This window comes from Sinohyriopsis cumingii, chromosome 8 (genome assembly GCF_028554795.1).
Source record: "Sinohyriopsis cumingii isolate HCF-2022 chromosome 8, ASM2855479v2, whole genome shotgun sequence".
NCBI lineage: Eukaryota > Metazoa > Mollusca > Bivalvia > Unionida > Unionidae > Sinohyriopsis > Sinohyriopsis cumingii.
Window position 1 is genome coordinate 1,298,759 of NC_142968.1, and position 129,777 is coordinate 1,428,535.

The 129,777-nt window shown below is 35.3% G+C and overlaps 3 protein-coding genes across 4 annotated transcripts; 1 reads left to right on the plus strand and 2 right to left on the minus strand.

The window, feature by feature from the left end:
* Positions 1 to 1,130: 1,130 nt before the first annotated feature.
* On the minus strand, positions 1,131 to 43,810 carry LOC149792849 (persulfide dioxygenase ETHE1, mitochondrial-like). The gene is made up of 7 exons (XM_089966625.1): positions 43,434 to 43,810; positions 40,700 to 40,844; positions 36,826 to 37,011; positions 31,765 to 31,857; positions 29,517 to 29,606; positions 10,074 to 10,190; positions 1,131 to 3,936 (listed from the first exon to the last, which is right to left on the minus strand). The coding sequence occupies exons 1-7, from the start codon at positions 43,680 to 43,682 to the stop codon at positions 3,860 to 3,862; spliced, it is 957 nt and encodes a 318-aa protein (XP_089822751.1). The 5' UTR covers positions 43,683 to 43,810; the 3' UTR covers positions 1,131 to 3,859.
* Positions 43,811 to 43,850: 40 nt separating this feature from the next.
* Positions 43,851 to 53,403, plus strand: LOC149792850 (anaphase-promoting complex subunit 13-like). Of its 2 annotated transcripts, none has more exons than XM_089966626.1 (2): positions 43,851 to 43,989; positions 50,315 to 53,403. In XM_089966626.1, exon 2 carries the CDS (start codon positions 50,333 to 50,335, stop codon positions 50,558 to 50,560), a length of 228 nt encoding a protein of 75 aa, XP_089822752.1. In that variant the 5' UTR covers positions 43,851 to 43,989; positions 50,315 to 50,332; the 3' UTR covers positions 50,561 to 53,403. The 2 variants fall into 2 exon arrangements, with proteins under 2 accessions (XP_089822752.1, XP_089822753.1); XM_089966627.1 differs by lacking the exon at positions 43,851 to 43,989 and adding an exon at positions 48,335 to 48,768.
* Positions 53,404 to 75,286: 21,883 nt separating this feature from the next.
* Positions 75,287 to 117,496, minus strand: LOC149792851 (signal recognition particle receptor subunit alpha-like). Its single transcript, XM_089966628.1, has 14 exons — positions 117,310 to 117,496; positions 113,736 to 113,819; positions 112,100 to 112,293; positions 108,155 to 108,267; positions 101,246 to 101,390; positions 99,501 to 99,684; positions 97,615 to 97,727; positions 93,896 to 94,023; positions 91,150 to 91,236; positions 85,037 to 85,209; positions 83,353 to 83,566; positions 80,748 to 80,833; positions 78,182 to 78,358; positions 75,287 to 76,753 (listed from the first exon to the last, which is right to left on the minus strand). Exons 1-14 carry the CDS (start codon positions 117,424 to 117,426, stop codon positions 76,625 to 76,627), a joined length of 1,944 nt encoding a protein of 647 aa, XP_089822754.1. The 5' UTR covers positions 117,427 to 117,496; the 3' UTR covers positions 75,287 to 76,624.
* Positions 117,497 to 129,777: the final 12,281 nt, after the last annotated feature.

The following is a 129,777-nucleotide window of genomic DNA, read 5'->3' on the forward strand; positions in this document are numbered from 1 at the left end:
TTTTCAAGAGGGCTGCTATAATGGCCATATTAAACCGACATTGTAAGACGTCCCTTGTTGATATGACCATCTATGTGTGAAGATTATTGTTTACAAGATTTTCAAAATAGGAATTGGAGGATATGTTTTAGATCTCAGAGCAGTACCATTTCCTTTAGGACCAACTAGATATCATATAAGTAGTCTTCTGATGAAAACATTTCAACCAACTTTCTGTTCAGGATTAGCAATAACAAGATTTTTTCAATGTGGCTGGTGTGGTGGCCATATTGAATGTCAGATTGGTATCATTTTCATTTAAAACCAACTAAACATCACAAGAAGTCTTTTAGTGAAACCCCATGATGATATGACCATCCTTTCAGAAGAAACAGCAAAATCAAGGTTTTCAAGATGACCACTGATGTGGCCATATTAGATGTCTAAGTCACCATTTTCATTTTGGTTCAAAATGACCCTGAGATGAATGTATGCATTAAGTTTCATGGCAATCTGCAAGTAGTTTACAATTAGAAAACTTACGATAATGGACAGGTGAACAATATATAATTGATAACTGGCCATCCTATAGGCTCCTCTGGTGTATGAACAGTAAAGCTAAAAACAGTTTTTAATTATTAATAGCTAAATTCATTTAATATTTAGATTATAAATTTATTTTTAGTCAATATTTATTAGTCTTTACCTTTATCATCCAAATAAATTATATCTTTCCATTTTTGTTTTCTTGCCTTTAATGATCTCTGAGGCCAGAACCCCTTATTCCACCATCCTTGCTAGAATGCCATGGTTATCAATCAAAAATCCTGATGCTATACCAAGAGTAGATTATATTTTATACTAACTGATGTAAACATACCGAGTTTTTTTAATGGCTGACCAGACCCAGTTTTGAAGACTTTTTAATGATGACCAGACCTGGTTTTGAAGACTTTCTAATGGATGACCAGACCTGATTTTAAAGACTTTTTAATGATGACCAGACCTGGTTTTGAAGACTTTCTAATGGACGAACAGACCTGGTTTTAAAGAATTTTTAATGATGACCAGACCTGGTCTTGAAGACTTTCTAAGCATTTAAGGGTTTTTAAATTTAGCTCAGTCAGTTTGATCAAGGAACAATAAAACAATTATGACTTACCAAACATTTTTATTTATAATAAAAAATATATTTAAATCTTTTCTTGGTCATAACAGGCACAGCAGCAATGAGTATTATGACAGCAAAGCTATGTGGTATGACACCAAACTACACATAACAGTAGAAATATAAAAACACTAATGTCATTCACAGCCTGAAAAAAGTGAAGCTGGTAAAAGACTTTTTAAATTAAATAATCAAAGCATCTCCTTATAAAAAATAAGTATGTAATGTTTTGCAGCAGGATCTAGAGCTTAAATGATACATATAAGCTATAAATAATAACTTCTAAGTTTTCACATTTTATTAGTGTTTACAGTAAATCATCAATGTACAAATTTCACATATTTACCGATTCTGGTGGCATTATGGAGAAAAATCTGCTTTCATTGCCATCTTTAAAGTAACAAAACAAATAATGAAAACAAGAGGCTCAAGTGGGTTTGTTTAACCATTGCTTAAAACACAAGCAGACAAGAGACTCTTTTGTCTCACTTTCCAAAGAAAATGGACTCCAACATATTCAAGTTAACCAGTTAACCGTTTCTGTTGAAAAATAACAAATTTTTGCTGTACCTCATTGATAAGTGACCTACTTAGATAGTTATTATAAAGAAGATGTTTATGTACAATCAAGCTGTATGGTAAAATATTTCAGATTAATTGCATGAACATTCTTCTAATAAGCATTAAAAAAATAGAAATATACAAAAAATCTCACACTAAACAAGCTAAGCATGGATAAACAGATCTTGTTTTTTGAGTTCAATGAACTAGACACAATATAAGTGAAGCAAACACGCTGACACATTTTATGTGCAACAGTCTGACAATCTGATTAAAATCATATCTCCACTGTCCAATAAGATCTGACAGTGACTGCTTCAAACTCATATTCTGATGACCTCTGCCAATGAAAATGCAGCTTTCAGAAATATGAAAGTGAGTCAATTGTTTGGCACACATTTATGCTCTTCAGCCATACTGCCAAGTCTCCCAAATGCAAAGGTACAAGACATCATCTGACTGCATGATAAAATTAGTAATAATGGCTATAACAAAAGTCACCATAACATGACCCCTAAGAGGTAGCCATTAGATCTTCATGTAAGTCAGTGGAGATCTGAATTTAATTAGATTGAATAGTCTAGAAACCATTTAATACCACAAATAAATTACTTACGATTCAAGTGACTCGTAGTCTACAGAGTTTCATTAGATGATGAACCATATTTACTATTTGATAATCAAAGTTCATTTTAATTTGTATATAGCTTATATTTTATCTTAATTCCATCCTGAAAAGAAATTGAGAACCACTAAATTATTTCATAAATATGTCAAAATCTTTAATGTACCTTTAATTTGAAAAGATCAAACAATAGAATATTTTCTTCATTCATATCTTTCTTTCATATTAAATCAAAGGTTACAAATGCCTGAAATTAATTGGGCTGGTAGTTTTGATATACTTCACAGTATCATAAGGTGAAGGAAACCTGTAGATAGATTCGATGCTCAATGGATAATTCTGAAAGGAAATTTAAGTAGCATTTGTACTTTTTCATGTGCCTCACTGGAAAACTGCACTTTAAAATGTCCACTGGAATCTTGTTGGTGCAATCTTGTTTGTCTCACACACTTATAATTGCCTGAATTGCCCCAAAAACGTCCCAGCAAAATCTCTTTATGTTATACATGGCTCTTGAACTCTATCCATTGTCATGATAATCAACATGATTCACTCTGCCTTCCTGGAACCAACCAGTCAACTTATCACAAGTCCAATTAGCAATGGGCAATGTGGTGTTCAAATTTAAAACCAAACAAATGGCTTAGTCAAACAAAGTCTACAAAGCAGTTTAATCAGTTTCCATTCATACGCTAAAACACTTTCAATAAAAATCATTCAGAAATGCTATTCATACCTGCTTCAATTTTGGATCTTTCAAACTGATTTTCTTGTTTCCTTGGAGCTATAGAGATTTTACTCATAATAATCTATATCTATACTGCATTAATCTCTGAGTAGATGCTATTTTACTGTTTATTTAAATCTTGAAAATCTAAATACAGGAAATATATTGTAATTTATAAGAAAAATTAATGCAGCTAATTAACATACAAACTGATACAAGTTCATTGCATTAAATAACTTTTAGTTGAAATGGGCCTAACTAAGTGAGTACCAGCCTCCTCTGTTTGTTTGTTTCAAAGAAGAAATGTATTAGCAATAGAGGTCAAACCTCAATTCCCAATGCATCCTCAATTTTGAGACTAAGTCTTAAAATACCTGGATGTAAGAGCATACTATGAACTTCCCTGAATGATATTTACACAGATATGTTACTTGTACATATTAAAAAACTGTGGTATACATATGACCAGAGATTTCTATATTCCACCTGAGTCCAAAACTGGATACTACAATCCAAGTTTTAAAAAATGTCCCTGATGACGAGGGAAACACCCCATCTTAGATCCTAATCTTTGGAACAAAAGCAAATTTCCCTTTATTCTATTAACAACTTTCAAAATTATTTTGAAAATTTTGACAAAACTTCCTGAAAAGAACAAATCTCAATGATGGCTGTTCCTGAGGTAGCACATCAATGTAATTACAATGCAAAATGACTAAATGGCTGACAAATAAAAAGTAAGCAAAGTTGTTTAGTTCATGGCGATTCGTATCAGATCAAAGCATATCTAGGATAAGAGTCAAGCTTTTGCATCAGTCTTTGCTTCCTCGGGTGGAACTTGCAAACCACAAACCATATTTGCTGGCAGAGCTCGATCTGTGAAAAGAAAAGTTTAAATGCAACATGTAACATATATCTAGTCTGATAATACAATCAGATTAAAAACTAATATCCATAACTTTATTCCTCTCAGGTAAATAAACAACTTTCCTGACCTCTAGTTCATTAACGATAACAATTATTTATGGATCTTTTCTCGCTTAAAGGTACAAATTGTTCAATAGTATCGATTTCTAACTGGTTTTTTTTCTGATGCAGAATGATTTTAATATCAATTTTAAGCATGCACCAATGTAACACTATTTTTTGCTTGTTTTCCTGACTGTGCCTGCATAAGAAGGGTGATCTTTATAAAGGGGGTAATACTATATATTTGTGAGAGGTATACGTGTTTGTGTTAAAAAATCCACAAGTAACTTCAAAGCTTTTAATATCTTCATTTAATATCTTCATTTAATATCTTCATTTAATATCTTCATTTAAAAGTAACATTAATTATTAAAAGATTCTTCTTGTCTTAAGAATAGAGATTTTTTAAGCGATGAACATACAATAATAGTTCTTGATTCTTAAGTGTGAAATGTGAGTGGGATATTTTTGGCATGCACATTTCAAAACCATTCAAAAATGTTATATAAATCTTGGTACAAATTGTTGGTTAGTCGAATAATTTACTTTTTCTTCCAAAGTAATAATTTCCCATTTATGTAATGACCTAATAAAGTTTTGTGATGATTTATTCCTATGTTGCTAATTGTAAAGTGTTGCAATTTAATCCTGAGGATAAAACTTTTTGTAAAGTAGATGAATTGTCTTGTTTATAAAGAAGTGATACATGCACAATTAAATGATTTTTATGGTCCTTGTCTGGTACCCTGGTTTTTTCAAGGTTAATTTCTTTTTGTATGTGAATCCACAAAATCTATATTTAGCCTATGTTATGATCTTCACAATTACATCCTGTTGTAATCATCAAAGAGAAAAGAACTCGACAGCTGTGTGAAGCCCAAAACTCTGTCTCAACACTGCTAAGCCCATTTACAGTAAACATCAGAATTTATAGATGATATAATTATTAATTGTAGTGGTACATGTTATAATGTACTTTAGCCAACACATTCTTTAGTTACAAAAACCTGACATAAGGAAACATTTTTAAAGCCACACCTTATAATATAAATTAACAGATAAAGCAGGTCACAGACTGTCCCCGGCCCACAGGCTGTATTTTGCCCACCCCTGATCTAGAACACAAGTGGGTACTAAAGCTGGTACTAAGTCTTCATTGTCCTTGTCACTTCCAATAATAAAAACATTAGCCATGTAAGCCAGTCACTAACTTAACAAATAATATCTTCAACAGTTGGTATTACAGCTGGAAGTAACATAATTCAAGAAACTAAACTTCTCAGTACCAGACCAGATAGGTATAATGCATCATGCAAAGTAGTAAGAGCAATATCACCGTTACCACCACTGGTTGTGCTCACTAAACCCTGTCTTTAACAAAACAGTTTTCAACATAGTCTGTGGCAACATTCATACAATGCATGAGAAATCATATCAATTTCAGACAAATTTATTTTACACTCAATATTTTGTTAAAGTTCATGAGGTATCTTTGGATTAGTACATGTCAGTACTTTGACTTCAAATGGATGGAAGTATTTTTGGATTAGTACATGTCAGTACTTTGACTTCAAATGGACTGAGGTATCTTTGGATTAGTACATGTCAGTACTTTGACTTAAAACTTACTGAGGTATCTTTTGATTATACGTCAGTACTTTGACTTTAAACCGACTGAAGTATCATTGGATTAGTACATGTCAGTACTTTGACTTTAAACCGACTGAAGTATCATTGGATTAGTACATGTCAGTACTTTGACTTTAAACGGACTGAAGTATCTTTGGATTAGTACATGTCAGTACTTTAACTTAAAACTTACTGAGGTATCTTTTGATTATACGTCAGTACTTTGACTTTAAACTGACTGAGGTATCTTTGGATTAGTACATGTCAGTACTTTGACTTTAAACCGACTGAGGTATCTTTGGATTAGTACATGTCAGTACTTTGACTTTAAACCGACTGAAGTATCATTGGATTAGTACATGTCAGTACTTTGACTTTAACAGACTGAGGTATCTTTGGATTCGTACATGTCAGTACTTTGACTGCAAATGGACTGAGGTATCTTTGGATTAGTACATGTCAGTACTTTGACTTAAAACTTACTGAGGTATCTTTTGATTATACGTCAGTACTTTGACTTTAAACCGACTGAAGTATTACTGGATTAGTACATGTCAGTACTTTGACTTTAAACCGACTGAGGTATCTTTGGATTAGTACATGTCAGTACTTTAACTTTAAACCAACTGAGGGATCTTTGGATTAGTACATGTCAGTACTTTGACTTTAAACCGACTGAAGTATCATTGGATTAGTACATGTCAGTACTTTTACTTTAAACGGACTGAGGTATCTTTGGATTAGTACATGTCAGTACTTTGACTTTAAACCGACTGAAGTATCACTGGATTAGTACATGTCAGTACTTTGACTTTAAACCGACTGAAGTATCATTGGATTAGTACATGTCAGTACTTTGACTGCAAATGGACTGAGGTATCTTTGGATTAGTACATGTCAGTACTTTGACTTAAAATGGACTGAGGTATCATTGGATTACTACATATCTGTACTTTGACTTTAAACGGACTGATTTATCTTTGGATTAGTACATGTCAGTACTTTGACTTTAAATAGACTGAGGTATCTTTGGATTAGTACATGTCAGTACTTTGATTTAAATGAACTGAGGTATCTTTGGATTAGTACATGTCAGTACTTTGACTTAAATGGACTGAGGTATCTTTGGATTAGTACATGTCAGTACTTTGACTTAAAATGGACTGAGGTATCTTTGGATTAGTACATGTCAGTACTTTGATTTAAATGAACTGAGGTATCTTTGGATTAGTACATGTCAGTACTTTGACTTTAAATAGACTGAGGTATCTTTGGATTAGTACATGTCAGTACTTTGATTTAAATGAACTGAGGTATCTTTGGATCAGTACATGTCAGTACTTTGACTTCAAATGGACTGAGGTATCTTTGGATTAGTACATGTCAGTACTTTGACTTCAAATGGACTGAGGTATCTTTGGATTAGTACATGTCAGTACTTTGACTTTAAATAGACTGAGGTATCTTTGGATTAGTACATGTCAGTACTTTGACTTCAAATGGACTGAGGCATCTTTGGATTAGTACATGTCAGTACTTTGACTTTAAATAGACTGAGGTATCTTTGGATTAGTACATGTCAGTACTTTGATTTAAATGGACTGAGGTATCTTTGGATTAGTACATGTCAGTACTTTGACTTAAATGGACTGAGGTATCTTTGGATTAGTACATGTCAGGACTTTGACTTCAAATGGACTGAGGTATCTTTGGATTAGTACATGTCATTACTTTGACTTCAAATGGACTGAGGTATCTTTGGATTAGTACATGTCAGTACTTTGACTTTAAATGGACTGAGGTATCTTTGGATTAGTACATGTCAGTACTTTGACTTTAAATAGACTGAGGTATCTTTGGATTAGTACATGTCAGTACTTTGATTTAAATGGACTGAGGTATCTTTGGATTAATACATGTCAGTACTTTGACTTTAAACAGACTGAGGTATCTTTGGATTAGTACATGTCAGTACTTTGACTTCAAATGGACTGAGGTATCTTTGGATTAGTACATGTCAGTACTTTGACTTCAAATGGACTGAGGTATCTTTGGATTAGTACATGTCAGTACTTTGACTTTAAACCGACTGAAGTATCATTGTATTAGTACATGTCAGTACTTTGACTTTAAACCGACTGAAATATCATTGGATTAGTACATGTCAGTACTTTAACTTAAAACTTACTGAGGTATCTTTTGATTATACGTCAGTACTTTGACTTTAAACCGACTGAAGTATCATTGGATTAGTACATGTCAGTACTTTGACTTTAAACGGACTAAGGTATCTTTGGATTAGAACATGTCAGTACTTCGATTTCAAATGGACTGATTTATCTTTGGATTAGTACATATCAGTACTTTGACTTGAAAATGACTGCAGTATTTTTGGATTAGTATGTGCTGGTTCTTTGACTTCAAACTGACAGGTTTATTTGAATTAGTACACTGAAGTACTTGAAACTGACAGGTTTATTTGAATTAGTACACTGAAGTACTTGAAACTGACAGAGGTTTATCTGAATTAGTACAATGAAGTACTTCAAACTGACAGAGGTTTATTTGAATTAGTACATTGAAGTACTTCAAACTGACAGAGGTTTATTTGAATTAGTACATTAAAGTACTTCAAACTGACAGGTGTATTTGGATTACTATATGTTGGTACTTGGACTTCAAACTGATGATGACTTATTGGATTTTACTTCAATCTGTACTCAGTTATTCAACATAGAGGTATAGAACATCAAAAAAATATTTCTAACTATTTTGTCAAAAAAGGAACATACAAAAAATGACATGAAAATAACTGATTCAGAAGTTTAACAATTTAACCTCACAATGCAGTCTGTTGATGGTGAAGAATGGCATTATGATTTCTAGATGCCTTGCAAAAAGATATTTATTATCCACATGCATAATGCTTAGAACAAAAAATTTAACAACAATTTAAAATATTTCTCTCTTCCTGCTCCACTCTTATAGTTCTACATTGAAACCAAATTCCTCATGAGATGCATCCTCTAGCTCTATAATCATTAATCTATTCACTGTTTCTCAGCTTAATTTGTTCCTTAACTATGTATGAATAGTGTTCTGTGCCAAAATAAAACTTTTACAGTGTGCTGTCTGAAGGGGCATATCCAGCTTTGCCAGCTTTGCCAGCTTCAGACACTGGATGTTTAGCAGAATTTTCACATGTATTATCTAATAGATATTTCTGTTCCAAAATGTACATGATCTGGTGACTTGACATTTTTTTTTAAAGAGTTGACATCCTAAAATTAAAACCCCAATTTCCAACATAAAAAGGAAATTTTTCCCATAATGTTTGCAAGTATTATATAGCATACTTTTCATGTTGGTGCTATGTTGTAACCATCTGTAACTAAACAGTCAAGATTTCTTAAACTGCATCAAATTTTGGTTTTATTTTTTGTTGTTCATCTAACCCAAAATCTTACATTGAATTACTGCCTGTCTGCTGGAGCAGTCCATTTCATTCTTCACTGTTTTCATTATTTTGCAAAATCAAGCCACCACTGACTTGCAGTTCTAAAGAATTAGTCATTCTACACCCAGCCATACTAAACTATAATCTCCAAAAATAGACCAAAGTTCATGCATGTACAAATCAGAGGCAAGGCATCAATGGCAGAACCCGCTCTGTGTACACATTTTTCTGTTTTAAATAGCTAGTGTGATATCAAAGCTTCCATTTGTTTTCAGCTACATCGGCACATTTTGGGATGGACTGGTATTTTGATCAAATGAGGTTAGGGTTAGGGCTAATCCTTATCTTTCAATTATTTTTGTAGATTCTTATGTATTCTGCTTATCTTAACAGTTGAATAGGAATTCTATACTGTGCATTTTTATATGCATAACTCTGAACTATTTTGCATGAACTCTCATTTACCATTGCTTTCCAAGAATACAAATCTGTATACTAATGTATGTACCTTGGCAGCATCTCTGAAGTATACCTTACAACAGCTTCAGATGAAAAATCATCCAACATTAATTTTGCATTACTTGCTTCCAAGAGTTCATATATCATATTACAAAGCTGACACTAAAAATAGAGGCAAAAATACAAGAATTCATACTAGAACTATGTTTTGAGGTACGTGTTTTGAGAGCAAGAAATACCATTCTGGAACATGAATGTTTATTAAATTGCATTAAACTACATGCACCTCTAATTTTGTAAATTTATACAAATAAAACAAAATAAAACAGATCCACTGACAAATGGACAGAAAAAAAAATAGTTGGAAAAAAAACATAATTATAAGGTACAGAATACATACCTAATTCCCTCCATCAATATTTTGAAAACTAATGACAGTGTCTTGTACAAGCTTTAAAACAAACACTGAAAATATGTAAAATCATACATGCTTTCTTACCAATTTGTTTTGGGTAGGGCAAGTTTAATTCTTTCATGATTTTCACAAACTCTGGCAAGGTTTTGGTCAGGCGTGGGTTGCATTTCTTTTCCTCCTCCACAGTCGTAGAGGTCTGTCCTGTGGATTAAAACAAAACTACATTGTAAAACAAAATATTTACATAAAAAATTCCATTATAAATACATAAGTGTTCATCCATATTTCAGCATCATAACCAAGTTCATTCATGACAAAGATCAGCTGATTTCATGCCCAATCTTTATAAAGCATCACCCATCAACAACTACTTCTCATTATTAACTAGTTTCTGATTGTCCCTCCTGACATTTATATTTCTAAAGTTTACATGTCTTTACCTGCCAAAGCCTAATAGTTTTCCCATGGAACTGGTCACTTTTAAGATGGACTGCATGAAAAATGGTTATAATAATATTTTTCTGGTTTAAACATTTATGCAACAGGTTGTGTTAACAAAGAAGCTGTCAAATTTAAGGATGAGCAGCAGAGGGGCTGTACAGACCGAAACTTTTTGCACAATAAACCCCTCCAGGAAACTATTCCTCGATAGAGGGCTTATTTCGACGAAATAAACCCTTCTATTCAGAATACAGGACAAAAAAAAATGTCCCCCGAAAACTCGAAGAGTTTCCAGGGACAAACTCGTTGAGTTTGCACTGACAACTTGGGTTACTTCAATAAATCTGAAACAGTTTCCGTGGCGGGGTCGTTATTGAAAAATCCATGGGTCGGGTCCATCCCCTCTGCTGCTCTGGGAAATGAGTTTCCAAGGAAAAACATTTTTATGTTGCAAATAGTGTATCAAGTCCAATACGGTATCTTGTTCTGGGATCGTGTAAATTTATTGTCACAAATCCGTGAGGTTTTCTTTGAGCATGACTGAAGAAATTTTTAAATTTATTTAAATCCATATCGCCACCACACCAGGTTTGATGAATATTTCTCAGTGTATGTGTATCAACTCCATTGAATATCGCAAGAAGATTACAATTATCCCTGATTACTTTAGGAATTTGTGTATAACGCTGAGTAACATAAATCACATCAGTGTTTTTGTGACGTCCCCGGGAAAATATTCTTGCGGGATTTTTTTGCTTGTCCAACATAACATCATCATACACTACTAGGTTGTTAATTGATTCATCAAGATCCTCGACGCTGGGGGCTTCTTCGATATCAGTGATAAATTCAACAACATCCTCACCGTCTTTACTCAGCGCGCTTGCACTCTCATTAAAATCTTTTATAACGTTATAGCATCGTTGATCATCTACAGATGGAGCTATCAAATACAGTTTATCCCATTTCATCCACTTCATTATCAAGTTCAGCAACAGCTGTGTTTTACCTGAACCGGATGGCCCAATTATAATCGCGCGGATAGAGTTTGGTAGCACTGAATTATGCTTAACTGGCTCTTTCTTTTTTGTCGCAGAAAAATCTGTAATTTCCATTTGTATATAAAGAATAATAATTATGGATCTATATTGTGTGAAGTGTAAGGCACGAACCCCTACGAATGATCTAACAACCATTACAACAAAAAATAACAGACAAGCACTTTCTGGTAAGTGTACGCGATGTGGCACAAAAAAATTTAGATTTCAAAAAAAAAGCGAGAATTTAGCGGAGGTGACATTGCAGCCAAACTTGGAAAGCTCCCCAGAACTCCCTGGGCAAAGTATCCCGGAGAAAAACATCTCCCAGGATACAATTACTGCGGTCCAGGGACCCGACTAGATATCAGACTTGATGAACAATCTAAACCAAAACCGGGAGAGTATCCGATAAACGCTATCGACGCAGCGTGTCACATACATGATGTTGCTTATCGAAGTAAAGATCTACAAGACAGGCATATCGCGGATGTGAAATTAATTCATGCACTAAGCGCCATAAAAAATAAATCATTTAAGGAGTCACTCGCTAATTGGTTAGTAAGATCAGCGATGAAATCTAAATTAGTATTAGGCGCTGGATAATTAAATAAAAATGCAAGCGATTTATTATTCCCCAATCGGATACTGGAGAGGTAACTCAGCAATTAATAAACTCGCCAACGCGGCATCAGTAACACGCGAGGTTGCCAAAAATTGGCTATCAAAACAAGCAATATGGCAAATCTACTTACCACCACCTCGACAAATCAACTTTGCACATTTTGATGTTAGTGTGCCCAATGAAGTTCATCAGGCTGACATACTATTCCTGCCTCATGATACTGTCCGTAGAAAAATAAACAAATACGCGCTAACAGTAGTTGATGTTGCCAGTAGATACAAAGAAGCAGAACCGTTAGCGACTAAAACAGCGTCCGAAGTCGCCTCTGCGTTTAAACGAATTTATCAACGAGGACCTCTAAACTGGCCACGATTATTACAAGTTGATCCTGGCAAGGAATTTCAGGGCGCGGTGTCATCACTGACAAAGCAGCATAACGTTACCATACGACGAGGACATACTGAAATTCATCGGGATCAGGCAATTGTTGAGCGATTTAATAGAACACTCGCTGAGAGATTATTCGGATACCAGTACGCGAGGGAATTCATTTACGATACGAGATCTCGTGAATGGGTTGCAAGACTGCCAAACGTGATAGCCGCACTGAATAATGAAATTACCAGAACAACAAACATGAGACCTGTAAATGCAATCACAAAAAAATATATACCCCGCGTCAGTGAACGCGGACAACAGCAACAAAATGTTTCAACGCAGCCAGGGACGCTAGCGTCCCCACTGCTGGGTAATGTCACCGTTAGGTATTTATACGAACCAGGCGAACTAGAAGGAGGAAAAAAAAGAGCAACCGATCCCACATGGAGTGTTACTACACATAAGATATCCAGCATAACCAGATCAACTGGGAGAAACGCAATCTACAGATTAGATTCGACTGCTCCTCAACGCGGATTTAAACGCGAGCAACTTCAGGTGATTCCCGAGGATACACAATTACCACCCCGATCACTAAAGTGATCCGCACTGAAGTGATTCAATCATTTAAATAACTGCAGCAACACCTCTGCGTCGGTTACACTCAAGACAGGTCAACATCACATTTTCACGTGTATGACCGCGACTGCTATCTATTCTATCTACGGTGAATTGCCTTGGGTCGTTTTTCGAATACTGCCACAGCAATAAACAATTACAACTCGCACAGTGATTATTCTGCTGTTGTTGTAATTGTATTACAAATTCAACATCCAAACTTTGTTTGGGATCAAACTCTCTACCATTTTTTTTGTCGCTCTGTTTGTAACCGGCTAATTTCTTTCTTATTGTGTCATCAGCGATTGAGCTGTCGTTGACAACATCATCTAATACAATTCTTCGTAACTGACCTATCCTTCTTACTCTTGACACGGCTAAATAAACTAAATTTGACCACTCGATGCGATCATCAACAATCCAAACTGTTGTATCTGAAATAGTTAGTCCCTGCGAACTGTGGATGGTCATAGCGTATCCTAGCGTCCACGGGGATTTGCTCATTTTCAGTGCCTGTTCAACAGCATCAACATCAACTGTGACAATATCATTTAATACTAAATTCTGTTTCTCCGGACCCGACGCAGTCAGGCGCCCTGGAATATCAACATCAATATTCTGCAATCGCGTATCAGCTGGTCTATAACACAACGGCACTGGCAACATGGGAAATTTCTTCTGATGTAACTGAAATAACCGCTGCTGAAGTGTGTCCCTGACTATCTTTCTACTTGCCACAATTAAATCACCTGGTTTCCACGTTTCCCAAAAGTCGCTCAGCGAAGTCTCTGGAATTATTTCACGCATTATCTCACACTGGACTTTATTGGTTTGTAGCCTGATCAGTGCCTTAAACTCTTTCAGCGTTTCATCGAGTGCTCTAACATCGTTAGTTATTTCCTCATAATAATCTACAAAAGTTTTCAGCCACTCGTGTGGAGATTCACCTGTAAATGGGGGTGGTTGACCATGATCGCCGCACATCACCACTGCGGTATTTTTCTTTAGCAGCCAATCCAGAAACTGTTTTAATGTATCCAACGGCACAGTGTCTATCTCATCCCAGATGATTTTCTCGGGAATATATTTCGTTCCCATTCGTTCAGGTGTCCACGTGCCGCCGCTGTATTTGAAAAAACTGTGATACGTGCACGCGTTAACATCCCGTTGTCTCATCTCCCTGGCAAGTCTGTGTGTGGGTGTTAGCACAATCATGTCAGAGTTTCTAAATAATTCAATCGCTCGAGTTGTTTTACCAGAACCACCAGGACCGTTCAGATAAACTGTTTTGTGTCTTGTAACAGGATCGTGCACCGGCGGCAACAACGAAGTTGCCCCCGACGAAACCATCGAAGATATTTCTGCGCTGCGATACTCATCCTCGATTTCAACATCAGCCGATTTACAATATCCGTGTAACATTTCATTCTTTATTCTCCACGAGCCCCACGATGGATCATCCGATATAACATTATCCAACAGCGCTGAGTGTTTTTTATCAATATAAAATGAATCCGTTGCAACTCTCACTGCGGCAACAGGGAATCTATTGATCATCGACAACAAATTTATGGATACATAAGCCAGCATCGAAGATCTCAAATGTATGTACTGAGATGATTCTCCGTCAATATAACTAAAAACAGTCCCTAGTTTTTCCCCGTTTGACAGAAACACATCTTTGCGGTTACAGAACATGTTGTTCGTGGCTGCATCAGCGACAATAAGATCCAATTCAGTCTTGTCCATGATTAATCGACTGTGATGTTGTTTATGATCATACGCTCCACCTTGAGTGAATTTCCCTATTATTCTTCGTCCTAGATCTTTTGCTGTGCTTTCATCATTTCTGAGTTTGCTTTTAAGTACTTCAGGAGCTTTCTTGATGATAGCGTCGATAGAAGTTTCTGGATATTCTCGTGACCAATCTTCGATGACTTCTTCTAACGTAACCGGCGTTGGAGTTGGCAACCAAACTTCGGTTTGACGACAATAACATATAATCGCTTCGCTGACCGTCAGCGACAACAGTATTCGACTGTCAAGCATGTATCGCAATAACACTATCGGTGCCCATCGCTTCTCAACGAAATGTCTGCCAAACCAAACATAACACACAGGATGTAAATCCTTAGCGAATTTAAACGACGACACACAAGCAAATCCGGTCAAGTCAAAATCGGGTAAAACACCGTTGACAGCTACTCTTGTCATGGTATTGCCAGCGTGGCCAAACCGTTTAAAATATTCGCTGCATTCTCCACGCCCAAGGAAACTTCCTGGATAACACGCCGTCATGTCCACGGATATCATACCGCGGTGATCATACTGAGTATTCCACAAACCGCCGTGTCCGTATTCGACACAGCTCTGCTGGATATCAGCAAGAAAACTTTTCGGAGTTGGTCTCCATGAATTTCGTTCCCGGGCTACATGCGCGACAACACCCGGGACAGTAAAACAGTGTGTCAGTAACGTATCAGTGTTGCCAGCATGATATTTTTCTGCGAGTTTTTTCATTTCCTGCTGTAACGCCATTGTTCTGTATATTTCCCCGTTGGGTCTCACAAACTGATCATATTCTCCATCTTCGCTACTTCTGAATAACCACACAGACACTGGATCGGTTTTACTTATCTGATAAATAAAATCAAACATGCTCCCAGAATTGCTTTGCAATTCCGGATAATACTTCACAACACGGTCTTGCGGAAATATCCTAACCGAGTCAGTCCAGGCGTGACTGTTATGATCGATAATAGTTATTGGTGTTCCACGGGAATTGTATTTACACTCATACAATACCTCACCGGTTAACGATGAAACCGTTATAGGAAATTTTAGTAATCGCTCTAGCTCAGCAACATCATTTATTGACGCTCCTTTATCCGCTACTCGTGTCGCCCACGCTGTTATTTTAGTTTGTCTTAGCGGTGTTAGGCCGTTTCCTCGCATTGCATTTTTAAAATGTTCCATTACTCGCTCAGCTACACAATTCAACACCGACACCTTCATCGGTTTGAGTTTATCAACGCGTGGTTTCTTCATCGGATAAATTCCATAAACAACTGCGGTCACAGGATACGCTCTGGCATAATATGGTATATCAATCCCAACAAGTACTCCCGGTTTTGAGTCTTTACTTAACAGAACGGTTTTTCCACGAACGCCTCTGGCATCAAGAACAGGGTCTAGTTTGTCTCTGATAATCCACGTTCCCTCGCCGACTCCAACAATAAATTTTATCTGTACGAAATATCTTCTATCGTCGAGATACCCAATTATGTTACGCGCGATTGTATCGTTCATGGTAGCATCAATGATACGGTCACGAGAAATGCTCGCGTTTCCGAGGATAATTTTATACGAAGACCACGTGTGTGCGGCACCATCACGACGAAACTCTTCTTTGGCATTCTTGATAACACCAATTACCTCTGCTAACTCTCTTCGTCGTGGAGCAGCGGTTAACCGGTCAAGATCGAATCTAGAACCTGATATGGGTTTTATTCTGGATAGTCTTTCAAAACCCATTATTATAATTAAGACAAATATTTAAATAGACAAATATATTATATGATGAACCAATGCAAGTGGATCAAACTAAATTCATCAGCGCCGTGTAGCAAACCCTGCAGAGGCGAATACTGTGGACAACATGCTCAACAGGTCCGCGGTGGGAGTCTAGGACCGATACCGTGTATCAGATGCGGCATTGGAGTACGAGGAAAAACGCAATTATGTTCAGCGTGTGGTGGAAAACGCTATCGAGAACTAAAACGGTATTATGATAAAAAAAATCCAGACTGTGATAACGCTCTCAAATGCGAGCGTGATTACATAAATAAGTTTTCAGACAAATTATGAATTAGACAATGATTTGCTTATAGTATAATGAATCAAGAATTCGTCCGACATCCAACTATTCCAAATTATGAGGCAAACCGAGATGGCATAGTGAGAAACTACAGGCTGAGGAAACAAGTTGGTACAGTTGATAATGCTGGTTATTTAAGATTTACTGTTAGGAAAGGGAGGTATTTATGTTATCGTTTCGTCTATGAGGTTTTTAACGGAGAGATCCCTAAAGGCCTTGTCATTGATCATATTAACGGGAACAGACTTGATAACAGTATTGAAAACCTTCAAGCGATCACTCAGAGCAAGAATACCATACGAGGAAGAGTTAAATGTAAAACAGCTATAAGAAGAGCAGTGAAATCTGTGAATGTTGAGACTCGTGAAGAAATAATATTTCAATCAATGAGCGCAGCCGGTAGGTATTTCGGTATTTGTCCACCTTCTGTACAGCATGTCGCAGATGGGATCTACAAAACAGCATTTTCAAAGAAGCTCAAACAGAAGATTTCATTCTGTTATATAACTCTTATCGTTGACACAAACGACGATAACTCCTCCGAGAGTGTGTAACGCTTTGCAGAGTTGTCGTTGCTGGTCAGAGGATTTGCTCCCCCTAAGAAAGCCACCTTGATAAAATATTTTATCGAGTTCATAACATGTAATCATTTATTTACCGTAGAATATATATTTTTTTACAAACAATATCCTCGTTTTACTGAATATATCCGACTGTTTTGCTCTTCTGTGCTTGTTATATGACCGCGCTTAAGAAAACATACAATTAAAATATTTTAAACAAGTCCCGCCCACTGCTAGAGCGAATTTCCAACTCGCAAGTAACAGTTGGGTTATATACGAAATCGCTCCCTAAGACCTTTGGGTCGATCGAAAGTCAGCACGCGCAAGCAAAACCATAAATTTAATCCGCCAATGGCGGGTGTCTTTTGTGCACCATCCAATGGTCGATTCAATGGATGGTTTTGCTCTGCTGCTGACCGTAGAAAATGACCCACCTGTGTATGTTTGTGTCGTCATAGGATAAGGTCTTAGGATAAGTTAGGATAAGATTACATGTTCATTGTGCCTTTACTTGCTGTCATACTCGAATCAGAGGTTAAAGGTTGTCTGTTCTGTACCGTCTCTTAGGATAAGATTACATGTTCATTGTACCTTTGCTTGCTGTGATACTCGAATCAGAGGTAAAGGTTGTCTGTTCTGTACCGTCTCTTAGGATAAGATTACATGTTCATTGTACCTTTGCTTGCTGTGATACTCGAATCAGAGGTAAAGGTTGTTTGTGTTGTCAAATAAATGTTTGCCGGGCCTGCTAGAGAACTCGATCCTAGAAGCCAGGGCTGTCTCGTCTTGTAAATAAATGTGCCTCTGAGTCACTTGGCAGTCAGAGGGGTCCGTCCTTAGGATAAGTTACGTGTTATATGTTTGTCCTTGTCAATTCACTAAACACGTCCTCTTGAGCCTATAGAACGTTATTTGACGATCTAGAGGCTCTTGCAGGGGATAAAGTGTTTCGTGTTACATGTTGTATTGTCATGTCGGAAGCAGTCCTCGTGGGGTTCTAGAACGTTATTTGACGATCTAGGCCCTTGCAGGGGATAAATGTTTCCGACTGTCTCGTTTTGTTTTGGAAAGCTAGCGTTTCTCATGCAAAGTGTTTCTATTAAAAATATAAAAATATATAATAATATGAATCACGAAAATATAAATACCATACTTGTTGAAATTAAAGAATTACAACAGCGAGGTTTTAATATTTTACTAGACACTGAAACAATTATGTCAGATTTTGAATCCTTGAATGAGCTATCACGCTTGGGGAAGAACAATCTCCCTGCTCGTTATAGGTTCATTAAGGGTTTGCAAGATCGTGTTTACAGATCACTTGCCGGGATAACTGAAAATCAGGTATCTGAATTTATTCCACTGTGCCGTGCAGTTGAGAAGATTCGTCTTGGATTGTCACAAGAGTATGAGACTCGAAAATTAATTAGCACCAGGGTGAGACGGTTAAAAGGTTATATAAAGAATCTAGACACGGAAATGCCTTGCATTTCTGACAAAAATACTAGTGTTTCTGACTACGAGGCCGACAAGGAAGTATAAACCGCATAGCGTGTGACTCACAGCACAAAGTGAAAGTAGAACCTGAGAACGCTAGCGCCCCCCCCCCCCGCTTGGAGTGTAAAGCACATTTCCACGGGTAAAAAAAAAAAGTGTATTATTTTTTTTGCCCTTGGAAACTCAAAGAGTTTCTCAAGTGAAGGGCGCTTTCAGATTTTCAGGATTTGCTTAAGCGTTTCAACATCAATACAGGAATGAGAATAGTTCATAATCTGTTCTCGTTGACACCAAACTATGATCATATGATTTTGCTGTAGCTCTGTTAATTGTGACGGAGTTAACAAGAAGTCTTCGTCACCATACACGTCAATAACTATTTTAACGGGGAAATACTGTTCTGGGAATGTCTGTATTTGAAATGCGGTTTTTATTGCCTCGTAAAGAATTTGCTTATCATGAATATGAACTCGTGCATGAATGTACTCGGGTTGATACATTATACACAACCGTTTTTTTTTAAATGCGTGCTAGCACTTTCAACGATAACTTATGCTGGTTTTGATAGGGTATTTGCACGATAAAATGACGAAAATGGATCAGTGCAGAAAAAAAAACTATTATAAATATTATGGATCCCTTGACTTAGGACTTCACCAGTAAGTTTATACTAACAGTCTCGTCACGCAGGTCCAACAAATTCCCCCTCTGGTCGGTGAGTTTGAAATTTATCGTTGACAACCACGGGTTATGACACCGTAGATAGACCGGATTGATTGGTTCTTGCACAATCAGAAAACCAGGGGGGTCTCTTGGTGTGAACGTATACAGGATAAACCCCTGTTGTGCCGTCGTAGTATCTGATGCGCTGTAACTGCCATCGATGACGTCACATACAAGATTGACCGCAATAACATCTGTGATATTTACGATCCCGGGTGAGATGTGTCTGCCATCGGATGCTGTACTGTTGTCGTGCTTGAGAATAACAGGTTGTGGTTTTATTCGTTCGTACGCGGCAAGAATATCTTCGAAAGATTGATCGATGAGATCAGAGACTGATTTTCTCAGCTCGGGCACGTTATATCCAGGAAATTTAAAATCTGAAATATCATTCACTTGAATACCATATTTAATTGCAAAATCTGCTCTGGCTATCTGTCTATAATTATCATCGATATAGTCTTTAAGATCCAGTAAAGCCTGAATTATTCTTAGATTTATAGTTTCCATGGCCGATGCGAGTTTGTTTAGTTTTTCTATGGTTGTGATAATATTATCACGCGGACTTGTTAAATCAGAAATATAATCTTGGAAATATACTCGCAGGAGTTGTAGCTGTTGTTTATGTACTAGATTGATCGGAATAAATAATTCAGATTCTATATCATCTAGACGGTAAACACGGAGCTCCTGCCCCCCCTTAACACGTGGAGCTTCTATACTCCAAGTATCGGGCATTAAAGTACTTTTTCTTGCTAGTAATTGATCTGCAAGGAGTAAATAATAATTGTACTCGAGGTCGTGTAGTGCTTCTTTATAGGTCATAAAATCCGATTTTTCAGGTTTTGGTGGACGAGGTTTAACCTCGGGGGCCTTTGGCCATCCTAATAATGTTCGGATTGAGCTGTTATAAATATCCACGGCGTATCCTGGCGTTGAGATTTCAATGACCGCAGACAGCGTTGGTTCATGAGCTGTTATAGATATTTTGGCTTCCTTGCCGGTGATTCGTTTTATTTGGCGTTGTATCTCATTATTGATTTCTTCGATCTGATAACTCCCAGTGGGAAGTGTAATTGTATTCCAGTCAAGTTCACCCTGTTCGCCGGAGTCGGCTTTGCTTTTCCCGAACACGAATGAATTATTTGGCTGCAGACCACCAAATGATGCCGACCTAACATTGGGCCAGCTGTGATACACACTGAGCTTTGCTAACGCGATTTCACTCACTGGAATTGGAGTTCGAAAATTAATACCGAATTCTGGTGTCGTCGAGGACACTGAGATCATTGTGGTCCTTACCGGTGTTGTGTTTGTGACTATTTGTTGAAGCAGTTCTATTGACATTATTTATTTGTTTAGTTTTCAAATAGTCATTGTACGCATCTGACATTAGTTTGAATTCAGAATCTGATATCGTAGCGTCGCTACTTTGCACGTCTAACGATGATGATATCAGCGATGATAATTTCTGATATGCGGTCGTGGCTGTATTTAATTTTGTCGTGTAATCGTGTAATTTTGTGTTAGCACATGATGATATTTTTTTTGCTATGATGCCGAAAACTCCAGCTGTTGTTGTGGCCGCGGAAACACAGATCGTGGCGGCGACTGCTGCAGTTACCGGAGTGACCGCTGATAGTATTGCTCCGGCAGATGCAACAACGGCAGATACTGAATAAACCATAATATCCAGCACTGTTATGCGGCGCTTGTATTTTTTTACTTTTTGACTAGTTACTTCGATGACAGTTTTTAACTCAGATTGCCACTCACGGACTTGATTGTATCGATATTGTTGAGCATCTGGCGTCGTTGACATTATTCAATTACGCGGTAACCAATTGAGGCGTTGCAGCGACGAATTCCAAACAAAACCAGTAAGATGTTGCTGTTAAACTATCGTCCTCGGCTTCAAGCATAAATGTTTCCTCGGTTCCGCTGTTTAGTATTACAGTGCAAACCCCGGAATACTTATCGGTGGAATGTCTCCAAGGATATGTTGTGAAGATTTCAAATTTAGCGGCTGAAAACACAGACAACCTGTAAACACCGGTGGCTGTTGCTGTATATTTGATAGTGTTATTTTGTCGTGACCATGTTGCGAATCCCGATGATACCGTGAATACGATGTTGGTGATATGCCCCGGAGTAACTCCAGTGGGAACTTTAATCAAACTGGTTTTGTTAACGATATCAGGAATACCCGATACGATATCCTGCTGTGTTTGTTTGATCGTGTTAATGTCGGTCTTTACATCAGCGAGTTTTACATCGACGACTGGAGGAGTCCCAAAGAACTTATCCACGACCTCATCAGTTTTTACGAAGTTTCTTCGAAATCTTGTAAACGCGCCCACGTGAACATCATGCTCTGCACGCAGCGTATTTAGTTTACCGTTGACGATGTCCACGTATTGTTTGTTTGACGCATCCTGGTCGGATTCGGGATTCGCTAACGCGGTTATTTTGTTGCCGCTCATGCTGAGTTCGCCTGTCATCGTGTCACCGGCTTTTTTCACACATTTATCAACACCTTTATCAATACTGTCTTTGATGCTTGCGATTGATATATTCGAGTCCTTGATCCGGCCGCCATCACTAAATGCAACGAAGTTATCCTTGGTAGCTCCAAGAACTCTGCGAATTATATCATTCCACTTAATGTTGCTCGTTCTTAGTTTTCCTTGCCTGTCTTGGAAAATAGCAACTTCATCTGGGTCAACTCCAGCTATATTCAAAAGATTATCGACTTCATCTTTGGTCGCATATTTTGAGAGATCAGCATCTGTGCTTGGTTTACCTCCTCGTGTGAAAGGTCTTCCGTAAATATCCACCATTATTCTTATTGCTGTTTTTCAAATGCTAGCATTTCTCGATGCGGTATATTCATACACTACTTTATGAGGAGGAGTTGCTGGATTTCTTGAGATTGCATCAAGAACATTTAAAACCTCCCTCCCACAAATGGGCGGATCAATTAATGTTTGTGTTGGTAACGTCGACTGCCACACTGGAACATTAGAAAATCTGCTGACATACTTGAGAAACTCAACTGGCGGTGCTAAACCGTACGAATCAAAATAGATAATTCCACGTGGATCGATCGCGTAAGCAACCCAGTGAGTTCCCGGACCATCTTTGTTGTCGAGATTGATAATGCCAGTTTCTGGATTATTCGGTCGTTGCGGTAATTGATCTCGCATAAATACGCCTCTGAAATGTTTTACACGCAATTTTTTAACAGCATCGAGTAAATCAAAATTGCTCAACGGCGTTAGAATTTTTTTGGATACCATGATGGTGGAGTTCCTGGTAGTCTTAGACCGCGTCCCTTTTTTTTCTTGTATCCTTTTCCCGTTGCCTTTTTTAGTGCCATTCCAGCTGCAGTTCCAACTGCACCGAGTGCTGCGGCTTTTGCTACGGCTGGTGCTGCCGCGGCAATCAACGCCGGTATTGCTGCGAGAAGAGGAAATATTCCACCGGTTTTAGTCATGTCCTTGATAGCTGCAGCAGAGAAATCAAGTCGGACACCGGTTTTTGCTGTTAGTGCCTTATTAAAATGTTTAAGCTGAGTATTAGTCAACGACAATTTGTTTGGACCACCAGTAATCTGATCTCGTTTTAGTGTTATTGATGTCCCGCACGTGCTTGCGTTCTTTGATTGCAATTTCTTCGTTTGACCGGAAGTCAAGGTGACATTAACATGACTGTATGACATTATATCCTAAGTTTGATTTTAATTGCGTTACATATTCTCGATTGGAGCGTCGATGACCCTCATTCGTCCGCCAACACCTTCAAGCAGCATTGCTTTATCGGAGAGTATGACAGCAATCGCTCTGTAACCACCAGCAGGAACACCTACACGAGCTCGGAAATGTAGGTCGACAACAGATTGTTTAACCAGATCAAGATGTTCCAGCGAAAAGTAATAAATCGGATATAAACTCATAAAGTCTCGCTGTGATATTTGCAGGCCAGTGTCTACATTAAGGTCGCGCCCCATAAATGACATCAGACGATGATACGCGCGTGCGACACGATGATGTTCGAAATCTATTAATATATCCTCAGATGGCTCCTGATGCCCATTTATTCTCAACGAAACTTCAGAAACTCCAAGTGTATCAAATACCATTGGATTTCTTTCCTGGCTATCTGTTCTAGCACGGTATTGAAATGCAATGAAAATATGTCGTGGTGCTGATACTCCTTGTTGCGATGATATATGCCATGTAAACAACCCACCATTATCACCCTGAATAACGTCTGTGGTTGTTGTTTTCCAGGATAGCAGTGATTTACCGCCCGTGTCCATGAAAGACAACAGTCGTTGTTCTTCGGTGATTGACGGAGACAACACTGGCATCCACAACCACAGTTTAGTTAGTATTACCTGACCAGGGGCAACAGCAGCATCTCGCCAGATAGCGTCATTATCATCAGGTTTTCGCACAAGTACAACTGTGTGTTTGGCACCGAATATGACCTTGTGGACATCTCTGCAGAATCCAAAGATGTGAGACAATGGAATCACACCTGAGAACTCTTCATCTCCACTTAACATCGATCTACGTGTTGCAAAACCCAAATTAAAATTTTCGTTCATTGATGCAACTGCGTCACCGGCATTATTCATTGTTACATTCCTGTTCTCGGGGCTGTCGGTTATATCCTTTGCAAACATCATTGATGGTCCGGCTGATCTGGTGTAATCATCCGAGTATCTCGCCAACCCGAGAATTGTTGTGGCAACGTCGACGTTATCATGAATTGTTTCAATTTCTTTTCCATCTATCATGTAAATAGCGGATTTAAATAACGCCATGATGCCGTTGTTAACAAATCCAACTCGGTCGCCGATTCCGTAGTTAGTGTTATCATTCTTTAAAAGCCTACCTTCAACTTCGATGAAGGCCTCAGCGGGCAAGAAGTATCTACTTGTATCCTGGACCTGTAGTTCAATTCTTCCGCGTTGGTTAGGATCACGTGCTTCATAAGAATAATATTGAAAATCACGTACAGAATCATCTTTAAGTACTGGTTTGGACATATCAAACGCGTCATTGGATTTTCGTGCAAACATTATTATTATTTGTGATGATCTAATTAAAATGTTATCGTCACCGGAAACCACTACCAGCTATCAAATTAGCAGTTACACTATCTTGCAACGCTTTGGAGGTAATTCCTGCTGTTGCGATCTCAGCTAATTTCTGATTTACGGCCTTATTTACTACGCTACTAACATTTGCCGGCATAGCTTCAGTGGATGGTAGTTTTACTGGCACCAACCTCTCGACTGGGTTTTTTTTTCGTATCAGCTGTGCTAGTCGATCCTTGATTGATTGAAATGCTTTCCCGGCAAGACTACCAACAGTGCCAATGGCTTTATCCTTGACAACATCAGCGGCTTTCATCGCGAATTGTTTTGCTAACGGTCCAGCTTTCGGAGCGATTCTTGTGACTAAATCCCTAACAACATCACCGACTCCATCTCCGTAAACAACCTCGTATACTGGTAATCGTGAGTTTACTACTCTGACACTTCTTGGTCTGCGAAAAGAATCGTGTAGTATCATTTTATTTAATTATTGTTTATCTAACTGAATTTGCTAGCAAATTTAATTATTAGTCGCTGTGGTAACCGTCTGCGAGTTCATCAATGAGCCCCCGGTAGATGCTGATATCCATGATGCCACGCTGAAATAGTCTCTGACAGATATCTGCGGCTTCATTTATAATTTCCGGAGAATTGTTTCCGGCACGTCTTCCTCCGATGAGAACTTCCAACCGTGATACATCATCGATGATATTATTAGGGCAGGCAATAAAACCGGATCCTAAACCCTCCCCTGTTGATGGTACAATTCTTGGGGATAAAATGTCTTGAGGCAAACTTTCAGAAGATGTTGTTAAGCTAATTATCGGCGACCTAGTTTGTTTGAATTTTTGGCCCCGCGGACTTCCTTCAGATGCAGCCTCGTATTCACTTAACGGAGTTAGGTCAGGATCTATTGCTCTTCGCCGTGAAGGATATTGTTGTCGTTCTGTGTGTTGCAACGGTGATTTTTCTTCTTGAGGTTGCGATGGTGGAATTTCAAGTTTACGTATAGCATCTACAAGTCTATCGTATTTTGTATCGTCCCTGCTGATTTGTTTTTTATTTTCACGTATACGATACGAATATTTGATAAAATTATCATCTGTCATAGAACCGTGTTCTGGGTTTAAAGACACATCTCTTCTAATCAATCCTAACAGTATTGTCTCAGGTAATTTCTCTTCTGGTACATTTTTAAGAAGTTCAATATAATCCGGCGTAAATCTTTTGGCGGGGTCAGTAATTCTCCCTGTTACTCGCTTACCAGCAGGTACTGACACAACAACTTCATCGGGTGGAGGCGGGGGTTTAAGTCCAGCTGAAATATCCTGTAAAATTTTCCTTTGCTCTATTAAAGCCTCTTTGGTAACAGCTGCGGATTTTTCAGTAGCTTTGGTCACGGGTTTAAATAATTCCTCCGTAGTCTCTGCAAAGCCTTCCCGTGCTTGCTGTCTTAGTTGTAATTTTTGTCTGACACTATCACGGACAGGAAGAAATTTCTGAATTGCTTCGAGACGTTCTCGAGCTAATCTAGTCGTATGTGCTTCTCCAATATTTGCCATTATTTATTTGTCAATGATTTAATTCCGCTAACATAAAAATGTTTTTCCTTGGAAACTCATTTCCCAGAGCAGCAGAGGGGATGGACCCGACCCATGGATTTTTCAATAACGACCCCGCCACGGAAACTGTTTCAGATTTATTGAAGTAACCCAAGTTGTCAGTGCAAACTCAACGAGTTTGTCCCTGGAAACTCTTCGAGTTTTCGGGGGACATTTTTTTTTGTCCTGTATTCTGAATAGAAGGGTTTATTTCGTCGAAATAAGCCCTCTATCGAGGAATAGTTTCCTGGAGGGGTTTATTGTGCAAAAAGTTTCGGTCTGTACAGCCCCTCTGCTGCTGGATGAAAATAACCTACTAACACAACAAGAGGCCCAAACAGGCCTAATATCACTCACCTACATACTGTTTACACATAACTGAACATTTCACAATGCAGGTATATGTAGTACAGTAAGAACACAACCTAAGTGAATTGTCCCCCAATCATAACATCATCTTAATATTACTTGTTGTACAACTATCTTATAAAGCACAAGATCCTTCCATTAATATTCATCACATATTTCACTTATTATAGTTCATGTCAAAGACAATGATATATTTACCAAGCTGGTGCAGAATCCAATATAAATTTTGGTCCCCAGAGTGATAACAAGCTCAGCCAATCAAATGCAAGATTACCTCATTAATATGCAAACATACTGCTTATAATAATCCAATATCTTGAAAAATGAACATTATTCTAAGTAATATTTCACACATAACACTACCATATTCTATGTAATATTAAAGCTATAACACTACCATATATTAAGTAATACTGAAGATTTGACACTAATGTATTCTATATAATACTGAAGATATAACACTATCACATTCTATGTAATACCGAAGACATAACACTATTAAATTCTACATAATATGGAAGACATAACACCACCATATTCTATGTAATACTGACAATTTAAACTTACCCTATCCTATGTAATATTGAAAATATAACACTACCATATTCTGTGTAATATTCTCACATGCATCAGCAAGTGCACACACCTCATGTTCCACCCAGTCACATTATCCTGACACCAGACTGACCAGTCCTAACACTAACCTCTTGATGTTGAGTGCCTAGTGAGGCAGCTGTGAGTACCATTTTTTATAAGTCTTTGGTATGACCCGGACAGGGTTTGAACCTGCGACCTCCTGCATCTGTTGGATGCTCTAACCACTAGGCCACCTGAGAGGTCCAAATATGGAATTAAATAAGTCTGATCAAAATCTGATCAGAAATATAGTTGGTTGACTGTTGACAAGCTCAACCAATCTGTAGGAGAATTATGTCATTGATATACATGAATCTGGCTCGTAAGCACAGTCAACCAAGGTTATGACATAAGGCATAAGCCTATTTACCAAGTTTGATCAAAATTCATTTATAAATAGGCATAGTGAAAAATCTCAATCTGTTGCAAGATCAACACATCATCAACATGTACAAGCTTCATTCGCAATAAAATCACCCTAAAAATCATGATAACTATGTAAAATTGATGCTGTTGTTGTGGGGTTTAATGCCATTTTTCAGCACATGATAGGCTATACATGGCGGCCAGTATTAATGGTGGAGGAAGAACCTGTAAGAACACCATAAAGAGCCACCAACCGACGAGAAGCTACTGGCAAGCTTTCTCACATACCCACATTGGCTGAATCCAAGACTCGAACAGATGCAGACAGAGGTGAGATGGCAGTGATCCGTAACGGAGAGTGCTTTAGTCCACTTGGGGCCCCTGTCAATTTGATGCATTATCACTTCATTAATAAGCATTTATCTCATTCATAAAACGAACTTGTATAAGATTTTAATGATAGCCCTTATTCCATGGTCAATACCAGATCAGAAATTCAGCCTCCACAATAGCAAATGGCTAGTTAACAATATGCAAGAACACTTCATTAATATTTGTGGACGAATTAAGCACATATTTCAAGTGTCATCAAAATCAGTGGTAACTAGGTCAGCCAATGCATGATCACATCATTAATATGCAGTGTTTCCCTTTACCCTCATCTGCACTTCCAAACCCCCAAATTTTTAATCTGACTGCCAGTTTTGACACCAAGGAGAGTTTTTACTCTCAGTCTTGCATCCCTAGAGGATACACTGAATATGTGTGGATCTTGCCCATTACTGAATTTGTCTGAGATTACGAGGATATTAGCCTAACAGAGTATGTTCCAAGTTTGATCAAAACAAAATCAAAAATAAAATTCCTGAGTGGTAGCAGGTAACTGTTATTGTACGGATGTTACATAATGAACAGATGCAGGGCAAAATTTCACTTGGCCTGGTGAGCTAAAAACTATGAGGTGATAAATGAAATGTATATTTGAATTGTAGGCAAATTTAATGCATCAAAATGAATGCCAAATGCAATTTAAATACAACTAAAGTGCAAACAAAATGTAAACAAAACAAATCTTCATGCATTTTAGATACGACCAAAGTGTAAATGAAAGGCAAACAAAATACAGGTTTTATCCAATGTTCTCTTTCAAGGACGGGACAACAAGTGTTCCATAAAACCCTGCCTATAAACTATGCTATGCTATGATGACTTGCCAAAACTTTAGCATACAACTTTACAATATATTCCTAATATTGACTCCACCATCACTGCAAAGAAAATGAATACTTTTGTCTTAATTTCCATTAGCCGCTGCAGGTGTGTGTGTGTGTGTGTGTGTGTGTGTGTGATTTAGATTTGTAACGTAGCTTTAACAATTTTCCAGTCACATCACTACGATGTCTGCAATGTGGCAGTTTAAAGTGATGCTGGGGCATCATGCCGCAGACATGTAGAATGATGTCCCACCCAGTCACATTATCCTGACACCAGGCCGACCAGTCCTAACACTAACCTCTTAATGCTGAGTGCCAAGCAAGGCAGCTGTAAGTACCATTTTTTAAAGAAGTCTTTGGTATGACTCGGCAGGGGTTTGAACCAATCCAGGGCGGATGCTCTAACCACTAGGCCAACCGGAGCGGTCACCGCTGCAGGTAAGACATTAACCAAACTCAGAAAGTCTGAAGTTACCTGTGTAGTCATGTGCAGGGTATAGCTGATAATCTGGTGGCAAGGAGAAAATTTTTTCATGGACTGATTTGTACAATGTCTCTGCGCTTCCTGAAAAATTAAATAAAAATAAAAAGAGTTAAAAACAGGAATAATTATCATCATATACAAGATTATGTTTTTTAAATTATCTGGCTAATAAATGTCTGAAAATTCATGTTCAGGCTTAGCAGGAGTGTGCTAACCTAAGGCCAATAAATTTCCTGTTGGACAATGTTGTTGTTGTTGTTGTTGTTGTTGTAGGGTTTAACGCCATTTTTCAGCACACAATAGGTTATACATGGCGGCCAGTATTAATGGTGGAGGAAGAACCCGGGAAATCCCCGAAAAGAACCACCGACCCACGAGAAGCTACTGGCAAGCTTTCTCACATACCCACATTGGCCGAATCCCTTACCAAACATATATTAAACAAGTAGTTTTCATGTGTTAGTGGTAAGGACTAGTGAAGATTCAGCAGAACTAGTACAATGCCATACCTGACTATAAACTTTTACAGTTATAAAGGATACTGCAAAGCTATAACAGTTACAAAGGATACTGTCACACCAGACTATAACAGTTACAAAGAATATTGTGAATTCATTTATTATTACAGGTATCAATTTTTGAGGTTTTGAGAAATATTACATTTTCATCAGTGCATAAATATATGGATTGATTTTGGTGAGGGTTCCAGATGTTTTTATTATGGATCAAAATCTGTGCTCTGTGGCAGCCATGAAATTAACCAAAACTGGTACCCTATACAAAATTTGTGAATTCACAGAATAATTAATCCCAGTTTAAGATATGTTTGGTAAGGGATGCAATCTCAGTTCCTTGTGGACATCACTTCTGCAAGAGTTGTCTCCCTGTATATGTAACCACTATATCGCACCATATAAAGGACACATCTGGTATGAAAGCTCTATGTCAACAACACATGCCTTTCAGCCAACCCTTCAGCAACTGAAAGTGTATATGGAACCTTCTCGTAGCAATTTATTGATGTTTTCCTTTCATTTTTTTCTTACACCACTTTTGTTGATTTTAGTCTTATGTTGCTACTGTTATTGACAGGATTTGTAATTGATTAACTGTACAGCTTCACATAAATATCTCAATGATAAAGCAGGTCAAAGACTCCTGTATGAACAAAGCTTTATTGATTTAAATAAGTTATTATAAAATACACATTCATAATGATTAGACATGGTATAAACAATGCATTAAAAAAAACAAAAGTCTCTTCAATATGTACAATGTATTCATTACATATTTAAATGAAAAGCTAAATACATTTTATTTAATAATATAATCTAAAACTGATGTAATTTCTTTTTTATGATCTGAGCACATGTTCCCAGAAACCAAGATGTACATGTCTGTATTGTGATTTATGATGACCAGGCCATATGTGTGCAAGTCAATTCAATGATGACAAGAAATTTTGTAATGCATAAAAATATGAACTTTTCAGCCTTCTGATGATGTCCATGTTGAGACGTTTTGAGGAGGTAATAAATATCAACAAAATATACTTCTTGGGAATAAAAATTACACAGGTAACTTGACAAAGTTGGAAATCTGACAAAACTAAAATTTGTCATGGGGGGGGGGGGGCAAACATACATGTGATATTTTCACTGAGCGAAGTAAAATCCCTCCCTCTACATATGTAATTTTTCACAGACAACTAGTCATAATTAAACTTTTCCAGCTGAAATGTAAATATAAGTAAATCTAACTAAACTTACTGACCCTGCCTTAATAGTGTTTCTACTGCAAGGTTCATCTTCAGAAACATGTAAATACATGAAATAAGTCTTCCTACTGTCATTAAATGTGCATACCCCATACTTATCGATGTCTGGTAAAGTGAACCAAAATAACAGCTTTGCATCAAAGTACGCATGGAAAGTTTTAAAAAAATCTAACCATACACCTTCAATCTCATATAATATTTTGTCAAATTTCAAAGACTGCTTCCTGGAAAATATCAAAGATAAATAGGTCCATAACAGACACATAACTGGTCCTTTATGCACCGCTACCCACCTTCCCCACAATTATCCATTGTACAGTATTTACACTTGGTAATTAAAAGCATGTTCTTGTAACAACATTGGAATCTAAGGAAAATGTTTTACATCATAATTTTTGTAAGTAGTCAGTACATTTCTGGTTATTTAGATATATTTCTAACTCGCATATGATGCAGTCTTACCTTGCTGGAAATCTGTTCTACCACAGCCTCTTATAAGCAAAGCATCACCTGTGAAGACCATTCCTTTGTTGTGCAATACATATGTCATACAACCTGTACAAACATACAAAGATGCTTCATTAGTTAAATAATCATTGTAATATTTAGGTCATTAATAAAATCTTGTGTTATAACTAATGATAAAGTCACGATCATAATAAGTTGTTCATATAGTACAATATATATGAATCATGATACACTAAAAACAAATAGGATACACTATATCAGAATACTGACGGTGGAGGATGCAGGTGAGTGTAGTTAAGTGCATTATGCCAATGAAATCTCATATCTCAAAGCCGTACTTCTCTCACCAGGTGTAACTTTCAATTCCACCAAACATGTGGATTCTACCTGTTATGTTTGTGGATTATCTCTGTATCCTTAAATGACTGAAGGCAACAACATGGTGGACTATAAATTATGTCTAATGCCTAGCGGCACAGTATTGTTTATACCTGACTCCACCCTGTCAATCACTGAGATTCCACTCTCACTCTATAGGGGGTGTACTTCACAGACATGAGTAGAAAATGGTCAGAGAACTTTGTTTATACTGTACATATTGTATCCAAATCTCTTGATCAATGTATGCATGGTATTATGATCTCAGGGTAAAATGTATGTAACAGTTTGGTGAAAAGACTCAATGTCTCAGCCTATGTGGTATTATGATCTCAGGGTAAAATGTATATACCAGTTTGGTGAAAAGACTCAATGTCTCAGCCTATATGGTATTATGATCTCAGGGTAAAATGTATATACCAGTTTGGTGAAAAGATTCAATTTCTCAGCCTATGTGAAGCCTATGTGACAGCCTATGTGCAGTTGCTCTTGCAGCTGATCCTGATCCAGATCACAAAACTCTTTAAGTTTAACAAGTGCTATTTGCTCAACAGATTAAAAAAATGTTGCGGCTTTCGTCATGCAAATGACATTCCAATAAAAGATGGATGGCACTGCTTATTTGTCTGTTTTGTAATCCCATGTTCAATTTATAGTTCCAGCTAGAGGTTTTGTTAACACAAACTTCTGCATCCTGGTCATGAAATAATCCAAATGTGTCCATATGACAAGTGGACACAAAATAGTCCAAATGTGTCCATATGACAAGTGGACACAAAAGAACTTTAGTCTAATAAAAAAAAATATGCCAGATAATATTATTCATCATAATTCTCTCTATATATGAGGGAGCTACATAAGCTATGTTGGTAGAGTGCTAGACTTGTAATCCAAGGGTCATGGGTTAGATACCCATCTAGGCCAAATGGGTTAGCTGCCTTGATGTGCCCTTAGAAAATGTACTTAGCTCCTAATTCCTCAGCATGATAAAACTAATAATGTGTTAAAAGTGCTGCTAAAACCCAGAAAACACAATCTCTATACATGATTCCCCATGATGTAGTAATCCTAGTAATATCCTAAATATATATTTATGTTCTCATTTCATTGTTACTGTACAGTATGTTTACTTGATCCCAGTTAGTTACACCTCCTATGGTAACTGAACCCTCTGATGCATAAATGTCATTTGGGGCTGGTTATGTTACAAACCATAAAATGTCATAGACAAGAATGTCATTTTAAATTTTATGTAAATCTAGTAATCAAAATTAGTCACTACAAATATTGTTTAACAAGAAAGTACTTGATTAAATCATAAACTGTACAATTTGTTTATTAAGTAGCTCTTAATTAAAATTATATATAAAACTCCTATTCCACTCATAAAGACCTATATGTTTCGCTGACTCTATCAGAGTACATGTATTCATTGTTGTTTTAGATTTAGGCACTATATTTAGTCTGGTTCCTGACCCTTACTTAACTATACTTAGTTCAAGTATCTATTTCTGCTGAAAGTGGGAGCTTGGCAATTACACTAAATATTCTCACTAGCATAGTGCCTTATTGAAATGGTATGTGTATCCTGAACTCTAGCAAATGGAATGTGTATCATGAACTCTAGCAATGGAATGTGTATCCTGAACTCTAGCAATGGAATGTTTATCCTGAACTCTAGCAATGGAATGTGTATCCTGAACTCTAGCAATGGAATGTTTATCCTGAACTCTAGCAATGGAATGTGTATCCTGAACTCTAGCAATGGAATGTTTATCCTGAACTCTAGCAAATGGAATGTGTATCATGAACTCTAGCAATGGAATGTTTATCCTGAACTCTAGCAAATGGAATGTGTATCATGAACTCTAGCAATGGAATGTTTATCCTGAACTCTAGCAATGGAATGTGTATCCTGAACTCTAGCAATGGAATGTTTATCCTGAACTCTAGCAATGGAATGTGTATCCTGAACTCTAGCAATGGAATGTTTATCCTGAACTCTAGCAATGGAATGTGTATCCTGAACTCTAGCAATGGAATGTTTATCCTGAACTCTAGCAAATGGAATGTGTATCATGAACTCTAGCAATGGAATGTTTATCCTGAACTCTAGCAAATGGAATGTGTATCATGAACTCTAGCAATGGAATGTTTATCCTGAACTCTAGCAATGGAATGTGTATCCTGAACTCTAGCAATGGAATGTTTATCCTGAACTCTAGCAATGGAATGTGTATCCTGAACTCTAGCAATGGAATGTTTATCCTGAACTCTAGCAATGGAATGTGTATCCTGAACTCTAGCAATGGAATGTTTATCCTGAACTCTAGCAAATGGAATGTGTATCATGAACTCTAGCAATGGAATGTTTATCCTGAACTCTAGCAAATGGAATGTGTATCATGAACTCTAGCAATGGAATGTTTATCCTGAACTCTAGCAATGGAATGTGTATCCTGAACTCTAGCAAGGGAATGTTTATCCTGAACTCTAGCAAATGGAATGTGTATCATGAACTCTAGCAATGGAATGTTTATCCTGAACTCTAGCAATGGAATGTGTATCCTGAACTCTAGCAATGGAATGTTTATCCTGAACTCTAGCAATGGAATGATTATCCTAAACTCTAGCAATGGAATGTTTATCCTGAACTCTAGCAATGGAATGTGTATCCTGAACTCTAGCAATGGAATGTTTATCCTGAACTCTAGCAAATGGAATATTTATCCTGAACTCTAGCAATGGAATGTGTATCCCGAACTCTAGCAATGGAATGTTTATCCTGAACTCTAGCAAATGGAATGTTTATCCTGAACTCTAGCAATGGAATGTGTATCCTGAACTCTAGCAATGGAATGTGTATCCTGAACTCTAGCAATGGAATGTTTATCCTGAACTCTAGCAAATGGAATATTTATCCTGAACTCTAGCAAATGGAATGTGTATCCTGAACTCTAGCAATGGAATGTTTATCCTGAACTCTAGCAATGGAATGTGTATCCTCAACTCTAGCAATGGAATGTGTATCCTGAACTCTAGCAATGGAATGTTTATCCTGAACTCTAGCAATGGAATGTTTATCCTGAACTCTAGCAAATGGAATGTTTATCTTGAACTCTAGCAAATGGAATGTTTATCCTGAACTCTAGCAAATGGTATGTGTATCTTGAACTCTGGCAAATGGAATGTTTATCCTGAACTCTAGCAAATGGAATGTGTATCTTGAACTCTGGCAAATGGAATGTTTATCCTGAACTCTAGCAAATACAATGTTTATCCTGAACTCTAGCAAATGGAATATTATCATGAACTCTAGCAAATGGAATGTGTATCTTGAACTCTAGCAAATGGAATATTTATCCTAAACTCTGGCAAATGGAATGTTTATCTTGAACTCTGGCAAATGGAATGTTCATCCTGAACTCTAGCAAATGGAATGTGTATCTTGAACTCTAGCAAATGGAATGTTTATCCTGAACTCTGGCAAATGGAATATTTATCCTGAACTCTAGCAAATAGAATTTTATGCTGAACACTAGCAAATGAAATGTGTATCTTAAATTCTAGCAAATGGAATATTTATCCTGAACTCTAGCATATGGAATGTGTAAGCTGAACTCTGGCAAATGGAATGTTTATCTTGAACTCTAGCAAATGGAATGTGTAACCTGAACTCTGGCAAATGGTATGTGTAACCAGAACTCAAGCAAATGGTATGTGCGTCTTGAACTCTAACAAATGGAATGTGTGTACTGAAATAAAGGAAATTGTATGTGTTTCATGAATTAGAGGAAATGGTGTGTGTGTGTGTGATTTGGATTTTTAACATAGCTTTAAAGAAAATTCAGTCACATCGCTACATTTATAGTGATGCCTATCACTGGGGCAGACATGTAGCATTATGTCCCACCCAGTCACATTATCCTGACACCAGGCCAATCAGTCCTAACACTAACCTCTTAATACTTAGCGCCAAGTGAGGCAGCTGTTAGTACCATTTTTGTAAGTCTTTGGTATGACTCGGCTGGGGATCGAACCCATGACCTCCTGCATCCGAGGCGGATGCTCTAACCACTTGGCCACCAGAGCGGTCATAGGAAATGTGTATCCTGAACTCTTGGAAATGGTATGTGTATCCTGAACTCTAGGAAATATGTGTATCATGAACTCTAGCAAATGGTATGTGTATCCTTAGCTCAGAGAAAATTTGTCCTGTATTACTTTTTATTAAGTCCGTTCTGTTGAATAAATTCTACTTGATGTGAGAGGTTTATAAAAGTCTCCACCATTCTGGCCCGACATTTTGACAGTTTGTAACATAAAACTTCCTCAAAACTTAACTTGGCCTCAGTTACTGACAGCATATAGTTAGGCAAACATAGGGACATGATAAGTAGAATTATTAGTGTATGAATTCTAAGGTGCAAACACAAAAATAAAAAATAAACGCAACCTCTGGTTCTGGATTGTAATACTTGGGTTACTAGATGTCAATATCAGATAATGTTTTCCTAATGATCCTCCAGTAGTTTCCAGATTATTGCTATCCTAAATTTTATTCCAAATTCCGATCCATCAAAAGTAGTTTCAATTTTTCAAACCAGTTGTACCAATGATGCTGAATATATAAAGTTTAAACTGAAAAGCTTTTAAAGATCGCTGAAGTATAGGTACCATTTGTATGGCCTGGTGTGCTACGGCATTCCAATTCAAACTTTCCGAATTTGATTTTGTCTCCCTCCTTAATCTTTACGTCAGCCAGGGCTTCACTAACTTTACTGATGACACTCTTACATGATGGAATTTTCTTCTTGATCTCTCCCGTTCCTGTGATGTGATCTGCATGGACATGGGTATTCACTGTAATATCAAAACAATTAATATATAAAAAAATAAACACAGCTTCTTGAGTTAATGCAATCTGAGCTGCTTTCCAAATGCCACTATATCCCATGTACAGAGCATTTATTTCACATTATTTCCAACTGCCACTATATTCCTTGTACAGAGCATTTATTTCACATTATTTCCAACTGCCATTACATTCCTTGTACAGAGCATTTATTTCACATTATTTCCAACTGCCACTATATCCCATGTACAGAGCATTTATTTCACATTATTTCCAACTGCCACTATATTCCTTGTACAGAGCATTTATTTCACATTATTTCCAACTGCCATTACATTCCTTGTACAGAGCATTTATTTCACATTATTTCCAACTGCCATTACATTCCTTGTACAGAGCATTTATTTCACATTATTTCCAACTGCCACTATATCCCATGTACAGAGCATTTATTTCACATTATTTCCAACTGCCACTATATCCCATGTACAGAGCATTTATTTCACATCATTTCCAACTGCCATTACATTCCTTGTACAGAGCATTTATTTCACATTATTTCCAACTGCCATTACATTCCTTGTACAGAGCATTTATTTCACATTATTTCCAACTGCCATTACATTCCTTGTACAGAGCATTTATTTCACATTATTTCCAACTGCCATTACATTCCTTGTACAGAGCATTTATTTCACATTATTTCCAACTGCCACTATATCCCATGTACAGAGCATTTATTTCACATTTGCACATTCTAAGTATCCAACTTGTGATATTTATATTCATTCTGTGTGAGTTGCTATTGTTCTTGACGTTCAAAAACAAATTTTATCAAATCTTAAATATTTTTTTATAAATTATAGTACAACGTAAGACAAATACCAAAGAAACCATGGACCACTGGGGTAGGGTGGGGTAATGGCTTTCTAGTGCAAAGCTATGCCTGAGTTAGCAAAAAAAGTGATATTTATGTTAACTTGTATTGCCAGCTATGGTGTGTAAGTATTTCAGAATATGTTCAGTTCATCTCAAGTTCAAGAAACCATTGTGCTGTTTTTGGTAGTCATTATAACAATCAATTATCATCTAATTAAAACAGCTGCAAAGAGTACTGTAGTCCTTGTAAATCTATGACTCAGGGCCTTGATTGGTTTGGTTAGGTAATTCATCAACATAAGCATTGTGGCCAACATGCTCAATCAGTGCAAGCTCACTTAACAATGAACAATCCTTAATATGAAATTTTGAATTGATTACAATGTAAACATGTGGTATATAGAAAGTCATCTGATAACAGACAAAATCCCTGTAGAAACTGTGCCTGTTTGTCTCTAAAACTTTGAATTGATTGCAATGTAATGATGTGGTATATAGAAAGTCATCTGATAACAGACAAAATCCCTGCAGACATTATGCCTGTTTGTCTCTAAAACTTTGAATTGATTGCAATGTAAACATGTGGTATACAGAAAGTCATCTGATAACAGACAAAATCCCTGCAGACATTATGCCTGTTTGTCTCTAAAACTTTGAATTGATTGCAATGTAAACATGTGGTATACAGAAAGTCATCTGATAACAGACAAAATCCCTGCAGACATTATGCCTGTTTGTCTCTAAAACTTTGAATTGATTGCAATGTAATGATGTGGTATATAGAAAGTCATCTGATAACAGACAAATTCCCTGTAGAAATTGTGCCTGTTTGTCTCTAAAACTTTTATTAAATAATAATATTGATCTTAAGAATAAACTAGCAAGATTTAATAATACTCATGCTTTCAACATAAAAATCCCAATAACAAATTTAAATAAAGAGAAATATCATTTGAAATGGATGACCATTTGTGTTACAATAAAAATAGTCATACATATGCACTGAAACAGTCGAAGTTTTACAGAGGACCAATTTCCCAAGTAGTCTATAATATATAATTAATTTCAATTTAGAGAATGATAACATTCCCAATTAATTTTATAAGTCAATTGTAAAACAGGAATACAGCAGATGCTGTAATTGTACACAAACCTGATGCCTGTTGTAGTTAAACTGACTGGTGTGCACAACACCCCTATTTATAACCTTCAGCTGCACTATACCAAAATACTGCATACTGCTAACAGGTATATAAGGCACAATAAATACTGTTAACATATTGTGATTCAAGACAAATATTGAATGCTAATGATATTATAAAACTTTTAATTACAAATATATGACCTATGAATATAATCACTACATCGGACTTATAACAATAAATACTGGCCTCCAAATGAGATTGGAGGCGAGGGAAATTAAAAGATACACAATGCAGATGTGTCATCTTTGCAGGAGATGGTAAATGCATTATTTTACTGTTAAACTTAACTTATTGTATACAAAAACTTGTTACATTAACTGTTTATTAAGGTTTAAATACACTTAAATGTACTTGCACATACCGCATAGTGAACATGGAGGTGTCTCCAATATATAAATTGCCTTCAAAATAAAGATTACAGACATCGTAAAATGCACTGAACATAGTACATTACATCAATTATACGGAACATTCTTCAGCAAAACTTTGTAATGAATATTGTCTCAAAATACCCATCTGAAAATGAATTTGCTATAAAAAAAAAACTATTATATGTGTAATTTATAGCATTTAAATAATGTAAACAAAAAAATTATTCTTTCCCTGTCCATATCAATCGACAAAGGGCAATAACTCTTGCCTATTACCTCCCCTTGATACCACTAGGTGTCTAAAGATTGGCAGAGTGGTTGGAAGGGTTCTAAGTAATGTGACTTGGTAAGTATTCTTGAAGAAACATAATTTACTTAAAAACTGCTTTCTCCTTTGAATATGGTCCCAATCACATTACATTTGGAAAATAAGTAATAGGAGGAGGGGATGCTGTGGATCTAACTTCTACCTCAGGTATCCCTCTAGTGAAGAATGGCTGAATTCCCCTTGTGAATGATAACCCATTCTCCTAATTAAATAAGCAATACAGCCTTGGGTCACTTGACCTATGACCCCAACATTTGGTTATGATGATGATTACTGAAATCTTCTTAGCTACAAAATTTAACCAGCGAATCCAATTAAGCTAACAGGCTGTGTAGTTTGCTCCAGTGGGGTCTGGTGGCCATCTGTGCTTCTGCTACTGAACCTACCAGATTAGAGGTTGCCTCTGTGATAACAAATCTCTGAAATGGAGGCTTGAGAAGGTTGACTCTTCCTGCCAGCTAACAGCTTTTACTATATCTCAGCTTGAAACTTTGCATTCGAACGTGAGGCTTGCAAAAATTGCTCTAACTTCTGAGCAGTAATCTATGTGAGGCTAGTCAGATCTGGTGAGACCTCAGAGTATACCAAGCATACATCCCACCTCAGCCATGACTGTCCTTTTCTCATTTTTCTCATTGCTGACCCTAGTACGTTTTTTCTGCCACGAAAAATAAAATCAAAAACAAAAATTCAAATAAATAAAAAATTACAATATATATATATATATATATATATATATATATATATATATATATATATATATATATATATATCGTTGAAACAAATTACCTGCCTACCCTAATTTTAAAATCACTGCAACCAGAAACACAAATATTTTATTGTTTGACCTTACAAAAAGTAGATGTGAAAAGATTCCAGCGTCTTCAAATTGTAAGAAACAAAAATATTTCACCTCCATATATGAGATTGAGTCCCAGATCATGAACAAGCTTGACATCTCGTTCTGCTGTTTCAATCACAGGATCGATCAAGATGGCCTCTTTGGTTTGGGGGTCTGCCAGAAGATATGTGTAGGTGAATGACTTGTATTCCAAAAGCTGAAATAAGTTAAAATAATTCAGTCGATGGACTACATGGAGGATCAAATATAATATTTGATCAAACGTATTTTTTAAATTTATTTTTAAATTTTTCACTATCTGAATAGTGTAGCTAAAATCAAGACTACTGAAGTATCATAAGATTTAATTGAATTTACAATAAACATATTCTGCTATGCTAGACTTTGAAAACTTAATTTTGTATGCACTTCCACAAACATAATAGAAGCATATGCTATGTTACCCTTCTTGGTTATTCTGTCTGTCTTTTGTCTTTAACATCTTGGTTTAGTTTTTGCTTGGTTCTCTGTGGGGCAGCCATGTTCTATAAACTCATCTCTAATTAACATAAAGTACCTGACCATAAATTCCCAATAGACTGATCAAGTAATTAAATATTAAGAAACTGTCATCATTTGACAAATTGATATTAAGTTCAAAAGCATTCAGCTTCATTTTGCAACAATAATGATAATATTTACACAAAATTCAATATTTGATCATCAAGGACAATTAAGATTTGAAAACAGATGACCAGCTGCTTTTTGTTGCCGACCCTCAACCCTAGCACTTTTTTTGCCCCATCAAAAAGAAAGAAAATTTGCCAGCACAAAGATTATATATCTGCTGGCATACATCTAGAAAAGTGCATGTAATGTGGTGAAATAAACACAAGTCAAAAGAATTGTACATGTATTCATTAATTTATTTCCGCTATTACTGGATATATATTACATATTCAAGTTATATGTACATGGTATGATGACATCATAATATAAAAATCTGCATGATTCAATAATCCAGAAAACTCATTCACTAAAAACGAAGTCATCTGGATAAACAAGGTTCCACTGTAATAATATAATCAAACGTATATGATAATAAAATTAAAAAATATGAATTTTGTATGTGAATAATTAAAATCATCACAAATGTTAAACATATCAAGAAAAACTTGTACATGATGACAGTCCATTTCAATGAAGAAGTATGATTTGTCAGATAAATTTTACCTTTCAACAATATATATTACATGTAGAACAAGAACATTTCCTGAAGTAATTTTGCTTTCAGTTTGGTATAGTTTTAAATGGTTCATTAGGTTTCATAAGTACAAACAGGGTTTAGAAAATATCACTTGTGCCAAACAGAACCCACCACATTTGACAGATAGTTGGCTATAAAAAATGGATAATGGTTCTTTGACTGGGATTGTTTTCCCTGACTAAAGGAAAGCCTTTGACCTAGCTGATCATCAAATTCTGCTGCAAAAGTTGAACTGTTACGGGTTTGATAATTCTTTTTTAAACTAGTTTAGATCATAAGTAAACTACAGGTCTCAACAATGGCAATATTAACTCACAAACTTGCACTACTCATTCAGGGGTCCCTCAAGTCTCTTTTAAACCCTCTCCTATTTCTTATTGATGTAAATGATCTTCCAATACTCTGGTAAAGTTCTGTGGCACGAGCTTCCACTGCATCTAAAATCTGTATTTAAGAAGATATATCAAGCGTATTTATGTGTTATTAAAAGACTGTAACGGAATTTAATATTTACAGTACAAAATGCATGTTAAAATAAATAGTAAATATTATTATCTTCTGTATGATTGTTATATTTTCTTAGGAGAGTCTCAAGAGCTAATAGCACTGGACTTAATGAGTCACCCTCTATAAAGTATTATTATTATTATTATTATTTCCTTCTGGTTAGTTGTAGTTTCATTTGTTTGATTTTGCTTTGTTTGGGTACATTCTTGATCATTTTTATTCTTTCAAATAATTCAGCTATTTCATGGCCTTGGTAATGTTTAACAACTGTATTAAAGTGGTTATTTTCTTTTTGATACAGTACAATAAAATATAAAATCAATTCTTCTAAAAAAAATATAGCTGGGAATAATTAAGGTAAGTAAATAAGTTAGTTCATTAATTAGGTCTAAATATTTACTCTGGAACAGCTTAATTAACATTTTTACAACTGCTATAATCAATTTATTTAACTTCTTTGATTTTCAAATTTCAAAAACAAAAATTGTGTGAATCTTTCACACTCCTTCATATCACATTTTTTCATTGCATTCTGAAGTCCAATAAATCAGTCCCCAAGTCTGTCTTGATACTAATGGATTATAACCATCCATCCGCATCCAAACAGAATTGGGAGGCTGATTTATCACACTATTCATGCTGCTTTTGATATTCTAATGAGAGAGAGAGAGAGAGAGAGAGAGTGTGTTTTGGATTTTTAATGTAGATTTTTAAAAATAATGTTGGAAAACTGAGTGGCATTACTAAAATCTAGAACTGGATTTGGCAGAAGAATATGGAGGCGCGGACGTCACTGAAAACCATAAACAGAACTGTTCCATTGTATTTTTAAAAAAATACTCTCAATACTAGTCCTACATGTAAGACTTCGACGCTGATATTTTTTACGGGCGTCAGCACTTAAAAAAAAATAACGTGCTATGTCTTACAGTGTAGGACTAATCTCAGTATGTGTGCAATAAGGAAATACGGAATGAACAACCGTCCCGAACGCAAGCAAACAACTACGCAATAACGGTGTGTATACTATACCTGTCTGAAAATTAAATCATTCCCTTTTCCAGCAAAAGTTGCCATCTGTTTGTACTGCGAATACATGCAGCGTTCTCTCTGCTGGGTGTCCAAGTGTCTGACGAAACCAGGGTGATGAACTGCCGCTGTTGGTATAACTCCGCAAAAAGTCGCCTTAGCTTCACGATTGATAGGCAAGCAAATTTGTGTACGTCCCATGGCAAATACGCGTAATAAACATTTTGCCATTTTCGATTCACCAATGGTCATTGTCGCAGACAATCCGGTCACCCAACAGGATTAATATCCAGTATTGTCATTCAGTTATTCTTAAGTACTATTTTTGTAAACGAGCCGCGGAATTTATGGTGTTGGAAAGTCAAGGTCTCCGCTATTGATTGGACCGGTTACTTCATCATTACCTATTTTTGCATGTGGCAATAAGAATGTGAGTAAACCAAACTGGGGGCTCGTCCTTCCGGGTGGCATTCGTCCTCACGTTCGCTAAATCAAAACTGTGAACGTGATAATATTAGTCACGTCTGCCTCAATCTCAAGCGGTAAATTCATAACGCAAGTATGTTTAACTGAAAGCCTTCCTTACTTCAATATAAAGAAATATTGCATCAAGTTGACATTCTTTTAAAAGCCAGCAAATAGCATTGTAAGGCATTATCAATTTCAGAAATTGGCAGAATCATAGAATGCAAATTTTTTGTCTTCCCCAGTTTTGAGATAGTCCTAACAATCGCTTTTTCGTCACAATATTCGGCGAGTATAATGGTTGTTTCCTCCGGTTGTATGCACCACACAGAAACGACCACTCATCGCTGCCACACGAAGTGTGAGGACGGGTTTTAGATATTGATACAATTTTATTTCAATTGGGTGGTCTGAATAAAATGCATAAAACCGGATAGTAAACTACTAGTTATTATATAGTACATGTACGACAGGTCAATTGCAAGCGACGATACGAGCCCCGGTGTAGTAAACGTGATACATGTCACGTACGCGCAGGAACTCGTCTTAATGAAACACAAATTGTTTTAAAATTTAATTATAATTTTGTTTAACTAAAGTCTGTAATCGGATGGTTATAGTGTCGGATGAGGGAGGTCGCAGGTTCGAACCCCAGCGAGTTATACCAAAGACTTGTAACAATGGTACTAGCAGTTGCCTCGCTTGGCGCGCAGCATAAGCGATTAGTGTTAGGACAGGTCAACCTGGTGTCAGGATAATGTGACTGAATGGGACATGATGCTACATGTCTGTAGCATGAAGTCCAAGTGCTAGATGTCATTATAAACTGTCACTGCAGACATCATAGCAATATGACTAAAATTGTTAAAGCTATGTTCAAAATTCAGAACACACATGCACACTCCCAGAGTCTAGCCAATCCTAATTATTGAATGCTCTGGACCTTAACTGTCATCAAAAAACTTCTGGACAAAAATTATCAATCAGTATGGACGTTTACAGTGGTGGCCAGCCACTAAACTCAGTCAAGAAGAGAGCACATCAGGTCTAATCATTACGATATAGGGTAGCACAGATTTGTTTATCAAGATGCATAGCTTTCATTGTGACATCACGGTGCACAACACAGTCCAGATTGCACTGGTTTATTACCATTTCCATCTTATCATTTTACATTCAATTCTTTGGTTTTATATCGCTGGTCGATACGAAACGTTTTCCACTTTTAAATAACCCTACATATAACCTTTTGAATGGTGCTAAACAGCCTAATATGGATGTATGAGGATCCAAATAAAATGAATATTTACCATTTAAACGTATCATGAATTAAATCCTGAAAAATTCAACCCATTACTGAAAGAATCTGCAATAAACGCATTCCTAACCTGTATGACTTTTACTATAGCTCTATACAAGCAATTTTATCAACAAAACAACAGATTCATAATTCAACAGACAGGTACACACAGATCGTACATATATTATTTACAGTGTTACAGTACACAGGTAGGCATTACACTGCCAATGGCAACAGATTAAAAGACAATGCAACATTAGATAAAATACAGTACAACATCATATTAAATTCCATAGTAGTAGACAACATGCAGATGCACAATTATTTTATGTAACACATCACAGAGTGTCGTACATATAATAGTTTTAATATGACTTGTTTAATAGCAAGCACAATGTCACTGATCACAGTTGATGAAAAGACAGTGGTATATCTTACATAGCTAAAGCTGTAAAGGTGTTTATTGGTTAGGAAAAGTTACATCAGGAGAAATGAGGGTGCTAAAAGTTAAAATTGACAAAGGTGCTTATTTAAAACTATGTAAACATGATTTCAGTATGATTATCACAGAACAAGTGCTGTTGACCGCTAAATAGATAGAAATAACACATATTCCCAGTGTGGCCCAGACCATGTTGAATTCTTTGAAATCAGGGATTTTTATTAGTTCCTTGGACAGGCTGTTTATACTCTGGCAGCATCAAATTTGAAAGAGAGTTTACCATACCTAGTGGTCATTACTCTTGGTAATGTTGCCAAATTCTGAACAGTGCAGGCATGAGGATGATTGCGATTGTAATCAATTATATTGTGAGCTGTAATCATAATCGTTCCTTTCAGAGGCTCTATAACAATAATTATAATCATCTTTCATTGAGAGTAATCACACAGACTGTAGTCATGATTACAAATGATTACAACCACAAAAAAAAATAATTATATTCTTTATAATTGTTAAGAATAATAAAAGTTTCCATAAACAAAAAAGACCATGAATGTTGACTATTGCAATAAGGAATTAGGTGGCAGTATAGTTTGTTTTTCAGTGATACTATGTATGATACTGTACCTGCACAGAACAAAATAGATAAGCAAATACAAAGAAATCTTAATAATGGTTTCCAAATAAATTGTAATCATAATATGACTGTAATCATTATCATAATTGTGATTGAGCACCTGTAATTGACCCCATACCTGATAAGCAGTTTAGTGCACTAAGAAAAATGATGTGTCAAATCACCAAGTTTTACATACAAAAGTAGTTCAATATGGAATGGAAATGTAGCCGTGTAGAACAGCATAGCACCTTACAGGAACTTCTGAGCTGAGCTGGAAAAATATCACCACTGTTTTTTAAGCTAACACAGCTGTTGTTCTTTGATGAATCCAGCTAGCAGTACAAATTGAAACAGATTTTATGGATTAAAAAGCAGATGGCATTTATACTAAGCCCAGTAAGTTGAGCAGTACTTCATATTTTATATGCAGTTTACTGTATTTATAAAAAGTATTATAACTGCCTGAAATAGTTTTAATTTGTTTGGGAGACCAGGGGGTTTAGTGGTATAAGGAACTTGCCTTTAAAGATCATTTACATCTCACCTCTGTGTGGGTTTGAGACTCAGGCTCGGACAACGTGGGTAGGTGAGAATGCATGCCAGTAGCTTCTCATGGGTCAGTAATTTGTCCCAGAGTTTTCCTGGGCTCTTCCCCCACCAAATATACTGGCTGTTGTGTATAGCCTATCAGGTGCTAAGAAAATGGCATTAAACTCATAACAACTTGAATTTGTTTGGATTTTATAATTTAGTTTAAAGATCAACTGTACAAGCCCAAAACCTAATGTATGCAGTTGTTTCATAAATAGAGTAAAGTGTATCCAAATGTTGCTAAGGTTGTTTTTGTTCAATATATTTAATTTAGCATTACACTGCCTTAGCCAGAATTGTTTTGATTACATTTTTATAAAAAAATAAGTTATTTTATGTTCTTAAAAGAATATACAATGTTTGTCTACTTTCACTGCTTGCAATTAATGATGGACAACTCTTCTTTTATGTATATATTTTGTAACCATTGGTACATGAATGTACATGTATCTATATTGAGTGTAATTTCTGTTCATGACTGTAAATTGTAGAGATCAATCTATAACAAGGTATAACATAGCTAATTTTGTTGTCCATGGGTGTTGCTTCTTTATTTAAATATATTTCAGCTATAAATAGGTGTTTACAGGTTAAATTCAGCCAATATATTGAACCTGTTGACAAGTATGGAGTAATTTCTTCTTGGCTAATCAGGTTTGGTGGATTCTCTGAAGAATTAAATTATTTCTCACTGGATGGGTCGGTCTGATGGATTTTTTCACAACACTTGGTGTATTGTGAAATGTCACTTAGTGAGTAGTGAAGATATAGCAGTTTAGGACTCTGTTGGTATATATAAGTAGGTAAAACTGGACAAATTATTCATTCTTATTTCATATGTTCTTGTTTTAACTTCAGTCTGTAGATGTGTTTAATGTTGTGCTTAGAGATGATTTGAGAGGATGCATTTGCTTGGATTACTCATTGGAATTACAAAGTGCTCATTGGACTAAAATATTATTCTGGGACTGTTGTGAATTTATTCAGAGGAGTTATGGACAATACCATTGCAATTCATAGTTACTTTTGGCAGACAAGCACATTCAAGGATCATACATTCATATGAACACTCAATTATTTTGGACTTGTGTTGAACCTTTTAGAATTGTTTTGGATTTAATTCATAATGCTGTAAGTTCCTCTCAAGTTTTCATATTTTTAAGTTAGAGACTTAAGTTAAGTTTTACACAACATGTTGATTGTGCATTCCTGTGTCACTTAGTTTATGACCATAGAGTTGTTTCACTTCCAGATATTTATATTCCACAACACACAGCCACACTCTGTAAAAAGAAATTCAAAATAGTTAAAAACCAGTACAGTAATATAATTTAAAAAAACTCTTGTATTAAGGGAAATGCCTTCCTGTAGGTTGTCAGCATGTACAAGATTGTCTGGGTCTGTATGGTCAACATTATTGATAACCTTAATCTGTACAAACTAGGTAAGTAATTCTGATTTGGTTCTTCCTTATATAGGAACATACTGAAGGCCACAAACTGTGACAAGGTGAATTGAAAAAAGCAGTGAACCTCAAAGTATCCACAAAACAAGAGGCAAGCCTTCTGAATTGTGGCTGCTTCTCATTTCCAGACAAAAATTAGCTTTTCAAAGGCTCATACTTTGGCAGTGTCATTGAAACTTCATTGTCCAGACTTATGCATGATGTTGTTTTTGTTGTTGTGTTGGCTTTAATGCCATTTGTCAGCGCATGATATGATATCCAATGCAGCCAGTATAAGTTGTGGAGGAAGAACTCAAGAGGAAAATCTGGTAAGAACTACTGAGTCATGGAAGGCGGCTACTGCAAGCTTTCTCACATATCCACATTGGTCGAGCCCAAGACTCAAACCCACACAGACAGAGGGGAGATGGCAGTGGTCAATAGTGGCGAGTGCTTTAAACCAGTGGGCCACCTGAGGTAACTAGCCATTTTGTAGATTTATGCTTAATAACCTGACAATACTGTATTTGCTATCATAAAATACACAAAAGTCATTTAGTTTATTTTTGCTTTTGATGCTTTCATAAAACCAATAAAATATATCTACCGTCATGTCTTCCACAGCAAAGTGTAAGCAGTTTCACCTCATACATTGTACACATTGAGAAAAATGCTTGTTATTTTGTTACAACTCACATAAAATATTGTTTACAGTTACATGATTCATTTCATGCATCAGTCATTTCTTCCATCCATTGCAAGTGTAAATGGGTCCCTTTTCATTATTTAATTGAAGTCATCATGGAAATGGGGATTAAACTCCCTTTTCAAAATGCAGAATGTTTTCATTTGAGTACATTGGTAGTTTTTTGCTATCTCTAATTTGCAAAAATGCTCTTGAAAAGTAGGTCCATGTTACCTGCTTATGCAATAGGCATCTTGTTTCCTGAAATAAAACTTGCTTCCTTGACATATGCCTTGGATACTTTGTTAATAAGAAGTCATTCCTAGCAACAATATAGAGCATCAGCTCCCATCTCATACTAAGAATTTTGTCATGGTACACTTTAGACAAAATATGCTTATTGATATAACCTCACCTTGATGCAAGCAGCTAGCATCCTTTGTGCATACGCTACCATGAAAGTAATTGAACTATTTGTAATGGTTATCCATTTTGTGTTAAATCTTTACTAAATTATATACAGCAGCTTCAGAGAACTTTTCATTTGCCATGTTTATGAATACTGGTGTATATTTAACATTTTAGGACTGCACCATATGTTTATGAATCCTGATGATACATGCTTTAACTTTCAAGAATAAAATCTGATTCTATTTTCTTTTATAGTGAAAAAAAGGTCAACCCAATTCCAACTAAATGTCACATCATGGTAATCTATTTTTAGGAATCCCATTGCGTAAATGTCAAAATTTACCTGAGAGATTTAATCACTAGGTTACATGTATGACATATTTTAAGAATGTGTGAGAAAAGTTAGAATATGTGTGTGGACATAATTTCGGTACATAGTTCATGCATTTCCTGAAACTTGACATGTTTATTATGTTGTAGGGAAGTTTGACATCGCAAAATATTAAGTTTCATCTCAAACGTAAATGAAACATTCACATTTGTTTAAAATATGCAATCTCATTATTTGCATGGCACCTAGGGCATTTATAAATTGCATTTAAGGTAACAAAATCCAGTTTTCCATGAGATAATGTCATAGCTCTATAGGCATTTCAAATGAAATAATGTAACACTGTTGCCAATTTAATAATGAAATAATGTAACACTGTTGCCAATTTAATAATGAAATAATGTAACACTGTTGCCAATTTAATAATGAAATAATGTAACACTGTTGCCAATTTAATAATGAAATAATGTAACACTGTTGGAAATTTAATAATGAAATAATGTAACACTGTTGCCAATTTAATAATGAAATAATGTAACACTGTTGCAAATTTAATAATGAAATATTTCAAGGAAGCTCATTCACATTATTTTCAGCAAAACAGAATCATATTTATGGACAGTGAGGTGGTTCGTGATGGACGTCTTATGGACATTATTGACGAAAAGTGGCGAGAAGATAAACTTCCTCAGGAGGACATTGCTGTACCCCAGATGGAGTTGCCAGAGTTAGAACCAGATAATGGTCCAACTAATGAGACACTGCGAGAGCAGGAACAAAAATGGCTTGATTTGGCGCTGTCATCTTTGCACGAAAACCCACCAACCACTTCCAGTTCCTGAGCATTCCTGTCCTTTTAATTCCTGCGATGGTTGTTTTGTTTTTTTAATATACCTAGCCAATACATATCCATAATTAGTGGATTCATCTTTGTCATTGAATTGATAGTACAAGGGCAACCTTTGATTTAGCTGGTAGTCAAGTGTACCTGGTTTTAGTTGGTTACACTGGATGATGGGTGACAAGTGCATACAGAGTCCACTGCTCTTGCTACATTATGATTTATGTTGGCATAGGTAGATGCTGAGTGAACATTAATTGACATGGGCTGGTGTAATTCTTATACTGATACACTTGTATGAATAAAAGAAGTGATGTCTAAATTACTGTACAGCAATCACTGGAACATTTTGGGAATTAATTTGTGTATGTGATTCTGTTTCCGAATGATTTAGCCTATGGCAATTTATCATTCCATAGTTTTACCACAGATTATCACCTAAAAACACAGTGTATCAGGAGTGTAATTTAGTTTGATTACACCGGGATATTACACCGGGTAGCAGTCGGAGTTGATCCTCAAGACACGAAGAAAAAACAAGTTGAACTAAATTACTGAGTAAATAAAGTCTAAATGTTTTAAATTTAACAACTGATGTATAAAATAATTATCTAACATATGCAGATGTTAAATCATTTTTTCTAAATAAGATAATTTAAATTTTTATAATGTAACCCATTTTCTGTCTTTAATTCTCTGCATTGTTTGGGTGATATTGATATTCATGCAATTTACTAATGAACTCACTAAACATGAAGTACAGTCAAATGACCTTCTAAGTGATGAATACACCTTAAACTGCATTCATATGTATCAGAAAAGGAGTACATGTCAGCAAGAATGAATGATAGTGGTGTACTTGCAGCTATTTATAACATTGGAATAGTGAAAAGTAGGTTACAGTACCCTGAATTTGCCATGGAATGTAGCATTAATCACAGTAAAGCTACACATAAAATTTATAAAGGTAGGCCTGCATTGGTATCAACATAGTTACTGATGGATAAAATATTAAATGTTCATTTTCTAATTTTTATGTTGATATCTCCTTTGAAATTACTATAAAGCATCTTTGAATCATCATCCCATTTGAAGTGAATTGATTCTGTGAGATAAACTCCTAGACCACTTTGTAAGAATTGATTCTGTGACATAAACTCCTAGACCACTTTGTAAGAATTGATTCTGTGACATAAACTCCTAGACGACTTTGAAAGAATTGATTCTGTGAGATAAACTCCTAGACCACTTTGTAAGAATTGATTCTGTGAGATAAACTCCTAGACGACTTTGTAAGAATTGATTCTGTGAGATAAACTCCTAGACCACTTTGTAAGAATTGATTCTGTGAGATAAACTCCTAGACCACTTTGTAAGAATTGATTCTGTGAGATAAACTCCTAGACCACTTTGTAAGGATTGATTCTGTGAGATAAACTTCTAGACCACTTTGTAAGAATTGATTCTGTGAAATAAACTCCTAGACCACTTTGTAAGAATTTATTCTGTGAGATAAATTCCTAGACCACTTTGTAAGAATTGTTTTTGTGAGATAAGCTCCTAGACCACTTTGTAAGAATTGATTCTGTGAGATAAACTCCTAGACCACTTTGTAAGAGTAAATGCCCAGTTGCATGTGCAGACAAACTATTTACTTTAATTCTAATGCTATCAAAAGTTGGTGGGCACCTATTTTGTGGGATGAATCAGAGTTACTGTGGTAAAGGGAATGGACAATAGATGTGGAACTAACAGTGTCAGAATGGTCTTAACTGATGTAAAATATTTACTCCATTGTCTACAAAACTAGATTTGTGTTTATGAAACATATACTCCAGTTGTAGACACTGAAAACTAAATGCAAAAATATCCAATCAAGGAAGAACAGTAGAAAAAAATTACTCAAACGTTTAACCAGGATGCTGTATATTTATGAGTAATTGTCCTAACAAGGTTTTATCTTGTAAATCGTATGATAACCAGTGAAATTTTAAAATCAGTCATCTATGTACAGATAAAACAACATGCTTGCCAGATTTATTTGCATGTGTCAAATTGTTTTGCATAAGGTTTGTACAAGCAAACTGAGACAAATGAACCCGACTTTATTCAGAAGGCAAAGCTCTTGTTTACAGCAATGCATAAAAAAAGTGGTTTCCTTTGAGTTGATGTAGTTGTTCACATTTCAGGTAAATATTACTTATTCAGATCTCATGCCATATATCTTAATCTGATATATGTTTTCCGAGATGCAGTGTCTTAGTGTAATAAATGTTCTAGAAAATGCAGTGTCATAGTGTAATATATGTTCTGGAAAATGCAGTTTCTTAGTGTAAATGTTTTGCATGATGTGTCTTAGTCTAATACATGTTCTGGAAAATGCATTGCCATAGTGTAATAAATGTTCTGCAAAAATGCAGTGTATTAATGTTGTTGTTGTTGTTGTTGTAGAGTTTGACTCCATTTTTCAGCAGAAGATAGGCTATACATGTAGGCCAATATAATTGGTGGAGGAAGAACCCTGGAAAACCCCGTGAAGAACCACCGACCCACGAGAAGCTACTAACAGGCTTTCTCACGAATCAAAGTTAGCCGAGCCTGAGACTCAAACTCATGCAGACAGAGGTGAGATGGCAGTGATCTGTAACTGTGAGCACATTAGACCACCCGGCCACTCTGGGCCCCTGCATTAATGTAATCAATGTTTTGAACAATGCAGTGTCTTAGTGTAATAAATGTTCTTCAAAATGCATTCCTAGTTAAATATTCGGCAAGATGCAGTGTCTTGCTGTAATATGTGTTCTGCAGAATGTAGTGTCTTAGTGTAATAAATGTTCTGTCAAATGCAGTCTTTGTGTCCAGGCTTACACTTAGGTGGTGCCAAAAAATGTCAGAAAAATTTAAACTAAAACAACATTAACTGTTCAGCATGAAATTCAAACTGATGCCATATGGCTCCAAACATTGGCTGTAATTGTAACAAAGTAAGAATTGTAAAACTTTAAATTTCACTGACCCAGATGTACTTGGGGTCACACTGTAAATCACACCGTTTTAGTCATTTGATTTTATAGGCTTTAATGCTAGATAAACTTTTGCAATGAAAGATGTATGAGGTGTAAATGAGTGCCATGACATTGTTCTGGAAATTGGTAAACGAGATTCATATAGCTAGGGGTCGTCCATTTAGTACATACATATTGGATGGTCTACTGATAATGTATGTACGCATAGGAAATGGAGGGGGTGAAACCTCAATAATAATTTGTCTAATATGTAACCTATTCTGGTTCAGTCGGCGTTTTAATTTTATCGGACACTTGACAAACTGTTTGAAGTTATGCAGCCAGACATTCAACGTCAGTGGACTATCTTTTTTACTAAACATGTTGATATTATTAATCCTTTATGGTTTCTGCATGGATTAAATATAGGCCGTTCTATAGAATTAAGGGACATGCGTTGAGCATACATACACAGGTGGAAGAGGGTGTAAAAATGTAATCATGTGTGAGGGGGGGAGATGGGTCAAGCTTTGCCAGATTTTTGCATACATACTAAATGGATGGCCCCCTACCATTCATAAGCCCTTTGCTATACTTAGGTGTATTTCCAAGAAGTGATCAGATAGGCTTGAAAATATTCATTTAAATTAATGCTCTAATATTTATTTTGTGTCTCAATTTATATTTGATCACTCACTGGTAGGGATAGATCCATGTTCTACACAATCTGATCATTTCTCGTTCTTTACTTCATAATCCTATGTTGTTCTACATATTGCATTTGTTTAAATAGATCAGAAACCAACACTGGAATTTGCTAAACTTTAAAGTTGATAAAATGCTGTGATTTACAGGATCTTATTTGGGTAAATAAAGCTTCAGCCTGAGATAAATTATTATTCAACTACAGTGTGACCAGTACTGGGTTTGACACCAATGACTCTAGTTTTAATAATGACAAAGTATTCCCCATGTCTTGTTTAACAGGCAGGATCAAGACTAACTGGACCATGGCAATTCATACAAGAAACTATAAATGTGTCCATGTTACATAGATGCCTCCACCAGTAAAGTTCCAATTTGAATAGGGATCATAACTCCATTAAAGAAACAACACACTTGTTTTAGTTGAGAAATTTGTACCTTCCACTGATGTGTTGCTTACCGTTTCCTTGACGCAAATCCCCATGTCCAAGCCAAATATTTACACTCCCTTATTAGTATGGAATGATCCAGAACGCTAGAAGGAACACTGTCCCAGCCAGACTCTACATCACAGACCTATATGGAACACTCTTCTTTCTCATTTTGGACCAAGAATACTCCAGTGTATTAGAAGGGAGAAGTAGTTTTACATAATTAAAATTTTGCATTGCTAAGTTACTCCTGTAAGCTGGTTGGGCCCTCTTTGTGCCATTGCTTTTGGGCTCAAAATAAATGATTTTTCTCTAATATGCCAAGGATCTTAGGTATAAGGAGGAGGAAGGTGGACCATGATAAAGGAGGAGGATGGTGGTCCTTCTTTAAGAAAGGACCCATGCATCATCTTTGATGCCTGACCAGACTCTTTTTTTAAAAAAAGGGCTAGCCAGGCAGCTACCAGTACATTGGGAAGAGGCAGATGTGGCAAAAGAGGCTCTGGTCCTAAGAACATCCCTCTTGCTCCTTGAAGACTTTCTCTTGATGCTGTTCATGCCGCCTCATCAAGGAAATACTTGGCATGGGGAGGGGTTTGAAATTGCAGTAGATTTTGATACCAATGGGGCTGCATCTGATTAATGAACTGATAAGAAGGTCCCAGGGGGTGATCAAGTAAGCTTTTGTTTTTTGATGAACCAGGAGTGGCTGCAAGGGCCAGTGTGAGATGCCACAGAGGGAAGGAGACCTTCCAAGAGAGTCTGCCACAAATGAAGCAGCCTTTTGAGGGCTCCAGCAAAAGACTATCTAAGTCCCTGAAACAACATCCCCTTGGATATGGAGCAGCACCACAAAAAGCATCATGGACAGAGAAATAGCATACCTCAATATTTTTGCAACGACTTGCAGCATGCGCTGAAGCACCAGAGATCACAAAAATAGACGGGTATGGGAGGCAATGGAGGTGAGCATACTAGCCTTAAGCTCTGATGTCTCCAGGGTTGCAACACAATATCCTCGATTGCCACAAACAGGCATCTTGTGGGAAGGGCTCAAGGGACCAAGCCAATGACCTTGTAACTGGATGCTGACACCAGTTGTCACAGCATTAGAGTGGTGCAGATCACCCCTTTTGCTGCCTGGCAAACTTATCCCCTGGAAAAAGTTTTGAATGTGGAAGTAAATGGTCAAGATGCAACACTACCCCTGAGAGTCTCTCCAAACAGGAGGGATCCAACGTGGCCTAAAGGTCTAAGGCACTTGCCATTACAGGTCAATCACACATCTCACCTGTTTGCACAAGTTCAAGTCTCAATGTGGGTGTGTGAGAGAGCTTACCAGTGGTTTCCCTTACATTGGTATTGGTTCAAGTCTCAATGTGGGTATGTGAGAGAGCTTACCAGTGGCTTCCCTTACATTGGTTCAAGTCTCAATGTGGGTATGTGAGAGAGCTTACCAGTGGCTTCCCTTACATTGGTATTGGTTCAAGACTCAGTGTGGGTATGTGAGAGAGCTTACCAGTGGCTTCCCTTACATTGGTATTGGTTCAAGTCTCAATGTGGGTATGTGAGAGAGCTTACCAGTGGCTTCCCTTACATTGGTTCAAGTCTCAATGTGGGTATGTGAGAGAGCTTACCAGTGGCTTCCCTTACATTGGTATTGGTTCAAGACTCAGTGTGGGTATGTGAGAGAGCTTACCAGTGGCTTCCCTTACATTGGTATTGGTTCAAGTCTCAGTGTGGGTATGTGAGAGAGCTTACCAGTGGCTTCCCTTACATTGGTTCAAGTCTCAATGTGGGTATGTGAGAGAGCTTACTAGTGGCTTCCCTTACATTGGTTTTGGTGGTTTTTCCCACATTCTTCCTCTACCAAATATACTTGTCACCATGTTTAACCAATCATGTGCTGAATAATGGTGTTAAACCTACAAAACCAAAATCAAACTCTTCCAACTGGAACGAATCCAACTATCCTCCAAATCTTTAGACTTTGGGCACAAGCCTAGGGGAAGAAGGTAGTAAACTGCTTTTGCTGCCTCTCAAAAATTAAAATGTATTCCTTCTCCAATGCCTGGACAAGTAGGAGGAGGCTGGGGACCAAATAAGAGGGAGAAGTACAAATTACACTAGTTCCCTTGCAAACTAGTAAAGAATCCATGTGGAATTGGTCCTGCTAGAAGACGTGACTTTCCCCGTACAGTGTCTCTCTGCAGGCAGAAAGTGAGTGGTTACATTAAGAAAGCCCCTTTCTAAAAATAGATGCACTCACATGTTGGCTGTGTCAGTTTTGTTGGAAAGAAGGATTTTTAATACATACCGGGTATATAGAGAGAGAGAGACTTCAATGCCTCATTGTGTTGTCTATGTTTCATCAGCAACTAAGAAATTACATGTAGTATGAACAGTACAATCTATAGACATGTGTTCATTTACATGTACTCTCGACCACATGGTACAGGTGCTGTTTCAAAGTTAGAAATCTTCTCAACTAACAATTTATAGTGAATTTTCAGGAAGTAGAAATAAAATTCTTGATTAAGGGTAGTTGATTTAACATTTTTACTGCAATTACAATACAGTAATCTAACTACTCCTATCAGTTAAAATTAATTACAATGTACGGCTTTTAAAGTCCTCTGAATATGATAATTTTTATACACATACCAAATATTTTTATAATATACATACAACTCGGACAATTTTCAATTTGGAAATAAAGCATTGCTTAAAACCAGTGTTACTGTAAATGGGAAACAGGGGCATAATTCACATGAGAATAAAAACACACATATTGTGTTTCTTTTCTATCCAAATGGAGAGGTCACTTCTCCCTCAAATTCAAGTCCAGCTTAACCCCATGCTTGCAAGTCCATTTGAGTTGCAAACACTAGGCCCTTGTTTGCCATCATATATCATACTAAATAGTCCCAACATACTGCACAGACCCAGACATGCCACTGCATTTGAAGACAGCAGACCTAGAGTTGGATCAAATTTGTCAACAAATATTAGAGGACATGTTATAATGAACAAAATCAAACAGAAATAGGTAAATAATAATTTATTTTTACAACATCATTTCCCTTTAAAGAGACTATCTTCTGACCAGCAATGGTCATAATATCACTCAAGGAACAGGAAAATTAAATCATGAGAATCATTTCAGAAGTAAAAGCTGATGATAAAGAATGAAATAAAAGTGTTAAGCAAGTAATACAGATCAAATAAATGCTACATATCTGATTCTCAATAATTTCATGTTAACTTAGGTTGCAAGAACAAAATAATTTTTCCAGTATCCGAGAACTGGATTTTTCTGCCTGTGCATATATATCTAAATAAAATTCCATATTATATAGAAGTCTTAGCAGGAGACATTAAATTTTGCTTTCTAAGCAACATGTTTGACTGTCTATGATGGCTACACAAGACAATTTTTGAGTAGTAATTATTAAAAATATACTTTATAACCTTTCATCAACATGGTACAGTAAAACCATGAGATATCCATTTGTCAAGAAAGCAATAGTCAATCAAGTGGCCTCATAACAACAGTAAACAAAATGCATAATACAAAAGACATTGTTTTTGTCAAAACTGCTTTTTATTTACCTGGAAAGTAATAAACTTTAACTTAATCTAACTTTTACTTGCACACGATGACTGCTTTGCTGAATTTTTGGCAAGGTTAGCATGAGAAAAACTGATTGCTGTATTAGGAACCTGTTTGTAAACGACTAGTTTTATTCAAAAACTGCAGTCTTTCAAATCTGGTTTCACTGCATAATGTATTTTCATAATTATTAGAGTTTTAACCTCATAATCTCCTCTTGAAATGCCCCTCTAAAATCTGGCTACCTCCTGAGCAGAAGTCAAATTTCCCCAGCATAAGAAAATAGTACCATTCCCCTCGTCACACACACTAGATGCATCAACCCTTTTATAAGACTACTTTTAATGAAAGGAGGAGTGGCCTCACATGAGGAGAACCCCTATAAAAGGCATAAGAAAAACTAGAAATATGTAGCTGTGATTGGTGTTTCAATGCTTCATGATTTCTATATAACATCGTCACATCCTATCATTGCAACTCTTGATCTCGGTCTCTGGGCATTGATTAAAGGTAATGAATCATTCCCATGCATCTAGAAGCTGGTTCACATATGTTCCTAAGATTCCAAAGTCTATATCTTGGTGCAGATGGTTACTACATGATATCTTAAAAACCAAGCATCTGCCTAGTATGTGTACAGGAATAAATTTTCAAGCAGTTAAATTTATCAGTTACTAAAAACTTTTTACTGACTATATTATTTTAGTATATAATTGATTGTGAACAATTTAATATGGCACATTTTTTTTTAGCTAATTCTTTATATTACATCTGTTTCAACACTTGTTGATTATGATGTTCAAAAAAGCATTTTGACAAAAAAACTTGACAGCAATAACAATCTGATGTACCAGAATCAATTTAGTAATATTAAAAGATAAATATGAAAAAATGTACAAGATACACATACAGTGTTCTCACTTTCCTTAAATTCTTTTCTGGCTAGACCATGTTCCTGGTTCTCCACAAGATTTCCTTATCATAAGATGTTTTCATTCTGCACTGGCAAAAAGGACAAATAATCAGCTTTTGTTGCTGATCCAACCATAAAATGACTGGTGATAATTCTGAACACTGAACAGATATTGTACAGGACAAGAAAATATTAATATAGCATGATAATAAAAACACATTTCTTGTGTCAAGAATAATTGTGTTACAGTTGGTACTACTGCTGACGATAATGATACCATTAGAGCTATGCAGGAATTTCATCACACATTTTAGTTAGTGATACAAGAAAAGCCATTCCACACTTGTGTAAAGACGAATGAGTAAATTTTACTCAATGAATATAAAAAGGGAATAATCACAACCTAAACAATGATCCAGGTAAAAAGAAATGGGGATACCATCTCAGCTCTCCTAATTGCTTGATCTCAAAATCACCTTAAATAAGCTTTCCTAATCGTCTTCTCTAAAAATCACATTAAATACCTTATTATAACCATTCTCATTAAAAAAAATTGCTATATTTTGTTTGATTTACTCTTACTACAAGAAGAAAACATATTCTGCAATGTGCACTACAGAATGTCATAATCATTATGTCTTTTTGGTGAAGATAATACCCATTCCTCATATAACTCGTGAAAACTGCAGAAAAAAGTGTTCAATTTACAAGGAAACCTACCTGGCATATTAAGTTAAATTCACATGGTGCCCAGGGAAGACAGGTTTTTTTAAAAATATGTTCAAGAGTATCATGATTGCTCAATGATTTCATATGAAAATGGTTTTAAAAACTGCACCTATAGATAACTACAGCACTTAGAAAGTGCCTTCCCTGTTTTACTGAACACCCAGAGAACTGTAAGGAGACAAACAAAGAATTCTTCACGAACCAGAGGGGAATATCTCACAGTAACTGAAATGAGTATCGAAACAACCTGCCATAACAACTGACATTTAATTGATTTGTATTTGTGGGTTTTATATTTCACATGTGATCAGCGAGTTCAAAACAAGCCCATTGAATAAAACTAATGTTCTAATGGCTGAAGAGAATTTGTGCAAATTCACAAAACTCTTTCTTGAAATCGACTAAGATATTATTGAAAAAACTTGACCATAAGAAAATTTGGTAACAATCATTTTCATATGTTTTATGATAACATCTGTCATGGTTTCTGACCTTAAACCTGAACTCATGCATTGTCAAGATATACCGTAAGTTCGGATTCATCTATAATTTTCTCTTTAACAAGTAGTTACTGAACTCGCATCATTCAATGTATTTTTCAGATATATCAATAAACTGGGTTTGATAAAAAATTCATTCATGCTAATTTGTGTTATTGTGCCCAAAAGCCATCACATATAAATAACAAAAGGCTCAAGTGGGATTGATATTGTTCACCTGTCTTGCAAAGCTTACCAGCTGACTATTTCCCTTAGCTGATATATATAGTATTGTAAGAACAAAAATTATATGAACAATCTCCCATATTTTATAAAAGGTTAATTTACCTATGTCAGTACTTACTGATAAAAAGTCTTTCAAAAGAGAGGAATTAATATGCAGTCTCATACTCCTGATCAAAGATCTTGATGATATACAATGTATCTCGTTAATATGCACAGATCTCACTTACTATCAAGCCTGTCTGTGACAATAATAATACTACAAGCTTAAGGTGGAACAAAATCGGAGGAACTCAGTGGCTACAGCAGTAACAGGTTTAGCTAACCCAATACAATATTACCTAATTAAAATATGTAAAGATCTGTTTCATCATCAGACCTGTCTAAAGTCTAATAGACAATAATGCAAGTCGGATAAAAATTGATTAGAAAAATAATTGCTAGACTGTTGACAAGTTCAGACAATCATAAGGAAGGTCACGTCATTAATATATATAAATTTTACTCAAAATATATTCAACAGAAATCTTGATGAAATAAGCCTATTTACTAAGTTTGATCACAATCCCATCAAAACTAATGTCTCAAGAGTGGTTAAAACATTCTATATATGTAAATTCAGGTCATAAATAGTTTCTATAGTGGTACAAACCTCAGCCAATCATCTGTAAGATCAGCCTATTAATATGCACAATAATACAATCATTATATATCTTGATGACATAAACCAATTAACCAATCAGAAATAGAGTTGCTAAAATATTCAGAGACATAACCGATCAGATGCAAAATTACCTCATTAAAATGCATGATCTTGCTCATAACTGTACTTGGCAAGATCTTCATGACTTAAGCCTATTTACTATATCTGATCAAACCTGCAATGTGGTTTTTAGGGTGGTAGCAACCAACCAATCAAAACTGCAATGTGGTTTCTAGAGTGGTAGCAACCAACCAATCAAAACTGCAATGTGATTTCTAGAGTGGTAGCAACCAGCCAATCAAAACTGCAATGTGATTTCTAGAGTGGTAGCAACCAGCCAATCAAAACTGCAATGTGGTTTCTATAGTGGTAGCAACCAATCAATCAAACCTGCAATGTGGTTTCTAAAGTGGTAGCAACCAACCAATCAAAACTGCAATGTGGTTTCTAGAGTGGTAGCAACCAACCAATCAAAACTGCAATATGATTTCTAGAGTGGTAGCAATTAACCAATCTTATACAAGATCACATTAATATGCATGGCTCCAATGCATCACTGAATTTATATGAGATCTTGATTATATAAACATGTTTCTAAACTTTGATATAAATCAGTCTAAAAAGTATGGTTTCCAAGTGATAAGCTAAGCCAATGAGATGTGCAAGAACACGAAAATGTCCAAGATTCTGACCATAAAAACATTTCCAAGCTTAATCACAACCTATCAGAAATTTTGACTGTAAAAACATTCCAAGCTTAATCACAACCTGATCAGAAATGTGACTTTCAGAGTGATAACAAGCTTACCCAACTGGGTGCAAGATGATCGTAATACTATATTATCATTGGCATATTGTGGTTATACAAAACGATTTGAGAAGACTTGCAACCACAATAGGCCGATTCATTCAGAAGAAGTAGCAATTACAAGATCTTCAAAATGGCCATGTCATATAGATGCCATTTTCATTTTGGACCATTTACAAGTCAAAGGAAGTACTCTAAGTTAAACCCTTCCAAGCTGGCCTCCATCACCATCCCTTCATCAGGAATAGCAATAACAAAACTTTCAAGATTATCTGATTGAGGGGCAACATTTTCGTTTAACCTTGAGATGAAACCATAGTGATAGCAAAACATACATTGGATGCAGGTTCAACACTTTTGGTCTTCAGCCAGGAGAACTTAAAATGGATTTGTGTAACAAAGAGCACTGCCTCAATAGTAATGATGTCAGAACAGATCTTATTAATAACAAATGTAAAGGTGACTATTGCACAAATTGTTTCAGTCAAGCCACCAAGGTGAGACTAAAGGAGAAAAAAAAATGAATCCCTTGTATAATACAAAGTTCAGAATGGACTGGCAATGTAATTTTACTGAAAATTTAAGCACTGATCCAAGTTATATAAAAAAATTAAATTCTCTGGTTTGAGACCCAAGGATATAAAATGTGAACAAACTACTAGAGTTAGCACAGAAAGTCTTATCTTGGTGGCTGGTTTCCACTGGGTCAAGAGAGTTCTATCCCTGAAGTAGCTGTTGTTAATTCTACAAAATAAAAAGTCCTACCAAAGATTGATTTTCACAAAGACTTCACAAGACTTCATGAAAATAATGCATAAAATGCATGTTACTAAATTGGCTTCAATCAATCAAGTCTTTCAAACACCAAGCAGAAATGAAATTTGTGACATGTGACTAGTGTGTGCCCTCCAGTGGTATTGTAGGGGTATAAAATAATGGTTCTGGTAATGATGCCCTTTGAACAAAGAGTGAAATATTTACAAAAATAATGAGATAATCTCCATATCAAGTTTATGCATGAAAAAAGATCATACAATACAAACAGTATAATGGAACAAATGTTGTTTTAAACAAAATGACGGTGTACTGTGTTTCATAAATGTTTACTTAAATATTAAATAACGACACAATACATACATCTATATACAACTGAACAATCTTAACAATCATTGTGATATTAATTGGTTCCCTCTCTTTCTGCCACTTTACCTCTAAGTTTTTTCTTCTCAAAAACATTAAATAACAACACAATACATATATCTATATGCAACTGAACAATTTTAACAATCATTGTGATATTAATTGGTTCCCTCTCTTTCTGCCACTTTACCTCTACGATTTTTTTCTCAAAAATGACTTCTGAATAAAACATTGGAAAGGTTTCACAAGAGATATAGCTTTGCCACATGACTTTAAAATGGTTGTCATCAACGCTTGATGATTTTCTCAATCTATTCCAATTTTCCTTAAACTCAAAACTACTTTTTGCCAGCATATAATTTACACAGCTCTGCAAACACACGAAAAAGTCACTTTCCACAGTATTGCTGAACATACATTTCTGCATGCACATGTGTGTGTGTGTGGATTTTCTGATGCTGACAACAAGATGTGATCTAGCAAATGTAACTATGATATCTTATTTTTGTTATAAATTTTCAAATAAACTAAAAAAATCCCAAAACTGAAGAAGAAAAAGCTGCATACTATTTTTGATACAAACATCATTTTAAGTCATAAACCAAATTTCATTTTCTTGAACAGCTGATATACACATGAATATCCATTTTATGAATAAAGCATGCGTAACAACAGTCACTCATTTTCAGTAATATCACTTTTAAAAACAAGTTCTGCAAAGCACAGGTGCAGTAGACCTATACATGTGATTTACACCTATTGTACAGTCATCAAATTTTGCATCATGGAAGATATTACTGAGCTGAATAACTAAGAAATTTTCTATCCGAGGCCCATCTGATGGTGTTTAAACTGTTTAGGGTAGAACATTGTGAAAGGCTTCATTGGAGACTTGGCACTGGAATGACAGCATTACTTTGACATTTATACTGGGATTGGACTAACTGTTGGGACTTGATGATATGATTTGCTGAAGAGAATGCTCCTCATTTCCACGTTTGTGTCAAGTAAGGCTACAGCAGTTAATCATGCTTGTTTTCAGTTGTAACCAGGAAGCCTCAAGGAAAGATTAGTTCCACTCTCGTTTGATATCACGGTAATATGGATCAAAAGATAGCTACCATTTTCCTAATTTTGGGATCTGATGGTAAAATTCTGGCTTACTCAGGGATAGAAAATTTGTGTGTGTGTGTGTGTGTGTGTGTGTGTGTGTGTGTGTGTGTGTATGTAGGTATGTACGTTTCAAGCAACAAGATTTATGCCTTGTGATTATGAAAACAAATGACTAAAATAGCACCAATCATCAGACAAGATTAAATTTTTAATTCCATTTTAAGAAACAGCATCCACTCTCATTACATGTGCAATAGTTAAATTGTACAGCAAATTATGGAGAAATAATCCATATGTACATATTTCAACATTTTTTGGAACCAATATCTGTAAACGACGATTTTTTTTCTTCTTCTGGTCAAATATATTCCCAATGAATTACTGACATTTAGTGCTAAAGTTTCTGTAAAGTGACCTAGTCTAAACTTACTGACATTTAGTACTAAAGTTACTGTAAAGTGACCTAGTCTAAACTTACTGATGTTTAGTACTAAAGTTACTGTAAAGTGACCTAGTCTAAACTTACTGACGTTTAGTGCTAAAGTTACTGTAAAGTGACCTAGTCTAAACTTACTGATGTTTAGTACTAAAGTTACTGTAAAGTGACCTAGTCTAAACTTACTGACGTTTAGTACTAAAGTTACTGTAAAGTGACCTAGTCTAAACTTACTGATGTTTAGTACTAAAGTTACTGTAAAGTGACCTAGTCTAAACTTACTGACATTTAGTACTAAAGTTACTGTAAAGTGACCTAGTCTAAACTTACTGATGTTTAGTACTAAAGTTACTGTAAAGTGACCTAGTCTAAACTTACTGACGTTTAGTACTAAAGTTACTGTAAAGTGACCTAGTCTAAACTTACTGACATTTAGTGTTAAAGTTACTGTAAAGTGACCTAGTCTAAACTTACTGACATTTAGTGCTAAAGTTTCTGTAAAGTGACCTAGTCTAAACTTACTGACATTTAGTGTTAAAGTTACTGTAAAGTGACCTAGTCTAAACTTACTGACATTTAGTACTAAAGTTACTGTAAAGTGACCTAGTCTAAACTTACTGATGTTTAGTACTAAAGTTACTGTAAAGTGACCTAGTCTAAACTTACTGACATTTAGTACTAAAGTTACTGTAAAGTGACCTAGTCTAAACTTACTGACATTTAGTGTTAAAGTTACTGTAAAGTGACCTAGTCTAAACTTACTGACATTTAGTGTTAAAGTTACTGTAAAGTGACCTAGTCTAAACTTACTGACATTTAGTGTTAAAGTTACTGTAAAGTGACCTAGTCTAAACTTACTGACATTTAGTACTAAAGTTACTGTAAAGTGACCTAGTCTAAACTTACTGATGTTTAGTACTAAAGTTACTGTAAAGTGACCTAGTCTAAACTTACTGACATTTAGTACTAAAGTTACTGTAAAGTGACCTAGTCTAAACTTACTGATGTTTAGTACTAAAGTTACTGTAAAGTGACCTAGTCTAAACTTACTGACATTTAGTGTTAAAGTTACTGTAAAGTGACCTAGTCTAAACTTACTGACATTTAGTGTTAAAGTTACTGTAAAGTGACCTAGTCTAAACTTACTGAAGTTTAGTACTAAAGTTACTGTAAAGTGACCTAGTCTAAACTTACTGACATTTAGTGTTAAAGTTACTGTAAAGTGACCTAGTCTAAACTTACTGAAGTTTAGTACTAAAGTTACTGTAAAGTGACCTAGTCTAAACTTACTGACGTTTAGTGCTAAAGTTACTGTAAAGTGACCTAGTCTAAACTTACTGACATTTAGTACTAAAGTTACTGTAAAGTGACCTAATCTAAACTTACTGACATTTAGTGCTAAAGTTTCTGTAAAGTGACCTAGTCTAAACTTACTGACATTTAGTGTTAAAGTTACTGTAAAGTGACCTAGTCTAAACATACTGACATTTAGTGCTAAAGTTACTGTAAAGTGACCTAGTCTAAACTTACTGACATTTAGTGCTAAAGTTACTGTAAAGTGACCTAGTCTAAACTTACTGACATTTAGTACTAAAGTTACTGTAAAGTGACCTAGTCTAAACTTACTGACATTTAGTGCTAAAGTTACTGTAAAGTGACCTAGTCTAAACTTACTGACATTTAGTACTAAAGTTACTGTAAAGTGACCTAGTCTAAACTTACTGACATTTAGTGCTAAAGTTTCTGTAAAGTGACCTAGTCTAAACTTACTGACATTTAGTGTTAAAGTTACTGTAAAGTGACCTAGTCTAAACTTACTGACATTTAGTACTAAAGTTACTGTAAAGTGACCTAGTCTAAACATACTGACATTTAGTACTAAAGTTACTGTAAAGTGACCTAGTCTAAACATACTGACATTTAGTGCTAAAGTTACTGTAAAGTGACCTAGTCTAAACTTACTGACATTTAGTACTAAAGTTACTGTAAAGTGACCTAGTCTAAACATACTGACATTTAGTGCTAAAGTTACTGTAAAGTGACCTAGTCTAAACTTACTGACATTTAGTACTAAAGTTACTGTAAAGTGACCTAGTCTAAACTTACTGACATTTAGTGTTAAAGTTACTGTAAAGTGACCTAGTCTAAACTTACTGAAGTTTAGTACTAAAGTTACTGTAAAGTGACCTAGTCTAAACTTACTGACATTTAGTGTTAAAGTTACTGTAAAGTGACCTAGTCTAAACTTACTGAAGTTTAGTACTAAAGTTACTGTAAAGTGACCTAGTCTAAACTTACTGACGTTTAGTGCTAAAGTTACTGTAAAGTGACCTAGTCTAAACTTACTGACATTTAGTACTAAAGTTACTGTAAAGTGACCTAATCTAAACTTACTGACATTTAGTGCTAAAGTTTCTGTAAAGTGACCTAGTCTAAACTTACTGACATTTAGTGTTAAAGTTACTGTAAAGTGACCTAGTCTAAACTTACTGAAGTTTAGTACTAAAGTTACTGTAAAGTGACCTAGTCTAAACTTACTGACATTTAGTACTAAAGTTACTGTAAAGTGACCTAATCTAAACTTACTGACATTTAGTGCTAAAGTTTCTGTAAAGTGACCTAGTCTAAACTTACTGACATTTAGTGTTAAAGTTACTGTAAAGTGACCTAGTCTAAACTTACTGACATTTAGTACTAAAGTTACTGTAAAGTGACCTAGTCTAAACTTACTGATGTTTAGTACTAAAGTTACTGTAAAGTGACCTAGTCTAAACTTACTGACGTTTAGTGCTAAAGTTACTGTAAAGTGACCTAGTCTAAACTTACTGACATTTAGTACTAAAGTTACTGTAAAGTGACCTAGTCTAAACTTACTGACATTTAGTACTAAAGTTACTGTAAAGTGACCTAATCTAAACTTACTGACATTTAGTGCTAAAGTTTCTGTAAAGTGACCTAGTCTAAACTTACTGACATTTAGTGTTAAAGTTACTGTAAAGTGACCTAGTCTAAACATACTGACGTTTAGTACTAAAGTTACTGTAAAGTGACCTAGTCTAAACTTACTGACATTTAGTACTAAAGTTACTGTAAAGTGACCTAGTCTAAACTTACTGACATTTAGTGCTAAAGTTACTGTAAAGTGACCTAGTCTAAACTTACTGACATTTAGTACTAAAGTTACTGTAAAGTGACCTAATCTAAACTTACTGACATTTAGTGCTAAAGTTTCTGTAAAGTGACCTAGTCTAAACTTACTGACATTTAGTGTTAAAGTTACTGTAAAGTGACCTAGTCTAAACTTACTGAAGTTTAGTACTAAAGTTACTGTAAAGTGACCTAGTCTAAACTTACTGACATTTAGTACTAAAGTTTCTGTAAAGTGACCTAGTCTAAACTTACTGACGTTTAGTACTAAAGTTACTGTAAAGTGACCTAGTCTAAACTTACTGATGTTTAGTACTAAAGTTACTGTAAAGTGACCTAGTCTAAACTTACTGACATTTAGTGTTAAAGTTACTGTAAAGTGACCTAGTCTAAACTTACTGACGTTTAGTACTAAAGTTACTGTAAAGTGACCTAGTCTAAACTTACTGACATTTAGTACTAAAGTTACTGTAAAGTGACCTAGTCTAAACCTACTGACATCTAGTACTAAAGTTACTGTAAAGTGACCTAGTCTAAACTTACTGACATTTAGTACTAAAGTTACTGTAAAGTGACCTAGTCTAAACCTACTGACATCTAGTACTAAAGTTACTGTAAAGTGACCTAGTCTAAACTTACTGACGTTTAGTACTAAAGTTACTGTAAAGTGACCTAGTCTAAACTTACTGACGTTTAGTGCTAAAGTTACTGTAAAGTGACCTAGTCTAAACTTACTGATGTTTAGTACTAAAGTTACTGTAAAGTGACCTAGTCTAAACTTACTGACGTTTAGTACTAAAGTTACTGTAAAGTGACCTAGTCTAAACTTACTGATGTTTAGTACTAAAGTTACTGTAAAGTGACCTAGTCTAAACTTACTGACATTTAGTGCTAAAGTTACTGTAAAGTGACCTAGTCTAAACTTACTGACGTTTAGTACTAAAGTTACTGTAAAGTGACCTAGTCTAAACTTACTGACGTTTAGTACTAAAGTTACTGTAAAGTGACCTAGTCTAAACTTACTGACGTTTAGTACTAAAGTTACTGTAAAGTGACCTAGTCTAAACTTACTGACGTTTAGTACTAAAGTTACTGTAAAGTGACCTAGTCTAAACTTACTGATGTTTAGTACTAAAGTTACTGTAAAGTGACCTAGTCTAAACTTACTGACATTTAGTGCTAAAGTTACTGTAAAGTGACCTAGTCTAAACTTACTGACGTTTAGTACTAAAGTTACTGTAAAGTGACCTAGTCTAAACTTACTGACGTTTAGTACTAAAGTTACTGTAAAGTGACCTAGTCTAAACTTACTGACGTTTAGTGCTAAAGTTACTGTAAAGTGACCTAGTCTAAACTTACTGACGTTTAGTACTAAAGTTACTGTAAAGTGACCTAGTCTAAACTTACTGACGTTTAGTACTAAAGTTACTGTAAAGTGACCTAGTCTAAACTTACTGACGTTTAGTACTAAAGTTACTGTAAAGTGACCTAGTCTAAACTTACTGACGTTTAGTGCTAAAGTTACTGTAAAGTGACCTAGTCTAAACTTACTGACGTTTAGTACTAAAGTTACTGTAAAGTGACCTAGTCTAAACTTACTGACGTTTAGTACTAAAGTTACTGTAAAGTGACCTAGTCTAAACTTACTGACGTTTAGTACTAAAGTTACTGTAAAGTGACCTAGTCTAAACTTACTGACGTTTAGTGCTAAAGTTACTGTAAAGTGACCTAGTCTAAACTTACTGATGTTTAGTACTAAAGTTACTGTAAAGTGACTTAATCTAAACTTACTGACATTTAGTACTAAAGTTACTGTAAAGTGACCTAGTCTAAACTTACTGACGTTTAGTACTAAAGTTACTGTAAAGTGACCTAGTCTAAACTTACTGACGTTTAGTGCTAAAGTTACTGTAAAGTGACCTAGTCTAAACTTACTGATGTTTAGTACTAAAGTTACTGTAAAGTGACCTAGTCTAAACTTACTGATGTTTAGTACTAAAGTTACTGTAAAGTGACCTAGTCTAAACTTACTGACGTTTAGTGCTAAAGTTACTGTAAAGTGACCTAGTCTAAACTTACTGATGTTTAGTACTAAAGTTACTGTAAAGTGACCTAGTCTAAACTTACTGACATTTAGTACTAAAGTTACTGTAAAGTGACCTAGTCTAAACTTACTGACATTTAGTACTAAAGTTACTGTAAAGTGACCTAGTCTAAACTTACTGACATTTAGTACTAAAGTTACTGTAAAGTGACCTAGTCTAAACTTACTGACATTTAGTGTTAAAGTTACTGTAAAGTGACCTAGTCTAAACTTACTGACGTTTAGTACTAAAGTTACTGTAAAGTGACCTAGTCTAAACTTACTGACATTTAGTACTAAAGTTACTGTAAAGTGACCTAATCTAAACTTACTGACATTTAGTGCTAAAGTTTCTGTAAAGTGACCTAGTCTAAACTTACTGACATTTAGTGTTAAAGTTACTGTAAAGTGACCTAGTCTAAACTTACTGAAGTTTAGTACTAAAGTTACTGTAAAGTGACCTAGTCTAAACTTACTGACGTTTAGTGCTAAAGTTACTGTAAAGTGACCTAGTCTAAACTTACTGACATTTAGTACTAAAGTTACTGTAAAGTGACCTAGTCTAAACTTACTGACATTTAGTGCTAAAGTTTCTGTAAAGTGACCTAGTCTAAACTTACTGACATTTAGTGTTAAAGTTACTGTAAAGTGACCTAGTCTAAACTTACTGACGTTTAGTACTAAAGTTACTGTAAAGTGACCTAGTCTAAACTTACTGACGTTTAGTGTTAAAGTTACTGTAAAGTGACTTAATCTAAACTTACTGACATTTAGTACTAAAGTTACTGTAAAGTGACCTAATCTAAACTTACTGACATTTAGTGCTAAAGTTTCTGTAAAGTGACCTAGTCTAAACTTACTGACATTTAGTGTTAAAGTTACTGTAAAGTGACCTAGTCTAAACTTACTGACGTTTAGTGCTAAAGTTACTGTAAAGTGACCTAGTCTAAACTTACTGACATTTAGTGCTAAAGTTACTGTAAAGTGACCTAGTCTAAACTTACTGACGTTTAGTGCTAAAGTTACTGTAAAGTGACCTAGTCTAAACTTACTGACGTTTAGTGCTAAAGTTACTGTAAAGTGACCTAGTCTAAACTTACTGACGTTTAGTGCTAAAGTTACTGTAAAGTGACCTAGTCTAAACTTACTGACATTTAGTACTAAAGTTACTGTAAAGTGACCTAGTCTAAACTTACTGACGTTTAGTGCTAAAGTTACTGTAAAGTGACTTAATCTAAACTTACTGACATTTAGTACTAAAGTTACTGTAAAGTGACCTAGTCTAAACTTACTGACGTTTAGTGTTAAAGTTACTGTAAAGTGACCTAGTCTAAACTTACTGACGTTTAGTGCTAAAGTTACTGTAAAGTGACCTAGTCTAAACTTACTGACATTTAGTACTAAAGTTACTGTAAAGTGACCTAGTCTAAACTTACTGACGTTTAGTGTTAAAGTTACTGTAAAGTGACCTAGTCTAAACTTACTGACATTTAGTACTAAAGTTACTGTAAAGTGACCTAGTCTAAACTTACTGACGTTTAGTGCTAAAGTTACTGTAAAGTGACTTAATCTAAACTTACTGACATTTAGTACTAAAGTTACTGTAAAGTGACCTAGTCTAAACTTACTGACGTTTAGTGTTAAAGTTACTGTAAAGTGACTTAATCTAAACTTACTGACATTTAGTACTAAAGTTACTGTAAAGTGACCTAATCTAAACTTACTGACATTTAGTGCTAAAGTTTCTGTAAAGTGACCTAGTCTAAACTTACTGACATTTAGTGTTAAAGTTACTGTAAAGTGACCTAGTCTAAACTTACTGACGTTTAGTGCTAAAGTTACTGTAAAGTGACTTAATCTAAACTTACTGACATTTAGTACTAAAGTTACTGTAAAGTGACCTAGTCTAAACTTACTGACGTTTAGTGCTAAAGTTACTGTAAAGTGACTTAATCTAAACTTACTGACATTTAGTACTAAAGTTACTGTAAAGTGACCTAGTCTAAACTTACTGACGTTTAGTGTTAAAGTTACTGTAAAGTGACCTAGTCTAAACTTACTGACGTTTAGTGCTAAAGTTACTGTAAAGTGACCTAGTCTAAACTTACTGACATTTAGTACTAAAGTTACTGTAAAGTGACCTAGTCTAAACTTACTGACATTTAGTGCTAAAGTTACTGTAAAGTGACCTAGTCTAAACTTACTGACGTTTAGTGCTAAAGTTACTGTAAAGTGACTTAATCTAAACTTACTGACATTTAGTACTAAAGTTACTGTAAAGTGACCTAGTCTAAACTTACTGACGTTTAGTGTTAAAGTTACTGTAAAGTGACCTAGTCTAAACTTACTGACATTTAGTGCTAAAGTTACTGTAAAGTGACTTAATCTAAACTTACTGACATTTAGTGCTAAAGTTACTGTAAAGTGACCTAGTCTAAACTTACTGACATTTAGTACTAAAGTTACTGTAAAGTGACCTAGTCTAAACTTACTGACATTTAGTACTAAAGTTACTGTAAAGTGACCTAGTCTAAACTTACTGACGTTTAGTGTTAAAGTTACTGTAAAGTGACCTAGTCTAAACTTACTGACATTTAGTACTAAAGTTACTGTAAAGTGACCTAGTCTAAACTTACTGACATTTAGTACTAAAGTTACTGTAAAGTGACCTAGTCTAAACTTACTGACGTTTAGTGTTAAAGTTACTGTAAAGTGACCTAGTCTAAACTTACTGACATTTAGTACTAAAGTTACTGTAAAGTGACCTAGTCTAAACTTACTGACATTTAGTGCTAAAGTTACTGTAAAGTGACCTAGTCTAAACTTACTGACGTTTAGTACTAAAGTTACTGTAAAGTGACCTAGTCTAAACTTACTGACATTTAGTACTAAAGTTACTGTAAAGTGACCTAATCTAAACTTACTGACATTTAGTGCTAAAGTTTCTGTAAAGTGACCTAGTCTAAACTTACTGACATTTAGTGTTAAAGTTACTGTAAAGTGACCTAGTCTAAACTTACTGAAGTTTAGTACTAAAGTTACTGTAAAGTGACCTAGTCTAAACTTACTGACGTTTAGTGCTAAAGTTACTGTAAAGTGACTTAATCTAAACTTACTGACATTTAGTACTAAAGTTACTGTAAAGTGACCTAGTCTAAACTTACTGACGTTTAGTACTAAAGTTACTGTAAAGTGACCTAATCTAAACTTACTGACATTTAGTGCTAAAGTTTCTGTAAAGTGACCTAGTCTAAACTTACTGACATTTAGTACTAAAGTTACTGTAAAGTGACCTAGTCTAAACTTACTGACATTTAGTGTTAAAGTTACTGTAAAGTGACCTAGTCTAAACTTACTGAAGTTTAGTACTAAAGTTACTGTAAAGTGACCTAGTCTAAACTTACTGACATTTAGTACTAAAGTTACTGTAAAGTGACCTAGTCTAAACTTACTGACATTTAGTGCTAAAGTTACTGTAAAGTGACCTAATCTAAACTTACTGACATTTAGTACTAAAGTTACTGTAAAGTGACCTAGTCTAAACTTACTGACATTTAGTACTAAAGTTACTGTAAAGTGACCTAGTCTAAACTTACTGACATTTAGTGCTAAAGTTACTGTAAAGTGACCTAGTCTAAACTTACTGACGTTTAGTACTAAAGTTACTGTAAAGTGACCTAGTCTAAACTTACTGACGTTTAGTACTAAAGTTACTGTAAAGTGACCTAGTCTAAACTTACTGACATTTAGTACTAAAGTTACTGTAAAGTGACCTAGTCTAAACTTACTGACATTTAGTGCTAAAGTTACTGTAAAGTGACCTAGTCTAAACTTACTGACGTTTAGTACTAAAGTTACTGTAAAGTGACCTAGTCTAAACTTACTGACATTTAGTGCTAAAGTTACTGTAAAGTGACCTAGTCTAAACTTACTGATGTTTAGTACTAAAGTTACTGTAAAGTGACCTAGTCTAAACTTACTGACATTTAGTACTAAAGTTACTGTAAAGTGACCTAGTCTAAACTTACTGACATTTAGTACTAAAGTTACTGTAAAGTGACCTAGTCTAAACTTACTGACATTTAGTACTAAAGTTACTGTAAAGTGACCTAGTCTAAACTTACTGACATTTAGTGTTAAAGTTACTGTAAAGTGACCTAGTCTAAACTTACTGACGTTTAGTACTAAAGTTACTGTAAAGTGACCTAGTCTAAACTTACTGACATTTAGTACTAAAGTTACTGTAAAGTGACCTAGTCTAAACTTACTGACGTTTAGTGCTAAAGTTACTGTAAAGTGACCTAGTCTAAACTTACTGATTGCCTTAAGGTCCTTGACTAAGACTGTTTACTGCAGAATAAGCTGACTGTCAAGTACTGGAGAAGTACATATAAAATGGAATGATTATCTGAATGGAAATAACAATAACAGTACATATGCATCACATGCAGTCAAAACATGAGCAAGAACAAAAAAGTATCTGAATGTGTCGAGATTCATAAACTATGAATCAAGCAATCAAACTGCAGCCAAATGGAAAGTCAACTGGAGCCAAACAGAAAGTCAAACTGCAGCCAACTGGAAAGTATCACCAAGAGGACTGCGAATGTTCCACACTGACAAAATAAAGGCAATCAAATTCCACAGCCAAATTAAAGGCAATCAAATTCCACACAACCAAATTAAAGGTAAACAAATTATTGCAAATCCCTCTAATTAGTGAAAAGGGATTCCAACAAATACAGGCATAAAGTGAAACCCAACTTACCAACCTATTAACTATCTCTGTTTACAGCACTTCATCAAGAAAGAACTAATGCTGAAATTTTGGCAAAATAGGCTTTTGATATAAGCAATTTCTCTGTCATTAGCTAAAATGTAAGAAAATACACTTTTTGAGCACTGCACTGATGCATGTCACAGTATCAATGTAATTCTTCCTGATAACCTGCATCATTTTATCAGTTTTGAGGGTATCTTTTAATTTTTCTTTAGCTATCAAGAACTCAATAATGTGACTGGGCTATATGCTGGAGTGTTAGTCATTTCAGTTAATTTCTCCCAAATCACTCCCCAAAAACTTCCCATGTCTAAATTTGTTTGCAAAACCTATTATCAGTTTTATCTGCTTTAGTAATTTTACCTCAGTTCTATATAACATGCATCAATGAGAGACAAGACTTGTTCCAAGTTTACTAACACTTCAAAATAATAAATAATGTGCAAAATATGCAACAGAAAGTTAAAGAAACAATTTGCATGTCATACACAAATGTTGTCGACTATTTGACCTATAACACATAGAAGAAAAAACATTGCCAATTTAAAGATACATTCTGGCATTCACCTTAATTAATTCTTATTATTAAAATTTAATAATTTCAGTAATTCTATGGCATTCACTTTAATTAATTCTTATTATTAAAATTTAATACATTCAGTAATTCTATGATCTTTACGATCTCCCAGCATGCATACTAAAAAATATATTTTCTACATTGATTTCATTTTTTTGTCATCCACTAGACTTGTCAATGTCCTGTATAAAAAAAATAGGCTTTATTAGGCAAAATTACTTCATGAAAATAAAGAGAGGGAACTAATTTCACAGATTCAGATAGAAAAATACATGACACAGTTAATTATCATCACAATGAGAAATCGATGTAACCCAGCCTTGCTTAAGGCCGATAATTTGATTGGATTATGCAGTGAGGTGGAATACATAGAAACAAGATGATCAGGATGGGATAGGGATAATTTTCAAATAATATTACAACTTTAAGTGAAAACAGAGATACTGAATAACAGATTCCTTTCTAATGTAAAATTTGCCCCAAAGATTTGTCATAAAACCTGAACATAAATAAAAACGTCTTGATTCTAAAAGAATCTTAACTAAGACAATTATATCAGTATTCTTGAGCAAAAGGCTTCTGCGTAATGTAGAGGAAAGTGATTTTTGTACAAAATGTATTTTTTCTGCATACAAACAATGTACTCCATACATTTGGAGCCAGTTACCTTACCTATAAATTTGTATTGTGACACTGTATACCTATCTGCTAGATATACATGTAATAGCAGCTTACATAATAATGAAGGAGTCATGAATGCATTTTTTTCTCTGTTGTCATTTTCTACAAGAATTTTGCCAGGTTATATTAAGAGAAATAAACAAAATTACATGAGATTTGAAAATAATATACATGTATGCATCAATGCAGAAAACGTTTATGAGACTTCAAGGAAAGATAACTAGAAATGTCATTATTCATTATAAACAAGGGAAGATCAGCATAGAAATGTAAATTTAGTTTCTTTCAGATTTCAATACAATTCTGAGCATGTGAAAGGAAATTCCGCTTATTCAGCAGAACATTTACACAGTTTTAAACTATTGTTCAATGGAGTATTCCATCCCTGTATACACATCTGAAAGGATAAAACTGCCCTGTCCCTCACCCTATAAAAACAACTTTTATTGCAAACAGGCATCACAAAATGACTAGGACCTTCAGGCTTTCAGCAGGGCATGGACTACAGCCTTGGCATTCAAATTCCGCAGATCAGTGTAGGTCTGTCCTGTGCCAACAAAAACAATGGGTTGTCCTGTTGTATATGTCATTGATATGGCAGCCCCAACCTGAAACAAATCACAATGAACATTATCATATATAGATGTATCTTAAATTAATGATTGTTGCTTCATACAGAATTTATTAATTTTAAGAAATGTCTTTCAGGCTATCACAATTAACATTATTCAGAAAATGTAATAAATCTGAAATGGGTAAAGGAATATACTTAATAATCGACAAAGAATCTTGTCTTTTTCATCAACCATCTTTCTCAGTGGCATGTCATTACTGAGAAGTGTAACATTTATTCTTTTACATCATATGGTGCTAACAATCCCACTGGCTCAGTCAACACAGTATCCATTCATTTACAACATCATGTGGTGCTTATAATCCCAATGGCTCAGCCAACACAGTATCCATTCATGTACAGCATGTGGTGCTTACAGTCCCAATGGTCCAGACAGCAAAGTACCCATTCATTTACATCATGCGGTGCTTATATCCCCAATGGCCCAGACAATGCAGTATCTATTCATGTAGAGCATGTGGTGCTCACAATCCCAATGGTTCAGTCAACACAGTATCCACTCATTTATAACATCATGTGTTGCTTACATTCCCACTGGCCCAGACAACACAGCATCCATTCATTTACATCATGTGGTGCTTACAATCCCAATGACCCAGTCAACATAGTATCCATTCATTTACATCATGTGGTGCTTACAATCCCAATGACCAAGTCAACACAGTATCCATTCATTTACAGCATCATGTGGTGCTTACATTTCCAATGGCCCAGACAACACAGCATCCATTATTTTACATCATGTGGTACTTACAATCCCAACGGCCCAGACAATGCAGTATCCATTCATGTAGAGCATGTGGTGCTTACAATCCCAATGGCCCAGACAATGCAGTATCCATTCATTTACATCATGTGGTGCTTATAATCCCAATGACCCAGACAACACAGCATCTTTCAATTACATTATGTGGTGCTTACAATCCCAATGACCCAGACAATGCAGTATTCATTCATGTAGAGCATGTGGTGCTTACAATCCCAATGGCTCAGTCAACACAGTATCCACTCATTTACAACATCATGTGGTGCTTACATTCCTGCTGGCTCAAACAACACAGTATCCATTCATTTACATCATCTGATGCTTAAAATCCCAATGGCCCAGACAATGCAGTATCCATTCATTTACATCATGTGGTGCTTACATTCCCACTGGTCCAGACAACACAGCATCCATTCATTTACATCAAGTGGTACTTATATTCCTAATGGCCCAGTCAACACAGCATCTTTCATTTACATTATTTAATGTATGTGGCCTTAATAGTATGACCCCAAAGACAGGCAAATTTAATATCAAAATGTTTAAGCAAGATAAAAGCCATCAATAAAAAAAATACACTCAAAAATGCATAAACATAGCATTATAATAATTGTAAATTCACACATCAATTCTTACCTTATCATCAATGGTGTCAAATTTAGTAAGAATGATCCCATCTATGAGCCGTGGGTTTGCCATATTAGAATTGTCTGCCAAGGACTGGTTGAATTTAGTCAGCTGATCAACAGCTTCATTCCCTACAAGAGCCTCTCCCACAAACAGCACAAGGTCAGGATTGTTCACATTTATCAGCTGTAATTACAAATTATTATTTAAGATTTACCCGTATCCTCAAGTTGATTTTAATGGGTTTTATGATTATTCAAACATATACAACAAACATGGCATCCAGTATATTTGCTGGACAAAGAACCTGGGAATAACAAATGTTGCACAGGAAGTTACTAGCAAGCTTTCTCACTTCCTCACCTACTCACATTAGCCAAGCTGAAACTAAAAAGCCACATGGACTGAGGTCTGTGTATGAGTGATCTATAAAGATGAGCACCTTAAAGAATTCAGCCACCCAGGCCCCTAAAATGAGATTGTGTGTGTATGTGAGTGTGTACACACTTATGGTCATGTAGCTCATGTCATTAATAAATAATAAAATTATATAAATCATGACCTTCATTATAAGGTAATCTTGCTTCAAGACAGTATGGTTCCCATGAAATGAAGTTTTATATAGCAGTAGTACTATGCTACATTACAAGCTATAGTAGCTGCCTACGATATCACGGGTATTGCAGTAATTGGAAGTTTTCAGTATTTTCTGCCACTATCATCTACCTATCCTATATACACTACATGACAATAAGTTACTAGTTCACCTCTTAAGTATCACCAGTTGATTTCAGAAAAATCATGAGATTGCCAGAGAATGCTCTGTTTTAAAAATGTACCCAACAAAACAATGGCCATACTTCATATTCTCAGACAGAATGTATATCTTCTTAAAATCGATATCGCTACAAAACTAATCAGTTGACGAGTTTATAGTCTGATTATGTCTAATGATTTTGTGCAAGGTCAGATAAAATGATTACCATATTTGTCAAGAACCAAGAGATAAATCTATGGTAGCATGTAAGAGTAAAAATGTGAAGCATGTTAATGAGTTTTAAATCTATGGTGGCATATAAGAGTCAAAATGTGAAGCATGTTAATGAGTTTTAAATCTATGATAGCATACAAGAGTCAAAATGTGAAGCATGTTAATGAGCTTTTCTGGTGGCATAATTATGAATTAATAGCCATTAACTTTAAAAGATTGAAATGATTTATTGCTTTAAGCCTGTTCTGCCAGTGCATTATGCAAACGCAGATCTGGGTCTATGTTGTTTGTTATTGGATCTGACTTATACACGAGTATATAGTAAAGAGACAAACATTGCAAGTAAAAATGGTATGTACAATATTATTTCCTTTCAAGAAGAGAGGTCTCATTTTAAATTTTGGAATATCAATAATGACAATTTCTTTGTGGAAAAAAGGGGCATACAATATTAAATAAAAGAATCACACTTCATGTTCTGATCTTGCCTGAAATATACACAGCATGTCTCTATCTTACCTATCTCAGAGCATGTCTCTATCTTACCTAAAATATACACAGCCTGTCTCTATCTTACCTATGTCACAGAATGTCTCTATCTTACCTATGTCACAGAATGTCTCTATCTTACCTATGTCACAGAATGTCTCTATCTTACCTAAAATATACACAGCCTGTCTCTATCTTACCTATGTCACAGAATGTATCTATCTTACCTATGTCACAGAATGTCTCTATCTTACCTATCTCACAGAATGTCTCTATCTTACCTATCTCACAGAATGTCTCTATCTTACCTATCTCACAGAATGTCTCTATCTTACCTATCTCACAGAATGTCTCTATCTTACCTAAAATATACACAGCATTTTTCTATCTTACCTACAGTATCTAAGCTAAATACTCGTATCTACAAATATTTCATCTAATAATATAACTAAGCAAATTTTGTGGTAAGAGAAGGACTTATGATCCTGCAATATCATAACATAAACACATCAATTAATATGGTAATTAGCCTCAAAATACATTTAAGTAAATCAACTATTAAAAGCTTACATAAACTTTGGCTCCAGTTGTATAGGAATTCAAGATAGTCAAAAGATCCCATACACTATGGTAAACTAACAAGTAATTAATTTATTACCTAATAAAAAGAATGCTAAAGAATAATGCACAAAAATTTCTTAGCTGCCTTGTTGGTTATGTGCTAGTGCTTACAAATAGGTTCCTGCTCGGAGCAGTTACCTTCCTTGGGAAATAAAAATTGATCATGCCAAATGATCGATGTGTCAGCATATTTTTAGTTAATATCTAGACTTCCTTTTGTGAATAATTTCCAATGGTAATAAACTACACAGCAAACCATATATATATATATATATATTATTATTATAACTTCATCTCTTAAGATCATACAATGTTTGCATTTAAACCACAAAGGAGGAGCAATTATCTTTTGCAGACTTGTTTCACTACCAAAAAATGATATATGGTATGTAGTATTGGATATGATATCTGCCACAATCAAAATTAATGAATTATTGCCATAATCTACAAAGTACCAACAAATTCTCAATGTACCTTTGCCAGAGCTTTCATCAGTGGCTCATTGTCCTGCATCCTGCCAGCAGTGTCAATCAGAACAATGTCAATATGAGTATCCTGAGCTGCAATAATAATAATAATAATAATAACAATAATAATAATAACAACAACAACAACAACAACAACAATAATAATAATAATAATAATAATAATAATAATAATTATAATAATATTAATAATAATAATAATTATAATAATAATAATTATAATAATAATAACAACAACAACAATAATAATAATAATAATTATAATAATAATAATTATAATAATAATGTGGACTAAGTGCTTAATATTCAGAAGCTATAAGTACATTACAATATTTGATAAAACATAAAAACATGTACCAAAAGATTATAAAAACAAACACCATGAAAATACAAAACAAAACATGCTGACAATAATTAAGGGAGTAAACAATGTTAAGTCTTTAAGCATGTTCTTGTAGTCAAAATAGTTTATAAAGTGCACTCTTGAATGAGATCACAGTTTTCCTTGTGTCTAATATCAACGGACAATTTGTTTCACATATATGGGCACTGGTACACAATAGTCTGTATGAATTCGCTTCAACATTGGGAACAATGAGAATATTAGTGTCAGAAGAGGAGCATAGGTTTCTAGATGGGTGTATGCATGGATCAGGTGTGACAGGTTTCTAGACTGGCGCATACATTGGTCAGGTGAGATAGGTTTTTAGATGAGTGTATACATAGGTCAAGTGAGATAGATATACTGGACTGGAGCCAGTAAATAAAATGTTGCACAATGAACAGATTTTACATTTGAATCTGGATCAAACAGGAAGCCACTAGATGTTACGGAGCAGTGTAATACACAGTACATTCTGATTACAATGCTGACGACAAAATAACATTAGGAACCAGTACACCTATATACTGTAATAATCCCCTTCATTATAATGCAATTCCTGATAAAATGCACACCATGGACCGATGACTACAACTGAACCAGAGTTGAACTACGAAATGTATGACAATATGGGTTGAATATAAAAAAAGCGTTGGGATATAACTATATTCCCTTTCCTAAACATTATCATGTGACAGAATTAAATGCACAAATACCATTCAGAGAAAAAAAATCTTTATCTCCCCACTCCACTCCCTGCCTCTCCGACATACATGCAATTATAGGATTTTTTTATAAATCTCACAATTCCGTGGTTTGGTGCATAAGGCAGTAAGCAGTTATGGATCTCAACTACCATCTTATAATGAGGGAGAGTTGTACCAGGATCCCAACATCCATATCATGAGGGAAAACTGTACCAGAATCCCAATGACAACATTATAATAAGGGAAAGCTGTGCCAGAATCCTAACTACAATGTTCAAATAAGGGACAGTCATATAAAGATCCCAATGTCTACAGTGCAATGAGGGAAAGCTGTACCAGGATCCCAACCACCACATTATGAGGGAAATCTGTACCTGCATCCCAACCACCACATTATGAAGGAAATCTGTACCAGGATCCCAACCACAACATTATGAGGGAAATCTGTACCAGGATCACAACAGCCATGTTATAATGAGGGCAAGCTGTACCAGGATCACAACCTCAACATTATAAGGAAAAGCTATTCAGGATCACAAGCTCCACATTATGAGGGAAAGCTGAAACTGAATCTCAACATTTACATTATAATGGGAGAAAGCTGTACCAGCATCACAAGTCAAATTATAATCAGAAAAACCTTACCAGGATCCCAACATCACATTATAATGAGGGAAAGCTGTAACAAGATCTTAACAACCTTGTTATAATCAGGAATAGCTCTACCAGGATTCAAACAAACACATTATAATGAGGGAGACCGCAGAACCAAAAGAGTGAGGCTTTGAATCGTACCATCCAATCAGCATGGGCTAGCTGCCTTGGGCAAGGTATATCTTTGGGCAAGACACTTTACTCCAATTGCATCAGCACTGTTAAACGTACTTTTGTTGCTGTGCCATAAAGTACCAAACCAAAGCAAAACAAAAAGCAAACAACATAGACCCAGATGTGGCACTGATTCGAGTCTATGCTCAACTGATTAGTCCTAGAAAACTGCATAGACACAGACCTGCCAGCACATTTTGCAACTGGACCCAACCTATAAGAAAGTATATATGGTATAGGCAGTGATAGATTAATATCTTTATTTCTGCATGTATTCACATGAAAATTCAATATATGACCCTCTTATCTGGCATTTAGTGAAGGGAGGTCTAAATATTATCACATTTTGATGACACTGACATATTCAAATATTTTGCACCCACCATTGATATGAAGCCATAGCCTTGAAGACAATACAACAGATCTGAATGTTTCTGGAGTGGGTGGGGATGGGAGCCAGACAGATGGACAGACAAACAAGAGGTCTAAAATGACACTTTTATATTAGGTAGAAAGTGGCAAGATTTGTGATGGCAGGCTAATAAAATAGATCTATATTGTTTGGAATGGTGCCCATATCTGAACCAACACAAATGATATTCACAGATCTATAATGTCATTCGCAGAGACTAAACTGCTGCCTCCATAACTTTGGTGTAACGAAGATCATCACTCACCATATCTGATAGCTTCCATAGCGATGCCAGCAGCATCTTTACCATACCCCTTTTCATACAGCTGGACCATCTGCTGTCCATTGTGTTTTTCAGCTGGATGGAGTGCATTCAGTTTACGAGTGTGAGTCCGCAGCTGCTCAACAGCGCCGGCTCGAAATGTGTCACAAGCTGCTATCAGGACACGGAAACCATTCTCCACCAGCCAGAAACAAATCTATATACAAAACATCTGCTATAATCAGTGTTATAGTAAAAACAAATAAGAGCAGATCTATAACAAAAGTCCAGAACGGTTCTGATATTGTTCAACTGGCTTTACGTAGCTTAACAACTAACCATTTAATTAAGCAAAGCTAATGTAATATTGTAAAAACACAATTTTATGTAAATTATCTCCCAAACTTTATATCTCATTTATTTTACCTATTTTCCTTAAGTCTGGTAAAAAGAAATTTAAGAAACACAAAAGACATAATTCTTTTTAAAATGAATTAGGTGTGAATTTTCAAGTATATCAAAAATTTACTTTTATATATTTTGCTCTTACTATACTCATTTAACATCTTGATGTCTAAATCCTACTTGCCAAATTTCATCAAAATTGAATGAGAAATACAGTTCCTATTCCTCAAGTGATCAAAATCTCAGCCATAAGCCCAAATGTAGACCACCTTTTCAATATGGGTAAATTTCATTCATTTCTAGATAACATAAGTCTATTTGCCAAGTTTAATTTTTTAAAAATCTTATCAGAATTACTGCTGCTAAAGTTCTGACAAGCTAAACCAATCAGATGCATAATGACTTCATTAATATGCACTGATCTCATAAACATACTCACACAAGATCTTATTGAATAATGTCTAATTATCAGATTTAATCAAAACACAGTATCTTGAGTGGTAACATGCTCAACCAATCAGATGCCAGATCACCTCATTAATATATATTATTCATATTCATCTTCCAGTTCATGCAAGATCAGGCTCATATGAGCCCTCAGTCCAAGTTTGATCAAAACTGTTTCAGATACATGTCTTGCAGAATGGTAACAAACTCTTCATCAGACCTGTCTCAGATCAGGATAATATAAGCATGGATTTGTCTGATCGAAATCACATTAGAAATATGGCATCCAAAATAGAAACAACCTCAGTAAAATCAAATCCAAGATCGCTTTGTTAATATGCAGCAAACTTGTCCAGAACCACATATTCCTGACCCCATTTTGATAAAGCTAGGTAAAAAAACCTAAAGCTGTCATGAATTTATTTCTGCACATATAGAACTGTCATATTCCAAAAACCTTTGTTATACATAACTTACATTCAATGCAGTCAATCCCAAATGAAGATTTTTGTTTTTTGTTGTAATTCTTACAAAAAATATTATACATAAATGCGAAAACCAATTCACCTTTGTGTGATTTTTGGAATGTTACAGTTCTACATGTGCTGAGATAAATCAACAATGATGCAACAATGGGAATGCAGAGCAGAGGTAGGAAAATAGCCAAACTTTTACTAGACTGATGGTCTTTTAAACTTATTAATTAGTAAATGCAAAAATGTACAAGCCTCGGGCAAATGGAATACCATACACTTTTATCCTTTGAAAAATACAGGTAACCAGATACGTATGTTTCACTATGTGTTACTATAGGTAAGACATAAATAAAAATAACCTTGGCTAAGTTAGTTGATTTGCCAACTCCATTCACTCCACAAAATACAATGTTGTATGGTCTGCCATGCTGCTTAGCCTCCATAGCATCCCGAAGAATGTCCACACGTCTACGTGGAGACAAGATCTGAACACATGATTCATTAAGCGTATTCTTAACAGTGCTTGTTACACCTGTAAAAACAAAAGGGCGTAAGTTAAAGTCTTATAAGTGACTGAATTCTTTGTGTGCATATGAAGCATGTGTATATGCATCTTTCTATTACTTCTATATTCACTCGTTTCATTTATCCATCCATCCATCCATATGCCTACTGAACAATAAAAAATTCAAATTTAAGGATAATATCATTAAGATTAAAGTTATATTTATGCTGAAAAATAAGTTACTACAAGAAAATCTAACCATTCTACTCCAATCTCTATAAGACCATAAATTTAATGATAAAGATGGACAAACAAAAAGTAGTTAGCAAGCTGCAAAAAAATGTTTGTACCATCAATATCTCTAAAATCTATTTTGTATTGCTCAAATGCAGACTTTATAAATAAATTGGCATAACCTTCGTATACAGGATCGAAAAAGATAACACTTGATTCAATTACATATTTATATCACACCTCCAATTTTAAAAAAACACTGGCCATTGACTGAAGCCAATTTTTGGACTAAAATATGTTTCTATGATAATACTTACCTGATCATAATAATTAAGGAGAACTACCTTGCAAATCCAATACTTCCATACCAAAAATTTAGCTATTAAAGCTAAAAATTCTCTGCCCAAATAAGTGGCAGTCAGACAGTGTGATCTCCCCATGGTAATGGGATTGGCTGCCAAATCTTGTGAATATTTTAGTTGCTACTGCAGCATAGTACATGATCTCTTAGTAGGACACAACTGAAGAGAAGCTAGGAGAGGGTTAGGGTTAGTCCATATTATGATTGGGTAAGGTTAGGGTTAGTCCATATGTTATGTGAGGCATCTTCCAGACTGAGAAAAAAACTTTCCTCCTGCAAAACCAGTGAGAGTTTTTATGCCACATGCTTAAGAAGCTGCTGAACAATCTTGGAAGGGAACCTCTTGCACTTTGGCAGCAGGTCACACCAGGTAAAAAAGAGTCTTTGGCAGCAGGTCACACCAGGTAAAAGAGAGTCTTTGGCAGCAGGTCACATCAGGTAAAAGAGAGTCTTTGGCAGCAGGTCACACAAGGTAAAAGAGAGCCTTTGGCAGCAGGTCACTCCAGGTAAAAGAGAGTCTTTGGCAGCAGATCACATCAAGTAAAAGAGAGCCTTTGGCAGCAGGTCACTCCAGGTAAAAGACAGCCTTTGGCAGCAGGTCACACCAGGTAAAAGAGAACCATTGACAGCAGGTCACACCAGAGAGCCATTTGGGAAGAAAAATCTCTCTGAGAAAGCTCATTCGAACTTCCATTGTCAACTTGGAAACAGATTTTCTAAAATCCAATACTTGTTTGAACTGACTTGATTTTATGAAGTGAAATGAATAGCATGTTCAAATTTTTTATCTTGGGCTTCTTGTCCATATCCAGAGTAGATTTTTGTTGTTGTTGTTGTTGTTCTAGGGTTTAACGCCATTTTTCAGCACAAGATAGGCTATACATGGCGGACAGTATAACAGGTAGAGGAAGAACCCTAGAAAACCCAGGGAAGAACCACTGACGCACGAGAAGCTACCGGCAGGCTTTCCCACGTACCCACGCTAGCCGAGCCTTGGACTTGAACCCACACAGACAGAGGTGAGATGGCAGCGATCCGGAACGGTGAGCGCTTCAGACCACTCTGGGCCCCTCCAGAGTAGATAAGCCCTCTTATCCAAGATGATGGAGTCTATGCCAAAGTATAATTCTTTCCCTCTTCAAGAAGGAAACATAGACGGAATCTCCTTCTTCTCATCAACTCAGTTCTTTTCAGGTACTAGAAACTCCTAAAGACAACCCTTAGTTTAAGGATCCAGGCTTGAAAGAGTTTTTTTTTTTTAAATGATGCCCATGAGAGGGGCCCTAAAGCATGGGCCATCATGGGGGATACTGAAGCATCCCTTTGGAACTGTATTTTGGGTCAAGTGACAAAGCATATATTTCACTTATTCTGCCTGCTATAGCTAGCACATGTAGGAAAAAGGTCTTATCTTGAGACTAAATTCTAACGGTAATTAACTCGGCCAGGTTATTGCCCATAATTGACTCCACACTGGACACAGAGCCAACGCCTTTGGACTCCAAGTGAAATCAAAGTCTGACAGAAGATCAGAGGTCTTTATTTTGTTGTTGTTGTTGTTGTTGTGGGGTTTAACGCCATTTTTCAGCACGATAGGCTATACATGGCGGCCAGTATTAATGGTGGAGGAAGAACCCGGAAAACCCCGGAAAGAACCACCGACCCACGAGAAGCTACTGGCAAACTTTCTCACATGCCCACATTGGCTGAATCTTTGACTCGAACCGCCGCAGACAGAGGTGAGATGGCAGTGATCCGTAACGAAGAGCGCTTTAGACCACTCGGGGCCCCCGTCTTTATTTTGTCTTTTCTTCCATAACAATGTAACATTTTCAATATTATGCAATGGTAGCTTTTTATCTTGATAGCAGTTCAAAGAGACAATTTAGGAAGATGCTACTTCCATTATTGATGCCTTAAGCAATGTGTTCACACTCACAACACTATACAAAAATTGTCCACTTCCCTCATAAGCTTGCAAAGTGGAAGGCCTTCTCACTTGAGCAATTCTCTAGACCACCTGTTGTGACAATGTTTGTTCTTAAGAGCTTCTTTAATATGACCCAGACATTCAGGTTCAACAGCCCTGTATTCCCTATTTTCCTTGGGATTTCCACTATCAGATTTATCTGGTTGTTTATCCATGATTTTTCCTGAGATACGGGGCAAAATTATGACCTCCCGTAATAGGCGCATAAACAGATAACCTTGGACAATGAGGTCTCCTGCCACAACGAGTAAAGCCAGTAAGCAAATAAATTACTGGGCTATTCAGCTGTCCTGTGCCATAAATGAAGCTACTGTAGAACTGATTTTCAATAAACCTTCCTGAGGGAGACAAGCTTTGTTCAGATGTGTTTTGAACTCCATGTCCAAATGGATAACATGTTGCTGCCAAGATTTTATCTACAGGGGTAATCTCCCTCATTGTCACCATACTAAGACAGAAGTAGAAACAAAAGGGGTTGGTGACAACATCTATAGATCAATATTTGTCTAACACTTACATATCCATATCTCTTTCTTCCTGCTCGACTCCATTGAAATCAAAAGTCTTATAGGACATCTTTTCTAGTTATATAAGAATTAATGTTTTTTTCTGGGCTTAATCTGTTCCTTATCTGTAATGAATATTGGTCTATGCTGAGAACCCTTTCAGAGAACATCACTGCTGTCTAAATGAAAATACATACTGCTAGCTTAGACAGCTTATTATTTAATCATGTTGGGAAACTGTTCTTTATGGTTGTTATGTACATTTTTCCACAGCTAAATTGCATTTTCTCTTGTATATATCTGATCCAAAATTAAGATCTTTTTTTTTTACTATAGTCTGAATTTACCTCCCACGTTTGTTTGTAACCCCCAACCGATTTATAAAATGAAAAGCATAAATGAGATAAAAAATGCACAGAACTTTGTTCATTCATTGATTTATAATTTCAAACCTGATTATGAACATCAGTCTCCAACACTGTTATCGTCTGCGCATTTCATTTCAAATGGAAATTTTCCATGTGAAAATTCGACCCTGTTTGCTAATCATTTCCAGTTCCCGGACAAGTCCATTTTCAGCAAAGAGGTAAATGTATGCAGAGGGAAAATACTAAGTCATCTGCTTCCAACAATATTTACAATTTTGAATCAAGCGAAGGAAAAGAATAACTACAAATGTGCCTTTTTTGTGGATTTAGCAAGCAGTGTAATTTCTATGTACATGTGTGCAAAGGGCTATAACTCTGAACCTTATGGTAATTTATAGAACTATCCAAGAGTTACCAAATAGGATGAATTACATCATTATGTTGTCTGAGGAAAATAGACATGCCCATAGGAAAATAGACATGCCCATAGCGTACACAATATGCACCATGTTAGCATGGAATGTCTGTTAAGCATGGAATGTCTGTTAAGCATGAAACGTGCAGACAATGACCATGTTAGGACACCCTGGTCACAGTAAGGGTAGAAATCATAAATCAATGTGTACTGTTGGGTTGTCTTAGTGAAACACTTGTGGGAGTGTTTTATAGAATCCAAAATGCTGCAAAAAGAAAAATCTACTAACAATAATGTCCTGCAAATGTCTGTGCAAGCAATCTAAAAGGTCAGTAACTTGACCAAACTGTGGGAGCAGTTTGAAAGCCAGTTCATCTGTTTCGACTAGCAAGTCAGTCAATGATGGACCAAAGTGGAAAGGAGGGAGATAAAACTTTGGTGGTAACAAGCAAAAGATTTCTTCGATCAAAGCATAAAAGGCAGAGTCCTCTCTTGTCAACATTACATCTAGCAAAGACAATGGAACTTGCAAGCATACTTCATTGATCTGCGAGTGTGGTGACGTAGATCCCTCTTCTAGCTGGTGGACTGCTCCAAGTAGTAGCTAACCAGAGTAGATTGTCCCAACTGAGAAATGGTACCTTCCTGACAATCACTATATAAGTCCTCACTACAAGTGGCACAGGCATGTGAGTTGATTCCATAAAAGTACTTTGACACCAAAAGGTACTAAACATAGTCCCAAAGTCCCAAGGTGATAGTAACCCATGCTGTTAAGTCCCAATGGGCAACAATTTGTATGTTTATGACAAAGTCGTGATGCTACATTTGCCAGAGAGACTTTGTTTTTTAATGAAAGAAGCAAGAAAAAATTATAAATATGGATGGAGTATACATCCGAAGGAGAAACTCCTCCAACTTGCCAATGTGAAGATCATTCATCAAAATTCTTCAGGATGGCATGCAAAGTCTTCCATCAAGGGTGTGCGCTACTCTGCACGAATGCAAATAGTACCTGAAGTAATAATGGGGTGCAAATCCTGTTCTGAGGGAGATCACTCTGCCTAACTTCCGTTTACGTGAGCAGACAATATTAAGTTTTCATAGCTAACAATTTTAGTCAGGGAGGTCTTGATTTGTGAGGTAGTGGTAGTAGGTACTGTGATTGGGTAATGTATTTGACAAAGCAATTTAAATTAATCACATTTAATATTATCTTTATTATACTTGTTTTAGGATACAGTTGGCTTCAAACAGATCCCTCTCTACAATTTGAATTAAAGCATATTACATTAAAACACGTTATATTTAAAGAAAAATGTATTATTACACTGACCTCAGTCACACCATATTACCATCACAGGCCTGTGATATCTTGTCATATTACCCTCAAAGACCTATGATGCCATGTTGTATTACCATCACAGGCATGTGATATAATGTCATATTACATTCACATGCCTGAGATATCATGTCATATTTCCCTCCTGTCATATTACTCTCATGTGTCTATGATGTCATGTCATATGACCCTCATGTCTTTGACATATTACCCCCATGTGTATGTGATGACATATAGTGATGTCACGTCATATTACCCTCATGTGCTTGTCATGTCGTGTCATATAACATTAATGTTACCGAAATGTCATGTTATATGACCCCCATGTCTGTGATGTCATGTCACATTACCCACATGTGCCTATGATGTCACATAACATTACCTCAATGTGTCTGTCACTTTATATTACCCTTATATTACTATAACATTCTCTGCAATTGTTCACAATTCCAGAACTTAATAAGGTTTTACCACTCACAATAAATGACTCAGATTCTGAAAAATTCACTCAGACAATGTTTTTTTTCTAACTATAATAACACAATTATTACTCTCATTTCAAGCCAAATGACAATTTGTCTACTCTTGACATAACTCACAACAAGGGCAATAACTGTATAACATAAAAAAAGGAGAATTAACTTGTTAAATGCACAAGATGATATAAGAATAATGCGGACAGAACGTTGCTTTAGAGGTCTAATGCAATGATAGTCTTGCATAATACATGAAAATAGTAAGAATTTCTTACTGCTGAAAGTTCCTAGCACCTTCCCTTCTAGCTTGGTAGCAACCGAGTCGCAGAGTTTTTGAGCAATATCAGCAGCAACATTCTTTGCTGAAATTATAGATTTACAAGTAAATTATAGATATACAGGTAAATTATAGATATACAAGTAAATTATAGATATACAAGTAAATTATAGATATACATGAAAAATTCACATCTAATTTATTATATCATTGGTAGTGTATATGGGGTGGGAGGAGAAAATTTTGTCAGCAGCAGTTTGTCTTCCACATATCAGAATCCTTAGGTAGAACACTGAATTCACAGACTTTGTCTTCTGGTTCACAATCCTTCCTTAATCTCAAGCAAATGTACAAGACAGACCATTTGTAGAAAAGAAAACCACCAGTGGAGTGAACACCAAAATGACACCCAAAGTCACTTGATAACATCAATTAGCCAATCTGTTTACATGACATATTTTAAAGGTACATTCTCCCATCCCTTTTTATGATTTTAGAAATTGGTTGTTCTGCAAATAATGTATGTTTCCTAAGATATCATATATTTTTTATGAGGACAACTTAAATCTGTTTCCAGGAACCATTTGTCTCCTTTGTATAGTCAAAGTGAACTTCATCTTTGATATTTTGACTTTTTCCATTATTCAAGTATGCACCTATCTAAAATGTTTGGTATGGGTCTGTAATTTATAAGTAGTGTTACAATATGAAAAACATTGTTATCCTTTCAGTCACAGTTACCCCTGACATTATTAACATTAAATGGGTTCTTCCTTACCACATGTGCAGGCCATGCACAAAGGTTGATAACTGCAAATGATGGAGAACTCAAGTTTTTGTGTGGAAACTAGACAAATTATGTACCACAGTATACCCTGGTATTTCCCAATGTACCACATTATGCCCTGGTATTTCCCAATTTAACACGTTACATACCACAATATGCCTTGGTATTTCCCAATGTACCACAACACTAACACAGTATGCCCTGGAATTTCCCAATGTACCACATTACTACTTCAGTATGCCCTGGTATTTCCCAATGTACTGCAACACTACCACAATAAGCCCTGGTATTTTCCAATGTACCGCAATACATACCACAGTATGCCCTGGTATTTTCCAATGTACCGCAATACATACCACAGTATGCCCTGGTATTTTCCAATGTAGGACAATACTACCACAGTATTCTGCCTTTATATTAGGGACCAACAATTCAATGTTCTGGGACAGTAGCCTGATACTTTTTTAGCAAATTGATTATTAGCAAAATAAGATCATATTAAATCCATGATATTATTAGAAAACAATATTATTTTGAGATAAAAGAAAACAAAATATTTCAGTCCAAAGGAAAATCACAGCCCACACCCCACCACATAATGAAATGGCCAGTAAATAACAGTAGATGAATTTGCTATGTGTATGCTAATTGTTGTACAAGATGCAATCAAAAAGCTGTAATTACAGTGTGATGATTAATCTAACACAAAAGATGATAATGTGAAAGACATAGTACCAACATTAGAAAACCCGCTGAAAAATAAATATGAAGTGCTCATACTGAAGTCGAAAATTTTCTGGCTTCACTATTGATAACCATTTTTCTTCTTTCAATTAGCAATGCTGGCCTTTGCACTTTTTGACCCAAAGTCAACAGGGTTTTTCTTTACCCAAGTGCAAACCATCCACACAGATTGAAAACTGACGATGGTAGACAACTCAAGTTATTGTGTAAAAACTAAAACCATAAAAGACAGAGAGATGAACAGAAACTGACAGAAAACATAATAACATAATCTGTATTAACATTTATACTGGCTGTATGAAATGCTGAGTTGACCAAAACATCATAAAATAACATGATTTGTATTAACATTTATACTGGCTGTATAAAATGCTGAGTTGACCAAAACTATTTCTACATAAAATTTTAAATGCTAAATTAATCCAACTTTATGATTTTAACTTATATGCTCAAAACAGATGTCTAAGACAGAACAAACTGTAGCTATGTTGCAAAGATAATTATATTTTAATCTTTGCAATGGACATAAAAACGAGTAACTGTGAATGTATTTTGATCTATGAATAGAAATCTTTCAATTTATAAAAAAACCAAGATTGCTTAAAATTAATATAATTTAAAATCAGAAGACACTTACCACTGGCAAAGCTATCTCACCATCTGTGTGTGAGTTTATAAATGTTTTATCACTGGCTACTTTTAATGATATAGCAAATATGTATTACCATCTACTACAGTTAATTAGGTAGCAAACTACCTTCAATATTAATGAGGGTTCTGTGGAATGAGATGTCTCACTATCATAAATCCTCCATTGGAACCAACTTTCAAAACTTAAAACTCTGGCACAAAATCAACAATAATGCCACTGCTGCCACAAAATCAACAATAATGCCACTGCTGCCACAAGGTTCAAAACTTAAAACTCTGCCACAAAAATCAACAATAATGCCACTGCTGCCACAAGGTTCAAAACTTAAAACTCTGCCACAAAATCAACAATAATGCCACTGCTGCCACAAGGTTCAAAACTTAAAACTCTGCCACAAAAATCAACAATAATGCCACTGCTGCAACAAGGTTCAAAACTTAAAACTTTGCCACAAAATCAACAATAATGCCACTGCTGCCACAAAATCAACAATAATGCCACTGCAGCCACAAGGTTGTACCTGTCTTATTCTCATGCAGACCATACAAACAAAATACTTACCGATGATGTGGTCTTTCATTTTTTCCAGGACAGATTGCATGTCTTCTTTGGTCAGCGTTTTACTGCCAACAAGATTCCTGAACATGCTGAACATTCCTCCCCCACTGGCTTTCTTAGAGCTTCCAGACCTGTTATGAGTAAGTACCATGAGTATGCATAATGTATGCAAATTTAGAATGGAGCTATAGTACAAGTCACTTGGGTCATGTATGCGCATTTACTCATTTTAAATTAAATATAAATTGTTCTTTTAAAATTTAACACTAATTTTCTTTAACTGAAGTCTATTCAATCCCGATTATTCAATGCTCTGCACCTTAACTGTCACCAAGAAACTTCCAGATGAAAGCTATCTATCACTGTGGACTTTTACAATGGTGGCCATGTACTAAACTTGGGTCAAAATAAGTGCATGTTGAGTGGAATTGTCATAATAGAAGGTAGTATGAACTTGTTTATCAATGTGTAGCTTTCACTGTCACATCACAGCGTGCGACATTAAATCTGGATGGTACTGGATCATACCTTTAGGTTCATTTTGTCCAAAAAAATCTATGTACTTTAACATTGATTTTGCCATATGCAACTATCAGGGCATCTAAATAATGACCTTCCAAAGGAATATGGATGTGCATGAAAGTATGTAGAATCAAATTCTAAAAAATGACACCCATTACTGAAATAGTTGGTGTGAAATGCCTACATGACCCATGTGACTTGTACTATAATAGTTCAGGGGTAATAATTTTACATATAGTTACACAGATAAGTGGGTGGGAGTGATGCCATTTATTTAAAGGTGTACCACCAGTGTAAAAGAATGATATGAAACTGGTAATGGTCTGCATGTTAAGCTTCAGCCAAAGATTGGCTCTGCAGACAACAAGCATTTTCCACATATAATGTAACACCACATGGTGGCAAACTGATCAAATGAACAGAGCTATTAATGGTGAGTGTATCGTAAAGGGCTCTGCTATCTATGATTTGCTCTCAGAAATTTGGAGATGATGGGAATTCAGGGACTATAACTCTTCTAAATTTTGGAAATCCAACTCATTCAAGGTCTCAATAAAAGGTGCATGATAAGACCGCATGTAAAGATAGCTTTGTCTCAACTTTCTTAACTGACATTATTGCATGATAAGACCACATATAAAGATAGCTTTGTCTCAACTTTCTCAACTGACATTATTGCATGATAAGACCACATATAAAGATAGCTTTGTTTCAACTTTCTCAACTGACATTATTGTTTGCCTGTCAGCCCCATACATTTTGTTGACAATAAAATGTATACAAAATTAAACAAATTCTTGATTTTCTGAATGTTGTGACTAGTCTTAATATAATTTTGCTTGTAGGAACAGTATTACCTGTTGTAAATGCCAACTCCAAAAATTTCCCCAACTTAATTCTCACATGTGGAAAAAGGATCTCAGTTGTGGATTTTTACATTATTTGTGTTCTACCAAGCAACAGAATTTGATCATGTTCAAATAAACAATGATTAGAATAAATATTAAAATTTTAAGAATAGCTGGTCCTAAAGATATTCCATTGCAATGATGAAAAGTCTGGATAAAAGGCCCTTCTGAAATCTGCATAATTTATGTACATATGGAAATATTTTGTAAAGCATTACAGATTTTGAAATTTTACAGATTCGTTATTTCAGTCAATGAATGATACATGCAAAATCAAAGTAATAGGTTTTGGGTTACTGTACCGACCAAATATGAAATATTTCCTTTATTTCAGGTCCAATTTGAAGGAACAATTCTCATATGTTATACATATTATTTAACATTGTGTAACTATCCATACCAGGCCTTAGTATCCACTCCAATCAACTCTAGGTAATGAGCTAACAAGATGCCAAGTAAAGCTGTCTCACATAATGTAACACTGTGCAACGCTCCATGACAGAACTTAGCTTATATCCCTCCAATTGGCAGAAGGTAATGAGATACAGTTCTCCCCTGTTAAAACTGATTTCACTATAATTCAGGATATCAAAATTATAAAAATATATAATTTTATTAAAAAGATTAAACAAAATTATTTTTATCATCAGCTGAAAACATTACATAAAAACTAATATTATAGTTTATTTTGACATCACCAGAACCAGTGATTTTACAGTCACAGTATAGCTCTAATTTGCCACTACTGTATTCCGGCAATGTCTGATATTGTATTCCAAACAGGCTATTACAACACCAAAAGTTACACAAGTCTCGAATAAGCCACAATTATCATTGGTCCATGACAATCCCTGCATTTGGTCCATGACAATCCCTGTATTTGGTCCATGTCAATCCCTGTATTTGGTCATCCATGTCAATCACTGTATTTGGTCCATGTCAATCCCTGTATTTGGTCCATGTCAATCCCTGTATTTGGTCCATGTCAATCCCATATTTGGTCCATGTCAATCCCTGTATTGGTCCAGGTCAATCCCTGTGTTTGGTCCATGTCAATCACTGCATTTGGTCCATGTCAATCCCTGTATTGGTCCAGGTCAATCACTGTGTTTGGTCCACGTCAATCACTGTATTTGGTCCATGTCATCCACTGTATTTGGTCCACGTCTATCACTGTATTTGGTCCACGTCAATCATTGTATTTGGTCCAAGTCAATCCCTGTATTTGGTCCACGTCAATCACTGTATTTGGTCCACATCAATCCCTGTATTTATTTGGTCCATGTCAATCACTGTATTTGTACCACGTCAATCCCTGTATTTATTTGGTCCATGTCTATCACTGTATTTGGTCCATGTCAATCCCTGTATTTATTTGGTCCATGTTAATCACTGTATTATTTGGTCCACGTCAATCACTGTATTTGTTCCACATCGATCACTGTATTTGGTCCATGTCAATCCTTGTATTTGGTCTATGTCAATCACTGTATTTGGTAGATGTCAGTCACTGTATTTGGCTAAAGTACACAGGAATGACAAATCAGCCCAGAGTAGATAGACGCTAACTTGTAAAATGTAGCAACAAATAAGGTCCATTCAAACAGTGAAGTGTCACTTGTGAAATCAGTTTGATTTCACAGTGAATTCAGTATTATCAGTATTGACGACTGAATTAAAACATTTAACCTCTCAAGGGAGACATCCAGAAAGAGGAAAGCTTATTCTGTGAATAGGACTGATTTTGAGGGATTAAAATCATTTCGCTTATAATCTTATTCTTTATATGTATGACAATATGGGTTGAAAGAAATCAACTTAAAGTTTGCTTTTTTATTTTTATTTCCTTTTTAAAACAATACTGGACACAGATAAATGTATGTATATATGTATATATATATATATATATATATATATATATATATATATATATATATATATACCATACAGTGAAGAAAAAAAAAACACCCAATTTACATCAATTATGAGCAGCATTATTATTTAGTTAACTGGTGTTTTGTTTAACCACCAACCCACCAAAAAGCACATGCATTATATTGGATCATTTTCACTATACCACTGTTCGGTACACAACATGGTTGACAGTTATGGACACAGACTACCACAATACAACGAGAAAGATCTGTTCTGAGATTATGACTAACATGTGAAAAAGGTATATTAGTGTATGGGTAACAGACATTTTGGTAATGGCTGGATTAGTTATGGTGAAAAAGAAATGTTACAAATAATAAAAACAACAAAGATAATGTCATGCTTGCATAATCCTACCTCTTCTCAGCTGTCTTAGTGTTGATAATCTCTTCATCCTGCAGATCATCCTCACTGTCTGATTCAGGTTCTATATCACGAAGTCCTCCACGCATCTGTCCAACGCAGGCCAACTATTTGAAAAGGCAGATGATTTTCTTACACACTGTACTGACTCTTGCTTATGTTGTTGTCTTCAATATTTTGTCAATGTACAGGGCTTAAAGTTAGAAATTTCTTTTCACACAGAATTAGAAAATTAAAATTTTACTGACTCTAATTTAATTTCACTGATCCATGCATTTTTTTCTGTGTGCATTATCTTCAGTTCATACCGTTCCTTCTTAACATGTGCCCACTACATTAACATGTGCCCACCCATCCATTTTTTCTTTCTTCCAGATCAACATGTTCTCTCAGCTGCATATCGTATGTCATACTAATTATGACAGACTTATCTTATGTCATACTAATTATGACAGACTTATCTTATGTCATACTAATTATGACAGACTTATCTTATGTTGTACTAATTATGACAGACTTATCTTATGTCGTACTAATTATGACAGACTTATCTTATGTCGTACTAATTATGACAGACTTATCTTACGTCATACTAATTATGACAGACTTATCTTATGTCATACTAATTATGACAGACTTATCTTATATCATACTAATTATGACAGGCTTATCTTAACCACAAAATCTGCATGAGTATCAAGCTGCAAAGCAAATTTTGGAAATGCAAAAAAAAAATCCAGTGATTGTTTAGAAATCAAATACAGTGGGTCCAACAGTTCCCCGAGTGGCCAAGTGGTCTAAAGCGCTCTCCGTTATGGATCACTGCCATCTCACCTCTGTCTGCATGGGTTCGAGTCTCAGATTCGGCCAATTTGGGTATGTGAGAAGGCTTGACAGTAGTTTCTTGAGGGTCGGTGGTTCTTTCCAGGTATTTCCCGGGTTCTTCCTACACCATTAATATTAGCCACCATGTATAGCCTATCGTGTGCTGAAAAATGCGTTAAACCCTACAACAACAACAACAACAGTGGGTCAAACAATTTAGTGATATATCTCCATAAAAAATTTCATCAGATGCTGCCAATCAAAGTCATACAATGTCTTAGCAATATCAAACTGTGTACCAACTTGGTTGAAATCTAATAATAATAAATCAACTTTTTGTGTGAAAACAGATTTGAGCAAAAGAAAACATCAACAACAGGGGCTATAACTCTCCTAAAGGATGACCCAGAATGCTGACAATCATTCTCGTCCAACATCTCACCATTTTCAAGATGCAAGCCAAATTTAGTTGAAATACAACAATAATTAGGTTAAGTTATTTTGTCAAATTGAAAGCACAAGAGATTGTCACACAATCAGGGGCAATAACTCCATTAAACAATGCCGACGATCAAACTCAGCCAACATCTCATATACAGCACACTCAATCTGGATGAATTCCAGTAATAATTAAAGAATTTTGAAACTAAAGTGTGTGAGTATTCGCCATTGTGGGCTATAACACCTTAAAATGATGAAACAGAATGCTGACAAATCAACACAGACAAGATCTCATCAAGTTACATACCAAATTTGGTTGAATCTAATAAAAGCCAAAATGCAAAACTAGTTCAGGGAGTTATTGTGCAGAAACAAATGTAGTACAGATGGAAGGATTAGCAAAATTTATATTTCTAAGAAAACTAGGAAGAAAAATATGCATTTTATGTGAAATGAGATGGTATGATGATGACACAATGTGAATTATTGTAATATATATATATATATATATATATATATATATATATATATATATATATATATATATATATATACACACCACATATTGTTGTAAAATATATATACCACATCTGCTTAAAATTAAGAAGAAATACCTCTTCTGAAGACATCAGATTCTCATCTGCGATCTCCTGGTTCTGTGTTAAGTCCATATCAGCACCATTCCTTCTGCTGAAATCCAAGGCTGCCATGTCTTTAGTTGTTATTTTAGTATTACTGCTTTTTGCAGCCATCTTCACTCTCTTCTTGTTGGCGGTGGTGGCTTCAGGAGATGGTTTACTAAAATAGTCCAAATTAAAATAGAGTAGTAAGATTATGGGGACTTGAGACAGTTCTGTTTCCAAGACCTGAAACCTCTTCAGCATTCCCCATAACTTTTCCCACTAAGAATTATATAAATACATTTGCATCTGCGATTGTTGCCTATATGAATCCGTACAAAATTTTCGAGCAACCTCATCAATCACAACATAATCACCAGTATAAAAACAAGAAGAAAAATTGAATATATTTTATTTTGAACCTGTTGACAAATGGTTAAAAAAGGAAATAAACTTAAATTGCATGCGCATCTTTATTTTGCATAAACCATTTTCATTCAAAAAATGGTTCTGTCTAAACATTTCATTTATTTATTTACAAATAATATTGGAATTGGTAATGGCAATATCATTCATGATTTTTTTTTAACAGGCTATTCAAAAATATTTAAACAAGCAGCTGACAGATACACATACTGATTTATGCTTATGTGGGATTTACGTTTATTGTTTTATATGTGATGTTCTGAATACATTCATTGTACTGTGATGGCACAAATAACTACCTCCACATGCTCTCTTTCAGTGAATTCTGTATTTATTTTGTTTTTCTTTTATTTGCCTAGAAGTCACTAGGATTCTGTTTTGTGGCCTTAAAATAAATCTTTATTTGCATCCAGGGTGAACATAATTAATTTGTATAAATTGTAAAACATAAGAAACTTAGAAATGCATTGAAAATGGTTAAAAAAAAACAAGAGAAAAAAATTTACAAAATAAAAGGACTACAAATCTTTATAGTAATTACTGCACCATTGAAACTAGGATTATATGAAAGAATATGCAAGAGCATTGGCTGAGATCACACTTGTTAATAAGATCATGTTTAGAAAAATAACAAAGAAGCATTCTGTTTGGCATGTGTAGTGAGAACACTGAGGACTGTGGCAGAAGAGGAAATATTAATAACAAGACTAGGACCTCCAAGCACTGCTGAGACATTATAATCAAAACATTAGAATCTGCTGATGACAATGATGATGCAAAAATGACTGCTATATCTGACATCCCACTAGCACGTACTCAACAAAATGACTGCTATATCTGACATCCCACTAGCATGTACTCAAAAAAATGACTGCTCTATGACATCCCACTAGCAAGTACTCAACAAAATGACTGCTATATCTGGCATCCCACTAGCATGTACTCAACAACATGACTGCTACATCTGACATCCCACTAGCATGTACTCAACAACTTGACTGCTACATCTGACATCCCACTAGCATGTACTCAACAAAATGACTGCTACATCTGACATCCCACTAGCATGTACTCAACAAAATGACTGCTACATCTGACATCCCACTAGCATGTACTCAACAAAATGACTGCTACATCTGACATCCCACTAGCATGTACTCAACAAAATGACTGCTACATCTGACATCCCACTAGCAAGTACTCAACAAAATGACTGCTACATCTGACATCCAACTAGCAAGTACTCAACAAAAATATGTAAACTTTTTAATATCATTATGTTCTTAGTCCACAGGCAGTTGACAAGATGTTACCTTTCAACTTTTGGCTTCTTCACAGATTTGGCAAAAAACTTTTCTCTGTTCTTTTTTAATGTTTCTTCATCCAGTTCTTCATTACTTGTAACCTCTGAGGCAGTTGTTGATTTGTTTTCTTCTGGCTCCTTAGCTTGAGAATTTGCTGTACAAAAAATAGATTACCAGATTCTTCCATATACAATATGTATTTTTTCTAACTTAATTTTCATGCTTTACAATATAAGGAAGTACCACAAACTTATGTATATACTTATGCACAAATCGAAAAAAATTGCCAACTGCACAGACCCAGATCTGCCAACACAACATGCACTTGCAGGTCTGGATCACTGCAGATTTGTTAGGCCTAATCCTTAGGAAAAATGCAAACCCAGATATGCATGTGCATTTGCAGATCAAGGCTTATCATAGTCAATGATACTAATGACAGATATATCCACCGCGTAAATATGAGTTGCCTCGAGAGTGACTGATTCATCAGCTGCTTAAGAAATCTAGTATTGGTCCTGGTGACCGGTATGTATGCAGGCATTGTTTCACATTATGTACCCCCATGACAGATAGGTCCGCACTGTATGTTCATGTTAAAATCAGTCTTATTGGTCAATACTTGGAGGGAAAAGAACATTCATCTAATCAAAATAGAGTTAACAAATGATTGTTCTTACTAAATCTGGGGATTTTTTGCAATGTTATAGCGCCATTTTGTTAATACATGTGTTTGAAGTTTACAGTGGTAACAATGGCATCTGCTTATGAGAGTGATTTGGGTTCCGAATTTTCAGGGTTTTCGGAAGATGAATTTGACATAAAACACAACTGTTTCATTAGATACCATGAGGAAATACTTGGGAAAAAGTAGAACATAGTGACTAGTTAAACATTTGTTGTGTGGTAATTACATTTATATATCTGACCAATAACTTCCTGTAAAAGACTGACACATAAATTTTAGGGTTTACAAACTGTTTTGTATTGTATATTCATGGATTTTATATCAATATTGTGGATGTTAGAAGGATACAGGAATCAAACAGACATATGGTAGTTATAGCATTTATTTATGCATGGTTTTAGTCAATAAATCAGTTTATATAGAGAAAATAACTGAAACAAGTAGCCCATATCCCCACATCATCAGCTAAAAAGTTATCATTTGGCTGCAGCAGCTTTAGAGCTATACACTGGCACCAGTAGTTAAAGAGTTAAGCACTTAGGTTCAACTTAGAAAGTTCTAAGTAGATAATATATTATTCATAATCTACTCTTCATAGATCTATATACCTGATACTACAACATGAACAGTATATAATGAAATATTCTTATGTGGTCGCCGAACTTCATCTAAGGTATAAACAAGAGTCCCTTGAGTGACTGAGACTCTACTGACCAAAAAAGAGGAACAATAAAAGCATTTTTACAATGCAATAGTGGCCATATTAGATATCAGAATCACACTGGACATTGTAAGAAGACTACTGGTGAAAGTACAATAGTGGCCATATCAGATATCAGATTCACACTGGACATTGTAAGAAGACTACTGGTGAAAGCACAACAGTGGCCATATTAGATATCAGATTCACACTGGACATTGTAAGAAGACTACTGGTGAAAGCTCAATGTCGATATAACCAGCCACCTACGTGAAGTAGCAATAACAAAATTATCAAGATGGCAGTCAGATCAGCACCATTTCAATTTCTCACCAACTAAACATCTCAAAAGAAGTCTTTCAGTGAAAACTCCATGCTGATATGACCATTCATTCTAGAGGGGCAGTGATAACAACATTTTCAAGATGGTCATCCAAACAGGAAGTCTGTGCAGTACCATTATCAATCAGGACCAGTCATTTCATAAAAATCCTATGGTGTTGTCACCATGCATTGAGAAGCAGCAACAGAAAGATTTATATAACTGCCACTATGGTGGTTATGCTGAAGTACAAACAGCACCATTTTGATTTAGCACTAACTGGACATCATGAGAAGTCTTCTGGTGTAAAGCACAAGGCAATAATTTTGTTGTTCAAGATGAACAGTGCTACAATAATTTAGAGATGACAATTGTGGAGGTCACATTAAACATCAGACCAATCACCATTTTCACTGAAGTCCAACCAGACATTACAAGAAGTCCACAAGTGAAAACACCACGACAATATGACTTTATATTCAACAAGAGTAGCAATAACAAGATTTTCAAGATGGCTGCTGTGGTAGCCATACTGTGCCTAAAATCTGACCTAAATGCACAAGTGTTATGTATATTTAATTTTATTATCTGTTTGTTAGTTTTAATTCTTTTACATTATTCCATTACATGCTATTGTAAGTTAACTTTGTTTACCGGATTTGACATTTTCCAGAAATTCAATTCCATTCTGTTTGACCTGACTGTTATAATAATAGAAACACTGTATCTAGTGTCATACCTTGATTCAGAAACATTGGCAGTTCTGGTAAACAACCTTTCTTTAAATTATGTTAAAATTCTTTCCCAGAGTATGTGTGTGTTTTGGATTTTTAATGTAGCTTTAACAATTTTTCAGTCATATTGCTACAATGTCTGTAGACTGGCAGTGATGTCGAGCCCTGGGGCATCATGCCGCATGATGTCCCACCCAGCTACATTATCCTGATACCAGGCCGACCAGCCCTAACACTAACCTCTTGACGCTGAACTAAGTCTTTGGTATGACTCAGCTGAGGATCAAACCCATGACCTCCCGCATCCAAGGTGGGCACTCTAACCACTAGGCCACAGGAGCAGTGATTTTTTTCCCAGAGTAAGAAATATTGATTACAGTTAAGGCCATATTGGGAGTACGTGATGTTTGGCACGAAAAAGGTTTCTATTTTGTTCTAGAAGAATGACCATGTGACCTTCATCTGGGAATCTGTTTTGCATCTTAAGTTAGCCTTATACCTAATGTTTTGCAAAGAATTAGTCGATGGGCTTTAAACTTTTGACATGTTAGTTTGTATTGTTGTGACCAGTTCGGGCTGAGATTTTATTTTCTTCAAATTACTAGATTTCAAGTGATTATTTTCCCTGGAGATACTAGTGCTCTCAATTAATTTTTGGACAAGGACATTTATCTAAATTTATACAGAATTCAAACACTGGAATAATATTTTCTGTGACTGAACAAAAGACTGTTGACACTGCAGCACTTTGCTGACCATTAATGATGTCATCATATTTCATTTTGGATTTTTATTGGGACTCAAAAGTAAATTTCATTTAGGACTTTTTATTACTAGGACTTCTATGTTTTTTAATTCTTGGATTATTTCTGGATTTGATTCGTAAAACAGTAAGTTCACTTGATATTCTAGGGAAATAAATTATTTGTTAAATTTTACAAAGTCTGTTGTCTTCACTTTTTTCCTGTTACTTTTTGTAAGAGCCTAGACTCGTAACAACAAGTTAAGAAAAGAAACTGCAATGGCTCAACTTTTCAAATCCTCACAATTTTTTTTTTTAAATTTTCAAACACTTCACCCTATCTCTCTTGTAACAGCCAATGGCTCTTGCCAGTGAAATGGGTGGTCATCATCATGCAAAATCCATCATACACCTTGCTAAGACTGTATATATAAAATTAGATAAGATCCGAAAATAAAATGTCAGTGTGACTGCAATTTTTGTATATCAGACCTCTGTTCAAATCCAGACCCTGGAACAGAAGCAGCAGATGAACAACCATGCTCCCCTGCATATTTTTACCACACAGGAAACATAACTACAAAATTTCATAAAATTCCGTCCAGTATTTCAAATCGATACAGCATTCAGGGTTCCTGCCATGAATTTAGAAAAAGATTTCCAACTGTTCCAGACCTTTTTCAGACCAAATTGTTTTCTCTCCAAACACAAACATGTGAAACGTTTATTAACCTAATGAAGCTAAAGTACTTAAAATAGCAATAAGTCCAGAGATGAAAAAATATAATTTAACCTTCTAGATTTTATTTACCTTAGCAAAATCTTGCAATCTGTTGATTACAGTCCACAATAATATATAAAAGATTATAATTCCAATATATGTAACACATGATGAATTTAGCCTTAAGTTTGGAAGACCCAATCCAGGCTTTAAAGATATCAGCTTCTTCCCACAGAGAGTTATAAACATGATGTCCAGGCTTTCTTTAAATTCGCTATGTACATGGTATTTTTAAAAAGGCATTTTCAATTCAGTGGAATTGTTTACATATTTATATTTTCCCCAAATAAACCATAAGAAATTATGCCAGAAGCTGTCCAATCTAAAAATAACTGTTCATCAAAATTTCCAACCTCTGGAGATCAACAATTTTCTCCTCAACAAAAGGGGAATTTGCAAATATTTAAAAAATTAAAACATTTTTTTAAAATACATTAAACTAAATAAATGCAAAAGTATTAAAGTACTTGTACAAGTAAATAAAAAAATAAAAAATTTAAAATGTGCATTCAAACTTTTTACGATGTAAGGTATTCTAAGTAAATTGAATTAGGAATGACATTGCTTTAATTTACTCCAAAATATTAGTACAGTCAGGGTGATTCAAAAATGTAAAATGCGCCTTACTATACTGGATATTAATTCCTAAAAATAGAGTAGCAAATTAAAAACTGAGACTATACTTAATATCACTTCATCAAGATGCTGACAGGTTAGGTCAAATCTATAACAATGTAATATGGCGCTGACAATCACCAAAGTAATAGCCCAAAAGTTCATACCTCACAAACTGGTAATCAGTCATGTTACACTTGCATATCTAATTATAGCCCAAAGGTTCATACCTCGCAAGCTGGTAATCAGTCATATTACACTTGCATATCTAATAATAGCCCAAAAGTTCATACCTCACAAACTGGTAATCAGTCATATTACACTTGCATATCTAATAATAGCCCAAAGGTTCATACCTCGCAAGCTGGTAATCAGTCATATTACACTTGCATATCTAATAATAACCCAAAGGTTCATACCTTGCAAGCTAGTAATCAGTCCTATTACACTTGCATATCTAATAATAGCCCAAAGGTTCATACCTCGCAAGCTGGTAATCAGTCATATTATACTTGCATATCTAATAATAGCCCAAAGGTTCATACCTCGCAAGCTGGTAATCAGTCATATTACACTTGCATATCTAATAATAGCCCATAAGTTCATACCTCGCAAGCTGGTAATCAGTCATATTACACTTACATATCTAATAACAGCACAAAGGTTCATACCTCGCAAGCTGGTAATCAGTCATATTACACTTACATATCTAATAATAGCCCAAAGGTTCATACCTCGCAAGCTGGTAATCAGTCATATTACACTTACATATCTAGTGTTTGAAAAGTTATGAATAAGCTAAATGGTGTGCCAATATAGGTAACAAAGTTGATATAAATTTGCAATTTAACATATTTTTTACCCTTGAGAATGATATCACAAAGTATCGTTACTACTTCTGTCATGAGAGCAATGCATCTTCCTGTTTGGAGTACATGTCTGACCCACTTAATTCAAAACTCATTCAGCCAAAGTGCATCAGCTAAAATTTTCAAAAATATCTTAGAAAATGGTAAAAATGTTGCTCTTTCTAAAAATGTATGTGTAATGCACATACTTGGGTAAATAGGAGAATAAAATGCAATTTAAACATTTCTTCATGCCTTTGCTCACCTTAAAATGTGCGCTAAAATTAAAATATTGCCAGATACACAAGATTTGGTTTTTTTTATATACTTGACATAAAAATCAATAATTCCTTGCAAGGCGTTAAGACTTGAACACAGGGTATGGTGCCAAAAAAGACATGGTTTTATGTTGTTGTTGTTGTAGAGTTTAATGCCATTTTTCAGCACACGATAGGCTATACATGGCGGCCAGTATTAATGGTGGAGGAAGAACCCTGGAAAGAACCACCGACCTACGAGAAGGTACTGGCAAGCTTTCTCACATACCCACATTTGCTGAATTCGAGACTCGAATCTACATAGACAGAGGAGAGATGGCAGTATCTGTAACGGAAAGCGCTTTAGACCACTCGGGGCCCTGACGTGGTTTGATCTCTGGGCTTAATGTTAATTTTCAAAAGCATATTAGAGTTATCCCCTCCTTGCTTGCACATAGCTAATATTCAGGTCCACACATGCACACAAAAAGATTGGTCCCAAAATGTCAAATCAAATAAAATCCAACAAAATTAAAATGAATAATTAATAGCACAACACAAAACTTAATGAAATAATCCATGAAATGGAAAGGGTAGATTAATCCTGAACGAGTCATCAAACACCGGCCAAAATGGAGTGCCATTCACCAACTAGTTTATCAGCTATACGCACCTTGATATGTTGTATTATACAGTAATGCCTGAATAGCTCTGGAAAAAGTAGTCACGTTTCCAGTTTCATATACAATGAAAATATAAGACTTTTCCAGACATTTTAGTATTTTTTAAATTTTTCTACCTTTTCAACGCCTGTAAAAGCAATTTCCAAATTTAAGACTTTTTCTAGAAATCAAGACCTGCACAGGAGCCCCAAGCATTGAATAGACATAAAAACAGACTGTTGGTGGATATCACAATATCCCTGGCACATTTTAAAATAGCATCGGGACAACCAGAAAAGGGTAAAACTGTATCTTAATAAAAATTCTGAATCATAACTGGAGTGATTAATGTTTGGTCCAAGGCTCGGCTAGCGTGGGTATGTGGGAAAGCCTGCCAGTAGCTTCTCGTGGGTCGGTGGTTCTTCCCTGGGTTTTCCGGGGTTCTTCCTCCACCAGTTATACTGGCCACCATGTATAGCCAGCCTATCGTGTGCTGAAAAATGGCGTTAAACCCTAGAACAACAACAACTAATGTTTGGCTATGAATTCTCACTAGGTAGAGTACATACTTTTGACTGGCTTGTTTTCTTTCCCCTTTGCTGCTTTCTCTCCTTTCTTGTTCTCAATCATGGAAGCAACGGTCTTCTTGGACTTCTGGGATTGTTCAAAAGTCCGCATGGTTCTATAATATAATGAAACAAATATGAATGATTTAAAGGATCAAACATCAATATTATTTCCTATACGTGAATTTTTTTATATATACCGTTATAGATCAGGACTGATTTTCTCGTTAAATAAACACCATCTACATTGGGTAATCTTGCTTTGGGATTATGTTTTATATGGATGGATGAGTACAAAACAACACTGCGAGGCTCACAAGCAAGGATGGGTGTGAGTCAATTTCACAGGACTCTTCTTGTAACCTGAATTCAATCTACAGCAACTGAAAAGAGATGATGTTTTTCAATAGGATTAGTACACAAAATGGAGGATTCGATTCATGGATTCAGCCCCCTGGGATATGATGGTGGGGGGATGACCAGAATTTAATAAAGAAGGGAGTGAGGGGCCATGACAAAATTTAAACTTTGCACATGCTTGTAATGGCTTCCATCTCAAGTCAGCTTATCTGTATTACCTGCAGCTACACAGGTATATCAGACCATAAAAACCATGGTTTGTTGTTGTTGCAGTTTTTGTCAATCTTGGTACTCCACATTTCACAATATCGACAAGGAAAATAAAGCTGCCTTCAAATAAATGACCGCTGCCCCGATATGACTCACACATTCAGCCATAAATGAATACACCACACGGCAAACTTTTTGTTCTGTACTGAGTCTGCAATTTAATTTTGTCTTTTTTGACAGTCAGAACTGGTTCAAAAGTATAAGTTGCAAAGCACATACATAATCCATTACAGCATTTCTCCATCTTTCCAAGACAAGAAGGCAGAGGCCTGCATATCAAGCCCACAATTAGAGCATTGGTGTAAATCATGTGACCTCACCGAAAGCATGTCACAGAATGAGATGTATTAGCACCATAATGACTCATCTATGGCCTAGTGGTTAAAGCGTCCGCCTCGAATTCGGGAGGTCGTGGGTTCGATCCCCGACCGAGTCATACCAAAGACTTACAAAAATGGTACTAACAGCCGCCTCGCTTGGCGCTCAGCATTAAGAGATTAGTGTTAGGACTGGTCGGCCTGGTGTCTGGATAATGTGACTGGGTGGGACACCATGCTACATGTCTGCAGCATGATGCCACAGTGCTAGACATCACATTAAACTGCCACACTGTAGACATAATAGCGATATGACTGGAAAATTATTAAAGCTATGTTAAATCTAAATCACACACATCAAACAGAAGAATGAAATTCATCATGGAATTTAAAAAATACAAAGAAATGACACAAAATTTCACCCAAACCTCAATGAGGATCTTTTACAATGTTAAGCCCAAAGATCAAGAATGCATGATATCCAAGAATACAGCTTCATGGCTATAATAGGGCTTCCCCCCCCACCAAAAAAATGAAATAATTGTACAACTGGGATTGACATGACAGAAAAAGTGAAAATAATGTCTTATGTTACGTGTTTAGGCTCGAATAAACAGTAAAACTAGAAAGAGTGAAAACAACAAGCTTTGAAAAATGTAATATAATAATTTATTTCCCTTGAAAATTCTGTACAAATAATAAATATGAACTTGCAGTTTTAAGAATCAAATCCAAAAATAATCCAAGAATAATATTTTAGAAGTCCTAATAATAAAATGTTCTAATGATTTCAAGTTCAAGTCCCAATGAAGAATCCAAGATGGAAGGCAATGACGTATGCCATAACTTGTACTGTGCTGAAGTCTCCAGTTTCTTGTAGAAACTCAATAAATCATCCTCCGGTTTTGGAAATCCAAATAATATTTTTTAAGAAATGTCTTTTGTTCAAGAATACTGTATGAGCACAAAATATTCCCAGAGACACAAATTAATCTTTTAAAATCCGAAATTAAAATAAAACTCAAAAATTCATTATTGGTCACAACAGAAGAAAACAACCTGACATCAAGTGTTTAAAAGCCCCAAAACTCTGATCTCTCTCTCTCTCTAAACATCACTATTAATACTAAGTATTTTGCAATTTTGGAAACGCCTAATTGCAAAACAGAGGATCATGTGATCATGTTTATATATAAAAATCAACTTGCCCCCTGTATGTCCTTGATAAAAAAACAATCATTTTACTCCAAGAATAAAAGTTGTTTACTTGAAACTCAATCAAGGCCAGGAACTAAATCAAAAATAGAAACAGTTGTTCTATTATTGGGTAATTATGGAAAGATTTAGGTCAAACTGAATTTTCTGGAAAATATCAAATTCCTTGTAAACAAAATTACATTACACTGACATGTAAAGAAGAAAAAAAAGATCCCCAAACCCACAAACAATAAAATCCAATATAAGTAACAAGTGTGCACTGACTTCAGTATTAAAATCTAGTCAAATCAAATATAAATTAAATCCAATATACGTAACAAGTGTGCACTGACTTCAGTATTAAAATCCAGTCAAATCAAATATAAATTAGATCCAATATATGTAACAAGTGTGCACTGACTTCAGTATTAAAATCCAGTCAAAGCAACCAGTAATATGAAACTAATACCATTCCAGAGTGAGATGCATTTTCACTGGTAGACACATCATATGACTTTTGACAAGTCCTCATATTGCACTATTATGACATCACAACTATATTGTAATCTGTGCAGCTGAAATGGCATTTCCTTAGATTTTTACTACATGAAATTACATTTTAAAATTTTCTACTAATTCTTACATGAGAAATATAACCATACTTCTATGAATATAAGTTGTAAGTCTTCATGTTGGTCAGTGTGTGGTTTACTGGTTCATATTCAATTCATGAAAGGTAAATAATGGTATAATATCGTCTACGCTTAAAATTTCTTAACCTGACATGTATTTCCTTGATAACGATAAAGGTGTCATTATTTCTTATAGTACAAGGAGAATTAAACGCGAGAGATGTATGATAGCGCATTATCCGAATCAACAGTTAAATGCCCATTAAAGCCAATGAACTGGGCTTGGAACCCAACTGGCAGGGAAGAATCTATGGCACCCCAATTGTTGACACCCAGAAATATGCATGAAAAAAGATCCTTTAATCTTGTGAACAAATCTTTTAACTCCAACTGTCAGATTTATGCAACATTTTTCATAAGAGCAACTCGAATGAGATCAAGATTTGGCTTAGTGTTTTGTGCCACAGCAACACAAATAGGTTATCATTTCAAGGCAACGAGCCTTGACCTTGATCAAAAGTCCAGTGTGCTGACCGCTGAGTAAAGAATGATCCTGCAATCAAGTTACATGACATGCAGAAGAACCTATTTAAATGTCCATGACCCTGTAGGAGGTGATGAAATTCAAGAAACCAGAATGCATGCAGGGTTCCAGCCACATATTTAAAAAAGATTCCAATATTTTCCATACCTTTACCAGAACAAAAAAATAAAAAATAAAAATAAAAATTTCCAGACCTCCCAAACAACTCTGAAACAATATACAAAAATTTCTCCCAAATGCTAAAGAGCGGTCTTGTTATCACTTTCTGCTGAAGACAGTTTTAATAATGGAAATTAAGATATTTTTGAGACTGTTTTGTCTTTTTTTTTTAAATTTCCAGACATCTTCAAGACCTGGAAAACAATTTTCAAATTTTACACCAACTGCAGAATTCCAGACCCATGCTGATGTGTATAGTATGGTCAGAATAATTCATTTTATTTGTATTTCAGCATCCTTGTTTTAAGCTGTCAAAATCAGATTTTACTATTTTCCTGTTTGCTCCTTTGTCAAAATTAAGGTTTTCCGGCAATAATTCTTTTCAGGCACACCTCCCAAACATTTTAACATGGCCTGAAATCAAATTAAAATATGCAGCCCTCATAGCCACACCAAACAAATTGCTTACTTTGCTGTCTGTGCTTCCTTCTTACTCTCTGCCTCTCTTTCCCTTAGAATGCGTTGAAAATCATCATCAAAACTGTAGTTACTGCAGAATTTTCCCTGACGAAGATCATCTTTGTATTTGTTTCGAAACTCAAGTTGGATGTCTGTGAGAAACTTGTCAACGTAAGACAGTTGTAGAATTTTCTGGTAGGCTACCTACAAAAACATTCAGGTTCAGAAACATTTATGAAACCAAACTGATTGCTACTGCAGTCTCGGTTTATACGTGTTTATTTAATACTTCTTCTTTATTATGACATTTTAAGCGAGGATGTATAAATCCAAGTAACCATGATGTTTATTAATACAACGCCCTTAATCTGACTAATATGAAGAAGAAACAAATGAGTCAATGCATACATCTGTGACTCAAAAATAATAAAATGCTGACATTTTCTCAAATTATGATGAGACAGAAACAAGCAACTTCAGATTAAAAGATCTAAATCAACTAAGACCAAGATAAACTGCCAAAAGTAGATAATATCAGGGGTTGAAAATTCCATGACCCCATGGTCACAGACCCACCTCTTTTACCACTGATGCCAGACATTTTTCCCTGTCAAGAGACTCAATATCAATTCAGACATAACATGTATATTGAACCTTGTAGCTGTGACAAAAATGATAAATGAAACACTGGGATGAAACAGGAATAAGAATTCATATTGAAATCATGTACTGCTCAGATCAATATATGTACTACATTACTTGCATGGTTCAACTTCAATCAAATGCTTGCACCCTGGTGCTGCCAATGGACTGGACCTGCCATAATACTGGCAGCCAGCATTTTTGGTGGACGTAGAAACCGTGAAGAACAACCGAATCACATGAATATACTGGCAAGCTTTTTCACATATCCATGTTTGCCAAGCCAAGACAAGAATCCATGTAGGCTGAGGAGAGACGTCAGTGATCTGTAAGGATGAGCACCCGAGACCACTTGGACACCTGGGACCCCAAGTTCACCAAACAAATGGCATTTAATTAGAGCTGACCAATGTATTTACAAGAAGTGTAGACAAATGGAACAGGTGATTACTATAACGTTCCTGCATTTTGATAAATAAGCCAACAAATAAATCAGAGATATGCAGCAAAACAGCATGAAAAGTTAATTTCATTAGGATTACTCATCCCCAACTTGCCTTCTCATTTGAACCTTCTTCTTCAAAGCACAAACAGTTGATGGAAAACTCTCTATGACTTGTGAAAATCTAAAACAACAACTCAATCACATTTCATATGGATTGAGTTTTCATTGAGATTAGAGTCACAATAAATGCATGCTGATATTTATTTTTGGATCTAAGTTCTGCCATAATAATATCCAGGGAATTCACAATTGTTTTTTTTTTTGTGGGATACCAATCTTCACAGTTGCCTTATGGTTGCTGCAAACCTTGATATTGAAAACCCAATGAACAAAAGATCATTTTGTGGAAACAAGTATACAACACATTATTCTTCATTCACAAACAGTTTAGATTGAAACTAAAATTAACTGAATCTATGCTAAAACTATGAACAATGTATTTTATCTATCTAAAATTATGAACACTTCAATCAGAAAAATAATAGATGTCATGTTATACCACAAATACAAGTTCAAATTCATTATCCAGCTTGTACTTCAGGGTTAGGGCTTCATGGTTGAATGAATTGTTCCCTGTCCTCTCCTGCAATAAAAAAAAGCAAGTGTAAAATTATATACTACAAAATAATGCACAGACAACGATAAATAATGATACATAAGGTTTCTAGTTTGTTATGTTTTAAAATTCTTGACATCACAACATACTGAAATTATCTGCTACTGAAATATTTACTTTCCAACAGCAACAAGTGTGATGAAGGCAAACAAGTTCAATGGCTCAAAAATAAATGAATTTGTAAAGGGCCAACTATAGAATGTGTCAAGTATGTTACAGGGCCACATTTCAAGTCACCATGTTTCAAGTGTAGCTATTTTTGGACAGTCTGTTTTTTTTTCTTTATAAAAAAAATCAATTGAACAAATTGTCATTTTTAAATATCACAATTCTTACAAGTACAATAGTAAAATGGCCAGACAGTCTCAGTCGTTACACTCTCAAATCATTAAAAACTTTGAGAATGATTAGGAAAGGTACCCCCATGTTTTCCCTTGAATTTATTTACCTCATCAAGAGCAGATCAACTATCAAAGAGAATCGCATCTTACCTTTTATTTGATACATCCGTCATCTGACCACTAGCAAACCGCTATGATAGAATTTTCATTGCTCGAACAGATTAGTGATGCCTGAAGTTTTAGTGATACCTGTGTTGCCATATGTTATGCATTTTAAGGAACCATTCCGTATTAAATAGTAAAATGTTATATTGTAATATTTCAATTTCTTAAATGCTCACATGTTCCTATCTTACTCTTGGAGCTCACATGTTCCTATCTTCAGGCAGCAACCCTACATGTAGTCCTACATATAAGACATAGATGCTGATATTTGTTTTTGGCATCTAAGTCTTACTGCCTAAATAAGTGTAGAATGTTTTGATGTCCACTAACATCCTAATGAAAGTCAAATTTTCAGCAATATCTCACACAGCCGGCAGCCAATAATGAAGCTTTTTAAAAAGTCAAGTCATAATGTTGTAGTCAGACTTAACTTACTCTGATGTCTTTTCTCTGATAAATTCAAATTTTCACAAAAGAAATGGACCTGTTTTCAAGTTTAATTGGACAGGTATACATTTCAGTTGGCTGGAATGCAATGGAAGCAAGGAATGCCAAAATTGGGTTAAGTTGAAGTATATATCTTTAACAAAATTAAAAAAAATATATTAATACTGAAGAAAGTGTTAGATAGCTTCATTTTGTTCAGGATTCTTAACATCCTTTTAACTTATTTCGGTATTCCCAGTTACAGTCGCATTCCAGCCAACTGAAATGTAGGCCAACAGAACTTGAAAACATATCTGTTTGTTTGGGAATTTGAATTTAGTAGGAAAAAGACAACAGAGTAAGTAAAGTCTGACTAAAACATTATAACTCTAATTTGTAGAAAAGCGCCAATATGGACTGCCAAGTGTGTGAGATATTCCTGAAAATTTCATGTCATTCCGATGTTAAACAACATTGGAACACACTAAACAGCGCCGTTATTTGGGCAGTAAGACCTAGAAGCCCAAAGAATAAATCAGCATCAAGGTCTTGCATGTAGGACTACCTAGTCATACAATGTAAGACACATCACCCGATATTTTCGTTCTGGGGGGTGATGTGTCTTACTGCCTAACTAACAGCGCTGTGCAGCATGTTTTGATGTCAACTAACAGTATAATGAAAGTCAAATTTTAAGAAATATCACATAACTGGCAATCAATAATGACACTTTCCTACAAAGTAAAGTTATAATGTTTTTGTCTTATGCTGATGTCTTTTCTCCAATAAATTCAAATTCTCACAAAAGAAATGGACCATTTATCAAGTTTCAATGGCCAATATTTCAGTTGTTTGGAAAGCGATGAAAGCGATTGCCAAAATTGGGTTAAGCTGAAATATTATTCTTTAATGAAATGAATAAAAATATATTATGCCTATTGGAACTGTAAGGCATCGTTTCGTTTCATTCAAGAAACATATCCGCCATATGAACCTACTTTAAACATACTTCGGCATACCTTGACTACCGTTGCATTGCAACAAATTCAAATGTATGTCAATGGAACATAAAAATGCATCCATTTGCTAGTGTCATATTTTCAATCCGCCTGGATAAAGACAGCACAGCAAGAGTATTAATTACACATAAATTGGTGGAAGGGAGTCGATAAATGCTGCCATATGTGTGAGATATTGCTAAAACTTTTTCCCATGGTACCACTCGACGTGGCCCTGATCGCACCCTCTTAATATGCAAGAATAAAGAGCTGAATGGAATACTGTCCTCTCATTTATTAAAAGAAATTGACGTCCTGTATTTATTTATAACTTATTTTCAGTTGGCAGATGAGAAGGTAGTATTCCATTCAGGGCGCTGATTTTGCATATTAAGCGGGCGCAATCAGGTACATGTCAAGCGGTACCGTGGAAAAATGATTTAGCATTCCTCAAAGGTATGATATTAAGTCAAACTTCTGACAGGGATACAGTCGAATACCTGTGCTAAATATCGGTACTAAATTTATTAAGCTACGCAAAGCATAGTCCTACATGTAAGACATAGCACATTTTGATTTTGTTGAGGTGCTATGTCTTACTATCCAAATAACGGCCTTGTATAGTGTGTTCCGATGTCGTTGACATCGGAATGAGTAATCAAAGTTTCAGGAACATCTCAAACATATGGCAGCCTATATCGACATTTTTCCACTAATTTATGTGTAATTAATATACTTACTGTGCTGTCTTTATCCTGGTGGAATGAAAATATGACACTAGCAAATTGATGCATTTTCACGTTCCATTGACATACATTTGAATTTGTTGCAATGCGACAGTAGTCGAAGTGTGCTGAAGTAAGTTCAAGTAGGTTGATGTTTGGGATATGTTTCTTGAACGAAACGAACCGTTGCTTACAGTTCCAATAGGCATAATATATTTTTATTCGTTTCGTTAAAAAATAATGTTTCAACTTTATCCGATTTCAGCATTCTCGGCTTTTATCGCTTTCCAGGCAACTGAAAAGTAGGCCAAAGAAACTTGAAAACGGGTCCATTTCTTTTGTGAGAATTTGAATTTATTAGAGAAAAGGCATCATAAAAGTAAAGTCTGAATAAAACATTATAACTTTACTTTGTAGAAAAGCGTCATTATTTTAGTTCTCAGTTGTGTGAAATATTCATGAAAATTTTACTTTCGTAACGATGTTAGTCGACATCAAAACACACTACACAGCGCCTTTAGTTAGGCTGTAAGACCCTGACGCCCACAACATAAATATCAGCGTCGGGTCTTACAGGTAGGACTACGCAAAGCATAGCTTGAAATAGGAGTTTTTTCTAAAATAGGTCGCGCGAGCAGGGAGAGAAGTGTCCTCCCTTGTAGTTATTATACAGTACATGTATGACATGTCAATTTTAAGCAACGATACGAGCCCCTCTGCTGTCTACCACCATTAGTAGTGGCATTACGCAATTGTTGCGAAACATATGTTGCACTGCAAAATACGGTAATGACATTCTTACCTGTAGAATCACACTTTTAATGAGAGAGTTGATTGACGGGGTAAAGATCTGTGAAGTTCCTTGAAAACACCAAAGGACTATCCCCCCTTTACTGAAAATCGTGAAAAAGTCTAGCATGTTTGTCGGTTAAATTTACCAGTGGAAAATCCACACATGCACACGGAAGTTGTCACAATAACCGGAATTACGCGTTAGAAAATCTTAACTTTGGAACCAACCAACACTGATTCCAAAACTGAGTCCGGATGATTCATAGGATGTAAATCATTTCCGGGCAACAACAATTTTACAAAATCCGTGTTCATGCAAATGCTTTAGTGCGCGGTATTTCAGCTTCAGGGTTATATTTGTTCACAGAGTCATTCTGAATTTAATCATGCACCCATTATGCTTTTTCCACGTACTCACCTTGTTATATATCATCAACCATTTTACCAGTAGTCTCACCAACCATTTTACCATTAGTAACACCAGCCGTTTTACAAGTAGTCGCACCAAGTTTCAGCAGTAGTCTCACCAACCATTTTACCAGTAGTCTCGCCAAATGTTTGACCAGTAGTCATACCAACCATTTTACCAGTAGTCTCTCCAGCCATTTTGCTAGTAGTCTCACCAATCATTTTACCAAGTCTCACAAATTTTTTACCAGTAATCTCTCGTTTTTTCAGTAGTCTCACCAACCTTTTAAGTAGTAGTTTCACCAACCATTTTACCAGTAGTCTCAACAACCATTTTACCATTAGTAACACCAGCCATTTTACCAGTAGTCTCAACAACCATTTTACCATTAGTAACACCAGCCGTTTTACCAGTAGTCTTACCAACCATTTTGCTAGTATTCTCAACAATCATTTTACCATTAGTAACACCAGCCATTTTACAAGTAGTCTTACCAGGTTTCAGCAGTTGTCTCACCAACCATTTTACCAGTAGTCTCACCAAATGTTTGACCAGTAGTCTCACCAACCATTTTGCTAGTAGTCTCACCAAGCATTTTACCAAGTCTCACAAAAAGTTTTACCAGTAATCTCTCGTTTTTTCAGTAGTCTCACCAACCTTTTAAGTAGTAGTTTCACCAACCATTTTACCAGTAGTCTCAGCAACAGTTTTTCCAGTAGCCTCACTAAGTTTTACTAGTCGTCTCAGTTTTATCAGTAATCTCAACAACAGTTTTACCAGCAGTCTCATCATTTTTGCCATTAGTCTCACCAACAGTTTTTATCAGTAATCTTGTTTGCTGTCTCCCAAAGATTTACCAATTGTATTACATGTAGTTAACAGTGGTCCTACCAGTAGTCTCACAAGCTTTCTTGCTAGTAACCATCTCATCAGACTTACTAGGCAATGACATAGCTGGAGACAAGGTTGGGGATAATCCACTTGTATGTGATGAGCCTTGTTTGAGTCAAAACATTGATCCTGTTTAGAATGAAATCCCAGTTTGTATTCTGCTTATATAGTTACTAGAGCTATGGTAAAAATTGAGCTCTGGAGAATACTGGAGAATAGTGCTAGTCAAGAAAATATTCCTTTAGCAAACATTTAAAATGGTCAGTCTTTTGACGAGGTCACTTTTGATACAGATATTATATTGATCAATTACAGTAATCCTCTTTTTACTACTTTTTCTAATCAGGGTGACAAAAAGCAGTCACTTATTGTCGAAGAGGAGCAAGATATGTTTCAGAGGGCTCTTAGCGAAGCTGAAGCCCAAACAATTCCCGTTTGTTAATTTTCAGCAAAATTGGACTTTATGAAAAAACAAAGACCATCTGGTACTCAGTGGTCAGTTAGCTGTCAAGGTGCTGATCTGAAGTCATATCAACAAGAAATACTTAGTCTAGCCCGTGAAACTCCTTAGGATGGTCATTTAGGAATTAGTACGACTTAACACAAGATCTTACACTTTTTTATTGATCGCAAATTAAAATTGATATCTATAAATAGTATAGATCTTGTCAAACTTGTGAAATGGTAGGAATGTCCAATCAGAAGATACTCAAGATTCATCTGCAATCTATTTCCGCATCATAGACTGTGCCGGTCCTTTACCTAAGGTCAAGCTAGGAAATAAATATTTGTCGACTATAATGTGTGCACCCACATGATTTACAGGTACAGTTCATTTTGGAATATTAAAACTAAAAATATAGTCAAAGCCTTGATAAAGAATTTTTTTTAACACTTGTTGGCCTTCCCAAATCTGTCTTATCAAGGGTAACATGTACTGTATGGAATGCATGAAATACGCATCCAACAGCTTAAATGTTCTGCCTATATTAGTGAAGGTTAAGGAGCTATGGAAAGATTTCATCAATTTCTTAAAAATAAGATCTGGTCATTGTTTTGATACCATTGAATAGCATGGTTTGATTATAATGCTTTGATACAGGAAAAGATTAGGATGAGGGTGTTCATTTGTGTTGTTTAATGTTATTGCATCAATTCATGAATCAATGGTTTTCAATCCATCTGAATTTGTTTTTGAACATACTGTCTGTGGACCATTGAAGAAAGAAACTTCTTTCAAATAAGATTCTAAGATTAGTCTTTTTGACTATTCTGTAATATCAAATGTAAGCTGCCAAAGGCCTGTGAAGATGCAAGAACTAATCCTCGCTATATTCAGTCAAAAATGAAATTAAGGTGTGAAATAAATAGGGTTTTCAGCCTGATGACATAATTCTGGCTCTCTTGCACATGCCTCAAAACCCTCTTCAGACTACATTTTATGGTCATTAAACAACCGAAATCTATTTGACTCAAATTACATCATTAAACTCCTGGGAGGCAAAAACAGAAACAACTTGCATCATACAAATATGTTAAAGGATTACTTTGGTTGAGATATTCGGTTAATCACTCCATTAATTTAGCTGTACCTGTCGCAAACACCAAGGATGTAAATGAATACAATCTTATTGTAGTGGTTCTGGTTCAAACAATTTTCAGAATTCACAAATATTAAGCAATCTGAACCAGAAACTTTCACTACAACCACAGGAAAAAGAGAGAACTAAAGCAGTTATTATGTAAATATGAACGCTTGTTCCCTGGCATGCATCACAAATAAACAAAAAATCTATCATGATGTTGAAATAGTTTATTCTACACCACTGAAACAGAATTATGAATTTCAAGCAGGAATGGTTGAAATTCAATATTTAATGGAGAATAATTTTACAGAACTGAGTAAACGTAACTGGAGTTCACAATATATTCTTGAGCTTAAATCAAATAATACATTGTGCATGTCTACTGACTATAGGAAGGTGAATAGCATCATCAAAACAGATTAATTTTAGACAGCTGCATTAATAAAGTTGGAAGCACAAAATATGTCAACATGTTTGACCTTTTAAAAGTATTCTGGCACTCACGAAAAGAGTAAAATAAATTTTGGTATTTGGAAACTCCAGATGAACTTTATAACTATAAAGTGATGCCCTTTGGTATGAAGAGTTCTCCATGAACTTTTCGGTGTTTACTGAACATGATAACATCTGGTTCAGATAATTGTTTTGCAGAAATCAATCGCGTCATCATCTGTAATGATATCTGGAATGACCACTTGGAAACTGGTGGTGAATCTTTTTATCAACTCGGTGATGCAAATATGACAATTTAAGTAAAAGCGAGTTTTGCTATGTTTGTGTCATATTTTTAGGACATATTGTGGGCAGGTCAAGTTAAGCTGGTCAAATTTAAGGTAAACATTCTATCTCTGAATTCCTAATGCCTATTGGTAAAACGCAATTTAAAAGATTTGAATTGAATTTCAATCAATTATTTAAAATGTCAGTTGATTCAAGTGATGTGGGATTGGTAAAGTATTGATTCAAGAAGACCAAAATGGTGTTTATCATCCAGTGGGCTAATTTTCTAAAACAGTAAACAAAGACCAGAGAAATTATTCCACAAGCAGGAAGGAATGGGTAACCTTGATGCTGGCTTTCCAACACTTTGAAGTGTATGTTAGCTCAGCTCCTTCTCGGATTATTGTATTCCGTGATCACACCCTCTTACATTCTTTAGGAAAAGAAAAGCAAAACTCAGAGGTTATAAAGGTGGACTTTGATGTTCCAGGAATGCACCATGGACATCAGGCACTGCAAGGGAAATATAATCTAATTGCTTATCCACTTACATGTGTATAGAATTATTATATTGCTATATTGTAAAAATCTTTCTTTTTTCTTCATGAGAGATGTATTATGCATATTTAATCTATATTGTGTGTCTGACCTTTGTCTGTGATTGATGGTAGGGAGGGCATGCCTACCTGACTTTTGTCATTTTTTTAAAGATGTTTACTTCAATTTGAGTTAAAGACCTAACCTTATTTATTAACTTTCAATGTCCCGCAAGTGACCTTGTTTACAAACTGATTGAATTTTTAATTTAAAATGACCTACATCCTGGGTATTCTATTGTGTCTTAGGTCAGGTGAAAATAGAATAAATAGATCATTTTTAAGTTCAGTATGTGGAGTCATTTGTTGTTGTGTTCAGATATAATTTGAGAGTGATCATTTATTTAAATTACTCATTACAGTGCTCAATGTCTTTAGGAGCTAAGACATTACTTTGAGATTATTGTGAATTCATTCAAAGACATTCTGGATTATATCACTGTGATCCATCAAGACTGTTGGTACACCAGCACATTCAATATTGGAATTCTTTCTGAATATTTTATACTTTTGATTAGTTATATAATGTTAAGGATTATTTGGAATTTACATGACAATATTGTAAATTTCTTTTGTAGTTCCACTTTGGTAATTATACAAAATGTGTTCGTTCACTTCTTTTCATTACTTATTTCAAGACACTAGAGTTATAACAGTATTGCAAATAGATGCTTCCTCCATTCATCCAGTTTGACAGCTGATTATTATGATGGTGAGATTACAATAACCTCATAAATCTAATTACAGTATAACACAAAAACTCAAAAAGCATTCTGAATTATGAGTAAATGTACATATATGTTCGTGTGCATGTTGAGCAAATGTATGCCATGTCTATGTGCATGATGAGATAAAGAGATGGTTGAAACATATCAGTTCATCAGATCAAGTGCAATCAGAGCAGTATATCTTTGTAAATGTTTTGCTGTGCTATTTTGGCAATGCAGAGAAACGGAGATTTCACTACAACTAATCTTCTTTGTTCTGTTATTTGATGATTGTGGCCCTCCTTCTATACATGGATACTACTAATTCAGTAATAGGTTATATATATATTCCATTGTCAATTAGCACCACCGAATAAACAAATCATCCATGTTTTAATTACTAGAGCCATTATCACATCATATAAAAAAATCTATGTGACCATGCAGAAAAAATGACTATGCAGAGTTATTGCATGATAACTAAATATTCCTTGATATTTGGCTGAAAACAAATTATCAGTGAATCTGTTGTGGAATTTACTGTCCAGGTAATTCAAGTGCATAAAGAATGCAGATGAATCCAGTTAGTGACTGTATCTTTAGGGAAATAAAAATGAAAACAACTTATGGTTAAAAAATGTAATTGGTGCCAATTATAACAAACATGAATGCTAAATGCATTTAACAATCAATGCCTTTATTTAAAAAGAGAATGACAAAGGCATATAAAGATATTAATATTCATATTACAAGCACAAAATTAATTTTAGTTAGAATGTTTTAAACTATTAAACATTTAGGGGTTGCCAAAACAAAATTATCTCCTTTTGGCAGGTGTTGTTGTTGTTGTGGGGTTTAATGCCATTTGGGAGCACACAGGAGGCTATGCATGGCAGCCAGTATCAATGGTGGAGGAAGAACCCTGGAAAACCCCAGGAAAAACCACCAACCCACGAGAAACTACTGGCAAGCTTTCTCACAGCAGGTGTTGAGAAAGCTCATTAATGTGGACATATCCATAAAATGTAATATAAATAAATAAAATTCAATTGCCTTTAAGAGTCAAACATATAGATTCAAAATGTAAAAAATGCAAATTTGCATAATCAGTGACTTTGACATTTATGATGAAACAAATTTTTAAGACTGGCTATAATGGTGCCATATTGGAGGTCATATCAGCATGATTTTCATTTGTCATTAAATACACATCATAATAAATCTTCCAGTGAAAACCTCATAGCAATTTGACATTCTGTTCAAGAGGTGTATTGATAATTAGATCTTCAAGTTGGTTACCATGATGTCACATCAGTACCATTTTCAATTAGTACCATCATACAAAATAATTTGGTTAAAACCAAATGTTGATATGGCTTAATATTTAATTGTGTAGCAACAAGATTTTCAGGATAGCTGCTGTCTGTCACACTGGATGTCCCAGTACTACTATTTAAATTTAAAACAACTAGATATCATATTAAAAAGTCTTCTGATGAAATACTCATGTAGACAGAATACAAATTATAAGATTGTTGCCATTATAGCCATATTGGGCATCAGATCAGCACCAGTTTCATTTAGAACCAATTAGTTATCACAAGAAATCTTTCAGTGAAAACACCATGTTAATGCTGCCATCCATTCAGGAGAAAAAGCCATGATTTTCAAAATGGCCCCTATGGTGGCTATATTTGATGTCTAAGAAGTTCAATTTTCACCAAATAGACACCATTTTCACGAATGACCAGCTAGACATCTGGTGAAAACCCCATATCACTTCCAGAAGGACTAGTAATATCAAGTTATTCAAACTAGATGTCATGGTAGCCATACTGAATGTCAGATGTCATGGTAGCCATACTGAATGTCAGATGTCATAGTAGCCATACTGAATGTCAGATGTCATGGTAGCCATACTGAATGTCAGATGTCATGGTAGCCATACTGAATGTCAGATGTCATAGTAGCCATACTGAATGTCAGATGACATGGTAACCATACTGAATGTCAGATGTCATAGTAGCCATACTGAATGTCAGATGTCATAGTAGCCATACGAAATGTCAGATGTCATGGTAGCCATACTGAATGTCAGATGTCATGGTAGCCATACTGAATGCCAGATGTCATGGTAGCCATACTGAATGTCAGAAGCCATAGTAGCCATACGGAATGTCAAATGTCAGAGTAGCCATACTGAATGTCAGATGCCATAGTAGCCATACTGAATATCAGATGTCATGGTAGCCATACTGAATGTCAGATGTCATATTAGCCATACTGAATGTCAGATGTCACAGTAGCTATAGTGAATGTCAGATGTCATGGTAGCCATACTGAATGTCAGATGTCATGGTAGCCACACTGAATGTCAGATGTTATTGATCCACACAAGATTGCTATATTTTAATTCATCCTGAAAATGAAATCTTGGACTGGAAAATATGATCTTCAGGCTATATCTGGATTACTCAGCTAGCCAAGCTCAAAAGACAATTTATGTGAGAAGCCTGTGATAAACATAAAATCAAAAGAAGCCATATATGACCCTAGACATGAAACTTCACCTGCATTCACCTGCCTGTTTTAAATGCTGAATGACAACTGATCTTCATGAAAAGTGATCTACCTTGTATCTTTTCTCAAAGATAAACACTTTTTCTTCAGAGATGGCTTTAATTCACAGGCAAATACACGAAGATATATAAAACTGGCACAAAAGGTAACTTCCATTTCTACTGCAATAACTACTTTGCCCACCATCTTTCAGGTAAGAATAAAAATCAACTTGCTTTCGAAGTCAACATGTTAATACCTTTGGGTTTGATTGACAGTATAACTGGAGTATGTTAAGTACAATCAAGACATGAAACTCTTAAACATCAATTCATACAATATGGTAATGATATAATTAATATCAGGGATTTATTAGATGGTAACATTAATATCATGGTGTTTGTGAATTATAGGATAGTGATGGTAAAATTAATATCGTGTTTGTGATTTATAGAATGGTAATGGTAAAATTAGTATGGTGTTTGTGCATTATAAGATGGCAATGGTAAAATAATATGGTGTCAGTGATTCACAGAAAGGTAACAGTAATATTAGCATGGTGTCTGTGATTTATAGAATGGTTATATTAGTAAGGTGTTTGTGAATTATAAAATGGTAATTGTAATATTAGTATGGTGTTTGTGAATTATAAGATGGTAATGGTAATATTATTATGGTATTTGTGATTTATAGGATGGTAATGTAATATTATTATGGTATTTGAATTATTGGATGGTAATGGCGGTTTATTGTTGGAAATTATTCTTTTTTCAGTAATAAGTTATTCCCATTCTAATACTCTTTTAGCAAATATCAGAAAATGTCATACACGATGGCACTATATTACATGAAGAGTCAAGAACAACAAATCTGGCATTCAACCAATCAAAACACACATTTCTATTGTATATTTTAGTGATAGCAAACATATATTTGCATCAAAGGTAACACTGATTTCCATCATAACAGTATTACTGTCCCCTTTCTGACATATTTGTTATCTTGACCTCTGTACCTTCTGATATAATGACAGAACTTGCCTTTAATTGCAAGTTTGTTTAAAGCACTAATTTCAATTATTCATAGCAAAGAAAAGACAAAAAGTTAAACAATCTTTTACTAGAACTTGACAAAAACAGACAGATTACAGGATGATGAAATATAGCATGAATCAGCTAAGACATTAGCCTGAATATCTCTGGTGAAAAAGCAACCAGCATATGTTAGGTAGATTCCATAATATGTCTGTGCATGACCACCTTATTTACCTTGATACCATTTGCAACATTTATTATATTTATTAAACATGACACATTTTTCTCAGATTAGATTACATATAGTGAACACTGACACTGATATGACATAGAGTGAACACTGACACTGATATCATGTAGAGTGAACACTGACACTGATATGACATATAGTGAACACTGACACTGATATGGCATATAGTGAACACTGACACTGATATGACATACAGTGAACACTGACACTGATATGACATATAGTGAACACTGACACTGATATTGTATATATTTACATGTCAAAGGGGACAACATTTGTTAAGATAAGTTCATTTCTCAAATACTATGCCCTAAACATTTTAGCAACTATTTTGGCTTACATTTTCTGAAACATTTTTTTAAATTATACGCATTCATACATCAAATCATGAAAACAAAGATTTAACAATCCATCTATGTATAATTCCCTCGAACATTCATTAGTCAATTTATCCAGATTTATTACATATGTAATATCATTAATTAGTCAATTTATCCAGATTTATTACATATGTAATATCATTATTTATGACACAGTTGATACCCCTCATACATAGAATGTGCAGTTTAACATTTTTGATATGTTAACATATCATTTTATGTGGATCTGATTGGTCCAAATAAGCCAATGAAAATGTTGTGCAGTACTCTCATTACTGACTGGCTATTACCATGGGAACTTGAATTGCCCTGCTTTCTGGGATATTTTTTTTAGTATTACTATCAATATTTTGGTAGCTGTCTTAATAACCAATTTTCCTAAGAGCATTGGGGAAACAATTTATGTCTTTCAGTATATGGCCAATTTACCCAGTGTGATCATTAGTAATTAAATTATGGGTATAGGTCACTGGACATGGGGTGGGTGGGTCAAACCTGTATAACTGGCACTGCACACCAATAACAAGTGTGTTTTAAATGGAAACCTATAGTATTAAATATATTCAACTCTGTTACAAGAAGAATGGTAATGTATACTGATATCCCTCCTGACTAAAATTTATCCAACCACACCATTTTGCCAAATCAAATAATTCAAATATCCAATCGCAAATACTTTAAATCCAGAATTAATATACTCAGCAATTCTTTTGTCTCAATTTAGCACAATTTCTGAATCCAGTAATTATCCCTTCGTATAAATATCCAACAATTGGAATGCCACATTAGTGTAATCAACACTTTATTTTGAAAACTAATACTAATGTATATGGCCCATCTAACCTGAGTTACATATGTGTCAACACAATGGAATTTCCATTGGATACTTAGCTACGAAAAATGATGTTTGTCAATTGTTCTATTGATTAGGAAGGATTTTTTTTTTAACAGAACTATAATTTGTTAAAAGAAATCTACTTTTAAACATTACTGGTTAGAAAACTAAATATTAATACATTACAGTTAAGAAATGGCAACATAAGTGATTCTCACATACAATTAAGAGATGCTCACACAATTAAGATATAGTTACACAACTAAGAGATGCTCACACAACTAAGAGATGCTCACACAATTAAGAGATGCCCACACAACTAAGAGATGCTCACACAATTAAGAGATGCTCACACAACTAAGAGATGCTCACACAACTAAGAGATGCTCATAAATCGAGTTTTACAGTGAGTATATATGTAGATAAAAACAAAAGTTATTCTTAAAAAAATAATCATATGCAACATGGTAAAATATGAATATGGTCATTGTTTCTTATCTCACATAATTCAATTGCATAGTAAAACAAGAGAAGTGGTTCAATTTTCTATTCTCACACAATTCAGTTGCATGATAAAAAATGACAAGTATATTTTATTATCACATATAATTAAATTATTTGGTAAAATATGTGCAGAAAAATGCTATCTGTTTATACAAAGAAAAAAACTGCTCCGCAAAATCATTCGATTGGAAAAATTCAATGATTTCAAAAATGTAATGAAGAGTTTGAATTCCTAAGGTACAAAAATAGAAATAAAATTCATCTATATGCAATTGAAAAGAAAAATATTATGTTAATCAAGATCAGCATGTATCACAATAGATGAAATTTAAAATACTGTTGCTGGGTGAAATTCCATAACATAATGTATATACTTGCTTCTAAGTCAAGTCCACGTGCAATCTGCACAGACCCTGGCCAGTAGATCTGGGTCTGTGCAGTCTGATTGGAGTAATCAGTAGAATAAACAATATAGGCATAAAAGGCAATACAAATAACGTTCTTTATGATGATGTCAAAGCTGATGTACTAAAATAAATTCATAAAATTCATAAAAACTTGATATTTTTTTGTTCTTTATTTAAAAAATCTTTATTCATAAAATCTACCTCATGTAACCATCCCTATTAGTCAACCCTTGGTAATGGTAATATTAGAGTGACACCCAATGTGACCAGTTAACAACCACTGTCCACGCATCAGTAATTTCCTTGATCAGCCACTAGGACTGAGGCCTCATGTAATGCATTCAGTCCACTCTTTTAAATCCCATTTATAATATTCAGTTTAATGTATCATAATGTACAATGTACAGTCACTGGTACAGAATGTTTACCATAAAATATATATTTATAGCTGACCTGAGCAGCACTGGTCAGAAAGGGCTGGAATGCATATAGCATGCAAAAATCCATAGTCAATAGCAAAACTCAAAAATACTTCATGTTGCATACAGCTTGCAGTGAAGGTCACCGTGTTACAAGTCTAGCCTCGTACAAAAAGTAACGGGAAAAAAATGAAGACAACAAGCTTTGTAAAATTTAATAACTAATTTACTTCCCTAGAATATCAAGTGAAAAATGAGAAAAATGAACTACGGTTTTACGGATCAAATCCAAAAATAATCCAAGAATTAAAAAATAGAAGTCCTAGTAAATAAAAAGTCCTGAATGAAACTGAGTTTGAAACCCAATGAAATCCAAATTGGAAGACGATGACGTCTGTTGCAACCTGTAAATTGCTGCAGTGTCAACAGTCTCTTGTTGAATCACAGAAAATATTATTCCAAATTTTTAATTCTGTATAAATTTTAATAAATGTCCTTGTCCAAGTATTGATTTAGAGCACTAGTATTTCCAGGGAAAACAATCACTTGAATTCAAAATAATTTGAAGAAAATAAAATAATTACCCAAACTAGTCACAACATAAACAACTTGACATCTCAAGTGTTAAGACACGACTGACAATTCTTTCTCAATGCATCAATAATAAGTCTAACTAAGACGCAAAACAGTTTCCCGGTTTGGGGTCAGCCTTCTAGAAATAGAAGTTTGTTACATGATAATTATCACGTCATTCAGGTATGGGCTTGACTTAACTTAATAATTCTTACTATGAGTAATTATATAATTTTATTTTTTTAAATGTTTACTAAAACTGTCACTGGTTCTGAATCAAGGTCAGAAACTAAATACAGTGTTTCTGTTATTAGGTGTTTACCAATGAAATTTTTTAAAAAGTCAGGTCAAACAGAATTGAACTGCTATGATCTCTGCAGTGTGGAAGTTTATAGTGATGTCATGCACTGAGGCATCATGCCACAGACATGTAGCATCATGTCCCACTCAGTCAAATTATCATGACACCAGGCTGACCAGTCCTAACACTAACCTCTTAATGCTGAGTGCCTTGTGAGGCAGCTGTTAGTAAAAATTTTATAAGTCTTTGGTATGACTTGGCCAGGGTTTGAACCAGTGACCTCCTGCATTTTGAGGTGGATGCTCTA

Excerpts from the sequence above, each read along its gene's own strand:
- LOC149792851 (XM_089966628.1), bottom strand. The coding sequence starts at position 117,426 with ATGCTAGACTTTTTCACGATTTTCAGTAAAGGGGGGATAGTCCTTTGG. Across the intron at positions 97,728-99,500 it reads ATCTGATGTCTTCAGAAGAG|TTGGCCTGCGTTGGACAGAT; the intron begins GTATTTCTTCTT and ends CTTTTCAAATAG. Across the intron at positions 83,567-85,036 it reads AATCAACTAACTTAGCCAAG|ATTTGTTTCTGGCTGGTGGA; the intron begins GTTATTTTTATT and ends TTTTGTATATAG.
- LOC149792850 (XM_089966626.1), top strand. The coding sequence starts at position 50,333 with ATGGACAGTGAGGTGGTTCGTGATGGACGTCTTATGGACATTATTGAC.
- LOC149792849 (XM_089966625.1), bottom strand. The coding sequence starts at position 43,682 with ATGACCATTGGTGAATCGAAAATGGCAAAATGTTTATTACGCGTATTT. Across the intron at positions 37,012-40,699 it reads ACTCAATCTCATATATGGAG|TGAATACCCATGTCCATGCA; the intron begins GTGAAATATTTT and ends TTGATATTACAG. Across the intron at positions 29,607-31,764 it reads TAGAACAGATTTCCAGCAAG|GAAGCGCAGAGACATTGTAC; the intron begins GTAAGACTGCAT and ends TTAATTTTTCAG.